The sequence below is a fragment of the Salmo trutta genome, chromosome 32, assembly GCF_901001165.1.
Source record: "Salmo trutta chromosome 32, fSalTru1.1, whole genome shotgun sequence".
Taxonomy (NCBI): domain Eukaryota; kingdom Metazoa; phylum Chordata; class Actinopteri; order Salmoniformes; family Salmonidae; genus Salmo; species Salmo trutta.
Window position 1 is genome coordinate 2,581,508 of NC_042988.1, and position 116,898 is coordinate 2,698,405.

General features: G+C 42.4%; 1 protein-coding gene across 2 annotated transcripts; it reads left to right on the forward strand.

Moving 5' to 3' along the window:
* Positions 1–7,715: 7,715 nt before the first annotated feature.
* On the forward strand, positions 7,716–90,324 carry LOC115170765 (transient receptor potential cation channel subfamily M member 4). Of its 2 annotated transcripts, none has more exons than XM_029727046.1 (27): positions 7,716–8,080; positions 18,415–18,476; positions 18,694–18,871; positions 29,118–29,301; positions 34,837–35,006; positions 35,438–35,615; positions 36,471–36,535; positions 36,756–36,995; positions 37,608–37,716; positions 46,772–46,890; positions 47,202–47,501; positions 49,947–50,048; positions 52,062–52,190; positions 56,551–56,680; positions 57,037–57,182; positions 57,530–57,642; positions 61,897–62,010; positions 62,082–62,361; positions 82,895–83,010; positions 83,820–83,952; positions 84,845–85,019; positions 85,389–85,557; positions 86,776–86,957; positions 87,770–87,902; positions 88,147–88,219; positions 88,476–88,569; positions 90,182–90,324. In XM_029727046.1, the coding sequence occupies exons 1-27, from the start codon at positions 8,009–8,011 to the stop codon at positions 90,208–90,210; spliced, it is 3,795 nt and encodes a 1,264-aa protein (XP_029582906.1). In that variant the 5' UTR covers positions 7,716–8,008; the 3' UTR covers positions 90,211–90,324. The 2 variants fall into 2 exon arrangements, with proteins under 2 accessions (XP_029582906.1, XP_029582907.1); XM_029727047.1 differs by having other exon boundaries at positions 7,717–8,080; positions 37,608–37,710.
* Positions 90,325–116,898: the final 26,574 nt, after the last annotated feature.

Here is a 116,898-nt window from a genome sequence, read left to right on the forward strand (position 1 = left end):
GGGCAAAATGAGTGACCTAAGTGACTTATAGCGTGGTATGATTGTTGGTTCTAGGAACAGCATTTCCAGTATCTCAGAAACGGCCGTCCTCCTGGGATTTTCACGCACAACAGTGTCAAGGGTGCGACAAACAAAAAACATTCAGTCAGCGGCAGTCCTGTGGGCCAAAAAAAGCTTGTTGATGAGAGGTCGAAGAAGAATGGAAATAATTGTGCAACCTTAACAGGCGGACCACAAACAGGCAAATAATGGTGCAGTACAACAGTGTTGTGCAGAATGGCATCTCAGAACACACAACTCGTCGGTCCTTGTCACGGGTGGGCTATTGCAGAAGACGACGACCCCACCGGGTTCCACTCCTATCAGCTACAAACAAGAAGAAGCAGCTCCAGTGGGTACGTGATCACCAACACTGGACAACTGAGGAGTGGAAAAACATTGCCTGGTCCGATGAATACTTGTGCCTTTTGCTGATTGCAGAGTCAGGATTTGGTGTGAGCTGCATGAGTCCATGGCCCCATCCTTCCTTGTGTCAACAGTACAGGCTGATGGCGGTGTATAATATAGAGCCAAAATGGCAGTACATGTATCAGTGTGTGTGTCTCTCTCTCTGTTTTCACCCTATGCCCACTACACATGACTGCTGCAATTGCAGCCGCATTACTGGGACCAGAAGACCAGGGGACTACACTGCCTGTGCTGGGCCCAGCAACTCCTTTCCCCGTGGGTAACACTTTATTTTAAGGCTCCTTACTAGGGCTGTGGTGGCTATTACATTTTGTCAGCCGGTGATTGTCAAGCAAATAACTGTCGGTCTCACGGTAATTTACGGTTAATTAACATAAACACAAATCCGTTCTTTATTTTAGACCGGTCCGAACAGAATAGCATACTCTAAGTTGTCCTTATGTTAGGCCATGATCTGACTATGCCATTATGGCTGTGGGCTACACTAGTTAATTTAGCAGACAATGCCCCCTAAAAAAATCCATACCTTTTGTGGCCAGGTATCTCAATTCTTATTAGCCAATGCCCATCACGTGATCGGATCCTTCTCACAGGCATCTCGGGTTCTTCTCACAGGCTACAAATGAAGACAGACACATGGGAACACAACTGCGGGCGTCCTTATCGAATTCCGAGGCGCATATTGGAGATGCTGTAAAAACTGTCCATGTTTACTTTTCGTCAGCCAACAAGATGAGTAGTCGTAATGGACAACAAAAGCCCTAGCCTATGTCAATCTACTATCCCCCATTGTACAAAAGTTGACCTATTCTATTGGTCAACTTGTCCTTCCTTGTGAGAAATAAATATTCCAGACATAGTCTGGGACAGTTGTGGGATGCAACAGATCCCAAATGAATACAACCACTAGCATAAAAAAAACGTTTAAAAGCAATGAGGCTGATGCAACAGATCAGAACGTTTAGCTTAAAATGTTGATAAACTATTAAGATATTTTTTTCACATTATAAGCGCAGCCATGCCCACATGGCAGCAGGCTAAAAGCACGAATGTTCCAAAATACAATCAATTAGGGGAAAAACACCATTCCCAAAAGTGACCGCCAATGCAATTTATGCATGTATTGTTTTATTATAAAGGTGAATTTTTACTATTGTAAAGTGGTTGTTCCACTGGATATCATAAGGTGAATGCACTAATTTGTAAGTCACTCTGGATAAGAGCGTCTGCTAAATGACATAAATGTAAATGTAAAACAAATGATCTTCCCTAAACTTCAAACTCACGCGCCACCTATGTGTGCCAGTTAGGCTCTACACCGTTTGTAAAGCAGATGTCTGTGCTTCATTTTAAGAAGTTATTTGGCCACTTTAGTTGTGATAATAACCTTATCAAAACATGTGCGCTATACCACGCTAGGCTAGGCTACATGAGGTGTGCGACTATGATTCGAAAAAGTCGCAAAAAAAGGCATGCACTGTTTCTTGCCTTATTGCACACAAGCTGGGCATCAATCACAAACGATAATATAATATAAGTGATAGGCTAATATTGTCACCCATCAGACTATTCTTGATTTAATCTTGCCTTTACATATACTAATGTATGTGTGAAATTTGTTTTGATTCAGAATGGACCATTATCATGCACCTGTCTCGAAACAGGGGCAGGGGGGAAAAAATATAGGTAATCTATGCACTTAAATAGCAAATGGCTTTTCCCGTGGTTCATTTTAATGCCAGCCAGGTAGGCTATACTCCTGTTGTAAAGTGACACATTGTGCTTAATATTAGGAAAGTTGCTAAATAAATAAATAAATATATATAGTAGGCCTAGCCTATAGAAAGCTTATGGATCCTCCTCTTTTTAATAGAGGCCATCACTATTTTCTCTCACAATTGCATAGCCTATAGAAATGTTGTGCAACTTAAGCTCATGGGCTCTCATTAAGTGTTTGATTAGATTTTCGATTACATTTGCAATGACGTCAGAGTGATTAGAGGGACAATAGAGTGCTGAGTAACAGGCAGTTAGCAAGTTTGGTAGGCTACTAATGACTATTAGCAGCATCAGAACTTGGAGAAGTCTGGTTACCATGACTAAACGGTCACGTGGAATTTGACTGTGGTCATGACTCATTAATGCCAGTGTGAAGGTAATACGGTCACTGTAACAGCCCTAGTCCTTACTAAACCATCTATAAAGCATTTATAAGGCATTTACAAACTGTTTGCTCACCATTTATTAATCATTACTCCCACATTTGTAAATGTTTGTAAACTAGTTATTCACACATGTATATACAGTGCATTCGGAAAGTATCCATACCCCTTTACTTTTTCCACATTTTGTTACGTTACTGCCTTGTTCTAAAATGTATTAAAATAATTGTTTTCCTCGTCAATCTACACGCAATACCCCATAATTTTTGCAAATGTATTAAAAATAAAAAACAAATACCTTATTTACGTAAGTATTCAGACCCTTTGCTATGAGACTCGAAATTGAGCTCAGGTGGATCCTGTTTCCATTGATCATCCTTGAGATGTTTCTACAACTTGATTGGAGTCCACCCGTGGTAAATTCAATTGTTTGGACATGATTTGGAAAGGCACACATCTGTCTATATAAGGTCCCACAGTTGAAAGTGCATGTCAGAGCAGAAACCAAGCCATGAGGTTGAAGGAATTGTCCGTAGAGCTCCAAAAGAGGATTGTGTTGAGGCACAGATCTGAGGAACGATACCAAAAAAATGTCTGCAGCATTGAAGGTCCCCAAGAACACAGTGGCCTCCATCATTCTTAAATGGAAGAAGTTTGGAACCACCAAGACTCTTCCTAGAGCTGGCCATCCTGCCAAACTGAGCAGCTGGGGGTAAGGGCCTTGTTCAGGGACCAAGAACCAGATGGTCACTCTGACAGAGCTCCAGAGTTATTTTGTAGAGATAGGAAAATCTTCCAGAAGGACAACCATCTCTGCAGCACTCCACGAATCATTCCTTTATGGTAGAGTGGCCAGACGGAAGCCACTCCTCAGTAAAAGGTACGACAGCCTGCTTGGAGTTTGCCAAAAGGCAGCTAAAACAAGAAACAAGATTCTCTGGTCTGATGAAACCAAGATTGAACTCTTTGGCCTGAATGCCAAGTGTCGCGTCTGGAGGAAACCTGGCACCATCCCTACTGTCACGCCCTGACCATAGAAGCTTTTATTTTCTATGGTAGAGTAGGTCAGGGCGTGACGGGGTTGTGTCAAGTTTAGATTTTCTATGTTGTCATGTTCTCCTTTCTGTATTTCTATGTTGTTGTTTTTTGGGATGATCTCCAATTAGAGGCAGCTGGTCATCATTGTCTCTGACTGGAGATCATACTTAAGTCGTTGTTTTTCCCACCTGGGTTTGTGGGAGATTGTTAGTGTATGTTGCACCACTTCGTCACGGTATGTTGTTTTTGTTCATTAGTTTATTTGTATATCTTGCATAGTTTCACAGTGAAAATAAAATGTGGAACGATACACACGCTGCACTTTGGTCCCATTCTTCAGACAGCCGTTACACCTACGGTGAAGCATGGTGGTGGCAGCATCATGCTGTGGGGATGTTTTTCAGTAGGAGGGACTTGGAGACTAGTGAGGATCGAGGGAAAGATAAACGGAGCTAAGTACAGAGAGATCCTTGATGAAAAACTGCTCCAGAGCGCTCAGGACCTCAGACTGGGGAGAAGGTTCACCTTCCAACAGGACAACAACCCTAAGCACACAGCTAAGACAAAGCAGGAGTGGCTTTGGGACAAGTCTCTGAATGTCCTTGAGTGGCCCAGCCAGAGCCCAGACTTAAACACGATCTAACATCTCTGGAGAGACCTGAAAATACCTGTGCGGCGACGCTCCCCATTCAACCTGAGAGAGCTTGAGAGGATCTGCAGAGAAGAATGGGAGAAACTCCCCAAATACAGGTGTGCAAAGCTTGTTGCGTCATACCCAAGAAGACTTGAGGCTGTAAGGTGCTTCAACAAAGTACAGAGTAAAGGGTCTGAATACCTACGTAAATGTGATATTTTCGAGTTTTTTTTTAATACATTTGCAAACATTTCTAAAAACTGATTTTTGCTTTGTCATTATAGGGTATTGTGTGTAGATGAATGAGGGGGAAAAACTATTTAATCAATTTTCGAATAAGGCTGTAAAGTTACAATATTTTGAAAAAGTCAAGGGGTCTGAATACATTCCGAATGCACTGTATATTTCCTTAAACATCCTATGTTGTGTGCTTGTTCTTCTACGAGGTAGAGCAAGAAAGTCCAATGCCAATGCCATGCCCATCTTTTTGTGAGAAATTACACTGGTCACTCAAAACATTTATTTAGTATTTATAAAGTGTAAATAGATGCAAAAAGACTTTACTAATATTAGTAAATGGTTAATTGATGTGGGCGCAATGATTAATAAATGGTGACCACACAATTTATAAATGCCTTATAAATGGTTTATTTCAGACCTTTAAAATAAAGTTGTCTCCTGATTTCTTCTATTGAATTACATGTACCTAATGTTTAAACACTTATCTAAAGTGGGCAGGGGGGGGAACACTTGAAACACTTGAAATACACCAATTGTCATCTACTTATTCAGTGATTTTTCTCATTTGTCTAATATGTGTTTATTAATTCCCAACTACTTTAACACTTTGAGTAACACTTTAAGGGTCCGTAATAAACCATTTACCGAAAAAACGAGAGTTCCTTAATGTTTGGGCTGCCAGACTTCCAACTGCGGGACACACTATTCAACAGCCAGTGAAATAGCATGGCGCAAAATACGAAACAGCAAAAATCTCATAATTTCATTTTCTCAAACAATCAACTATTTTACACCATTTTAAAGATAAACTTCTCGTTAATCTAACCATATTGTCTGATTTCAAAAAGGCTTTACGGCGAAAGCATAAAATTAGATTATGTTAGGACATAAACTTCACAAGAAAAACCACACAGCCATTTTCCAAGCAAGGACATGCATCACAAAAACCAAAAATACAGCTCAAATATTCACTAACCTTTGATGATCTTCATCAGATGGCACTCATAGGACTTCATGTTACACAATACATGTATGTTTTGCTCGATAAATTTCATATTTATATCCAAACAACCCATTTTACATTGGCGTGTGATGTTCAGAAAATGTATTCCCACCAAAACTCCCGGTGAATGTGCACATCAATTTACAAAAATACTCATCATAAACGTTAATAAAATTTACAAAAGTTATTGAAAGAATTATAGATATACTTCTCCTTAATGCAACCGCTGTGTCAGATTTTAAAATAGCTTTACGAAGAAAGCACATTTTTCAATATTCTGAGTACATAGCTCAACCATCAAAGCAAGCTATACAGATACCCGCCAAGTTCTGGGGTCAACTAAACTCAGAATTAGTGTTATAAATATTCTCTTATCTTTGCTGATCTTTGTCAGAATGCACTCCCAGGACTCCTACTTCCACAAGAAATGTTATTTTTGTTCGAAATACTCCATATTTATGTCCAAATACCTCCGTTTTGTTTGTGCGTTCAGATCACTATCCAAAGGCATAACGCCGAGCGTAAATCCAGACACAAAAAGTCAAATAGTTCCATTACCGTTCGTAGAAACATGTCAAACGTTGTTTACAATCAATCCTTAGGGTCTTTTTAACATAAAACGTTGATAATATTCCAACCGGACAATAGCGTATTCATTCATTCATCACCAAGTCCTTTGTCCTCAGGCAGTCCACTCATTGACTGAGCTCCTATTTTCTGCCCAGTCACAGGAGAAGGATGAAACACGTTTCTAAAGGCTGTTGACAGCCAATGGAATCCTTAGGAAGTGCAACGTGACCCCACAGACACTGTAGTGTCGATAGGGATTCAAAAGAAGAACTACAATTCTCAGATTTCCCACTTCCTGGTTGGATTTTTCTCAGGTTTTTGCCTGCCATATGAGTTCTGTTATACTCACAGACATCATTCAAACAGTTTTAGAAACTTCAGAATGTTTTCTATCCAAATCTACTAATGACTCTAGGCCCGAGTATTAGGCAGTTTACTCTGGGCACGCTTTTCATCCGAAAATGAAAATACTGCCCCATATACCTTAAAAAGTTAATGTTTTGGCTGTATCTCTCTCTCCCCCTCTCTTTTCTTCTATTTCATCTAATACACAACCTTCTGTGCTTGTCAAAGAATGATGTCTGGACTAGCTCATGTGGATGCGGATAGATTTCCAGCATTGTGTGCTTCGTCTATGTGTATATTTCTGGCAAGTTGTGACAGGCCTTTTTCATCAAATGAGATAAACGGGAGATAGGTGGGACATTCCAGCCTTCAGTGCTGTGACAATGTAATGTAATCCGACACCAGAGTCACTTGCTACTCCAGCTCATAAACTCACTCGCTGGGCTGAAGAGACAGATTCAGAAGGGAATAAACTGATCAAACTATTAAAATACACAGACAGTCCACGAATTGATCTTTATTGTAATACATCACGTTTAAAAGCACTGTATAAATGTGTAGAAGATGGCCATTGCCTTACCTATGTGTTATAAAAGCCAATCTAACGACTTGTTAGGCTATATTGCAAGTAGACTAGTGTCCAAATGTTCCTCTGAATCCACCTTCCATAATTAGCCTACTATAGTAGGTATGAAATATATTTCATACAATATACAGGAAAAATATGTGGCCTAACTGGCAGTAGTGGTAGTACATTACCTGTGTCAGTGTGCGTGACTGTGTCTATCTGGTTTTTTTCCAACCTGGACTACACCAGAGCAAATTATCTGTAATTTCTCACAGATACAGCACTCGGACCAGCAGAACCAGAACGTTCAGCAAAAAAGTCTTAATTTCCCACATTTAGCAGTGACGGCCTCAAGAGCTATTTGTTGGTTTCTCTAACTTTTTCGGCACCACCCTTCCGTTTTTCTGTTTTGACTGTCAGAGTCAGAGCGGGTCTCACTCTCTTTGATGATGCGCGTTTGCGTTTGAATGAGAATTTGCGCCATGATTGAACAGTAACACCACAAACAATGTTAAACATGCTAGGGCAAAGGTTTCATTCGTTCACGATTGTTGGTCCAAAGATGGGGAAACACAGATACTGCGATGTAACTGAATGCACGCGAGATGCCCCGGACATTCTTTCCTACCCTCCCTTCCCAAACATCCCTTTGGAATCCTCCCATTTCTACACCGTGCCTGCAACATACCTGTCGTGGGCTCGGCTATACTATACTACGCAGAGCTACTGTACATCGAGCTCTGTAAACATATTGAGGTTGCTCGGTGTGACTGGTTGTGGGCGGAGCGCAGCGCAGCTCGAGTTGACCATTCCGAAAAGTTTTACGTCGCTGTGTCCACCCCATACAGAACCAGTGTCCGCTTGCGGTGCACTTCCAGCGGTCAACTTCAAACTATTTGTTTTTGGGTTTCGGACCTATTCGAAAATTGTTTTATTCCCTTGCCAGGGAAGAGGCGAGAGGGAGGGGTATAGAGTGCATAATGAAGGATACGGATAAAAGGCATGAAGGAGGCGGAAGAAGAACGGGAACAGAAAAATCAGAGAAAGATCAGGTTTGGTTTACTATTATAAATTGAGCAATTTCGAACATTAAATAACCTTTGGGTATACGCATGGCAAAATCGTGCAATATGTTATGCACCATCTGATTCTGTTTATTTGTTAAATGTTTTGCTGAATGCAACAAGTATAGCGTTAACAGATTTAATAAATAAAACGTTTATTCCAAAATACACATTTTACTCGGATGTAATTTAGGGGTCAAACTGCAGTAGCCTAGCCTACTCCGGGAGTTAGACCCAAGTGGGATTACGCAGATATATGTAAAAAAAATTGACGCCCGTCAATTGTCAAAACAGACATGCAAAACATCATAGACTAGCTGGGAGAGTGATAGCCTATCCTATACTTCCCTAGCAAGCAAAACAGCAGTAGATGCACATTTTGTTAAACATTAGTTATTTACATTTTTATACATTAAATACATGCTTTATAATGTGGACAAATATCCTGCCTCCATTGTGTTGTGTTGTGGAGAAAATGGGAGTCATGTTTGCAGTAACTGCAAAAAGTTACAGTGAACCCAATAAAAAAGGCAGTAACTGCCTTTTACCTTGGTTTCACTGAGCGTTGGGCTGCAGTGTCTACTGTTTACCTTGGTATTATTTATTGTTCTTTGCTGATACAAGTATCAAACTATATGACACTGACAGCCACATGCAAATAAATATATGAAAACAAGTTTGTGTAAACAAAACAAATTGTAATGGAAACGTATTCCAGTGGGTGTACCAAGCAAGAAGGCAGTAACTGCAGTCTAGGGTCAAAGGTCATGTCAATGTCAGTTTAAATAAAAAATAATCTCATAGTAAGACAACAGAACCACATCTCCAATGATATGCCTACAATAAAAAAAACGTTGAAGTCCTTTTTCACAGTGTCACTCTATGAGCAGTTACTGCTCTTTTGCTTGCTAGCGTAGTGTGCCTTAACTCTCCTACCAGAGGTAAATTGCAGTAAATAGTCTGTGACCACGTCACCTCAATGCGAGTTCAGACTTGTGGTTGTCATTTAAATATAATTCCCTCAATCGATTTAACTTTTAGCGTCCCACCTGCGGGACACAGCCAGTGAAATATCAGGGCGGCAAATTCAAATTGAAAAACAACAAAATGTCATAATTCAACTTTCTCAAACATACAACTATTTTACACCATTTTAAAGATACACTTCTCCTTGATGTAACCACATTGTCCGATTTCAAAAAGGCTTGAAAGCGAAAGCAAAACATTAGATTATGTTAGGAGAGTACATAGACAAAAATAATCACACAGCCATTTTCCAAGCAAGGACATGTCAATAAAACCCAAAACACAGCTAAATGAAGCACTAATCTTTGACGATCTTCATCAGATGACACTCCTAGGACATTATGTTACACAATACATGTATGTTTTGTTCGATAAAGTTCATATTTATATCCAAAAACAGCATTTTACATTGGCGCGTGATGTTCAGAAAATGTATTCCCACCAAAACGTCCGGTAATGTGCACATCAATGTACAAAAATATTCATCATAAACGTTGACAAAATATATAACAATTATTTAAAGAATTATAGATAGACTACCCCTGGATGCAACCGCTGTGTCGGCGAAAGCCCATTTTGCAATATTCTGAGTACATAGCTCAGCCATCACGGTGAGCTATTCAGACACCCGCCAAGTTCGGGGCAACCTAAACTCAGAATTAGTATTAGAAATATTCTCTTACCTTTGCTGATCTTCGTCAGAATGCACTCCCAGAACTGCTACTTCCACAAGAAATGTTGTTTTTGTTCAAAATAATCCATATTTATGTACAAATACCTCCCTTTTGTTCGTGCGTACAGATCACTTATCCAAAGGCATAACGCGCGAGCGCGGAACGAGAGACGAAAAGTCAAAATGTTCCATTACCGTACTTCGAAGCATGTCAAACGCTGTTTAAAATCAATCTTTATGGTATTTTTAACGTAAAATTGCGATAATATTCCAACCGGACAATTGCATATTCATTCAAGAAGAAAAAGAAGGAACGGCGTGCTCGCGTGACCGCACATATTCAATCCCTTTGTTGCCAGGCAGACCACTCAGTAACTGAGCTCCTATACTCTGCCCAGTGACAAGAGAAGGCTCAAACCACTTTCTGAAGGCTTTAGACAGCCAATGGAAGCCTTAGGAAGTGCAACGTCACCCCACAGTCACTGTAGCTTCGATAGAGAATCAAAAGAAGAACTACAATTCTCAGACTTTCCACTTCCTGCTTGGATTTTTCTCAGATTTTTGCCTGCCATATGAGTTCTGTAATACTCACAGACACCATTCAAACAGTTTTAGAAACTTCGGAGTGTTTTCTATCCAAATCGACTAATAATATGCATATTCTAGTTTCTGGGCCAGAGTAGTAACCTGTTTAAATTGGGTACGTTTTTCATCCGGCCGTGAAAATACTGCCCCCTAGCCCAGACAGGTTATTAACCAATGACTGAAATTCAGTAGTCAAGAAGTGCTTACAAGCACCACTAAACTTTTTGTAACTTAATCTTGATCTTACAGTTCCACCAAACCTGTTGTAACCTAATCTTGATATAGCCTACATTCGTCTATGCCAGTAGCTTTACATTCATTGCCAAAAATCGACCGACTCAGGGCTATAGTGTAAGGCCATTGTGTTTGGCAAATATTTTTATAAATCTGCACAACTGTAAATTGATCATAAATGGCACAGAATTTGTGTGGTGACATGGATACAAGAATAACTTCATTTTCAATCCTTGTGACAATTACTTATTGACAATGACTATTCAGCAGGAGTTTGGGGTGCTAAGAGGTATCTCAAAAATGAACATGTCAATACCAGAGCAGTATGTTATTTTTTACACTGAACAAAAATATAAATGCAACATGTAAAGTGTTGGTCACATGTTTCATGAGCTTATATAAAAGATCACCGTAATTTTCCATATGCACAAAAAGCTTCTTTCTCTCACATGTTGTGCACAAATATTTACATCCCTGTTAGTGAGCATTTCTCATTTGCCAAGATAATCCATCCACCTGACAGGTGTGACATATCAAGAAGCTGATTAAACAGCATGATCATTACACAGTTGCACCTTGTGTTGGGGACAATAAAAGGCCACTCTAAAATGTGCATTTTTGTCAAACAGCACAATGTCACCGATGTCTCAAGTTTTGAGCATGCAATTGGAATGCTGACTGCAGGAATATCCACCAGAGCTGTTGCCAGATAGTTGAATGTTAATTTCTCTACCATAAGCCAATTTGGCAGTACGTCCAACCGGCCTCACAACCGCAGACCACGTGTAACCACACCAGCCCAGAACCTCCACATCCGGCTTCTTCACCTGCAGGATCATCTGAGACCAGCCACTCAGACAGCTGATGAAACTGTGGGTTTGCACAACTGAAGAATTTCTGCACAAACTGTCAGAAACGGACTCAGGGAAGCTCATCTGCGTGCTCGTTGTCCTCACCAGGGTCTTGACTTGACTGCAGTTTGGCGTGGTAACTGACAGGCAAATGCCCACCTTTGAGGGCCACTGGCATGCTGGAGAAGTGTGCTCTTCACTAATGAATACCGGTTTCGACTGTACTGGGCAGATGGCAGTGTGGGCGAGCGGTTTGCTTATGTCAACATTGTGAACAAAGTGCCCCATGGTGGGGTTATGGTATGGGCAGGCATAAGCTACGGACAACAAACACAATTGTATTTTATCAATGGCAATTTGAATGCATTGAGATCCTGAGGCCCATTGTTGTGCCATTCATCCGCCGCCATCACCTCATGTTTCAGTATGATAATGCAGGCCCCATGTCACAAGGATTTGTACACAATTCCTGGAAGCTGAAAATGTCCCAGTTCTTCCATGGCTTGCACACTCACCAGACATGTCACCCATTGAACATGTTTGGGATGCTCTGGATCGACGTGTACAACAGCGTGTTCCAGTTTCCGCCAATATCCATCAACTTCGCACAGCCATTGAAGAGGAGTGGGACAACATTCCACAGGCCACAATCAGCAGCCTGATGTGAAGGAGAAGTGTTGCGTTGCATGAAGCAAATGGTGATCAAAGCAGATACTGACTGGTTCTCTGATCCACGCCCCTACTGGGAATACAGATCTGTGAAATCCATAGATTAGGGCCTAATGAATTCGTTTCAATTGACTGATTTCCTTATATGAACTGTATCTCAGTAAAATCTTTGAAATTGTTGCATGTTGCACATTTTTGTTCAGTGTAAGTATCCACATGTTTGCACCTATACTTGCAATAACTGGGGACATGGGCTGGGAACCCTGTGAGGTGAGATGGAAGGTGTGTATGGTGAGACTTTGGAATAGACTGTTGGATATGCCAATTGCCAGAATAGCCAGCTGGGATCTACATTGCATGGGCAACCGAAATGTCTGACCTTTTCCAACAGTTGGACTGTGAACAGTTGTATGAAAACCAAATTAAGAGAGACACAGATGCTGTTTAAAAAAAACAACTAATGATGCAATACGGAAAGAAATGGGTGTATTAATCATAAACCCAAATTGAGAACCTTTTGTTTCATTAAGGTTGCATTTGTTGGTGAGCGATATTATGTACAACCACCTAAAAGCAAGAGATTGCTATGTGCACAGGTAAGATCAGGGATATTGCTCCTGTGTATTGAAACAGGTAAGATCAGGGATATTGCTCCTGCATATTGAAACAGGTTGGTGTAATTGTGAAATGGAAGAGGAAAGACTATGTAACTTTTGTGACCTCAAAAAAATAGAGAATGAAATAGATTTGATCATCTATTGCCCTTTCTACCACGATATACCCTTGTCCTTATTCCTGAAAGCCCACCAGATATACTCTGGCATTGTGTGGTGAGTGATGAGTAGAAACTGAAAAGTTTTTCTGTCTATTTCCGTTTGTGGAATTTTTAGATAAAGCCTGTAATAAAATAAAAAGTGCAACCTATAATTAAATTATAAAAATAATTAGCTCCTATAAAGCAAATGGCAGGTATTTATATAGATTGTAGGCCTGTCTCACACTTAAATCTTCCCTTTGTGCTAGATTGGGTTTAAACGCCTTCCATTTCATTTTTCTGTATTTATTTATCCGGATTTAATTTGATTTATTTTTACTGCCCTAGGGTTATAATTATTGCTCGGATAACCTTATTTACAATTATGTATTGATATCTTTTTCACTCTTTATGCGCACTGCACAGATAATCGGAGGAATTATGTCTGTGAATCATTGTCTGTGAATCAAAATAAAATGTCCATTCATTCATTCACTTACAGACCATAAATGTAGGTTATGAGTAACAGTTGGCCCATAAATTTTGTCTGTATGCAGCCTCTCACTAACTAAACTTGTGAAGATAAGACATGATAGCCCACACGCTGGTATATATGGTACTATGCATGAAAGTCATTGATCCAAGAAAAATAAACAAAGGAGAGACAAGCAATTGAAGGCTGGACATCTTCAAGAGAGCAAATAAAGAGACACTAACCAGGTTTCCATTCAACCATTTCATCCGGGTGAATTACTGTACCTGACGCATTAAAAAAAGTCACGACCGGGTTGATGGAAACAGGAAATGTAGGGACAATTTCATAAATGTCAACAGACAATTTGTTTGTTTGACGTGGTGGGATCTTTTTGTATCGGTAAAATGTGTTATGCGCGAAATGGCGTTAGAAAACGCCTTTTAATGCGCCAATATTGATTTAATAACCATCATATTGAAGTTAACTTGGAGTCACGCGATGATATGTTGTGTGGTCCTCCCACTATGACTTGGGAAAGAATGCAGTTTATTAGGCTACAGATGAAATAAATTATGAACTTGGCAAAAATGCACGGTGATGAGTTTCATGCTCCATTCCAATAAATATTGAGGATCTTATTCTGGTGACATAATGATTAATGTGTGGCTGTTGTTTGTTATCAAATGTGTTTTATTCAGTCATCAGCAATCCCTTGAGGTGGGGATTTTTCACCGTTTTTTTTTAGGTGGCTTGCTTGTTGTGGGTCCTGCTGTGGCTGAGCCGGCCAATCCTGGAGCCACAGACCCGTTTACAGACGCTGCAAGTGAGGTTGGAGGGGAGGGAAGTGTCGTTTCTCATTGGCCAGAGTTGTGCGGATGTCCTCATAGTCTATTGTAGCTTGGTGTGTAAATTGTTGCCATGTGGCTCTGTTTTGTGTAGAGTTCCCAGTTTGTTGTGTTTATATTGCATTTCTTGAGGTTGGTTTTAAGGATGTCTGTACCTTTTTTATTTTGTCCCCTTGCGTTCACCCCTGCCAGTTGCCAGTACAGCAGTTGTTTGGGCAGTGTCCTGTCCATCGGAGTTGATTTGGGATTCTATGCATGGGATGTTGGCCTGGGTCAGGACGCAGGTCCGTCGATCCTCCCTCCTGATGTTCAGTATTTTCCTCAAGAACTGTTGCTGTCAACGCTCCAGTCTTTGAATGTGCCTTTTGTATGTCACCCACGTCTCACAGCCATAGAGAGGGTTGGGATTATGACAGCCTTGAGTTTCGTGTTGGTTCTGAGGTTGTGGTTTTTGGACACGTGATTTGTCTGTTTTCCAAAGGTTGTGCTGGCACAGCATTTCCTGGTCTGTATTTCTTCCTCAATGGTGACTCGTTGTGAGTGGTGACTGCCAAGGTAAGCAAAGTGTTCCACGTTGTCAAGTGGTTCACTTCCAACGTGAGTTACTATCAGATTTGGTGGTTGTCCTTGGGCAGGTTGGTGGAGCACCTTTTTGTTTTCTGTAAATTCAGGCTCAGTCTCAGACTCTTGTATGCTTCGGAGATGCTTTTGAGGGCAGTTGGGGGTCTGCTTTGGAGTGAGCGATAATTGCACAGTTGTCTGCATATTGGAGGTCCTTGACTGTGGTAGTTCCCACTTTGATTTTGGTGGTCCTCACATATTTTGCTGTCTTAAAATGTAATCTAAAAGGGGATTACATTAAAAAAAAAATCCTACATCTGTTGTGGAAGAGAAAATGAAAATTTCCTGCAGTTCTACGCTTTTGCTCTTTTATAGGACTCCATTGGGCACAGACTTCAATTCAACGTCTATTCCAAGTTGGTTCAATGTTGAAACAATGTTGATTCAACCAGTGTGTGTCCAGTGGGCCATCTCATGCTTTTGTTCACATTTTGTCATGAGGCTGAGATTTTTTGTTGTTGCAGTTTTACAGCTAATTTCCTGCAATTCTACACATTTTTCTATCATATGCTATCTGGGGGCCCCATTAATTCTTAAATGGAAGAAGTTTGTAACCACCAAGAGTCTTCCTAGAGCTGGCCGCCCAGCCAAACTGAGCAATCAGGGGAGGAACCCGATGGTCACTCTAACAGAGAGAGAACCTTCCAGGGAGAACCTTCCAGAAGGACAACCATCTCTGCAGCACTCCACCAATCAGGCCTTTATGGTAGAATGGCCAGACGGAAGACATTCCTCAGTAAAAGGCCCGCTTGGAGTTTGCCAAAAGGACTCTGGATTCTCTGGTCTGATGAAGCCAAGATTGAACTCTTTGGCCTGAAATTGTGGGGGAAATTCTAAAGAAGAGAGAGACTGTAGATTAGCAAAAATGGAGCAGTTAACCATGCACTGCAACAGTGCATAGTTAAGGCCCAACGAACATAGTTGGGTCTCAGCTTTTATAGAAAAAGTACAACCTCTTGTCTACAAGGCAGAGTTTAGCAGATGTGGGGAAACAGGGAAATAGTGTAAAAGGCAATTGGTTTGTCTGTGCAGATTAACCGAGGTTGATAGCACGAGGGCTCAACCGTATAACTGCGTTTTGTCACAGTTCACACTATAATGTGCTCCATTCTGCAAGGTTTTATACAACTGACTTCCTGCAGATAGTAAACGCATGGGATGTCTCACATGCAGCTGTTGCACCTAAATGGATCTTAGCTATATGCCCAGTCTTCTGATTAAGTCACACAAAGGCAAGTTTGTATCCGGTTAGAAAAAGCACTAGTATATAACAAGAGACTATTCTTTAAGCAGTTAAACACGGGATAGCATGACTAATTATATCATTTTCCATGACAATGCCAAGCGTCACGTCTGGAAGAAACCTGCAGCATCATGCGGTGGGGATGTTTTTCAGCGGCAGGGACTGGGAAACTAGTCAGGATCAAGGTAAAGATGAACGGTGCTAAGTACAGAGAGATCCTTGATAAAAACCTGCTCCAGAGCACTCAGGGCCTCAGACTGGGGTGGAGGTTCATCTTCCAACAGGACAACAACCCCTAAGCACACAGCCAAGGCAACGCATGAGTGGCTTCAGGACAAGTCTCTGAATATCCTTGCGGGGTCCAGTCAGATCCCGGACTCGAACCCGATCGAACATCTCTGTAGAGACCTGAAAATACCTTTGCAGCAACGCTCCCCATCCAACCTGACAGCGCTTGAGAGGATCTACAGAGAAGAATGGGAGAAGCTCCCCAAAATCAGGTGTGCCAAGCTTGTAGTGTCATACCCAAGAAGACTCGAGGCTGTAATCGCTGCCAAAGGTACTGAGTAAATGGTCTGAATACTTATGTAAATGTCATATCAGTTTTTTATTTTTAATACATTTGCCAAAATGTAAAAAAAGTTTTTGCTTTGTCATAATGGTGTATTATGTGTAGATTAATGAGGGGGAAAAAAACAATTGTGGAAAAAGGCAAGGGGTCTGAAAACTTTCCGAATGGACTGTAATAGCGACGCTTTTCCCATGGTTAATTTCGTGCCAGCCAGGTAGGCTATACTCCTGTTGTAAAGATAAGCAATGTGCTTAATAGTAAAGAGAAGCAATGTGCTTAATATTAAGAAAGTTGAGTAATATATGTAGTAGGTATAGTGTATAAAGAGCTGATGGGATTCTCCTCTTTTTAATAGAGGCCATCACACAATTTTCTCACGCAGTTGCATAGCCTATAGAAATGTTGTGCAACATGAGCTCATGGGCTCTCATGAAGTGTTTGATTTTCAAGTTTGGTAGGCTACTAATGACCATCAGCAGAATCAGAGCTTGGAGAAGCCTAATTTATTACGGTGACTAAACGGTCACATGGAATTTGACTGCCTTCATGACTCGTGACTGCCGGTGTGGTTGTAATACGGTCACTGTAACAGCCCTAGCTGTGATAGGAGAAAACCGAGGAAGGATCAACAATATTGTAGTTACTCCACAATACTAACCTAATTGACAGAGTGAAAAGAAGGAAGCCTGAACATAATACAAATATTCCAAAACATCCTGTTTGCAACCAGGCACTAAAGTAATACAGCAAGAAATGTGGCAAAGTAATTAACTTTTTGTCCTGAATACAAAGTGTTGTGTTTGGGGGAAATCCAATACAACACATTACTGAGTACCACTCTCCATATTTTCAAGCATAGTGGTGGCTGCATCATGTTTTATCGATATGCTTGTAATCGTTAAGGACAGGGGAGTTTTTCAGGATAAGAAATAAATGGAATGGAGCTAAGCACAGGCAGAATCCTAGAGGAAAACCTGGTTCAGTCTGCTTTCCACCTGACACCGGGAGATGAATTAACCTTGCAGCAGGACAATAACCTGAGAAAAAAGGGGAAATGAGAAAAAAGAAGGAACTGCTCTTGATAGTATCACTGCTCTTTAATTAGCTTAGATATGTAATCTGCCTCAGAGCTCTGACGAAGGCTGACACGTAAAGCTTATTAAAGAGCAGTGATACTATCAAGAGCAGTGTGCGGGTTCCTTCTTTTTTCTAATTTTATTCAACTGTTACCACGCACCTGCAAAAAAGATAGCTCAGATGTGCGAGTTCCTTTTGAATTTAGCAGGACAATAACCTAAAATACAAGGCCAAATCTACACTGGAGCTGCTTACCAAGAAGACGGTGAATGTTCCTGAGTGGCCGAGTTACAGTTTGACTTAAATCCGCTTGAAAATCTATGGCAACAACCAATTTCACAGAGCTTGAAGAATTTTGAAAAGAAGAATGGGCAAATGTTGCACAATCCAGGTGTGGAATGCTCAGGGGGTTGAATACTTCTCTAAGATATATTTGTTTTATTTTTCCTATTTGTTTTTACAAATGTTAGAATTTTTCTTACACTTTAACATTACAGAGTATTTTGTTATAGATCATTGACAAAAAATAATACCCTTTTTTCTGAGAGTCACAACATGTATGTTGACTTGGCTATTTACTAATTGCTACCAATTACCCTGTTTCACTTACAATTCAACATCTGTAGGCTGTAGCCTGTTATATAACGTTAGAGAGTTCAGTAAGAGTATCTGATTGTGACAATCTCTTTCCCTCACAGAGCTGGATCCCCAAGATCATCAAAAAGAGAGTTTGCACCACGTTCGTAGAGGACTCATTAAGGTACAGCCTCTCTCTGGGTCACTGAGTGGTCCATCTGTCTGACACAATACAGTTACAGTATAGTTACAATACAGTTACCCGATGCAAAATGTATCTAGTCCATGCAAAGCAAATGATGTCAGTGTGTGTGTCTATGTGTTATCTGTTGACTGTTATGGCTGGTTGTATGTGTGTGTGTGTGTGTGTGTATTCATGTGTATCTCTTTCTCCCTGTCAGCAATGGGTTGTTGTGTCAGTGTGGTGGTGTGCGGGAGACACACTGCTCCATCGCTACAGGAGACTTTTTCGGGACGGCCATCGTCAGCCAGTGGGACAGCTCTCAGCACTCCTCAGAGTACCCCACCGACGCCTTCGGAGAGTTGGAGTTCGCAGGGGCCGGCAGGAGACACAGCCATGTGAGTAACACACACTCACACACATGTATGCACATATCAACACGTGCATACACACACGCACACACATCTCTGTCAGTGATTCATTAATTTGGTAGCTGGCTTAGTGCCCGGTGTCTTGTCAAAAAGCTCACAGTGTAAAATAACTCACAATCGATTATTATTGTGAGCATTTTTACGCTTATGATTGGCTCTGATTGTGACATCAAAGTGTGAAAAGCTCAGGGCTTGAGAATTCTCAGTGGTCAATTGCTTGTGTTCTGCTTCAATTCTGTTTCCGGGTCATCAGTGTTTCTCAGGTGGATAACGTCAGTGCCTGATTGAAATTGACACTGTAAACGTGAATAAATAAGCAATGATCACTTAAAAAATATATTATTGTCATGACGTGGCCCTTTTTGGGTATAGCTAGTGGCTTGTGTTATCTCAGGACGTAAATTCCTGGAGGAGACTCTCTCCCCTGGCCATGCAGAAAGAGACATATAGAGAGAACAAAGGATTTCACATGGCGAACTCCTAAATTGTCACGGTTGTCGTCGGGAAAGGAGGACCAAAATGCAGCAGGAATGTGGATGCTCATCTTGATATTTATTGAAACCAAGAAAACACCAAAATAACAAATGACGAAGAACTCACGAACAACCAAACAGTCTTGTAAGGCTCACACACGCAAAACAAGAGACAATCTCCCACAAACACTAAACCAAACACATACCCATATATAGGACTCTCAATCAGAGGCAACGAGAAAGCACCTGCCTCCAATTGAGAGTCCAACCCCCCATTAACCTAAACATAGAGATACAACTAACTAGACTATACATAGAAATACATAAACAAGGAACAGTGCCCCAAAACCCCGGAATACATAAATCAAATACCCCTCTACCAAAAACACCACCCCGAACCACATAAAACAAATATGCCTCTGCCACGTCCTGACCAAACTACAATAACAAATAACCCTTATACTGGTCAGGACGTGACATAAATCCCCAAAATAGGGATTTGATACAAAATGTCCACTTGTGAGAAGGTCCGTGGACACTTAAGGGATGGGTAATGACGAGTGTGTTTCATTTGGTGACCTCATAGAGGACAGGAAACACACATGACTATATCTCTGAATATGTACATTTCTCAATTATGGGGTTTGCGTCTAATTCTTGTATAAAATGAATGAGTAAAGATGAAACTATTTGTGAAATGATGTAATATGATGTTGAACCTTTAATGTGAAAGAATTGTATTCCCTTTAAAGTTTAACCAAGTCATTGGCCCGCCCCCGTGAGCACAGACATGATCTGGTGTCATGGAACAGTACTTTTCTACTGTTACGAATAAAACCCCCTCCTGAAGAAATCCTCTTCAGACCACGCGTACCTCGATGGACACCGAGGGGGCACAGGTTGAGTTTAGACCACAAAAACCTCAGTATAAGCTTGGTTGTAATGGTTGTTGAATTCCTAACCATACCACATGGAGCATTGGCTTCACGGCTGGAAATGGTTCAACTCTGAGACTATCGATCCCAACAGAATAAGAGCAAATCCTAGATACTAATTACTAGTCTTCAACTAGAAATTATGTCAACCTGCGAAGACCGACAACCGCCGTTCTATTCTATGAGAACATTTCTGAATGGTACTCTGAAGTATCCATTCTAACCACGAAAGACTTCAGGGAAGCAGAGAGAGACGCTCGGATGAACTTTCCAACAGAAGGACTGATGATTCCAACAGAGATCACGACGAAACACTGATCGTAAATATATATTGACTGAAATTATTCCCGAATGAGTGAGCGTTCATGTGCAAAGGATTAGTATTTCAATTAATATCATTATCAACTGTGTAGTGACTCTTTTTGTCTTTCCCGCCCTTCTCAATCCACACCCACTTCCCTTTGTCCACCAAGCCGTCATATCGGCTTAGCCCACTAGGGAACCTTCCCTATCATTTCCTTGTAACCATATCTACTGTGTTGTTTGTTTATGCATTTCTGTGATTATTTAGTTAGTTAGTAAATAAATGATTAAGACAATTGATGTATGGATGATTCATAGTAAAGGCTGGGTTCGTGCAGATAGCCAACAATTTACAACATTTGGAATGAGACTAACGTGAGGTAAAGAATAATTCATTATTAGAAGACTGATCAGATATTAAAATATATGATGAGTTATATTAGGAAAATTATAACTATATAAGGAAAAGCTGGGGCACCAAGGAAGATTTTCCTTGGTACCCCAACTTCCTAGTTAATTAAATTTACATGATTAGTTTAATCACGTAATAATAATTACAGAGCATTTATTTGATATAATAACAGTCTTCACTTTAATGATGCCAAAGACACAACATATTATGACGCCCCGTGCAAGGAATCTAAGATAGAATTGGACTTTGCTGTTGAATTATATATATATCAATTGTGCAAACAGACTGTTGTATGCGAATAGAGAAAGATATTGGTTGTGTGTGTTTCCATTTGAACAAGCTAAGAAGAGTGCCTCCGGTCGTGTGTCGATAGTTAGGGCAATGAGTTGTAAATTCCAGATTTAGTCCGTTAGGCCAAACGGTACGATTTCTGTCTAATTTCTAGAGCAAGGGCATAGAGCCAGTAAGGTTAGAAATAAGATAGATCTCTTTGTTGACTGAGCCGTCCGCCTACCTCGCTAAGCCAGTGTGGTTAGGCTACAGGAGTATCTGTATTTATGTACCGTGTCGCTCCGGTCAACATAATGCTAGCAAAGTATGCCGAATGGGTTAATGTGAGACGTCACTAGTAAACCCCCCTTTCCATAGTGAAGGGGACCCTATTTTGTGCTTGGAAGTGAGATTTCTTTTACAAAGTAGGATTAGCTTGCCCGAGATGCTAAGCTAACAAAGGGAAACAGTATTTTCTTTTTCCTGTGTCCCGTTGAAATTCCTCCGCCTTGCGCGACGGAAGTCCCGCCCTTTGTACTTCCGTTTGATTTCAGCTTTCTGCGATCACTGGTGGTGAAGAATCGCCAGTACATCTCTTGAAAAATAATTAGGTGACACCCAAACGTGGATCACGTTAAGATATCCAGCCAATCACAATTAACTGGATATCGATGTCTCATTCAATTTAACTAACAAGTGAAATTGGCAGATTTTTCTTTCAAGTGGATCTTTTAAATAATATCCAAATTGATTGGTTTTCTACAATGTGACAATTTCAACTTTTCAAATTAACCTAGATCAACAAGGTTCAGGTTAATTTAAAGTTTAATTCCCAAATAGCCTATACAGGTTTTATTTATCATGAAAATAGATCAATCAGTAAAATCTGCTTTTGCAGAAATATTCATTTCTAAACAAGCTGAGGAAATCTCATCACTGAATCTCTTGCTCCATACTCAAGACCTCTATCTGCAAACCATGACAGATAAGTTTGAGACCAAAAGGAGCAAGTGCGACACTCACGTGTCCAAAATCAGTACTCTTAAATGCTCAAGTGGACTCTGCAATGCAGCAGAATACCACCCTAAGGTACAATCTGGTGGAATTCCAGAACGATCATGCGCTACACCGTGAATACCCATCCAAGCAACCGGAGCCCTGTACTCAAAGGAGTAAAGACGATAGGTTTCAGACTTTGCCTCTCTCATGTGTCCCTCAGTCTTCTCCTCTTGACCATTCAGCACTGAGTAATATGGTGCCTCTTGGCCAACAAAGCCAAAGCTTGGCATCTCCTATTGGCCTTTCGGCCCCAATTTCCCCACAGGATGAAGCCAACCCTCTCCGCCCGCTTGGCACGGAATACCTTGACAAACTCGTCAAGAATTTCCCCACCTTTGACCCCGTTCCAGGTGAGCCAAACGATACTGAGACGTTCCTCGCTGACATAGAGGACGCATTGGATGGCTACCCGAATGCTACGGGTTCCGACAGGGTTTACCTGTTGAAGCGAAAGTCGAATAGACACGGGACGAGGTTCATTCGTCTACAACAGCAACATGTGCTAAATGACTACACTAAACTTGCCACAGCATTGAAATTAGAATTCAGTGGTTCTGCGACTCGCAAACACGATAGCTCACTGGCTAACACCGTCAAACAAGCTTGGAACGAACACCCACAAGCTTACTATCATAGGCTTCGTTTAGCTAACTTTGGCCTACTCACTGAAACAGGAATGGAAGAGCTGTTACCATTCAAACAAATGTTTCTGTCAAACATGTATCCCACCTTCATTACCTACTTGAGCCCTGCAGCCCACATTGGCTTGCGTATCTTACAGCTCAGAGAGCTTGCTAGCACAGCTTTTGAGGCATCAAAAGTTCACAACGCTAAGAGCCCTGACCACTCGGTTTTGAAGTTTGACCAGGAGCACTCACTCCAGTTAGAGGGTGCATTATCAGGTATTGGAGCGTTGAGAGATGACGCACAACAACGGTTTCTACCGTGTCAGAGCACAAGGGTAACAAAGGGTTGAAGGACGATCAAAACGTAGAGCAGTGTTCTCCAGAAGTTCCACTACGTGACGAACTAAAGCCAGAACATTTTGAGAAAAGGGGAATTACCAGGGAATTACCGGACACCAGGTCCGCAGGAATTAACACCCATAGCAAGGACGTATGAATTCAAATTTCTCCCGCTCTCACTCGAGACCCTATCCAGGGCCCACTTGATCAAGAAACAAGCCCACAGGCTTTGTCTATAGACTCTGATACAAAGGTTGCAGAGAAAAATTAAAGCCAAGCCCACTCAAAATCTGAAAAGTCGATCTGCTTCCACCTTGAACAGAAATGGCACATCACGTCGTTGCGAACGACCACCACTTTGTGGGGAATATGTCCACTAAACACGAATCTAAACGCCCATACCTGGAAACAGTCCTGGAGGATTGCTTAACTTGTCATGCGCTAATTGATTCGGGCGCGACAATATCGCTCATCTCTCAAACAATGTTCAATGATCTCAAAAGGGCTTTGAATCCAACTAAACGTTGGTTAAAAGTGGAACGATGCGACACTACACTTCGAGGGGCCACTCAGACTACCTCGCCTCCCACATTGAGAGTCATGCTGAAACTACACTTCCAGGATGTATCGCTCGTCAATGTCACCCTGTGTATGTTTCCAGCCTCGAATCTGTACCCCTGCTACTTGGAGCAGACTTGATGGATCGGTTACTCCCACTGATGGATTGGAAAACCAACCAGGCATGGTCACAGGCCACAGTGCCTTCTCCACTGACCACACTGTCTTCCACTAATGCTAGCGGCAACGCAGTCATTCACGAGGGGTATCTGTCGAAAGCACCCCTTGGGGAAAAGACGTTTTGAAACCTCTTGGTGCAGAATCCGATCCAAGGAGTTATTATGACACATTCCATCAGCCAACCTAATTGACCACTCTTTTCATGATTTCGAGCCAGCTGTGAATTAGCAACTTCCCTCCTTCTTGCAGTCGTGCAATATGGTAGTTGAGATGAACTTCTCTTGCCCTTCGGACACTTCCGCAAGCACTGCGGCCATCTCAGCAAGAGAAACATTGATGCGCAGAGTACACTCTGCTTCCGATGATTCACCTTCCGCTTTGTGGGGGACTGTCACCCCTTACAATGACACTAATGGTGTCAGTCCAGCAACTGATCCGATGACTCCCACTGGTGAAACACTTTGCGATATCACAGACCGATATCCTCATCTCAGTTCGCAGGTACTGAAGAGGTTGCCACACGCGGACGCGGTGGTGACTGTCAGGCCTCGACAGCCACTGAGCGTTTTGAAGCACAAACACCAGGAGATTTGGTTGAAAGGTTACAGCCATTCTCATAACAGCGTGGCCGTTGACAACTCGTACATAGGGTCCGACCTGTTCATTTGCGCCTCGGATACCAACCCCACCCGCTCACCTTTCAGGTTCACCTTCCAACAGGACAACGACCCTAAGCACACAGCCAAGACAACACAGGAGTGGCTTTGGGACAAGTCTCTGCATGTCCTTGAGTGGCCCAGCCAGAGCCCGGACTTGAACCCTATCAAACATTTCTGGAGAGACTTGAAAATAGCTGAGCAGTGACGCTCCCCATCCAACCTGACAGAACTTGAGAGGATCTGCAGAGATAAACTCCCGAAATACAGGTGTGCCAAGCTTGTAGCGTCATACCCAAGAAGACTTGAGGCTGTAATCACTGCCAAAGATCCTTCAACAAAGTACTGAGTGTCTGAATACTTATGTAAATGTTATATATCCATCGGTATTACATTTTTTTAGCAAAAATCTTTTAACACCTGTTTTTGCTTTGTCATAATGGGGTATTGTGTATAGATAGATGAGAGGAAAAAAAACGATTTAATCAATTTTAGAATAGGGCTGTAACGTAACAATGTGGAAAAAGTCAAGCGGTCTGAATACTTTCCGAATGCACTGTAAAAGTAAATCGAAGGGATGAGATCAGGGCAACATTGGGAATTATGGAAAATAATTCTCCCATTTGGGGAAAATTCCATTTCAGCAACATATTTACCCTACCATGGGCCCCTGCCAATGGAGGCTGGTGGGAGGAGCTATAGGAGGATGGGTCATTATAATAGCTATAATGGAATAAATGGAATGGTATCAAACATATGTAAACCACATTAATTCCAATCCAGTAATTACAATGTGCCCATCCTCCTATAGCTCCTCCCATCAGCCTCCACTGACCCTTGCCCATGATGGGCTACCACTTTATCTAAAGATAACACTGGAACAAAAAGGGCTATTATTATGAACTACAAAAGCCTATGTCAGTGGATGTCAGCTGTATTGAAAGTACTTAACTTATGACACACCTGATTGAAAAGTGTGGGGGAAATGCGAGTGGCCCTGGTTTCTAAACTATTTTGCTAGCTACGGTAGCGCTGCCTGGGCAACAACCCCTCTACAAAAATTATGAAGTGTCTCCAGGTGTGTTTATATTTTAGCATTGTGAAGCGCACCGATGCGTATCCATTACATATTGAGGTCCACCCTATGTGTGGCTTTATTTTAATTTTTTTATGTACCCCTTTTTCAGTCTTTCAGTCTTGTCTCATCGCTGCAACTCCTGCATGGACTCGGGCGAGGCGAAGGTCGAGAGCCGTGCGTCCTCCGAAACACAACCCAACCAAGCCGCTCTGCTTCTTGACACAATGCCCACTTAACCCGGAAGCCAGCCGCACCAATGTGTCAGAGGAAACACCGTACATCTGGTGACCGTGTCAGCGTGCACTGCGCCCGGCCCGCCACAGAAGTCGCTAGTGTACAATGGGACACGGACCTCCCTGCCGGCCAAACCCTCCCTTATCCCGGACGACGCTGGGCCAATTGTGCACCGCCCCATGGGTCTCCCGGTCGCGGCTGGCTGCAACACCCTATGTGTGGCTTACCTTGACTTCCTCCTTGAGGTCATGGGGATCCACATAGGCCTTAGGCAGATCCAGGGAGATGAAGCTAGAAATAGTTATGGAAAGGGATGCATGAATAACCAGTGATAAAAACCCATTGTCACATTATTGACCTAGCTGATTGACTGTTTACTAGGAGTGAACAGTGGAACAGTATTTAATTGAATACGTTCCTTGGGACCCCCAGTCATTTTTGTTCAATTCCAACAGAAGTACAACTGAGGTATAGTCAGTGACATCTCAGGTGAAATGTACAGAACATTGCAATTGGAAATGTAGTGAATAGAGTTATTACAATTTCCTATTCTACTTGGCAGATAATTATGTCTGTTCTAGACAAAACATTTATATCCCCCTGGACATCCCTCCTCAAGCAATTGATTAGTTGAATCAGGTGTGATAGGACAAAGATATGCAACAGCTAGGGGCCCTGGAGGAATGGAGAGGTGCGGGGGGGCTGCCTTAATCGACATCCACGTCATCGGCACCCAGGGAACATTGGGTTAACTGCCTTGCTTAGGGGCAGAACGACAGGTTTTTTTACCTTGTCAGCTCTGAGATTCGGTTACTGGCCCAACGCTGTTTTGTTCGCACAGTGTATAATGGCAATATGAAGGAATATAACTTTGGCAGTGCTGATAAAGATTGGAGAGGGTCGATTCCCATTGCTACCCTATCGGCAAGCAACAGGGACTTGAATTTGATGTACACTGCTGATGGGAGCTAGTGGAGAGTGGGAAGGAGGTTTACACAGTCTGGTAGGGGGACACAATGGAGTTGTTAACCATGGCCGAGGTCTTGGAGCAGGCCAGCCTTTCCAGGGAGGAAGAGCAGATTATCTTGCCAAGATTGCGCTTGAGGTGGTAGGCTAACATCCAATCTGCTAGACATGCAGAGTTGCGTGTCTTTTCATCTAGAGGAAGAGGACAGAGAGATAACCATTACGCCTCAATCAGACCGACAGCGTCATTGCGTTTTGGTACACCAGGAGGACATTAATTTAGAACGGAACGCTGCGTTTGCCTTGCAGCATTGCGTTGCAGAGGCAGTTGCATTGCGTTCTGCGTGGTGCATACATTGTATAAATCTGTCATGTTGGTATAAGGATCGGGAGACAGGCGCAGGAATGCGTAATAGGGTTTTTTATTTACCCAAATCACAGAGTGCCATGTAAAGGCATGGGGACGAAGACCAAACAAACACTTATACAAAACACATGGCTGAGACTCAAACAAAAGAGCCAGGAGTACCTCGAATAAATACACAATGACACAATGATTATCACACGGGACGAGATCCGTAATCATCTGCGCAATCCACAATGGCATGAAAGCCAAAACACACAGCACAACGGTACTCACACAACCAACAGAGATTGGAACAATTATTGACAGGACAATGGTGAACAAAGGGCACACTTATACAATTACTAATCACTGAGAATAGGGACCAGGTGTGCGTAATGACAGTTCCGGAAGGATCCGTGACAAAATCCAACATATGCATCAAATTGTATGCGTAGACTTAACATAAATAGTAGGAAAAAGGTGAATGTTTTTTTGCACAAGTATCCCATAAACATTTTGGATTACATAACGAAACAGGTTTGAGTGCAGATCGAGGCATTAGGGAAACTCGGCGTGATTGGGAAAGTCTCCTCAACATTTACGTCCTGTCTCAAATCGCTCCCTATCTCTTCCTTTGGCCCTAACAATCTGTAAGGTGTGAGATCCATCATTGCCCTGCTTATAACATACATGCCCAGACCCCACAGATCTGCAAACATCGAAGGATTGGTGCCAAGGGGGAGGGAGCGATTTAGGACTAGCGGAGGGAGCAATTTAGTACTGGCATTACAAAGCATTTAGATCTAGCTTTCTTGCCTGGTCTTTGAGAAGTCTTGGGTTTTTAATCAAGTGCACAATTACATAATATACATTGCTCTAATATAACCATCAATTACATGTTAGGACTAGAACCACAAAATAGGTTGACATGTATTCATATTTTGAACAGTAACAAAGCGATATGCATCTTTCAAATGATTTGCCATGGATATAAAGCACTCCACAAGTCATTGTTGTTAACAATTGGAAAATGGCAAGGAAAGGCAAGCGACAGCACGAAGTCCTGTATGGCAATACTTTGAGAAGTTAATTCAGAAGGTGGTGAAATGCAAACTTTGCGAGGTGGAATTGAGATACAGTAAAGGTGCAATTCTTAACCATCTGAAAGAGACGCTCCATGAGAACCAAACCGTTGCTGGCAGCAGTGCAGGCCCCCAACAATGGACATAAGACAGCTTCACATGAAATTAAATAAATTGTCACGAAAATGCGGGTGGATCAGGTTGTGGAGAAAAAACGGTCCTGATGTCAGATATCGGGTTGGGCTCGGAATTGAATTGATATTGTGCATTGTGAATTCACGTGGAATTTTATGAATCTTTCTTAGTGTTTTAACAAGAAAAAAAAAATAGTTTAAACGTTAAGAAAAACTTTTTTTCTATGTGTCACATGATTTAACAGTGGTGAGATACTGTATGAGGCTGTCACAGCAGAACATCTGTCTGGCATTCAATGGAACCATAGCAGAGAAGTCCGTGTTCTAGCAGTGCTGCCAGGCCTCACAACATTGGCTCAGTCAGACGGAATGTTCTTACCTGTACCGATATCTCTTCGCCTCTGAATGAATACCTACACCATAGGCAAAACAAGCAACTAGCTAGGAGCACTTTATGTAGCATAGGTATTCACAAACCACCACAGCCGCTTGATCATCATAACTTTATTGTGTGGCGATACTAATTGTCCATTTCTTCCCCTCTTTTCTTCCTATTGGTCAGTTCCTGCGTTTGTCATGCGACACCCCACCTCATATCATGTACAGCTTGATGACGACCCATTGGGGGGTGCCCTCCCCCAACCTGGTGGTTTCTGTGGTGGGTGGGGGGGGTGGTCGCGTGAAGATCAAGCCCTGGGTCAGGGAGGTGCTGAGACAGGGGCTGGTCAGGGCGGCACAGAGCACAGGTGAGACACGCGCACACACACACACACACACACACACACACACACACACACACACACACACACACACACACACACACACACACACACACACTGATGTCCTGGGTTAGAGGCTGGTCAGGACGGCACAGAGCACAGGTGAGGACAACGCCCACTGTTTAACCTATTTGTTTAAAATATCATTAATTCATATTGAGATGAATGGGTCCAGTCTCTTTAACATACAGGAATAATGCATCATGATGTGTTTATAATGCATTATACACATTGTCATAAGTATCTAAGAATCCCTTTTGATGTCTTGAGTTGTTTAGTAACCATTTGTGATGGGATTAAGGAAGCTGGTGCTAGTTCCTACTTCACAGTAGGGCTGTTATTTTTATTATGCATCCACTTTTTTGGTGACAACATGATTCCATTTGTGATATTTTTTGGAGATCTTCACAATTATTCTACAATGTAGAAAATAGTAATAAAGAAACAAATAAAGAAAAACCCAGGATTGAGCAGGTGTGTCCAAACTTTTGACTGGCACTGTATATGATATGTAAAAAAAAATACAAGCCTAGTTTAGCTAAGGAGAAAGCACTAAGCTATATAGGGGGTGATTAAATGTTTGCTACATTGTGTGACCATTTGTACTACATGACAGATTTCCCCAAAATGTTCTTCAATGTTTTTTAACAGACTTTGAGGTACGTTTGCTCTGTTTGGCGGTTGTGGCTTGAAGCGATGAGCGACGTATTCTCAAGCATATTCATAATTTGTAAAGCGTAATTGAGCCATTCTGTAACAAAAGCGGTGAGGGAGGAGCGCCCATCTCAAAAAGAACAGTAATCTGCGCCACCCAGTCATGTTGTCAACAAGTCAGCATGATGCATCATTCAGAAACTCTCTTTTCCATAAAATATATTTATGCTCCAATCTTCAAACTAGTTTTCATTTGGAAGGCAGAAAAAAACTTTTTATCAAAAGTAATCACTTTTGCATGTGAAAACAAAGAATCTTACTTATGTGCTTAACCTATGTCACTTTTGTTTTCAGCCGACTTCATCGTCGGTCAAAACGGGGCACTTTGCTCATGCCCAGGAGGCGGCCCGATTCAAAATTGAATGCAATCAACGTTAACCCGCTTCGCCAAGTGCATGCCAGGGTTATTGATAGAATCCCCTCACTTTTCAACCCACAACCCCTCCCCGTTTTTCTACTGGCCGTTCAACTGGCCGTTTAACTGTATGTTGCACACCGTTTTTTTCGTACTGAATGCAGCCAGAGAGAAAGACAGGATCCTTCCTGGCTTGCACTGATTTGCTGAGCTAATGGAGTGGCTAAACATGCTGAGAGATGAGTCCTGATTGGTCTTTCATGTCACAGGCTTTTGTCTATAACAGATTTGAGGCTTCCAGGGTTGCGTTCAGTACGACAGAATGGTGTGCAAAGTTGAATACAACGGAAACGGTACTGTACTGAAAGACCAGTTGAAAAATGTTGCGATTATAGTGGCCCAGAGGGCAGCTTCCATATGGTGTGTTGCACAAGTTTCAGATGCTCAAACTCATATTGACCAGGCCACACCTAACAAACGGGAGCAAACGTACCTCAAAGGAAACGTGTTGTTCAGTACAACGTTGAAGCAAACAGAACATACCGCTGGCCAGTATGTAGATAATCTTTGTTAATGCCGATTTTTGGACAACTGCAAAAGTGTTGCTACAGCTCTCAAATACATTGCTGCCCTGAATTTAGCTGGCGCTATCGACACAGCTCAGTGGTAGAAAGTTTAACTTTTCATTTTGAAAAACAATATCCCACGTACGGTATAAATACAGCCATTTCCTGGTTGCTAAAATTCTAATAGTTAGCCTAATTTCAGTTTATGTGACAAAACAAGTCATTGTGTAGAGAATCATTGTACCATCTTAACCGCTGTGAAATATATTTTCCATTAAAAAAATGTTGTATTTTCAGCTCTTTGAAGCTGGTGTACAAAACCGAAAATAAAAGATGCAAAAAAAATAATCTTAAAAATGGTAAGCATAGAAATAGCCAACATAGAATAGATCTACAGCTTCTTAGACTTGCTTTCAATGAGAATGAAATATCTATAATTCACATTTCTATGTGAATTTGGTCAGGTTGCCCATAAAGTTACATGTTGTAGCTTTAAGTGTAAAAACAAATGTTTTGAGCAAAATAATGTTTTTTAGATGTGCAAACTTCATGGAGTAGGCCATTCAAGGAGTTGGTCTGATGGTGCCCTCTGATGTCATTGGCCTCCCCCTTACTTGAAAAACAATAGAGGAGCAATAGAGAGCAAAAGAGGAAAGACCCACCAATTAAACTGGAGTAGGAACTGGAGAGGTTAGTTTCTGGAGGACGCCTGTGGCGTACTGCACTAGCATCGAATAGTCGCCGCGATATGCAACTTTTCAGGGAAGTCAGGAACCAATACACACAGTCAGTTAGGAAAGCAAAGGCTAGCTTTTTCAAACAGAAATTTGCATCCTGCAGCTCTAACTCCAAAATGTTCTTGGACACTGTAAAGTCCATGGAGATGAAGAGCACCTCCTCCCAGCTGCCCACTGCACTGAGACTAGGAAACACTGTCACCACCGATAAATCCACGATAATCGAGAATTTCAGTAAGCATTTCTCTATGGCTGGCCATGCTTTCCACATGGACCCAAACTGTTACAGACCTATATCCATCCTGCCCTCCAAAGTCTTTGAAAGCCAAGTTAACAAACAGATTACTGACCATTTCAAATCCCACCGTACCTTCTCCGCTGTGCAATCCGGTTTCCGAGCTGGTCATGGGTGCACCTCAGCCACACTCAAGGTACTAAACGATATCATAACCGCCATCGATAAAATACAGTACTGTGCAGCCGTCTTCAACGACCTGGCCAAGGCTTTCGACTCTGTCAATCACCGTATTCTTATCGGCAGACTCAATAGCTTTGGCTTCTCAAATGACTGCCTCGCCTGGTTCACCAACTATTTCTCAGATAGAGTTCAGTGTGTCAAATCGGAGGGCCTGTTATCCGGACCTCTGGCAGTCTCTATGGGGGCACCACAAGGTTCAATTCTCGGGCCGACCCTTTTCTCTGTATATATTAATGATGTCGCTCTTGCTGCGGGTGATTTCTTGATCCACCTCTACGCAGACGACACCATTCTGTATACATCTGTCCCTACTTTGGAGACTGTGTTAACAAACCTCCAAACGAGCTTCAATGCCATACAACACTCCTTCTGTGGCCTCCAACTGCTCTTACATGCTAGTAAAACTAAATGCTCTTCAACCGATCGCTGCCCGCACCCGCCCGCCCGACTAGCATCACTACTCTGGACGGTTCTGACTTAGAATATGTGAACAACTACAAATACTTAGGTGTCTGGCAAGACTGTAAACTCTCCTTCCAGACTTGTATTAACCATCTCCAATCCTAATTAAATCTAGAATCGGCTTCCTATTTCGCAAACAAAGCCTCCTTCACTCACGCTGCCAAACATATCCTCGTAAAACTGACTATCCTACATGTCCTCGACTTCGGCGATGTCATTTATAAAATAGCCTCCAACACTCTACTCAGCAAACTGGATGCAGTCTATCACAGTGCCATCCGCTTTGCCACCAAAGCCCCACATACCAGCCACCATTGCGACCTGTATGCTCTCGTCGGCTGGCCCTCGCTACATCTAGAAGTCTTTGCTAGGTAAAGCTCTGCCTTATCTCAGCTCACTGGTCACCATAACAACACCCACCCGTAGCACGCGTTCCAGCAGTTATATCTCACTGGTCATCCCCAAAGCCAACACCTGCTTTGGCTGCCTTTCCTTCCAGTTTTCTGTTGCCAGTGACTGGAACGAGTTGGAGACTTATATGCCCTCACTAACTTTAAGCGTCAGCTATCTGAGCAGCTCACCGATTGCTGCAGCTGTACACAGCCCATCTGTAAATAGCCCATCCAACTACCCACCTCATCCCCATATTGTTTTTATTAACTTTTTTTGCTCTTTTGCACACCAGTGTTTCTACTTGCACATCTATCACTCCAGTGTTAATTTGCTAAATTGTAATTACTTCGCTACTATGGCCTATTTATTGCCTTACCTCCTTACTCCATTTGCACACACTGTATATTGATTTTTCTATTGTTATTGACTGTATTTTTGTTTATCCCGTGTGTAACTCTGTGTTGTTTTTTGTCACACTGCTTTGCTTTATCTTGGCCAGGTCGCAGTTGTAAATGAGAACTTGTTCTCAACTGGCCTACCTGGTTAAATAAAGGTGAAATAAAAAAATGCCACGGTGACTCACATGCTGACTCTGGGTCGGGCTAAGGTGCGTGGGTGGGGTGAGCTAAAGTGAACAATCCTGAGTAGGCGTAAACAAAGAAGAGGCTTTCAAAGGCTTTTTCTTCTACTAGTCTCCTAGTGGGTTAACAAGTTCATCAACTTTCAAAGCAGCATAACTTTCCCATGTTTCCTACATCTACAGTGTATATACCATTTTGAAGCTCATACAAAGATGGTGGATAAATTCAGCCGTTTACCATTGTCTATGGGAGACACACACTGGGTGTGTCTCCCATAGACACCAGTGTAATAGCAGCTGAGTCTAGTCTACTTAGTTAATTCATTTTCGTTGAACCAGAAAAAAAAGATAAATCCAGATTTATGTCTTGCTTCCTCTTCCATCTCTGTCTCTGAGTCTCCTCCTTCTCCTCCTCTGGTTGTACTAGTTCAAAGTTCACAAAACACAAGACCATCTAGGCCAGACAGTTGTTCGTTAAAGCAAGGCAGGGAAATAAGCAAGTTCAGCCATAAAGCATATAAAGTTTGCAGACACAGCAGTCGTAAGAGGCAAACCAGTAGGTCAGATGAGAGCTGATCCAGAGAAGGAGTAGAAGTGCGTAAGTGAGCAATCAAATTGAGTATTTGAAAGAAAACATTTCTGGGCCTGATTCCAATACATGGTGGCATCTTTCACTGCCATTAAATGGACAAAATGACTTTTGAAGGAAAGAGGGAGGAAAGTCATCTGTAGCACCTGTGGTCCTCTGCAGCTCAGTTGGTAGAGCATAGCGCTTGCAATGCCAAGATAGTGGGTTTGATTCCTGGGACCACACCCATACATAAAATGTATGCATGCATGACTATAAGTTGCTTTGGATGAAAGTGTCTGCTAAATGGCATGTTATATTTATATATTAGGAAAGGAAGGATGTGTAGAGTACGTATTTGCACAGCTCCCTTGACTCATAACCAACAAACTCCTTATCTGTCTATTGTTTACTGTCCATTGTCTATGATCATGTGTTGCGCTGTTGGTAAGAAAGTGTACTTGCTATTCCAAGGTTTTGGGTTCAATTCCCGCAGGTGTCACATACACATAAAAACATTTATGCACTCACTGTACTGCAAGACACTTTAAATAAAGGCGTCTGCTGGCATATTATTATTGTGTCATAAACATTTCTCGCTCCCCACATTTCTCCCTCCTCTTATCTTTCTCCCTCCCCTATCTCCCAGGGGCGTGGATAGTGACAGGGGGGCTGAGGGAGGGGGTAGGACGCTGTGTTGGGGAAGCAGTGAGGGATCATGCAGCGGCGGCCTCCTCCCTGTCCCAGAAGAAAGTCATCGCTGTGGGTGTGGCCCCCTGGGGCCTCGTGCACAACAGAGAGTGGCTCGTCAACTCTGAGGTACACGCACACATATGTGCACACACAAACACACATGCACACACACACAAATGCACACACACATGGCGTGACCACACACGCACACATACACATACACACACACACTGTTCAATGTATACAGAATTAAACATGCAAGGACACATACACTCATACAGTAGCTCCCCTCTGCTTCTCACCCTTTCTCACTCAGCATAGCAAAACCACAGGAAATCAATCATTAACAAGTATTACACAAGGGAAGGTAATCACAATGCTCTCTCTCTTTCACTCTGTCTCTCTCTCTCTCTCTTTCTCTCTCTCTACCCTCCGTTTACTTACCCAATCTCACTCCCCCTCTGCCTTTATCCTTCTCTCCTCCTCTGATCCCCTTCTCTACCTCTGCTCTCTCTTCCTCTCTCTCACTCTCTACCCTCCTCCTCTTCCTCTCTCAGGGTAGTTTTCCAGCACGGTATTATGTCCAGAACACGTCCCATGACTCGTGCTGCTTGGATAGTAACTACCAGGCCTTCCTGTTGGTGGATGATGGGAGTGTAGGCCGACGGGGAGGGGAAACGGCCTTCCGGGCCAAGATGGAGGACTACATCTCCCACCAGCGCACCGGCATCTGGGGTGAGACTCAGTAGTTACATACGCGCATGCACGCACACATGCGCATAGATACACTTGTAAGACTAGCCCCCAGGTGTACAGGTGGCGTGCAGTATGTTTAAGCCACCCATTTAATGAGTTCTACTGTATGTTCAGATCAACAATATTACTTGTCTTATCAGCAGTCATGTTTCCAGTACCCACATTTCAGCATGCAAGTGTTAAGCTAAGGCTTGAGGCTAAGCCGTAATGAGCATTAAAGGGGACCACTGAACGGTGACTCCGTGACTCCGAAATGCGACTAGATGTAATTCAATCAGTAGAACCACAGCCATGTTGATAGCTAGATGCGATAAAGCTCATATCCTATTGCCACATATTTACAAAACCTGATTTCATTCTCATAACGTTCGAGTACGAGTTTTCACATGTACCAACGTCCTTTGCGATACGATATAGCCTTTAATACTCTGTGATGCTCGTGTAACTCTTTTGTATTGCTTATATTCGGTGGGTGATTTATATATTTCAGGAAGAAAGACTAACAAGTTCATCCAAAGTTGAACTCATCTGGCGAACAACCCATGGGAGTTTATTTTGTTTCTGTTGACATCATGACCATACAAGGCAATCTCCTCCTCTCTTTTGTGTAGCGCCCCCCTTTTTTTTTAAGGAAATACATTTAACTCACTGTTCCAAACCCATGATGCTTGTGGAAAAATATAATTTCTTATAAATATTCTTATGAGTAGTAAATCATGAAACATTTATGGACATTCACAATGACATCTGATCAATGACTCATGACTAAAAACTTGATTTTATGGACTTCTCTCATTTGTCCTACACCTCTTCCCTGTACCTGTTGTTTTCCAGGTAGTGGCAGTATAGATGTCCCTGTATTGTGTATGCTCATCTCAGGGGACGCTGCCATGCTGGAGGTAAGCTATGGCAACATCACTATCATCACTATGGCTTACTTTACTTTTCATGACATCACTAGGCCTATAGTACATTACTGTGCATGACCAGAACATTCCCGTTATCCCCTCTTTCTCTCTCTCCTTCCCTTTTGAATTTCCCTTTCCCTCTTATCTCTCCTTCTTTCGCTTTCTCTCACTCTCTTTTCTGCTTTTCGCCCTCCCTCCCTCTCTCCCTCAGAGGGTGGATCTCTCTCTGAAGAAGGCTACTCCCTGGCTGGTGTTGGATGGTTCTGGTCCAGCGGCAGATCTCATCTGTGAGCTGCTGGATGCACTGTCAGCCGGGCCCATGAGCCCCCCCTCTCCCCCGCCAGAGGGTGAGGGGAGCGAGAAGCCCAGTGCGGAGCTACGCGACAGAGCTCGTGAGAAGGTCCGGAGACACTTCCCTGCCAAGGCAGACCTGGAGAAGCTTGTGGACAGGGTGAGTGAGTGTGTGTGTTTTATTTTATTTGTCACGTGCACAGTTTACAGCAGATATAAAAGGTACAGTGCAATGCTTGTTCTCTGGCTCCCACGACCTCAGTACAATAATCAATAATAAGAAGTAAAAAAAAAAGTAATAGAAGAGATAGTATGCATAGTAATGTGTGTGTTTGTGTGTGTGTGTGTCTGTATTTAAGCAAAAAGGCCTGGGGGGGTGTGGTATATGACCAAAATACCTCTTCTAAGGGCTGTTCTTATGCACGACCCAACACGGAGTTCTAGGACACAGCCCTTAGCTGTGGTATATTGGCCATATATCACAAACCCCCGAAGGTGCCTTATTGCTATTATAAACTGGTTACTAACATTATTAGAGGAGTACAAATAAATGTTTTGTCATATCCATGGTATACGGTCTGATATAGCACGGCTTTCAGCCAATCAGCATTCTGGGCTCAAACCACCTAGTTTATAAAAGTGTGTATAAGCAAGCTTCTACACGCCTGTCTATGGGTGTTGGTGTGTGAAAGAGAAAATGAGTTTGAGTGAGTAACTGGTTAAGTGACTGTCATACTGCTCATCTCTTTCTTTTTCTCTCCCTCCCCCCAAGGCTCTGAGTATCTATAAAAACAGAGATCTGATCACAGTGTTCCACGGGGAGCAGGAGAGTCCTGATGATTTTGACACAGTGCTACTGAAGGCTCTCGTCAGAGGTAGAGGTGCATGTGTGTGTGTATGGAGTGTGTGCATTTGCTATCTGTTGAGAGATATGTTGAACATGATCCTGGTCAAACTAATTTGATGGTTAATTTCTTTACTATCAAATGAGGAGAGAAACTTATCACGCAAGTCAGAGTTATACTTAAACTAAATCTATATTCATTTATTAATAAGGGAGCAGGTCAATACAACACACACATACAAAGTGAATCAATTGAATGCTCTGCGATAATGATGGGTGGTCGATGAATCACCCTCAGATATTTTGTTGAGAGCCCAGAGACAAAGAATACAACACCTTTTTTATAGCAAAGTAAGTACATCCTCCTGAATGTTCATGACAAACAACAGATATATGGAATGGGTCACAAGGTTAAGATTTGTATGAAAGATACTAATAATTCACATCAGACAGTATCTGCTGTAAACACTGTTCTCATTGTGTAGAAACCAGGGCCTGGCCCCAAGCTATCGCTCCCTGGTACCTTCCAGTCAAACCAGAGCAAACTCCCTCCCATGAATGGAATGTGGCCTAAGGCATCGTACATCTACTGTCAGCATTAAGCCCCCAGAGGCCCATCCTCAGTAGAACACACACAGATGAGAGTGTTCTAAGAACCCCCTATTCTGTTGCATAAAACAACCATTTGATGCAATAACAGTATTTATAACATAAGCTTGTAATTTCTCACACATTCCCCCATTTTGAGAATCCTCTCAACTTAAAAGAAAATTACAAAATTTAAAAACATTAATTCACATGTAGAAAATGCATACATTCTTCATAAAACAAGAAGCATAAAAGCAATAACTCATTGCAGGGGTTCCTGCACGTGACCGGCTGCTATAACACGGGCTCAGCCTCCTCCCAAGAAACTTAGTACTGTCTCCCATTTCAACCTCCAACACATTCTAAACATTCTACCAATTTGTCTCGGGAGGTCACCTGCACGAACCCATTAAAACAAACAAAGGATGAATACAGTTTATATGATTTAAGGCTATATCTTCATTGACAGTGAAAACACTTACAATAAATCAAACATAGTATTTTAAAAACACCAACAAATAGTTATAACAAGTGTGTTGTGTGTGGGGGGGTATTTGCAAACAAAAATGGCCAGGCCTTATTTAATCGGGTAGTTTACGGCCTCACTCACTGCTCCCCCAATACCATAGCCCCGGGAAACATATACTAATATCGTAATCAGCAACCCAAAGGTTTATGATAATGATAAGTCCATTGTACACCCTCTAAATCATTCATCGTTTGTTTTAATGTACCCCAAGGTTTATGTGCTCTTAATTTAGCATGCGTTACCCTTAGACACTGCAACATGTATCTCGCCACCGGGTCTAACAATTCTCTCCCATATTATATTATATGACCGTCCTCTCTTTTCCATAACCACGTAAAATTATCCTGGTATCATTACTTAATGTAATACTTTTCTTCTGTCGCAAATGTAGTCAATTTCTCAGCGTAAGGAATTAGTGATATTTGATCCCAGGCATCTATTAAAAAGTTGTTTGTGATGTGGTCTCCTACGTCTCCCTTAACATACATACTGTTGTGGACTTCCATCAGTCCTGGAAGAAAGAATCCTACACAAGACACATCAGATCTTCCCTTAAGTGGAATTGGCACCTTAAAGAAACCCGTAACCCCTTTCCGGAAATCTAATTAGAAACAAATATAAACCTGTTGGTTAACAAATCTAGAACCTTCAAAAAGTTGGTGCTGTCTCATCAGCGTAATAGTCAAAACTAAATTTCACCCACTCTTAGCAATGATGTGGGCGTGCTCAAAGGGTCAGTACTGGGGGCCCCCTGTTCAGCCTGTACCTGATAATCTGCCTTCTGTCTGTACTGGGTCTGAAGTTCAAATGTATGCAGATGATACACTGATATATGTGCATGCAAACAACAAGCTGCACAAGAACTCACTACTGTCATGGTCCAGGTTACAAAGTGGCTCAGTGACTAATGTCTGCATCTCAATGTGAAAAAAACAGTCTGCATGTTCTTCACAAAGATGTCAACTGATGCCACTGAGCCAGATGTCAATGTGTCAGGGGAGAAGCTCCAGGTGGTATCTGATTTTAAGTACCTTGGCATCATACTTGATTATGTATGTCCTACCCCTACACACACACACACACACACACACACACACACAAAACTTGAACCTTTCGCCCACAAACAGGCTCCAAACAGAACAAGAGCTCTATCACTGGTGTGCAGAATATTCAGTTGAAGTCGGAAGTTTACATACACTTAGGTTGGAGTCATTAAAACTCGTTTTTCAACCACTCCACACATTTCTTGTTAACATTTACATTTACGTCATTTAGCAGACGCTCTTATCCAGAGCGACTTACAAATTGGTGCATTCACCTTATGATATCCAGTGGAACAACCACTTTACAATAGTACATCAATATCTTTTTTGAGGGGGAGGGTAGGGGGGAGGGTTAGAAGGATTACTTAATCCTATCCCAGGTATTCCTTAAAGAGGTGGGGTTTCAGGTGTCTCCGGAAGGTGGTGATTGACTCCGCTGTCCTGGCGTCATGAGGGAGCTTGTTCCACCATTGGGCTGCCAGAGCAGCGAACACTGGGCTGAGCGGGAACTGTGCTTCCGCAGAGGTAGGGAGGCGAGCAGGCCTTCTTTGGGTGTAGGGACTGATCAGAGCCTGAAGGTACGGAGGTGCCGTTCCCCTCACAGCTCCGTAGGCAAGCACCATGGTCTTGTAGCAGATGCGAGCTTCAACTGGAAGCCAGTGGAGTGTGCGGAGGAGTGGGGTGACGTGAGAGAACTTTGGAAGGTTGAACACCAGACGGGCTGCGGCATTCTGGATGAGTTGTAGGGGTTTAATGGCACAGGCAGGGAGCCCCGCCAACAGCGAGTTGCAGTAATCCAGACGGGAGATGACAAGTGCCTGGATTAGGACCTGCGCCGCTTCCTGTGTGAGGCAGGGTCGTACTCTGCGAATGTTGTAGAGCATGAACCTACAGGATCGGGTCACCGCCTTGATGTTAGCGGAGAACGACAGGGTGTTGTCCAGGGTCACGCCAAGGCTCTTAGCACTCTGGGAGGAGGACACAATGGAGTTGTCAACCGTGATGGCGAGATCATGGAACGGGCAGTCCTTCCCCGGGAGGAAGAGCACTCCGTCTTGCCGAGGTTCAGCTTGAGGTGGTGATCCGTCATCCACACTGATATGTCTGCCAGACATGCAGAGATGCGATTCGCCACCTGGTTATCAGAAGGGGGAAAGGAGAAGATGAATTGTGTGTCGTCTGCGTAGCAATGATAGGAGAGACCATGTGAGGATATGACAGAGCCAAGTGAATTGGTGTATAGCGAGAATAGGAGAGGGCCTAGAACTGTGCCCTGGGGGACACCAGTGGTGAGAGCACGTGGTGCGGAGACGGATTCTCGCCACGCCACCTGGTAGGAGCGACCTGTCAGGTAGGACGCAATCCAAGAGTGAGCCGCGCCGGAGATGCCCAACTCGGAGAGGGTGGAGAGGAGGATCTGATGGTTCACAGTATCAAAGGCAGCAGATAGGTCTAGAAGGATGAGAGCAGAGGAGAGAGAGTTAGCTTTAGCAGTGCGGAGAGCCTCCGTGACACAGAGAAGAGCAGTCTCAGTTGAATGACCAGTCTTGAAACCTGACTGATTTGGATCAAGAAGGTAATTCTGAGAGAGATAGCAAGAGAGCTGGCCAAGGACGGCACGCTCAAGAGTTTTGGAGAGAAAAGAAAGAAGGGATACTGGTCTGTAGTTGATGACATCGGAGGGATCGAGTGTAGGTTTTTTGAGAAGGGGTGCAACTCTCGCTCTCTTGAAGACGGAAGGGACGAAGCCAGCGGTCAAGGATGAGTTGATAAGCGAGGTGAGGTAAGGGAGAAGGTCTCCGGAAATGGTCTGGAGAAGAGAGGAGGGGATAGGGTCAAGCGGGCAGGTTGTTGGGCGGCCGGCCGTCACAAGTCGCAAGATTTCATCTGGAGAGAGAGGGGAGAAAGAGGTCAAAGCATAGGGTAGGGCAATGTGAGCAGGACCAGCGGTGTCGTTTGACTTAACAAACGAGGATCGGATGTCATCAACCTTCTTTTCAAAATGGTTGACAAAGTCATCCGCAAAGAGGGAGGAGGGGACGGGGGGGGAGGAGGATTCAGGAGGGAAGAGAAGGTGGCAAAGAGCTTCCTAGGGTTAGAGGCAGATACTTGGAATTTAGAGTGGTAGAAAGTGGCTTTAGCAGCAGAAACAGAGGAAGAAAATGTGGAGAGGAGGGAGTGAAAAGATGCCAGGTCCGCAGGGAGGCTAGTTTTCCTCCATTTCCGCTCGGCTGCCCGGAGCCCTGTTCTGTGAGCTCGCAATGAGTCGTCAAGCCACGGAGCAGGAGGGGAGGACCGAGCCGGCCGGGAGGATAGGGGACATAGAGAGTCAAAGGATGCAGAAAGGGAGGGGAGGATGATTGAGGAGGCAGAATCAGGAGATTGGTTGGAGAAGGATTGAGCAGAGGGAAGAGATGATAGGATGGAAGAGGAGAGAGTAGCAGGAGAGAGAGAGCGAAGGTTGCGACGGCGCAGTACCATCTGAGTAGGGGCAGAGTGAGTAGTGTTGGAGGAGATCGAGAGGGAAAAGGATACAAGGTAGTGGTCGGAGACTTGGAGGGGAGTTGCAGTGAGATTAGTAGAAGAACAGCATCTAGTAAAGATGAGGTCAAGCGTACTGCCTGCCTTGTGAGTAGGGGGGGACGGTGAGAGGGTGAGGTCAAAAGAGGAGAGGAGTGGAAAGAAGAAGGCAGAGAGAAATGAGTCAAAGGTAGACGTAGGGAGGTTAAAGTCACCCAGAATTGTGAGAGGTGAGCCATCCTCAGGAAAGGAACTTATCAAGGCGTCAAGCTCATTGATGAACTCTCCAAGGGAACCTGGAGTGCGATAAATGATAAGGATGTTAAGCTTGAATGGGCTAGTGACTCTGACAGCATGGAATTCAAAGGAGGAGATAGACAGATGGGTCAGGGGAGAAAGGGAGAATGTCCACTTGGGAGAGATGAGGATTCCAGTGCCACCACCCCGCTGACCAGATGCTCTCGGGGTATGCGAGAACACGTGGTCAGACGAGGAGAGAGCAGTAGGAGTAGCAGTGTTTTCTGTGGTAATCCATGTTTCCGTCAGCGGCAAGAAGTCGAGGGACTGCAGGGTAGCATAGGCTGAGATGAACTCTGCCTTGTTGGCCGCAGACCAGCAGTTCCAGAGGCTGCCGGAGACCTGGAATTCCACGTGTGTCGTGCGCGCTGGGACCACCAGGTTAGAGTGGCAGCGGCCATGCGGTGTGAAGCGTTTGTGTGGCCTGTGCAGAGAGGAGAGAACAGGGATAGACAGACACATAGTTGACAGGCTACTGGAGAGGCTACGCTAATGCAAAGGAGATTGGAATGAAAATTAACTAAACAACTGGGGAAGCGAGAGAGCAGGGCCTCCCTCACTAACCATTCACTGAAACACTCAAATATAACTTTTCCAACTTCCACTTTAGAAATTATAATTGATGTAAACTACAGTGGTTCAATGTTTCCAGGAATCAAACTTAGTTTATTCAGCTAGGTAACTTGGTACAGAATGCTTCCGTGAAACCCACCCAGGGCACCGTATCCTATGACGCCGTAGCTAACTAGCATGCTAGCATCCAGTAACACACGGTTAGCACCAATACTTGGTTACAACAAACTAACAATGGATCATTCGTGTCCGTGTCTAGTTCCTTTCATAACGCAGAAGTAATTAAACGTTGGCTAGCTAACACAAAGTCAGTCCTGCTAGCTACAGTCCTGCTAGTTAACAAACTATAGTTTTGGCAAGTCGGCTAGGACATCTACTTTGTGTATGACACAAGTCATTTTTTCAACAATTGTTTACAGACAGACTATTTCACTTATAATTCACTGTATCACAATTCCAGTGGGTCAGAAGTTTACAAACACTAAGTTGACTGTGCATTTCAATAGCTTGGAAAATTCCAGAAAATTATGTCATGGCCTTAGAAGCTTCTGATTAGCTAATTGACATAATTTGAGTCAATTGGAGGTGTACCTGTGGATGTATTTCAAGGCCTACCTTCAAACTCAGTGCCTCTTTGCTTGACATCATGAGAAAATCAAAAGAAATCAGCCAAGACTTCAGAAAAGAATTGTAGACCTCCACAAGTCTGGTTCATCCTTGGGAGCAATTTCCAAACGGCTGAAGGTACCACGTTCATCTGTACAAACAATAGCACGCAAGTATAGACACCATGGGACAACACAGCCTTCATACTGCTCAGGAAGGAGACGCGTTCTGTCTCCTAGAGATGAACGTACTTTGGAGCGAGAAGTGCAAATCAATCCCAGAACAACAGCAAAGGACCTTGTGAAGATGCTGGAGGAAACAGGTACAAAAGTATCTATATCCACAATAAAACAAGTCCTATATTGACATAACCTGAAAGGCCTCTCAGCAAGGAAGAAGTCACTGCTCCAAAACCGCCATGAAAAAGCCAGACTACGGTTTGCAACTGCACATGGGGACAAAGATCGTTCTTTTTGGAGAAATGTCCTCTGCTCTGATGAAACAAAAATATAACTGTTTGGCCATAATGACCATCGTTATGTTTGGAGGAAAAAGGGGGAGGCTTGCAAGCCGAAGAACACCATCCCAACCGTGAAGCATGGGGGTGGCAGCATCATGTTGTGGGGGTGCTTTGCTGCAGGAGGGACTGGTGCACTTCACAAAATAGATGGCATCATGAGGTAGGAAAATGATGTGGATATATTGAAGCAACATCTCAAGACATCAGTCAGGAAGTTAAAGCTTGGTCGCGAATGGGTACTAATTGAGTGTGTGTAAACTTCTGACCTACTGGGAATGTGATGAAAGAAATAAAAGCTGAAATAAATAATTCTCTCTACTATTATTCTGACGTTTCACATTCTTAAAATAAAGTGGTGATCCTAACTGACGTTAGACAGGGAATCTTTACTTGGATTAAATGTCAGGAATTGTGAAAACAGAATTGAAATGTATTTGGCTAAGGCGTATGTAAACTTCCGACTTCAACTGTAACACTTTGCTTTGTCTCCAGTTAAGCTAAGAGGAATCAGTTAGTTTCTGTCAGCTCTTGGCTGAGTGCCCAGACATCACAGGGTCATGCTACACACACAGAACAGTTAGAACAGGCTTCTTATTAATGCGCACACACTTTTCTTTCTTAAATTGGTTAGTTTCTTTAACAATCTGAAGCTCAATGCCTAGGCTTAAAGAAGGATATTTTAGTACACAAGCATTAGTAAGGTTTAACAGAAAATGCCCTCACATTGTGCTCAGTGCTCATTGATTGTCTGTGTTGTTATTGTAATTGTTTTTAATAACCTGCCCAGGGACTACGGTTGAAAATGAGCCAGCTGGCTAAAACCTGGACTTTTTGAGACTTTGATTAATGTGCACTGTCCCTGTAAAAATAACTCAAACTCAATCCACTTTAATGACCGGACACTGTTGCACGTAATGGAAACATAATTTAATGTTAGAATACATTAACTTCCTGCTCATATTCACTGGTGTTACCTAAACTGTAAAGCCCAGCAACAGTAATCAGAAATTATCAAAGAATGTTTCCGATTCAACTATTCAGACCTCTACTGCAAATGTCCTACTGCATCCCTTACAGCCCGACATAGCCCAGCAAGCATGACTCGCTTTCACTAGCGGAATTAAACATGGCATTAGTAGTCTATCCAAAAACCACTTATAACCATTTAGGCCACAAAAACGTATTACCTCAAAATTTATGTTGAATAAATTAGCCTTCCAATTTGAACTAAGTACGCTGTTAAAATTTTCAGTTTAACATCTTAAAACAAACACTGGTGGCAGTATCTGTCTAGGCAAAACATACCAATAGTTGAGTTAATCAGAAACCCAGATTTTAGTCAATACCATAGACCCAATGCTATTGAAATGACAAAGAAATCCCGCAAATAACCCAATTACAATGGTTTGTAGTCGTAACATCAGGCACATAACAATGACACAATTCCCAGAAAATAGCCTTAATTGAAGGTCCAAGCATTTCTCCGCAGAGATTCTCACATGCGCAAAAGGAATAGATTAGCAGTCAACGAGTTAAATTGGCATTCATTGATTCGGAAACAGATCTTGCGCCTTTACCTGAAAGAGAATTATGTTTTCTCATGCAACATATTTCAATTTGGGCTCCAGAGTGGCACAGCGGTCTAAGGCACTGCATCTCAGTGCAAGAGGCGTTACTACAGTCCCTGGTTCAAATCTAGGCTGAATCACATCCGGCCGTGATTTGGAGCCCCACAGGGCGGCACACAATTTGCCCGGTGTCGTCCGGGTTTGACTGGGGTAGGCCGTCATTGTAAATAAGAATTTGTTCTTAACTGACTTGCCTAGTTAAATAAAGGTATAAAAAATTACTTTACTACATCGCATTAACTCCGCAATGATAAGTAGTTTGATGGAGATCCTAATTTGGCATTGCACGACGTTACATAATACGTTGCGATTCCACCTTCATTCGCTCTAACTTTATGGAAAAGGATTTATTCAATAAATATAGCAACTCTTCTCATACTGGAAATAATTTTTTTTATTTTCAAGCCATAATGGCAGTTTTATTTCAAATGTAGTACCCGGATGGAGAAAATCCAGTAAGCGTTTTATAGTTACCTCGTTAGGGTAAGTTAAGCAAAAGTGGACACATTCCAATCAGTTTCTGAGACAATTGCCCAGACTTTGTAGACAGTTTAATAATGAGTACCGTAAATTCCGGACTATAAGCCGCAAACTTTTTTCCCACGCTTTGAACCCCGCGGCTTAAGCCCCCAGAGGCCCATTCTCAGTAGAACACACACAGATGAGAGTGTTCTAAGAACCCCCTATTCTGTTGCATAAAACAACCATTTGATGCAGTATCAGTATTTATAACATAATCTTGTAATTTCTCTCACACTAATCATTCGTTCTATGTATTTGTCTGTCAGCCAGTAAACGTGTGTCCAGCGATGCCAGTGAGTACACAGAGGAGCTGAAGCTAGCAGTAGCCTGGAACAGGGTGGACATCGCTAAGAGTGAACTCTTCAACGGAGACATCCAATGGAAGGTGAACTGCTCCTCACTTCTACTGCCCCTGTTTAACACCATTTATTTTATTTTATTTTATGTTATTTAGTTGACAAGGAATTTATTATACTCAAAACAGGCAGGCAGAACAGACAGACAGACAGGCAATCCGCTTCACAAATTGGAAATTTAACAATATAGAGAAAATAGGCTGGTGGAGAAGGGAAGTTGGAAATCGATTCAATTCATGAAGCGTTCCTTAATTTTCTCAGTAGTATTGTTTCAACTTTGACAGACAGAAAGATCGACAGAGAGACATGTTTATAAAAACACCCTCCTATCCTCCCGCAGTACGAGGACCTGGAGGACTCCATGACGGATGCGCTGATCAACGACAAGCCCCAGTTCATACGTCTCTTCAACGAGAACGGCCTCAACATCCTGGACTACCTAACCTACAGGCATCTGGAGGTCCTGTACCGCTCGCTGTCCGACAGTTCTCTGGCCTTCAATCTGCTCCAGCGGCTTCTCACAGAGAGGCAGGGCCTGGCCATATGCTCTCCGAAAGAGGCCTTAGCCCTCAAGAGCCCCCAGAACCCCATGAGCCCCCTATCAGGACCCTCCTCTGCCAAAGAGCTCAGTTTGTATGAGGTGAGGAGGGGTTAAGGCTGTTGCGGTGACTATATTACCGCCACACCGGTGGTCACGAGTCATGAAGGCTTTCCACGTGACCGTTTAGTCACAGTAATTAGGTTTCTCCAAGCTCTGATGCTGCTGATGGTCATTAGTAGCCTACCAAACTTGCTAACTGCCTGGTACTCAGCACTCTATTGTCCCTCTAATCACTCTGACATCAATGCAAATGTAATATCAAATTGAATTAAACACTTCATGTTGCGCAACATTTATATAGGCTATGCAATTGTGAAAGAAAACAGAGTGAGGGCCTCTATTAAAAAGAGGAGGATCCCATCAGCTTTCTGTAGGCTAGACCTACTATATTTATTTCTTAACATTCCAAGCACATTGCTTGTCTTTACAACAGGAGTATAGCCTACCTTTCTGGTATGAAAATGAACCACAGGAATTTAAGTGGATAGATGAAATAAAAAAAATTCCCTGCCCGTGTTTCGAGTCAGGTGCATGATAATGGTTCATTCTAAATCAAAAGAAATGTCACACATATATTATTTAGTATATGTAAAGATGAGATTCAATCAAGAATAGTCTGATGGGTGACAATATTAGCCTATCACTTGTGAATGATGCCCAGCGTAAGGCAAGAAACAATGCCTTTTTTTCTCGACTTGTTCGAGTCATAGTCGCACATCTCATGTAGCCTAGCCCATAGGCCTATATGTGGCCAAATAACTTCTTAAAATTAAGCACATTCATTCACTTTATGAGTAGTGTAGAGCCTAACTGGCATACATAAGCAACACGTGAGTTTCAAGTTGGGGAAGATCATTTTCACCATAAAAATGCACCTTAATAATTAAAGCATTACATGTTTAATTGCATTCGCGGTCACTTTTGATAATGGTTGTTTCCACTAATGGAACATTCACGCTTATAGCCTACTGCAGTGTGCACATTACTGCGCTTATAATGTGAAGAAATAGCCAAATGTTGTATCACATTTTAAGCTAAACGTTCTGATCTGTTGCGTCAGCCTCATTGCATAAAAACGTTTTTTAAAATTTTTTATTCTAGTGGTTGTATTAATTTGGTGCTATTGCACCCCACAACTGTCCCAGACTATGTTTGGAATATTTATTTCTCGCACAGAATATGTCAACTTTTGTACTATTGGGGATAGTAGATTGACTTAGGTTAGTGCTTTTGCTGTTTGTTAGGCTTACTCATCTTGTTGGCTGACAAAAAGTAAATGTGGACAGTCTTCTAATACGCACCTCGGAAGCGCGCAGTTGCGTCCCCGATGTGTCTGTCTTCACTTGTAGCCTGTGAGAAAGACCTGCTCACGAGATGGAGAGCCATGTCAGTGAGAGATGCTTCGGAGCACGCAGCACTCAGGGAGAACGGAACAACGGCCACAGGCAGCAAAAGGCATGGATTTTTTTAGGGTGCATTACAACCACACAAAGGGGATGCCGCCGGGAAATTCGAGGCATTATCAAGTGCTTGTCAAATTGTGAATGAGAGACTGATGACGTATGTACAGCTTGCGCAATAAACAAAGCAGAGCTCATGCCTTTCAAGCTACTTTTTTCAAATCATCATTAGAGTCGTATCATGCAGCATTACAATGTTTTAAAAATGTAAACATATAGCCCAACTAAAGGTACATTAATAACTCTAAATTAAGCATACAGGAGTACCTATTTCTTTGTTAACCGCTCAACACAGAATAGCCGCATGTGCGCACTCCCTCAAATCCTTTGGAGAAAATATCCTTTCTATTTTATTCAGCTTTGTTCAATTGTATTCTTCATACTATAAAATAAAATAATGCCACGGAATTCTAACCAAATCTTGTCTGTTAAATGAACTAGTGCAGCCCACAGCCATATGGCATAGCCAGATCAGGACCTAACATAAGGACAACTCAGAGTAAGCAATTCTGTTCTTCTGAAATAGACTACATTTTCTTCATATCATGTTTTTTTAGACCTGTCTAAAATAAATAATGGATTTATTGTGGAGGTGTAGGCTATATTACATGGATTTATTAAACTTTTTAAAATGTAGATGTTCCAAAGGTCTGCATCAGTGGCTTGTAGGCTATGTGTGGAAGCCAGGAGATGCTAAATGTGTTATTTAATTAACGGTCAATAACCGTGAGACCGACAGTTATTTGCTTGACTATCACCGGCTGATGAAATTTCATGACCGCCACAGCCCTAGCAGGGGTTGCACTTTATTTTATGCTACAGAAATTACTAGGTATTTATTGGGAAATTACATGGTCAATTGATAAAATAGGAGGGGTCAAAGGGAAGGTATGGCGTCATTCACTGTGTGTGGAGTTAAAACGCAGTTGATCGAATTTAGATGTTTTGTTCGATAATCTGCTTTAATGCTTTAACTATTTTGTCATCTCAGTTCTATGTGACTTCCTCTCGCCTCTCCCTCCAGGTGTCACGGCTTCTATGGGACATCCTGGGAGATGTGTGTGAGCCCTTCTACTACAGTCTTCTCGGTTTGGACCAGACCACCAGCACCAGGAGAACGATGAAGGTAGTGTCTGCCATAGCTGCATTCCAAATGGCACTCTATCCAAGCAGTGGACCTCGAAGCTAGTTCCACTGCTTTTTTTAAATTGTTCCCCTCTAATCAGGGACTGATTTAGACCTGAGACACCAGGTGGGTGCAACTAATTATCAGGTAGAACTATTTTCTATTGGTAGAACAGAAAACCAGCAGGCTCCGGACCTCGTAGGGTAAGAGTTGAATACCCCTTCCCTATACACCTAGATAAAAAGGTGCTAAATAGAACCATATAGGGTTCTTTGGCTTGTCTCCATAAGGTAACACTTTTTGGTGCAAAGGTAGAACCCTCTATGAAGGGTTATTCTTATAACCTATAAATGGTTCTACCGAGAACCATTTTATCATCTAAATGTTCTCATTAGAACCCTCTATGAAGGGTTCTACCGGGAACCCTTTCATTTTTGAAGGGTTCTTCCTAGAACTCTTTATGAACTGTTCAACCAAAACCCCTTTAATCTTTGAAGCTTCATTAAATAGTACCCACAAAACACCAGTCTCAACGTCAACAGCGAAGAGGCTACTCCAGGATGCTGGCCTTCTAGGCAGAGTTGCAAAGAAAAAGCCATATCTCAGATTGGCCAATGAGAAGAAAAGATTAAGATGGGCCAGCATCCCGGAGTCGCCTCTTCACTGTTGATATTGAGACTGGTGCTTTGTGGGTACTATTTAATGAAGCTGCCAGTTGAGGACTTGTGAGGCGTCTGTTTCTCAAACTAGACACTCTAATGTACTTGTCCTCTTGCTCAGTTGTGCACCGGGGCCTCCCTCTCCTCTTTCTATTCTGGTTAGAGTCAGTTTGTGCTATTCTGTGAAGGGAGTAGTACACAGCGTTGTACGAGATCTTCAGTTTCATGGCAATTTCTCGCATGGAATAGCCTTCATTTCTCAGAACAAGAATAGACTGATGAGTTTCAGAAGAAAGTCCTTTGTTTCTGGCCATTTTGATCCTGTAATTGAACCCACAAATGCTGATGCTCCAGATACTCAACTAGTCTAAAGAAGGCCAGTTTTATTGCTTCTTTAATTAGGACAACAGTTAGCAGCTGTGCTAACATAATTGCGAAAGGGTTTTCTAATGACAAATTAGCCTTTTAAAATTATAAACTTGGATTAGCTAACACAATGTGCCATTGGAACACAGGAGTGATGGTTCCTGATAATGGGCCTCTGTATGCCTATGTAGATATTCCATAAAAATCTGCCGTTTCCAGCTACAATAGTAATTTACAACATTAACAATGTCTACGCTGTATTTCTGATCAATTTGATGTTATTTTAATGTACAAAAAAATTGCTTTTCTTTCAAATACAAGGACATTTCAAAGTGACCCCAAACGTTTGAACAGTAGTATAGGTACAGTTTAAAAAATTCTCACACTTATCTTTTTAAACGTATCAGATTACAAAAACTCCTGCTGTTGAAGTTTTAACACTGAGGTAAACACTTATGCTCAAGAACTATAAAACTATGAAAAATATAAAAAAAAGCTCATTTAGATTCAGAACAGTGTATGTAGAACCCTTCTTGCCTTTCAAATAATCATTCTTCCCATATAAAGAATCATCAAAGAACCCTTTCTTCAAAAAAAGGTTCTAGGTAGAACCCTTTGCCTTACAAAGAACCCTCCATTTCTAAAAACGGTTCTAAAGAGGAAAACAGTTCTTGGTAGAACCCAATGCCTCCTCAAATAACTATTTAGAACCCTTTTTTCTAAGTGTGTAGTGCACTACTTTTGACCAGGGTCCATGAATTACAAATGCATCTGTTCTCAATGACAAGGTCCATTGATGTGTACTAGGCCTACTTATTCATGTTATAGAGTAGACTCCACTCCACCAATATAGTTGAATTATCAACACTGCTAAGGCTATACCACTGCTTAACTTGCCATAGAATGTAACTGTGACTGCTGTGCTGTGGTAACCAAGCTGTATTCACTCTCTCTCGATCTCTCGCTCTTTATATCTCTCCCCACTCAGCAAGTGAATAAGTTCTTGCAGGGGGATTGTTCGTACAGGGAGCAGAGCTGTCTCTATCCGTGGGCCTCTCTGTTCATCTGGGCTGTGCTGCAGAACCGCAGCGAGATGGCCGTCTACTTCTGGGAGATGGTAATTTATTTATTCATTCTTTTATTTAGCCTTTATCTGACCAGGTAAGTCAGTTAAGAATGTATGGGAACAGGCAGCTGTAATGACAATGATAACAATGACTCTCTAATGGGTTCTTCATTCTATAGCCAGAGGACTCCTGATATCTCCAGGAGTGATAAATATCATGTTTGTCTTTATCTGTTGTCTAGTACTGTCTTTTTGCAAGCTAGGGCCATCTACTTTAAGTGCTGCCTTTCTTCCCAGTAGCCTACTTGGTGTGTGAACTGCTGACTGCTATTAACCTGAAGATGATTGTTCAAATCAAATCAAATGTTATTGGTCACATACACATATTTAGCAGATGTTATTGAGGCTGTAGTGAAATGATTGAGTTCCTAGCTCCAACAGTGCAGTAGTATCTAACAATTCACAACAACACACACAAATCTAAAACTAAAAGAATGGAATTAAGAAATATATTACTATCAGGACGAGCAATGTCGGAGTGGCAATGACTAAAATACAGTAGAATAGAATACAGTATATACATATGAAATGAGTAAAGCAGTATGTAAACATTATTAAAGTGACTAGTGTTCCATTATTAAAGTGACCAGTGATTCCATGTCTATGTACATGGGGCAGCAGCTTCTAAGGTGCAGGGTTGAGTAATTGGGTGATACCCGGCTAGTGATGGCTTTTTAGCAGTCTGATGGCCTTGAGATAGAAGCTGTTTTTCAGTCTCTCGGTCCCAGCTTTGATGCACCTGTACTGACCTCGCATTCTGTATGATAGTGGGGTGAACAGGCCGTGGCTGGTGTGGTTGATGTCCTTGATTATCTTTTTGGCCTTCCTGTGACATCGGGTGTTGTAGGTGTCTTAGAGGTTAGGCAGTGTGCTGAGGTCCTGAGGTTGAAGAGGCGCTGTTACGCCTTCTTCACCACACTGTCTGTGTGGGTGGACCATTTCAGATTGTCCATGATGTGTACGTAGAGGAACTTAAAGCTTTCCACCTTTTCCACTGTGGTCCCATCGATGTGGATAGGGGCGTGCTCCCTCTGCTGTTTCCTGAAGTCCATGATCAGCTCCTTTGTTTTGTTGACGTTGAGGGAGAGGTTATTTTTTCCTGGCACCACTCCGCCAAGGCCCTCACCTCTTCCCTGTAGGGTGTCTCGTCATTGTTGGTAATCAGGCCTACTACTGTTGTGTCATCTGCAAACTTGATGATTGAGTTGGAGGCCTGCGTTGTCACGCAGTCATGGGTGAACAGGGAGTACATGAAGGGGCTCAGCACGTACCCCGTTTGTGTTAAGGATCAGCGAAGTGGAGGTGTTGTTTCCTACCTTCACCACCTGGGGGTGGCCCGTCAGGAAGTCCAGGATCCAATTGCACAGGGCAGGTTTCAGACCCAGGGCCCCAAGCTTAATGATGAGTTTGGAGGGTACTATGGTGTTGAAGGCTCAGCTATAGTCAATGAACAGCATTCTTACATAGGTATTCTTCTTGTCCAGATGGGATAGAGCAGTGTGCAGTGCGATGGTGATTGCATCGTCTGTGGATCTATTGGGGCGGTAAGCAAATTGAAGTGGGTGTCAGGTAAGGTAGAGGTGATATGATCCTTGACTTGCCTCTCAAAGCACTTCATGATGACAGAAGTGAGTGCTACAGGGCGGTAGTCATTAAGTTCAGTTACCTTTGCTTTCTTGGGTACAGGAACAATGGACATCTTGAATCAAGTGTGGACAGCTGACTGGGATAGGGAGAGATTGAATATGTCCATTAACACCCCATCCAGCTGGTTTGCGCATGCTCTGAGGATGCGGCTTGAGATGATGTCTGGGCCGGCAGCCTTGCGAGGGTTAACAAGCTTAAATGTCTTACTCACGCCAGCCACGGAGAACGAGAGCCCCCAGCCCTTGGGAGTGGGCCGCGTTGGTGGCACTGTGTTATCCAGGTGCCCTTAGAGAGTCCCTATATGAGCTTGATACCTTGATAAGCTCATTTTCTGACGATGGCTCACCGCTCTCCATACTTCAACCTCCCGACATCTGCCTTCGATTCATTTCTTTCCAACTCCTTGCTTCTTTTGACTTCACCCTTCCAGTCCCTTCCCACTCACAAGGCAGGCAATACGCTTGACCTCATCTTTACTGGAGGCTGTTCGCCTACTAATCTCACTGCAACCCTCTCCAGGTATCTGATCACAACTTTGTTTCCTTTTCTGTCTCCCTTTCCTCCAACCCTTGCCACTCAGCCCCTACCCAGATGGCCAAGTGCCATTGCAATTTTCGCTCTTTATCTCCCACTATTCTCTCCTCTTTATCCTGTCATCTCTCCCTTCTGCTAAATCCTTTTCCCTCCTGTCTCCTGACTCTGCCTCTTCGACCCTCCTCTTCTCCCTTTACGCATCCTATGATTCGCACTGTCCCCTTTCCTCCCGGCCAGCTTGGCCCTTCCCTCCTGCTCCATGGCTAAGTGCCTCATTGAGAGCTTACAGAACAGGGCTGCGGGCAGCTGAGCAAAAATGGATCCAAACAAACCTTCGGAGGACCTATCATCCTTTCACTCCTTCCTATCTACCTTGTCTTCCTCTGTGTCCACTGTTAAAGCCACTTTCTATCACTCTAAATGTCAAGCTTCTGCCTCTAACCCTAGGAAACTTAATCCCCCCCTCCCTCTCTAATGACAACTTTATCAACCACTTTGAAAAGAAGGTTGAAGACATCCGCTCCTCATTCAATCAGCCTATTGAATACACTGGTCCCATTCACACACAACTACCCTACGCCTTGAGCTCTTTCACCTCTCTCTCTCTCCAGATGAAATCCTGCGACTAGGGGTGTCAGGCCGCCCGACAACCTGCCCGCTTGACCCCATTCCCTCCTCCCTTCTCCAGACCATCTCTGGAGACCTTCTTCCATTCCTCACTTTCCTCATCAACTCATCCCTGACCACTGGCTGTGTCCCCTCTGACTTTCAAATAGCCCGAGTCGCTCCCTTTCTCAAGAAACCACCTCGACTCCTCTTTATCGTCAAATACTACAGACCGGTATCCGTTCTTTCTTTTCTTTTCTTTCCAAAACACTTGACCAACTCTCTCAATATCTCTCTCAGAACTATCTTCTTGACCCTAACCAGTCAGGCTTCAAAACGGGTCTCTCAACCGAGACTGCTCTTCTCTGTGTCACGGAGGCTCTCCGCACTGCCGAAGCTGACTCTCCTCTGTTCTCATCCTCCTAGATCTAGTCACTGCCTTCGACATGGTGAGCCATCAGATCCTCCTCTCCACCCTCTCAGGGCTGGGCATCTCTGCACACTCTTGGATTGCATCCTACCTGGTAGGCCGCTCCTACCAGGTGATGAGGAGAGGATCTGTGTCTACACCTTGTACTCTCACTACTGGTGTTCCCCAGTGCTCGGTTCAGGGCCTTTTTTCTTCTCTTTATACACCAAGTCAATTGGCTCTGTCATATCCTCACATGGTCTCTCCTGTCATTACTATGCGGCTGGCACTCAACTACCTTTCTCCTTCCCCTCGTCTGACACTTAGGTGTCGACACACATCTCTGCGTGCCTGGCTTATATCTCAGCTTGGATGTTGGCCCACCACCTCAAGCTCAACAAGACTGAGAGCTTTTCCTCCCGGGGAAGGCCTGCCTGCTCCAAGACCTCTCCGTTACAGTTGACAACTCCACAGTGTCCCACCCCCAGAGTGCAAAGAACCTTGGCATGACCCTGGACAACACTCTGTCGTTCTCTACAAACATCAAAGCAGCCCGCCTGGTGTTCAACCTTCCCAAGTTCTCCCATTTCACTCTACTCCTCCGCACACTTCACTGGCTTCCAGTGGAAGCCCGCATCCACTACAAGACCATGGTACTTGCCTATGGAACAGCAAGAGGAACTGCCCTTTCCTACCTTCAGGCTATGCTCAAACCCAACACCCCAACCCGAGCACTCCGTTCTGCCACCTCTGGTCACTTGGCCCTCTCAGCCCTATGGGAGGGCAACTCCCGCTCAGCCCATTCCAAGCTCTTCTCTGTCTTGGCACCCCAATTGTGGAACCCTATCCATCTTTCCGAAAACATCTGAAACCCGACCTCTTCAAAGTGTATCTTAAATACACTTTGTCCCATCTATCTATGTTAAGATGAATGCACTAACTGTAAGTCGCTCTGGATCAGTGTCTGCTAAATGACTAAAATGTCAATGTAAATACTTGAAGTTAAACTAATCTGTAGAAAAATTCATTAATTTACGAATGCACAGAGTAATTTTAGCATTGATCTCTCCCCTTTTTATATCCACTTCCCTCTCTCTCTCGCTTTCTCTCTCTCCCCCTCGCTCTCTCTGCCTCTCTCTCCCCCCTCTCCTCCAGGCAGGGGAGTCTGTCCACAGTGCTCTGGCAGGCTGTAAGATTCTGAGGGAGCTGTCTAAGCTGGAGAGTGAGACAGAGACCAAGCTCTCTATGAAGGAGCTGGCCCAGAAGTTTGAGAACTTGGCCCTTGGTGAGTTAGCCTTATCCTGGCTGTGTGTTTGTACTGTGAGGATGTCAATGTAGTGGTTATCAACTCTGTTATGCATACATGTGAGCAGCTTGTATTTTTTGAGTGAAGGTTACTAGTATGCCTAGTAGCGAGTCCGCATCAGACCGCAAGGGTCCACCTGTTCTGAAAGTCTACTGGACGGCATCCCAGTCTGGGACCATTTACATTGCTTTCACACTCAATGTCTTTAAGATGAGGACTGAAGCAAACCAATCCGCACTCCTAATGGGAAACTTAATTTGAAAACCTGTGACCCGTTTCTTCTCTCTTTAGAAGTCTTCAGTGAGTGAGTGTTAACTCTTTAATCATCTCTCTAGACGTGTTCAGTGAGTGCTACCAGAGCAGTGAGAGCCGCTCTTTCACCCTCCTTATAAGGCAGTCTCCGGTGTGGGGCAAAGCTACCTGTCTACAGATGGCCACCTCAGCCGACGCCCGCCACTTCTTCAGCCACGATGGCGTGCAGGTCTGTACTAAACTCAGGGATCAGAGGTCAAGGTGTGTGTGTTTGTGTGTGCGTGCTTTGTGTGTGTGCGTGCATACGTGTGTGTGAATCTTGAATCAAATTAATCACATGCTTCGTAAACAACAAGTGTAGACTAACAGTGAAATGCTTACTTACGGGTCCTTTTCCAACAAGATGAAGAGTTAAAGATAAAACATGTAATAATCTGTGTGTGTGATCTGTGTTCACATTAATCTTTATAAAACGAACCAGCCCCTTAGATTTCCAAAGTGTGTGTGTTAGAACATGGAGGGGGGTTAATTGAAGTTTCTTAGTACCAACTCTGCTACTACCTCTTCCTCTGGCAGTCTCTGCTGTCTCAGATCTGGTGGGGAGACATGAAGAGGAGCACGAAGGTCTGGAAACTGGTCCTCTCCTTCTTCTTACCCCCCCTCATCTACACCAACCTCATCAGCTTCAGGTTAGTGTCTGTCTGTCTGAGAATTTCCATTCCATTAAAGGTGCAATATGCAGCAGTCGCGCCACCATTTGCAGGAATTCTAATACTTAGCCTAATTTCAGTTTATATGACAAAACAAGCAATGTATAGTGTAGAGAATCATTCTACCATCTAAACTGCTGTGAAATATATTTGAATTAACCAAAAATATAGTATTTTCAGCTGTTTGAAACTGGAGTACAAAACGGAAAGTAAAATACGTAAAAACAAAACGTAAGAACGGGAAGCATAGAAATAGCGTACATAGATGAGATCTATCGCTTCTTAGACTTACTTTCAATGAGAATGAAATATCTATAAATCACATTTCTATGTGCATTTTTGTCAGGTCGCCCAAAAAGTTACATATTTATGCATAATAAGCATTAAGATACAGAAAAGATTGGCTGCCCACATGAAAAAATACTACAGTTTACTATAATATTTACTATAGAATTCGGTAGTAAACTGTAGTATACTGTAGAATACTATATACAGTACTACACACTGTAGTATCCCTTGATCATGTATAGTACTTGTCACGCACTGACCTTGGAGATCCTTTATTCTCTATTTTGGTTAGGTCGGGGTGTGACTAGGGTGGGCATTCTAGTTTATTTATTTCTATGTTGGCCTGGTATAGTTCCCAATCAGAGGCAGCTGTTTATCGTTGTCTCTGATTGGGGATCATATTTAGGTAGCCATTTCTCCACTGTGTTTTGTGGGATCTTGTTTGTGTATAGTTGCCTTGAGCACTGTATAGCTTCACGTTCGTTTTGTTCTTTATTGTTTTTTTGTGCCGGTTCACGTAATAAAGATGATGAACCCAAACCACACTGGATTTTGGTCCGATTCTTACAACAACGGCCGTGACAGTACTTACTATATAATTTTGTAGTATACTGTAGACTACTATAGTAAATACTACAGTAATGTCCTCAAACAACAAAAGCACAGTCTGTAAAAACAAAGATAATAAAATAAAACACTACAGTATAATACAGTCTGCAAAAACACTACAGTAATTACTATAGTATATACAAAAACATTTTACTACAGTATTTATACTACAGTAAACTGCAAATGGGGCGGCAGGTTACATAGTGGTTACAGCGTTGGGCCAGTAACCGAAAGGTTACTAGATCGAATTCCGAAGCTGACAAGGTAAAAATCTGTCCTTCTGCCCCTAAACAAGGCAGTTAACTCACTGTTCCTTGGCCGTCATTGTAAATAAGAATTTGTTCTTAACTGACTTGCCTAGTTAAATAAAGGTTAATAAAAATTACAAATATATAAAAAATACTGTAGTATACTACAGTTATATCTGCAAAAGCGCTATAGTCAAGGCCGAGATCGGAAAAATGCTCAGTGACTTTCAACGTGGCACCGTCATAGGATGCCACCTTTCCAACAAGTCAGTTTGTCAGATTTATGCCCTGCTAGAGCTGCACCGGTCAACTGTAAGAGTTGTTATTGTGAAGTGCAAACGTCTAGGAGGAACAATGGCTCAGCCATGAAGTGGTAGGCCACACAAGCTCACAGAACGGGACTGCCGAGTGCTGAAGCGGAGGAGAAATAATGGTCTGGGGCTTTTTTCACTGTTTGAGCTAGGCCACTTAGTTCCAGTGAAGGAAAATCTTAACGCTACAGCATACAATGACATTCTAGACTATTCTGTGCTTCCAACTTTGTGACAACAGTTTGGGGAAGGGACTTTCCTGTTTCAGCATGACAATGCCGTGCACAAAGTGAGGTCCATACAGAAATGGTTTGTCGAGATCAGTGTGGAAGAACTTGATTGGCTTGCACAGAGCCATGACCTCAACCCCATTTAACACCTTTGGTATGAATTGGAATGCAGACTGCGAGCTAGGCCTAATCGCCTAACATCAATGGCCGACCTCACTAATGCTCTTATGGCTGAATGGAAGCAAGTACCTGCAGCATTGTTCCATCTAGCCTTCCCAGAAGAGTGGAGACTGTTATAGCAGCAAAGGGGAAACCAACTCCATGTTAATGCCCTTCATTTTGGAATGAGATGTTCGACGAGCAGGTGTCCACATACTATTGGTCATGTAGTGTATTTGAACGAGAACCTCGATTTGATCTTATGTTGCAAAATTAGAAAGTGTTTTTTTTTTTTTTTACATTGGATAAAAGTATAGACTCAGAGCTAAAAAATTGTATATCATACACTGCAGTTGAGGAATTCTGCTTTGAAAGTTGATAAACTTGTAACCTCACTTTTGAGAAAATGGTCCTTGAATGTTTGGTACACCTACTGGAGAGATCTTTGTCTAAACCTATTCAGCATCTTTCACACCTTCTTAAGCCTTAGCCCCATCCATCTCATTAAGGATTCACATGTGAGGCCATGTGATAAACAGAGTGAGTAAGGTAGTGTAGTAAACAACCAAAGATTTCAAGACTAAAAGTGATGAAAGTAGTAGACTGCAATAAGGAAAAACTCCAGGTAAAAATACACTTTATCTAGTCCTTGGCCTATATCCTAATCTGACTTTGGTGCAGGTCATTTTGTTCTTCATATTACCATCTCTGGTAAACACACACTATATAAAATAAAATATACGTTTTTTTTTTGTCACATGCACAGGATACAGAAGGTGTAAATGGTCAAGTGAAATGGTTACTTATTAGATGATGCTTACCCAGACACACTTGTCTAAATTATAACCACCCCTTAGCCACATCTAGCTAAGTGTAGAGTGGTCCCTTTTGTCAAGATCTAGACGTGTACACATGTTATTGTCTAGAAATGTACACATGTTCATGAAATACAATAGATGGCCGTAGTCACCCCCAGACACACCTGGCTAACTTGATGGGTCATGTAATCATCTGGCGAAGTAGAGTCTTTTGTTTAGATTTGTAGCTAGCTAGCTAAACAACAAACCACAATCCCAATCCGTACTACTAGTAATACAAACAGATTGTCATAGCTAGCCACCATGCATGAAATGCTGTAGTATGAATCTGCAGGTAGCTAAAGCTAACCAACTAGGTTTCATGTTAGCTAGCTAACATTAGGCTATAACTAGCAATGCAAATATTTTTCTGAGATACTAATAATATTACTACACAGATCATGCACATAACATTAGCTAGCGAGAGAGCAAGCTAACGTTTTCTAGCTATCTACCAGTATGCTTTAACTTGTAATGAAAACGACTTTGACAAAATTAGAAACGTATAACATCTGAAAGTGTATATAGACTCTTACCCATGTACTGTACATGGATGAATGCTTCACTGCAGACTGGAACCCCTTTTCAGTAAGAAGTCTTGTGTAATTTCCATTTTGTTTGTAGAGCTTCTTTGGGCTGTGTTGTGTTAAGTCACTCCGATTTACACTGACCATGTGCAGAAAGTAGTCCATCACAACTTTTTCCCACTGATCTTTGTCGATAACGCCTACTAAATTCAGGGCAGCAATGTTGTTGAGAGCAGGAGCAACACTTTTGCATTTCTCTATGGCTAACATTATATCTTTAAAAAATCAGCGGAACTAGGATTATCTACACATAATGAGCAGCTCATGTTATAGTCTGATGCATGCTACATGTCAGAGCAATCTGAACTCATCTCTCGGCATGTCCAGCCCATCCATTATCTCAGCCAATCATGGCTAGCGGGAAGGTTCCTGCCTTTTTCTGTGGCTAAACCAATTAGGCTCATAGTTTTACAATTGTATTCGTATTTACAGATGACATACAAGTTTGTTATTAAGGCACATGAAAGTTCACTTGTTCCAGAAGGCATTTTCATCAACAACCAAACAAATAATACGTTCAAATGCCTCTCCTGTGTAGTAGATGCAAGACATATGCCTAGCGTCCTGAAACGGGTCACATATGTATATTTTGTGTATAATGGGTATATTTGTGTTGTATTGTGCTGGGCACATTTGAAAAAGAGACCTAGGTCTCAATATGTCTTCCCTGGTAAAATAAAGGTACAAAAATAAATAAAGTTTTCCTTCACCACCTATCTTACAATATCGTTCAAATCTTCAAATTGCAATGCTGACTTATTTTCATCTTTGCTTCCCTTTCACGACAGGCTATCTTCTCTCTATCGTTCACATTTTTTATACGTGGAGCGTTCCTTATTCTCCTCATATGGGGTGAATTTGAGAAATTGGAAGCTGGTGGTGAAACTGTCTTGTCAGTCTCTAATTTATTTCTCAAAGTCTGTCTCTCTCTCTCTCTCTCTCAGGGAACATGAGGAAGAGGTGAGGTCGGAGGAGGAGGAGGTACCTCATGGTCGAGACACAGAGAGTCTGGACGGAAGAGATGCCACTATGCTCTCCCTCGCCGACATCATGCAAACGTAAACACACGCACGCACATACTCATCCATGCACACACACTAAGTAATTATTCCCATTCTTATCCTTTCAGGGAAGAGGATGTCGAGGAATATGCTGCTCTAAGGGCCAATCTGAAAAGTGCCCCCTCCTCCAATCCCAAGAGGCCCTTCATACTGCTGCGCTGGAGGGAGTTCTGGTTTGCGCCCGTCACCTCGTTCCTAGGCAACGTGCTGATGTACTTCCTGTTCCTCATCCTGTTTGCTTATATCCTATTGTTGGACTTCAAGCCCCCGCCGCCTCACGGCCCGTCCACCTTAGAGTTTGTTCTCTACTTCTGGGTCTTCACCATGGTCTGTGAGGAGATTCGACAGGTAGGACGCATCACATGTAAACAAAAACACAAACACGTGAACACACACTCAAATACACACAGACAAGTACAGAAAATGTACAGGCAAGAACCTATACAGTCACCTCTAAATGTATTGGCACCAGTGATAAAGATGAGCAAAATAAATAATAGAAATACCAAGATATATTGGATGGTCAAAACATTTGAAAAATCTATTATACTAATACAATTTATCAGAACATTTTATTTTGTTTAATAATCTAAAACGGATAGGAGTCAAAATTATTAAAATTATACAAAATGTGTTTACATTTACATTATATTTTAGTCATTTAGCAGACACTCTTATCCAGAGCGACTTACAGAGGCAATTAGGGTTGCTCAAGGGCACCTCAGCAGGTTTTCACCTAGTCGGCTCGGGGATTCGAATCAGCCCAACGCTCTTAACCACTAGGCTACTTGCTGCTCTTCTAATTAATAAGGTAGTAATTCATAGGTAGCAATAGGTAGTAATCTATATTAATAGATAGTAATAATGTATAGTAATTAAGTAGTAATAGATCGTAATTCTACTTTTTTAAGTTAATCTCATTTTAAGGAAATGTATTGTGGCCTTTTGAAGACTTTCTGTTTCACTAGGCTATAAAAATTAAGTAACACGCATGTAAAATCATTTTGTCATTCATCACCATGGCAAAGAACTCACAAATGAAAAAATACATGGTTGTTGACTTTCTTAAATTAGGCAATGGGTACAAGAAACTACTGAAAAACTAAATATACTACTTACCACTACTAGGGCAACAATTAAGAAGTTTAAAACCACTGGAACAGTGGTTAACTTGCCTGGTAGAGGACCCAAGTGTATCTTTTCCCCACGCACAGTGAGGATGATGTTCAGCACGTAAAGAAAAGTCCAAGGGCCACAGTTGGAGAATTACAGAACTTGGTCGCATATCGTGAAGGTTGCCATAAAAAAGCCTTTATTAACAGCAACCAACAAATGTAAACACATGGGAAAGGGGATACGTAGTCACTGAATGCATTCAACTGAAAAATTGTAACCACCGAAAGCCACCAGGTTATCTACAGCTGACTTCTTGTTAAACCATCAATATAGGCTAAAATCACCTCAAAGCTGATCTCAATTGCAACCAGCATTGGCCACCGATATGCCTGCTCCCTAACGCGGATGACGGGTTATCTTTTAGTCCTAATTGCAACCAGCATTTTAAGACAATTTCCCCCTCTGGTGGGTATTATCATCGGAACAATTTTGATCCTGCAATTTTATCTGACTAAAGGTAATTGATCTATTTGACTATCATTCCATACAACTGAAATAAAGTATATCCTTGCTTACCACGGAAAATCTACTGTGGCAATTTACCAGACACCTTGTATGAATGCAAAATGACATATCGTTCATATATTAGCGAGAAATAATAATAATAATACAAAAAAGGTTAAAAAAGGTAAATTACACACCTTTATTTAACTAGGCAAGTCAGTTAACAACAAATTCTTATTTACAATGACAGCCTACCCCGGCCAAACCCAGACGACGCTGGGCCAATTGTGTGCCGCCCTATGGGACTCCCAATCATGGCCGGTTGTGATATAGCCTGGATATATATAACGAGACTGTTAAAGGAGCATAGCGCTGTGCACCAGAACGCTAATTGATGCATGTTCATTCTTGCATATTGAAATGGGGAGGATTGGGAAACGTAGATATTATTGTGATGGCCTATGAAATATGGCTGAAGTGAATTCTACCACTGCAGCAGTAGAGGCTGGTGGGAGGAGCTATTGTAGGATGGGCTCATTGTAATAGCTGGAATGGAATTAATGGAACGGTATCAAAAATATGGAAACCACATGTTTGACTCTGTTTCATTTATTCCATTCCAGCCATTCCAATGAGCCAGTCCTCCTATAGCGCCTCCCACCAGCCTCCTCTGAACTGCAGTTATCATTGTCAATGTGGGTGACATGGAGCTATTGGACGGGCCTTAGCAGGAAAGGCCTTGCAGGAGAAAGTTTCCCAAACTGCAGCATATTAAGACATGTCTTTGTACTGTGTCCAAATGGATTTCAAATGCATCCCCAGACCCAGAGAAACCTGATGAATGCACTGATGAGAAGGATGATGTTAAACTTACTGACAGTGTGTCCCAAACGTCCAGCCGCAAGTCTAACAGGAGTTCACGGTCAGGTTTATCCTCCACATCCTCAGCCTGAATTCCAGCTGAAAGAGCAGCAGTAGTAACAAAGGCTGCTGCTTTCAAGTTAAAACACCATCTAGAACAGGGATGGGCAACTGGCAGCCCTTTTGTAGGCCAACGGATCAATTTCCCCCGCAAAAATAAGTTAGGGTCTCAACTTACTGTTGAGGGTTAGAGTAGTAGAGTACGAAATTTGATTGTGCATCAGCAGTTTTTCTCTTCGGTCAGTCACTGATAGTCACTCAATTAGCCCATGTCAACAAACATTTTTTAGAAGGTAAATTAATCTCCTTGGCCAGATATCTAAACTTGTAGTAACAATGGTCAAATTACCGATCATCAGAAAAAAACTCCACCATATGGCTAAATGTGTAGAATTGCAGGAAATTAGCTGTAAAACTGCACATTTTTCAATCTGCCCCATGGCAAAATTTGTAGAATTTAGGGTTGTGACAGTAGGCCTACACATATTCATTCTGAACAGTTTGGTACGGGGACCTCGGTTCGGTCCACACTATGAACCCAAATAAATACATAAAAAAATGAAAACACTAGGACTATAGGCTATGCCTACGATGCGTTTTATGCCTCTTGAGTAAACCTGAGCCGAAAAAAACATTTCAGGCTATTCTGTTAAAACAACTACAGCTTATGCACACATTATAATCAACATTCAAATCTTAATTGGCAAATTTGTGAGGCGCAACCGGGAATTAATTCTGTACGATGCCGAGTGGTGGGGTCGGTAAACCAGGAGGATTCTCCATTGTTGTGTTTGTTGATTAACTTTTACAACACAAAATAACCAAGCTGGACACAGGAGTACCATTTCAATATGTTTACGGCCGGTGTAGGCCGTCATTGTAAATAATAATTTGTTCTTAACTGACTTGCCTAGTTAAATAAAGGTTACAATTAAAATATATATATATATTTAAGCCCCACATGATACATCCAGTGTCCAGTGTCAGTTCGTCCCAGCATTGATAGTACTGAGCTTCTGTTGTGCATTCTGGACATTTTGTGTTGCGGAGTACAGCTGAGACAGAGTAGGGCTTTAGTCCCACCCATCTGATTAAGGATTCAGGTGATGCCATGTGCTAAACGGAGTGAGAAGTTTAGTAAACAACCAAATATTTCAAGACTAAAAGTGGTAAAAGTAGTAGTCTACAATAAGGAAAAACTCCAGGTAAAAATACACTTTATCTAATCCTTAGCCTATATCCTAATCTGACTTTGATGCAGGTCATGTTGTTCCTCACATTACCGTTTCTGGTAAACTCACACTATATGAAATAAAATCTAATTTGGGTAATGTGAAGGAAATGCTATAACCACTCCCCAGCCACATCTAGCTAAGTGGATGGGTCACTATTGTCTAGACATGTACACATATTCATGACATACAATAGATGACCATAATTATCCCCGGATAAACCTGGCTAACTTGATGGGTCACGTAATCATCTGATGAAGTGGAGTCTTTTGTTTAGACATCTAGCTAGCTATCTGAACAATGAACCTGCGTAATCCCAATTCATACTACTTCCAATACAAATATTGTCGTAGCTGTAGTATGAATCTGCAGGTAGTTAAAGCTAACAACTAGGTTCAATGTTAGCTAGCTAACACTAGGCTATAACTAGCAATGCAACTGGATTTCTGAATCCAATAATATTACTACACAGATCATACACGTACTGTAACGTTAGCAAGCAAGCCAGCAATCTAACGTTCGCTAGCTAGCTAACAGTATGTGCTAATTTACAATGAAAATGACTTTCTGACAAAATTTTAAACGTATAATATCTGAAATGTAGCTAGACTCTTACCCGTATACACGGATGAACGCAGACTGGAACCATTTAACTTCGTTTTGTTTGTAGCTACATCTTGGTTGGCCAGTGATGTGTCAAGTCACTCCGCTTCACACTGACCGTGGCGTGTGCAGAAAGTCGTATTGGCCACATACACATGTTTAGCAGATGTTATTGTGGGTGTCGCGAAATGCTTGTGTTTCTAGCTCCAACAGTGCAGTAATGTATAACAAGTAATATCTAACAATTTCACAACAATACAAACATTACACACATCTCAAGTAAAGGAATGGAATGAAGAATATATCAATATTTGGACGAGCAATGTCGGAGCAGCATAGACTAAAATACAATAGAATAGAGTAGAATACAGTATATACAGTCGTGGCCAAAAGTTTTGAGAATGACACAAATATAAATTTTCACAAAGTTTGCTGCTTCAGTGTCTTTAGATATTTTTGTCAGATGTTACTATGGAATACTGAAGTATAATTACAAGCATTTCATACGCGTCAAAGACTTTTATTGACAATTACATGAAGTTGATGCAAAGAGTCAATATTTGCAGTGTTGACCCATCTTTTTCAAGACCTCCGCATTCCACCCTGGCATGCTGTCAATTAATTGCAATTCATTGTCACGTCCTGGCCAGTATATAAGGTTAATTGTTTTGTAGTTTGGTCAGGGCGTGACAGAGGGTATTTGTTTTATGTGGTTCAGGGTGGTGTGTTTGTCAAAGGGGGGTTTGGGGGTATTTCCGGGGTTTTTGGTTGATGGTCTATGTTTATGTATTTCTATGTGTAGTCTGGTGAGTGTGTTTCTATGTTGTGCTGATTGGGGTTGGGACTCTCAGTTGAAGGCAGGTGTTGTCTATCTGCCTTTGATTGAGAGTCCCATATATTAGGGTGTGTTTGTAATTCGTGGGTGATTGTTCTGTGTTGAGCCTAGGCTTTACCAGACTGTTAGTTGTTGTTAGTTCGTTCATTTTTCTTGGTTTGTTATTTTGGTGTTCATTTTGTACTTATTAAATTCTCAAGATGAGCATACACGTACCTGCTGCGTTTTGGTCCTCTTTCACCGACGACAACCGAAACAGAATCACCCACCAAACCAGGACCAAGCAGCAGAGGAGGAAGGATGGACATGGGCCGAGTTAAGGAGGAGCATTTCCAGTGCGATGGAAGAGTTTAGGGAGACCGAGAGGCATCCCCAAGAATTTTTTAGGGGGGGGGGGGCACAAGGACTGTTTGACGGGGCAGGAGCTGCCCGCCAGTCAACAGTCACCAGAGCTGCCCGCCAGTCAACAGTCACCAGAGCTGCCCGCCAGTCAACAGTCGATGGAGCTGCCCGCCAGTCAACAGTCGTCGGAGCTGCCCGCCAGTCAACAGTCGTCGGAGCTGCCCGCCAGTCAACAGTCGTCGGAGCTGCCCGCCAGTCAAGTCGTCGGAGCTGCCCGCCAGTCAACAGTCGTCGGAGCTGCCCGCCAGTCAACAGTCGTCGGAGCTGCCCGCCAGTCAACAGTCGTCGGAGCTGCCCGCCAGTCAACAGTCGTCGGAGCTGCCCGCCAGTCAACAGTCGTCGGAGCTGCCCGCCAGTCAACAGTCGTCGGAGCTGCCCGCCAGTCAACAGTCGCCGGAGCTGCCCGCCAGTCAACAGTCGCCGGAGCGGCCAGACTGCGCTGAACTGCCGGAGCGGCCAGACTGCGCTGAACTGCCGGAGCGGCCAGACTGCGCTGAACTGCCGGAGCGGCCAGACTGCCCAGACTGTCCGGAGCGGCCAGACTGCCCAGACTGTCCGGAGCGGCCAGACTGTCCCGAGTTGCCAGACTGCCCAGACTGTCCCGAGTTGCCAGACTGCCCAGACTGTCCCGAGTTGCCAGACTGCCCAGACTGTCCCGAGTTGCCAGACTGCCCAGACTGTCCCGAGTTGCCAGACTGCCCAGACTGTCCCGAGTTGCCAGACTGCCCAGACTGTCCCGAGTTGCCAGACTGCCCCGACTGCCCGGAACGGCCTGAGCCGGAGCCACCTCCTGATATAGGTGGGTTGGGGAGGGGGGGTGTAGCACAGTGCCGTCGTTGACGGCAGCCACCCTCCCTTCCCTCCCTTTAGTAAGGGGGAATTTTTATTTTGGTGTTGCTTGGGGTTATTTTTTTGTTAAGGTGCTTCCGGGGTAGCACCTTTAAAGGGGGGGTACTGTCACGTCCTGGCCAGTATATAAGGTTAATTGTTTTGTAGTTTGGTCAGGGCGTGGCAGAGGGTATTTGTTTTATGTGGTTCAGGGTGGTGTGTTTGTCAAAGGGGGGTTTGATTTAGTATTTCCGGGGTTTTTGGTTGATGGTCTATGTTTATGTATTTCTATGTGTAGTCTGGTGAGTGTGTTTCTATGTTGTGCTGATTGGGGTTGGGACTCAGTTGAAGGCAGGTGTTGTCTATCTGCCTTTGATTGAGAGTCCCATATATTAGGGTGTGTTTGTAATTCGTGGGTGATTGTTCTGTGTTGAGCCTAGGCTTTACCAGACTGTTAGTTGTTGTTAGTTCGTTCATTTTTCTTGGTTTGTTATTTTGGTGTTCATTTTGTACTTATTAAATTCTCAAGATGAGCATACACGTACCTGCTGCGTTTTGGTCCTCTTTCACCGACGACAACCGTGACATTCATCTGATCACTCTTCATAACATTCTGGAGTATATGCAAATTGCCATCATACAAACTGAGGCAGCAGACTTTGTGAACATTAATATTTGTGTCATTCTCAAAACTTTTGGCCATGACTGTACATATGAGATGAGTAATGCAAAATATGTAAACATTATTAGTGACTTGTGTTCCATTATTAAAGTGGCCTGTGATTCCAAGTCTATGTATATAGGGCAGCAGCCTCTAGTGTGCTAGTGATGGCTATTTAACAGTCTGATGGCTGTTTTTCAGTCTCTCGGTCCCATCTTTGATGCACCTGTACTGACCTCACCTTCTGGAAAATATCGGGGTGAACAGGCAGTGGCTCGGGTGGTTGTTGTCCTTGATGATCTTTTTGGCCTTCCTGTGACATCGGGTGCTGTAGGTGTATTGGAGGGAAGATAGTTTGCCCCCGGTGATGCGTTGGTCAGACCGCACCACCCTCTGGAGAGCCTTGTGGTTGTGGGTGGTGCAGTTGCCATACCAGGCGGTGATACAGCCCAACAAGATGCTCTCAATTGTGCATCTGTAGAAGTTTGTGAGGGTTTTAGGTGCTAAGCCAAGCCAAATGTCTTCAGCCTCCTGAGGTTGAAGAGGCGCTGTTGCACCTTCATCACCACACTCTGTGTGGGTGGAGCATTTCAGTTTGTCCGTGATGTGTACACCGAGGAACTTGAAGCTTTCCACTTTCTCCACTGCGGTCCTGTTGATGTGGATAGGGGGGTGCTCCATCTCCTGTTTCCTGAAGTCCACGATCAGCCTATTTGTTTTGTTGATGATTGAGAGGTTATTTTCCTGGCACCACACTCCCAGGGCCCTCACCTCCTCCCTGTAGGCTGTCTCGTCATTGTTGGTAATCAGGCCTACTGCTGTTGTGTTGTCTGCAAACTTGATGATTGAGTTGGACGTGTGCTTGGCCACGCAGTCATTGGTGAACAGGGAATACAGGAGGGGGCTGAGCACGCACCCTTATGGGGCCACTGTGTTGTGGATCAGCGAAATGGAGGTGTTGTTTTCAACCTTCACCACCTGGGGGCAGCCTGTCAGGAAGTCCAGGACCCAGCTGCACAGGGCGAAGTTCAGACCCAGAGCCCCGAGCTTATTGATGAACTCGTAGGAGACATTCCAAGATGGCGTAGCAGTTCAGATGTCCTTTACCCTCCTCTTGTCGTGTCCCGTGTATGTGTGTATATATATATATATTTACATATTTTTCTTCGCATTATCTTTTTACATTTTTTCTTCTAAAACTCAACCTCAAAGCACTCTCCTGCAACCCGCATCACCAATTTAAAAAATAAAGTATTATTTACCTCAAATCCGAAATCCACAACAGAAGCTAGCCAGAGGTTAGCCATTTTCACTGGCTAACGTTGGAGTTCAGCTAGCCACGGTAGGCTGTCCTCAGCTATCCATTAGCTCGAAAAGCTATCGCCAGTTTTTGTACAGCGCGACTCAGACCAGAGCACACCGGACCTATTCTCTCTCCTTTCCCCGATTTCTACCGCAGGCTCTGGACATTTACACCTGGATCTTGCAGCTAACTAGCTGCTACCTGAGTGACTATTGGCAACGTCGGTCCCGGAATTAACACACATTATTCCGGAGCTAGCCAGCTGAAGAGTTCCGTCAGCCACTCGTGGGCTTTTCCTGAGCTAGCCAGCTGAAGTGTCTCCTGGGCTACAATCACCTATCCTGACCCGCTTTACTGCCGATACGGAGCCCCATCGGGCCTTCACGACTGGACCACCGACGTTATCTGCCCGAGGGAGTTATCCAACTGGCCCCTCCGTCGCGACGTAACCTGATCGCCCATCTGCGGCCCACTAATCGTTAATCGTTAGCTGTCTTATCGGCTACGATCTGATAACTAACTATTTTGCCAACTTGGACTGGTCTCCCCCTTCCACACGAAACCCCACTAACCCACAGACGGAAACGCACGAGGTGGCTAAAAACAGACCTCCCTCCATCTTCCACCAGCTTGCTACCAATGGCCCGGCTAGCTGTCTGAATCTCACTGGACCCTTTGATCACTCGGCTAAGCATGCCTCTCCTCAATGTCAATATGCAATGTCCATTGCTGTTCTGGTTAGTGTTTTTATTGGCTTATTTCACTGTAGAGCCTCTAGCCCTGCTCATTATACCTTATCCAACCTCTCAGCTCCTCCACCCACACATGCTATGACATCTTCTGGTTTCAATGATGTTTCTAGAGACAATATCTCTCTCATCATCACTAAATGCCTAGGTTTACCTCCTCTGTATTCACATCCCACCATACCTTTGTCTGTACATTATACCTTGAAGCTATTTTATCGCCCCCAGAAACCTGCTCCTTTTTCTCTCTATTCTGGACGTCACAGACGACCAATTCTTATAGCTTTTAGCCGTACCCTCATACTCATTCTTCTCTGCTCCTCTGGGGATGTAGAGGTGAATCCAGGCCCTGCAGTGCCTGGCTCCACTCCTACTCCCCAGGCGCTCTCTTTTGATGACTTCTGTAACCGTAATAGCCTTGGTTTCATGCATGTTAACATTAGAAGCCTCCTCCCTAAGTTTGTTTTATTCACTGCTTTAGCACACTCTGCCAACCCGGATGTCCTAGCTGTGTCTGAATCTTGGCTTAGGAAGTCCACCAGAAACTCTGAAATCTTCATCCCTAACTACAACGTTTTCTGACAAGATAGAACGACCAAAGGGGGCGGTGTTGCAATCTACTGCAGAGATCTGTCCTGCTATCCAGGTCTGTACCCAAACAATTTGAACTTCTACTTAAAAATCCACCTCTCCAAAAACAAGTCTCTCACCGTCGCCGCCTGCTATAGACCCCCCTCGGCCCCTAGCTGTGCTCTGGACACCATATGTGAACTGATTGCCCCCCATCTATCTTCAGAGCTCGTGCTACTAGGTGACCTAAACTGGGACATGCTTAACACCCCAGCCATCCTACAATCCAAGCTTGATGCCCTCAATCTCACACAAATTATTAATGAACCCACCAGGTACAACCCCAAAGCCGCAAACACTGGCACCCTCATAGATATCATCCTAACCAACGTGCCCTCTAAATACACCTCTGCTGTTTTCAACCAAGATCTCAGCGATCACTGCCTCATTGCCTGCACCCGTAATGGTTCAGCAGTCAAACAACCTCCACTCATCACTGTCAAACGCTCCCTGAAACATGTCAACGAGCAAGCCTTTCTAATTGACCTGGCCCTGGTATCCTGGAAGGATATTGACCTCATCCCGTCAGTAGAGGATGCCTGGTTATTTAAAAAAAATGCCTTCCTCACCATCTTAAATAAACATGCCCCTTTCAAGAAATTTAGAACCAGGAACAGATATAGCCCTTGGCTCTCCCCAGACCTGACTGCCCTTAACCAACACAAAAATATCCTGTGGCGTTCTGCATTAGCATCGAACTGCCCCCGCAATATGCAACTTTTCAGAGAAGTTAGAAACCAATACACACAGGCAGTTAGAAACGCCAAGGCTAGCTTTTTCAAACAGAAATTTGCTTCCTGCAACTCAAACTCTAAAAAGTTCTGGGACACTGTAAAGTCCATGGAGAATAAGAACACCTCCTCCCAACTGCCCACTGCACTGAGGATAGGAAACTCTGTCACCACCGATAAGCCCACTATAATTGAGAATTTCAATAAGCATTTTTCTACGGCTAGCCATGCTTTCCACCTAACTACCCCTACTGCATTCAACAGCACTGCACCCCCCACAGCTACTCGCCCAAGCCTCCCCCATTTCTCCTTCTCCCAAATCCATTCAGCTGATCTTCTGAAAGAGCTGCAAAATCTGGACCCCTACAAATCAGCTGGGCTTGACAATCTGGACCCTTTCTTTCTAAAATTATCTGCCGAAATTATTGCAACCCCTATTACTAGCCTGTTCAACCTCTCTTTCGTGTTGTCTGAGATTCCCATAGATTGGAAAGCAGCTGCTGTCATCCCCCTCTTCAAAGGAGGTGACACTCTTGACCCAAATTGTTACAGACCTATATCCATCCTACCCTGCCTTTCTAAGGTCTTCGAAAGCCAAGTCAACAAACAGATTACCGACCATTTAGAATCCCACCGCATCCTCTCCGCTATGCAATCTGGTTTCAGAGCTGGTCATGGGTGCACCTCAGCCACGCTCAAGGTCCTAAACGACATCGTAACCGCCATCGATAAGAAACAATACTGTGCTGCCATAATCATTGACCTGGCCAAAGCTTTTGACTCTGTTAATCACCACATCCTCATCGGCAGACTCAGTAGCCTTGGTTTCTCAAACGATTGCGTCGCCTGGTTCACCAACTACTTCTCTGATAGAGTTCAGTGTGTCAAATCAGAGGGCCTGCTGTCCAAACCTCTGGCAGTCTCTATGGAGGTACCACAGGGTTCAATTCTTGGGCCAACTATTTTCTCTGTATACATCAATGATGTCGCTCTTGCTGCTGGTGAATCTCTGATCCACCTCTACGCAGACGACACCATTCTGTATACTTCTGGCACTTCTTTGGACACTGTGTTAACAACCCTCCAGACGAGCTTCAATGCCATACAACTCTCCTTCCGTGGTCTCCAACTGCTCCTAAATACAAGTAAATCTAAATGCATGCTCTTCAACCGATCGCTGCCTGCACCTGCCCGCCTGTCCAGCATCACTTCTCTGGACGGTTCTGACTTAGAATTTGTGGACAACTACAAATACCTAGGTGTCTGGTTAGACTGTAAACTCTCCTTCCAGACTCACATCAATCATCTCCAATCCAAAGTGAAATCTAGAATTGGCTTCCTATTTCGCAACAAAGCATCCTTCACTCATGCTGCCAAACATACCCTCGTAAAACTGACCATCCTACCAATCCTCGACTTCGGCGATGTCATTTACAAAATAGCCTCCAATACCCTACTCAACAAGCTGGATGCAGTCTATCACAGTGCCATCCGTTTTGTCACCAAAGCCCCATATACTACCCACCACTGCGACCTGTACGCTCTCGTTGGCTGGCCTTCGCTTCATAATCGTCGCCAAACACATTGGCTCCAGGTCATCTAAAAGACCCTGCTAGGTAAAGTCCCCCCTTATCTCCGCTCACTGGTCACCATAGCAGCACCCACCTGTAGCATGCGCTCCAGCAGGTATATCTCTCTGGTCACCCCTAAAGCCAACTCCTCCTTTGGTCGTCTCTCCTTCCAGTTCTCTGCTGCCAATGACTGGAACGAACTACAAAAATCTCTGAAACTGGAAACACTTATCTCGCTCACTAGCTTTAAGCACCAGCTATCAGAGCAGCTCCCAGATCACTGCACCTGTACATAGCCCATCTATAATTTAACCCAAACTACTACCTCTTCCCCTACTGTATTTATTTATTTTATTTATTATTTTGCTCCTTTGCACCATATTATTTATATTTTAACTTTGAACTTTCTTCAAATTATAAATCTACCATTCCAGTGTTTTACTTGCTATACTTTATTTACTTTGCCACCATGGCCTTTTTTGCCTTTACCTCCCTTCTCTCACATCATTTGCTCACATTGTTTTTAGTCTTATTTTTGTCTACTGTATCATTGATTGTATGTTGTTTTACTCCATGTGTAACTCTGTGTTTTTGTATGTTGTCGAACTGCTTTGCTTTATCTTGGCCAGGTCGCAATTGTAAATGAGAACTTGTTCTCAACTTGCCTACCTGGTTAAATAAAGGTGAAATATATATTTTTTTTTTAAACTTGGAGGGTACTATGGTGTTGAATGCTGAGCTATAGTCAATGACCAGCATTCATACATAGGTATTCCTCTTGTCCAGATGGGATACGGCAGTATGCAATGCGATGGCGATTGCATCGTCTGTGGATCTATTGGGGGGCGGTAAGCAAATTGAAGTGGGTCTAGGTAGAGGTGATATGATCCTTGACTAGTTTCTCAAAGCACTTCATGATGACAGAAGTGAGTGCTATTGGGCAATAGTCATTTAGTTCAGTTACCTTTGCTTTCTTGGGTACAGGAACAATGGTGGACATCTTGAAGCATGAGCGGACAGCAGATTGCAATAGGGAGAGATTGAATATGTCCATAAACACTCCATCCAGCTAGTCTGCGCATGCTCTGAGGACTTCGCTGGGGATGCCTCTGGGCCGGAAGCCCTGCTAGGGTTAACACGCTTAAATGTCTTACTCACATCAGCCACGGAGATGGAGAGCCCACAGTCCTTGGTAGCTGGCCGCGTCGGTGGCACTGTGTTATCCTCAAAGCGGGGTGAAAAAGGTGTTTAGCTTGTCCGGCTGCAAGACGTCGGTGTCGGCGACGTGGCTGGTTTTCCCTTTGTAGTCCGTGATTATCTGTAAACCCTGCCACATATGTCTCGTGTCTGAGCCGTTGAATTGCGACTCCACTATGTCTCTGTACTAATGCTTTGCCTGTTGGATTGCCTTGTGGAGGGAACAACTACACTGTTTTTATTCGGCCATATTCCCAGTCACCTTGCCATGGTTAAATGCGGTGATTCGCGCTTTCAGTTTTGCGTAAATGCTGCCATCTATCTACGGTTTCTGGTTTGGGTAGGTTTTAATAGTCACAGTGCGTACAACATCTCCTATACATGTCCTGATAAACTTAGTCACAGTATCCGTGTATTCATTGATATTATTCTCAGAGGCTACCCGGGACATATCCCAGTCCACGTGATCAAAACAATCTTGAAGCATGGATTCCGATTGGTCAGACCAGTGTTGAATAGTCTGTAGCACGGGTACTTCCGGTTTGAGTTTTTGCCTATATGAAGGGAGGAGCAAAATAGAGTCGTGATCAGATTTGCCGAAGGGAGGGTGGGGGAGGGCCTTGTAGGCATTTTGAAAAGTTGAGGATCAGTGGTCCAATGCTTTCTCAGAGCGAGTGCTACAGTCAATGTGTTGGTTGAACTTCGGTAGCATTATCCTCAGATTAGCTTTGTTAAAATCCCCGGCTACAATAAATATGGTCTCAGGATATGTGATTTCCAGTTTGCATAGAGTCCAGTGTAGTTCTTTGAGGGTCGTAGGCTTGAGGGTGAATATACACGGCTGTGACTATAACCGAAGACAATTCTCTTGGGAGGTAATACGGTTGGCATTTGATTGTGAGGCATTCTAGAATGGGTGAACAAAAGGACTTAAGTTTCAATATGTTATCACAATCTCACCATGAGTAGTTAATCATGAAACATATACCCCCACCCTTCTTCTTCCCGGAGAGATCTTTATTCCTGTCTCCGCAATGAACTGAGAACCCAACTGGCTGTATGGACTCAGTATATCCCGAGAGAGACATGTTTCCATAGATGAGAGTTTGTTACAATCCCTTATTTCTTTCTGGAAGGAGAACCTCGCCCTGAGCTCGTCAACTTTATTATCGAGAGACTCAACATTAGCGAGTAATATACTCGGAAACGGTTTGTGGTGTGTGGGCCTCCTGAGTCGGACTAGGAGTCCACTCCGAATACATCTTGGATCAGCCTCTGGAATCAGTTCAATTGCCCTGGGGGGTGCGAACAAAGGATCCAATTCGGGAAAGTCGTATTCCTGATTGTAATGCTGGTAATGCTGGTGAGTTACCGCCGCTCTGATATCCAAAAGTTCTTTCCCGGTTGTATGTAATAACACCAAAACATTTCTGGGCTAGTAATGTAAGAAATACATTAAAAAAAATACTGCAGTGGCTTAGGAGCAAGAAGCATGGCTGCCCTATCTGTCGGCACCATCTCAACGCCATCTTAACTGAGTCACACGTGACAAATCACTTGCGGTACGGTTTTGGCAAATTAAACATTAATTGCAGTGCCTTACGAAAGTATTCATACATGTTGACTTATTCCACATTTTGTTGTGTTACAGCCTGAATTCAAAATGGCTTAAATTAATCTACACAAAACCCCATAATGACAAAGTGAAAACATGTATTTCGACATTTTTGCAAATTTTTTGAAAATGAAATACAGAAAATATCTCATTTACATACAGTACCAGTCAAACTTTTGGACACACCTACTCATTCAAGGGTTTTTCTTTATTTTTACTATTTTCTACATTGTAGAATAATACTGTAGACATCAAAACTATGAAATAACACATATGGAATCATGTAGTAACCAAAAAAGTGTGAAACTAACCAAAATATATTTTAGATTCTTCAAAGTAGCCACCCTTTGCCTTGATGACAGCTTTGAACACTCTTGGCAGACCCTTTGCTATGAGACTCGAAATTGAGCTCAGGTGCATCCTGTTTCCATTGATCATCTTTGATATGTTTCTACAACTTGATTGGAGTCTCTACTTGTAGTAAATTCAATTGATTGGAAATTATTTGGAAAGGCACACACCTGTCTATATAAGGTCCCACAGTTGACAGTGCATGTCAGAGCAAAAAACAAAGCCATGAGGTTGAAGGAATTGTCCGTAGAGGTCAGAGACAGGATTGTGTCGAGGCACAGATCTGGGGAAGGGTACCAACAAAATTCTGCAGCATTGAAGGTCCCCAAGAACACAGTGGCCTCGATCATTCTTAAATGGAATAAGTTTGAAACCACCAAAATTCTTCCTAGAGCTGGCCGCCCAGCCGAACTGAGCAATCAGAGAAGGGCCTTGGTCAGAGAGGTGACCAAGAACTTGATCGTCACTCCGACAGAGCTCCAGAGTTCCTCTGTGGAGATGGGTGAACTTTCCAGAAGGACAACCGTCTCTGCATCACTTACCAATCAGGCCTTTATGGTAGAGTGGCCAGACAGAAGCCACTCCTCAGTAAATGGCACATGACAGCCCACTTGGAGTTTGCCAAAAGGCACCTAAAGGACTCTCAGATCATGAGAAACAAGATTCAACTTTTTGGCCTGAATGCCAAGCGTCACGTCTGGAGGAAACCTGGCACCTTCCCTACGGTGAAGCTTGGTGGTGGCAGCATGCTGTGGGGATGTTTTTCAGCGGCAGGGACTGGGAGACTAGTCAGGATCGATGCAAAGATGAACGGAGCAAAGTACAGAGATCCTTGATGAAAACCTGCTCCGGAGTGCTCAGGACCTCAGACTGGGGTGAATGTTCACCTTTCCAACAGGACAGCGACCCTAAGCACACAGCCAAGACAACGCAGAAGTGGCTTCGGGACTCTGAATGTCCTTGAGTGGTCCAGCCAGAGCTTGGACTTTAACCCGTCCCAACATCTCTGGAGAGACCTGAAAATAGCTGTGCAGCAACACTCCCCATCCAACCTGACAGCACTTGAGAGGAGAAACTCCACAAATGCAGGTGTGCCTAGCTTGTAGCGTCATGCCCAAGTATACTCAAGGCTGTAATCGCTGCCAAAGGTGCTTCAACAAAGTACTGAGTAAGGGTCTGAATACTTATGTAAATTTGGTATTTCCATTTTATTTATTTATTTTTGTAAACATTTCTGAAAACCTGTTTTTGCTTTGTCATTATGGGGTATTGTGTATAGATTGATGAGGGGAAAAAAATATTTAATCTATTTTAGAATAATGCTGTAACGTAACAAAATGTGGAAAATTTCAAGGGGTCTGAATATTTTCTGAATGCACTGTATAGGGTCCAACAGCTGACAGTGCATGTCAGAGCAGAAACTATACCATGAAGTCTAAGGAACTGTCAGTAGATATCTGAGATATAATTGTGATGAGGCATATTTCTGGGGAAGGGTATAAAACAATTTCTAAAGTGTTGAAACTTTCATTATTGGGAAATGGAGAAAAAAAATATGGAACTACCCTGCCTACAGCTGGCCGTTCGACCAAACTGAGCCACCGGACAAGAATTACCTTGGTCAGGGAGGTGACCAAGAACACAATGAACACTCTGACAGAACTCCAGAGGTTCTTGGCTGAGATGGGAGAACCTGCCAGAAGGACAACAGCACTTCAGCAATCTGGGCTTTATGGGAGAGTGTCCAGACGGGAGCCACTCCTGAGAAAAATGCACATGACAGCACGCCTGGAGTTTGCAAAAAAGGCATGTGAGACAGATCTTAAGGCAAAAGATTCTGTGGTCTGATGAGACACTCTTTGGCCTGAATGCAAAGTGCTATGTCTGGAGAAAACCACGTGGCAACATAATGTAATGGGATGCTTTTCAGCGGTAGGGAGACTTCTAAGGCTTGAGCCAAATACAGGCAAATCCTTGATGATAACCTGCTTCAGAGGGCAAACAAACTTAGATTGGGGGGGCGAAGATTTACGTTCCAACAGGACAATGACCCCAAGCACACAGCCAAAGCAATGCTGGGATGACTTCAGAACAAGAATGTGAAAGTCCGTGAGTGGCCCAGCCGGAGCCCAGACTTGAATCCGCCGCCAAAGGAGCTTCTACAAAGTATTGACCTGGGTGTAAATACTTACAGTTGAAGTCGGAAGTTTACATACACTTAGGTTGGAGTCATTAAAACTCGTTTTTCAACCACTCCACAAATGTCTCGTTAACAAACTATAGTTTTGGCAAGTCGGTTAGGACATCTACTTTGTGCATGACACAAGTCATTTTTCCAACAATTGTTTACAGACAGATTATTTCACAAATAATTCAATGTATCACAATTCCAGTGGGTCAGAAGTTTACATACACTAAGTTGTCTGCGCCTTTAAAAAGCTTGGAAAATTCCAGAAAAGGATGTCATGGCTTTAGAAGCTTCTAATAGGCTAATTGACAACATTTGAGTCAATTGGAAGTGTATCTGTGGATGTATTTCAAGGCCTACCTTCAAACTCAGTGCCTCTTTGCTTGACATCATGGGTAAATCAAAAGAAATCAGCCAAGTCCTCAGAAAAAAATTGTAGACCTCCACAAGTCTGGTTCATCCTTGGGATCAATTTCCAAATGCCTGAAGGTACCACGTTCATCTGTACAAACAATAATACTCAAGTATAAACACCATGGGATCATGCAGCCTTCATACCGCTCAGGAAGGAGACGCGTTCTGTCTCCTAGAGATGAACAAACTTTGGTGCGAAAAGTGCAAATCAATCCCAGAACAACAGCAAAGGACCTTGTGAAGATGCTGGAGGAAACAGGTACAAAAGTATTTATATCCACAGTAAAACCAGTCCTACATCGACATAACCTGAAATGCCGCTCAGCAAGGAAGAAGCCACTGCTCCAAAACCGCCATAAAAAAGCCAGCCTACAGTTTGCAACTGCACATGGGGACAAAGATCGTACTTTTTGGAGAAATGTCCTCTGCTCTGATGAAACAAAAATAGAACTGTTTGGCCATAATGACCATTGTTATGTTTGGAGGAAAAAGGGGGATGTTTGCAAGCTGAAGAACACCATCCCAACCGTGAAGCACGGGGGTGGCAGCATCATGTTGTGGGGGTGCTTTGCAGCAGGAGGGACTGGCGCACTTCACAAAATAGATGGCGTCATGAGGTAGGAAAATTATGTGGATATATTAAAGCAACATCTCAAGACATCAGTCAGGAAGTTAAAGCATGGTTGCAAATGGGTCTTCCAAATGGACAATGACCCCAAGCATACTTCCAAAGTTGTGGCAAAATGGCTTAAGGACAACAAAGTCAAGGTATTGGAGTGGCCATCCCTGACCTCAATCCTATAGAACATTTGTGGGCAGAACTGAAAAAGCGTATGTGTGCAAGGCCTACAAACCTGACTCAGTTACACCAGCTCTGTCAGGAAGAATGCGCCAAAATCCACCCAACTTATTGTGGGAAGCTTGTGGAAGGCTACCCGAAACGTTTGACCCAAGTTAAACAATTTAAAGGCAATGCTACCAAATACTAATTGAGTGTATGTAAACTTCTGACCCACTGGGAATGTGATGAAAGAAATAAAAGCTGAAATAAATCATTCTCTCTACTATTATTCTGACATTTCACATTCTTAAAGTAAATTGGTGATCTTAACTGAACCTTAGACAGGGAATTTTTCTTATAGTTCTGTATTTTATTTTCAATAAATTTGCAAACAATTCTAAAAACATGTTTTGACTTTGTCATTCTGGGGTATTGTGTGTAGATGGGTGAGGAAAAAAAATATTTAATCAATTTTGAATTCAGGCTGTAACAACAAAATGTGGAATTACTCTGAAGGCACTGTATGTGTGTGATTGCCAGTAATCTTCTGTGAAGTGTGCATACCCCCCCTACTGGCTGAAGTGGAATACACTTCAAAGGCAGGTGTTGGCAACAGGACAGGGTCCAAAAAGACTGTAAAATCACCAGAAATTCACCCCAAAATTTGTTGAAGTATTCCCACAAATTAATAACAAACACATAGATATTATTTTCCTACTTAAATCGAACTCTGGACATTTGTATGTGTCAAGACTAATATTTTACCACTCTCCATTGTGGCTAAAGGATTAGGATGAAAATTGTGTTGGTACTGTTCTATTGGACAATTTAGTCACTACAGCCGTTATCTTCGCTAGGGTAGGGTTCACAAAGTATTGAAAACAGGGACCCGTGCCAATCATTTCACACCTGTCGTTTTGAGGTTTTGTTGTATTACTTGTTAAACAAATTCTCTTCCTCAGAGCAATTGTATCCCTATTCAAAAAATCCTGTAGGATTCCCCCCAAAAATGCAATAGAAAATCCTATCAGATTTTGAAACTTTCTATTGGTCATACTCCAAATGAACATGCAGCCTTGAATCACTCCCATATTGTGATGGTGTGTTGAAGAGGTTGAGAACCTCAGGGAATTATCACTGGTGTATACAAAGATATGAAGATTGTGCTCTGGAGACATCGGAGGGAGGCTGTTTCTCAGTTCAATCTTGATTGCAGTGTAATGCTATCAGCCTAAATTTAAATATTGATTTATTTTTACATATTGTATTATTTTAAATTGCGCTGATTTCCTGTACGTGGACAGTATGTGTTAATACAGTACATTACACAACCTCACGTTTTGACCACATTGAATTGAGGGTACTTGCACATCCTTTTTACCTCAGATTAGTGATGTTATTATAAATGTTTATACTAATGACAATGACGACATCGATTGCTTAAAAACAGATCAATATCATTGGTTTTGTACTGTTGATTTTGTCATATGTGCTGGCGGTCTTAGGACTTAGAATTATACTATAACTTTCAAACTGAAATGGCAGGGTAAAATTGCTGTCCTTACACCTACTGTATACATGGATTTGAGAGACAAACTATCGCTCAAATAACAGCCAACCGTTGTCACTGTTGATATCCTGTGCCTGGTCGTGAGTTTTTGAAAATAAATAACAAAGCAACTGATTTGTTTCCTTCTCTGTTTCGGCAGCCTCCCAAAACTTCCATGCGATGTTCTAGAATTTAGATCACTGTCTTCAGCAAATTCTCTTCTAACCAGTGATATTAAAATTATCCTCAGATTCAGTGTGGCGTTTGTTTAAATAGTGCATACATCCCAAATGTTTGCATCACTCCGACATGAAGCTGGTTGTCTTCAGCAAGTTGTCCTCTAAAGAGTGTCCAGTAGGATTCCAATAGGATTCTGATAGAGGTGACACAAAATCCTATTGGACTACTTTTTTCCTATTGGAAATAGAAAAGTAATTTGATTGGATCCTATAGGATTTTGTCACCCCAGTCAGAATCCTATTATACTAATACCTTTTGATTAGGGATTACTATAATACAATAACATTATTATTATTATTATTATATTTTTTGCATACAATATAGCTCAGTATTTGTATTATTTATTTTATAGTCTTTTTTGCTCATCTTTATCAAGGGAACCAATCATTTTGTAGGTGACTGTAGATATATATGAATGACCATCTACTCTCTCTCTCTCTCTCTCTCTCTCTCTCTTCATCAGACATTCTTCAGGGGCAGCACCACTTTATATCAGAGAATGAAGCTCTACATCGAGGACATGTGGAATAAGTGTGACATCACAGCCATCTCACTCTTTGCACTGGGAATGTGCTGCAGGTGTGTGTATTTACAGTAGATACAAGAAAATACTGAGTATAAAAAACATTAAGAACATTAAGCTCTTTCCATGACAGACTCATCAGGTGAATGAGTCCAGGTGAACGCTATGATCCCTTATTGATGTCACTTGTTAAATCCACTTCAATTAGTATAGATGAAGGGGAAGAGACATGTTAAAGAAGGATTTGTAAGTCTTGAGACAATTGAGACATGATTGTGTATCATTCAGATGGTGAATGGGCAAGACACAAAATGTAAGTGCCTTTGAACGGGGTATGGTATTAGGTGCCAGGCGCACTTGTTTGTGTCAAGAACTGCAACGCTACTGGGTTGTGTATCAAGGATGATTCACTACCCAAAGGACATCCAGCCAACTTGACACAACTGTGGGAAGCATTGGAGTCAATTTGGGTCAGCATCCCTGTGGCATGCTTTCGACACCTTGTAGAGTCCATGCCCCTACGAATTGAGGCTGTTCTGGGGGCAAAGGGGGGGAGAGGTGCAACTCAATATTAGGAAGGTGTTCTCAGTGTAATGTGTTTATGTTTCCGTGTTTCGATGAAAACAAGGCTTTTTATATATATTATTATTTTAAATGTATGTAGTTCCATCCTTGAGCTGTTCTTGTCTATTAATGTAATGTATTATGTCATATTTTATGTTTTGTATATGGACCCCAGGAAGAGTAGCAGCTGCATCAGTAACAGATAATGGGTATCCTAATAAATAAATTGAAAAATATATGGATTGTGTGTGTGTGTGTGTGTCCCTGTGACTGTAACCAAGAAGTTTGTTGTGTGTTCTAGAATGTTCCCGTGGTCCTATGAGTTTGGCCGTGCTGTGTTGGCTGTGGACTACATGGTGTTTACCCTCCGTCTCATCCACATCTTCGCCATCCACAAACAGCTGGGACCCAAGATAATCATTGTTGAAAAAATGGTGAGTGCTTTCTAAAAAGAAAGAGAAAGCACTGTGCACTGCAGTGTGTCTAAATAGTGGACTTAGACATTGCGTTGTTGTATCTGTCTCTTTATGAGGACATGGGAGCATGGACAGAGCCATTGTGGCCATCTCCATTTTAAAGTAGTCCATTTTATTCTACTACTTCCGTGAGTTGGCAGACAAACTGAAAGGGCGCCAAAGATGGTGGATAAATTAAGATGAATGACTCCTACATGAGCGCACGTTTCCTCTATAATCGCTGGGATGCTCACATAAGAGAGGAAACAGCTGGATTTGGTCTACATATTGTCCCCTCCCTGCTCGGCTCGCCCCACCCGCCCTGCCCCAACATATCACTGGCACATTTTTTTGGCAGTGAGATGTCTCTTTTCTCTACTGTCACTGGGGCACCCCCTCCGCGGGTCGTGGGCAATAAGTAGACCAAAGCAGCCCGGCCTCGATCAGAAAAAATAAGGGAGTGAGATGTCTCACTTCATCTACTGTCTCTGAAGGTGCATAATGCCACCTAGAGTGTATTGTTAGAACAGGTATGAAGCCAATGTTTGCGATGTATTGCCACCTGCAGTTATGGAATGTTTGCTCACAATTATAATTGGCTGATCCCTCCTGATGACCCGCATTGAATCATGTGATCCTTCCTTAACCCATAGGAAGTCCCACCCAGTTGACTACTTAAAAATTGTGGAAATTCATAATGGTGCTGACCATGCTAAAATGTGCTTTTGGGCACTAGAGCCCTCTATCTATCTCTATGGTCTACATCCAGGTGCTGGTTTTGGCAGTAACAACTAGTATCAAAACTGCACACTAGAAAAAACAGGTGATGCCATTTTCCCCGATGAATATCTGTTCCCCTCCTGATTGGCAGATGAAAGACATCTTCTTCTTCCTGTTCTTCCTGGCGGTGTGGCTCCTGGCCTACGGCGTAGCCAATCAGGCGCTGCTCTACTCCTACGACCCCCGTCCCGGTTGGATATTTCGCAGAGTGTTCTACAGGCCATACCTCCACATATTTGGACAGATCCCCATACACGAAATGGATGGTGCGTTGATGTTTGTGTATGAATGTGGTTTGCATGTGTATGTAACAGTATATTCTCACCTAGATATTTTAAGATGAATGCACTAACTTTTAATCGCTCTGGAATAGAGAGTCTGCTAAATAAAAACAAATATATATATATATTACTGGTTTCTCTCTCTTTTTTCTCTCTCAATCTCTGTTCTTTCACTCCTCTCTCGCTCTCTGCATCCCCTATCAATCCCTTACTTCAACCCCTACCCAATCTACCCTCTTTGCCATACCATTTTAAATATTTATTTTCACACCCCTCCTTCTGCTTCTTCCCATCCTTTCAAACTCTCTCCTCTCACTGTCACCTGCCCTCGTCTCCCTGTTTCTCTGTCGGTAGCTGATAAACTGGTGGAGGGGAAAGAGTGCACCAATAACGCCACCCTGATCGAGGCGGGGGCAGAGCCCTGCATGAATACCGACCACAATTGGCTGGTGGTCATCTTATTGGTCATCTTCCTGCTGGTCACCAACATCCTCCTGGTCAATCTGCTCATCGCCATGTTCAGGTAACGTACCCTCTGTCTGTCCCTCTTTTACTTTCTCTCCCTCTTCCACTCTCTGTCTACCTTTCACTCTCTCTAGCTCTTCACATTGACGAGTGTTGATGAGATTATCGAGAGATAACTTAGAGATGTATTAATTCTCGAGACATTACTGTAATATTAATCAAATGTAGCCCCACCTCCAAATCACATTTGTTGCCACGCTTCCCTTGGAGATCTGCAGAATGTTGTATAGCCAAAACAGTTTGTATCACAACCGGCCGTGAATTGGAGTCCCATAGGGCAGTGTACAATTGGCCCAGCGTCGTCCGGGTTTGGCCAGTGTAGGCCGTCATTGTAAATAAGAATTTGTTCTTAACTGACTTGCCTAGTTAAATAAAGGTTAAACTTTTTTTTAATATATATATGTTACATTTTAAGAACCCTTCCCCCACATGCCCGTTGAAGGAGCGCTAGGTAAAGGAGTTGAAAGAGTGTTCTGCCCAAGGCGTTTGATTGGTTTTGACGTGTTTGATTGGTGCTGCGTGTTAAGATCCGCCCAAGCAAGGCATTGGATTGGTTTGACGACAGCTTGGCAAAGGGTGGCTACTTTGAAGAATCTGAAATAAAAAATATATTTGGATTTGTTTAACACGTTTTAGGATACTACATGATTCCATATGTGTTATTTCATAGTTTTGATGTCTTCACTATTATGCTACAATGTAGAAAATAGTAAAAATAAAGAAAAACACTTGAATGAGTAGGTATGTCCAAACTTTTGACTGGTACTGTACATTTACATATTAAGTACAGTAAATAGACATTTCGTCCTGATACCTCTACTTCAACTCTCTTCAACGAGAATAAGCTCTGTCCTTCTTTCCCATCTAGCACCCCCTCCATATCACTGTTTCACTCTCTTTGTGTTCCCCTCGACAGATCGTCACTCATTCAATAGGCCCCTCTAATCCTTGGGTTGAATTCCTCTTATTTTATCTAGTTCCTCAGAGTGTCTTGGAATAGTGTTGTTGGATTTAATTTAATTTAATCAACTTGTTTTATTTGAGTGTCCTAATGGCATGTTTTTCTGGCTCTGTATTATCTGTGTGTCATTGGGGCTCAAAATGTCATGAACTAAAAAATATAATAAACCAATCTTTTTTATATATGAGCGAGAGTCACCCATTTCCTGATATTCAGCCTTTTCACTGTGTCTACCTCTCTCTGCCTTTCCTCCAGTCACACGTTCTCCAAAGTGCAGGAGCACAGCGACAACTACTGGAAGTTCCAGCGCTACAATCTGATCGTGGAGTACCACTCCAGACCCTGCCTGGCACCACCCTTCATCCTTATCTCCCACATCCACCTCATCATCAAGAGACACATCCGCAAGATCCCCTCCACCAAGATCAAACACTTTGGTGAGAGATGGAGGGAGACGGAGGGAGGGAGGGAGAGGGAATGGGAGGGAGAGAGTGAGGAGGAGGGGAGGGAGAGAGAGGGAGGAAAACAGTGCCGGCGCCAGAACGAATCAGTTGGAAAGGCATTTGATTTCTATAGTGTGGCACGTTTTTTCACGGAACCTCCTATGTATAAAAAAAAGACATGTAATTTAACTGTAAAAATGTATTACCTTTTAATGTGCCATCAACACAACCAGTTATGTTTTCATTTGGTTGTCAAACAAATCACTTCAAAAAGTAGGTTACCTTCGCACATTAGTGCCAAAATTATTCCAGCATCTGAAAAGTACACTGGGCACTAACCAACTTTCTTTCAATTCGCAACTGGCTGGAACTATCTCCCCGGAGAATGCGTCAGAGTGAGCGCCCCTCGGTCTTACTATACAGCTCATATATCTGATGCTGTCTCGCCAAAAACAGTATGAGTATGACATGTCATACTATTTTTGTCCAGACAGCATCAGATACATGGGCTACACTTACTGATACATGGGCTACACAGATACATGGGCTACACTTACTGGGCGCTGTTTCACTCTCTCAGATGCTTTATCTGAGATTGATGCATCTTTCTGTCTGCACACATCTCGATCAAATAAATTATCATAACGCCGGCCCTGTAGGAAGACCAGTGATCAGATAATTCACTTCAAGTATTGAACTTCAAGTATTTTAGAAGTCCACTTCCATTTTCCTTCAAGAGTATTTTTCTAATTTTCTCTTCTTCCCAATTTCTTTGTTCTTCCCCTCCTCCTCTATCCCTCCTTCAGTTCTGGAGATCCATGGTAGGGAGGCCAGTAGACTGAACACGTGGGAGGCCATCCAGAAGGAGAATATACTGTTTGCCCAGAACAAACGAGAGAGAGAGAAAGACTCAGAGAGACTCAAACGTACCTCCGTGAAGTGAGACATCTCACCTAGACTAAATGCCAGATTCATTTAACAGCTTCAGTTAACAGCTCGGCTTCTATCTGGCCTATGAATAGAATGGTTGAGATGCTGTAGCTGATGGGTCCTCCTGTGTTAGGAATCGGGTCAATAACATTTTAAATTCATGAATCGAACTTCAATTCACTTCCTGAATGGACTGAGAAGTGAATTGACCCCTAACCATTGTTGTGGTCCTGTGTTGTGGTCATGTTTGAAGGGTGGACAGTGTATTAAAGCAGATGGCAGAGATTCGGGACCACGACCGCAGGCTGAGAATGTTGGAGACCGAGGTTAGTGTCACCCTGCTTTATCTGCCCAATGGCAACCAGACACACGTGCCAGAAGTTTCAGTGCTCCTCAATGAGCTGGAGGGTTTAGTGGGTGTGTGTGTGTGTGTCTGTGCACGCACGTGTGTTCGATAGTGTGTAATCGTAAGTATGTGTGTGTCTGCATTTGGACCGCAGCTGTTGCGTCTGCCTGCTCAGCACTGAACAGACCACATCCGTCATGGTTCTCTTTCTCTCTCCGTCCCTCTCACATTCCCAGTTGGAGTACTGTTCTAGTGCCCTCTCCTGGATGACGGAGGCTCTCTCTCAGAGTAACTTGGTAAAGACCACACGTCCTCCTCCCGCTCTCAGAGGTAAGGTTGCATACAGTATACTATATGATATAGGTTACATGTATGATCTGTTTCTATGGAAGGTTGCTTCCTAACTCTCCGGTCACGGAGTATAACATGTCAATTATTTGAATGTATTGATCCCCAGTACATTTTATTACTTGGACTTACAGTTGAAGTCGGAAGTTTACATACACCTTAGCCAAATACATTTAAACTCAGTTTTTCACAATTCCTAACATTTAATCCTAGTAAAAAATTCCTGTCTTAGGCCAGTTAGGATCACCACTTTATTTTAAGAATGTGAAATAATAGCAGAATAGTCAGAATAATAGTAGAGAGAATGTTTTATTTCATTCATCACATTCCCAGTGGGTCAGAAGTTTACATGCACTCAGTTAGTATTTGGTTGCATTACCTTTAAATTCTTTAACTTGGGTCAAACGTTTCGGGTAGCCTTCCACAAGCTTCCCATAATAAGTTGGGTGAATTTTTGCCCATTCCTCCTGACAGAGCTGGTGTAACTGAGTCAGGTTTGTAGGCCTTGCTTGCACACGCTTTTTCAGTTCTGTCCACAAATTCTCTATGGGATTGAGGTCAGGGCTTTGTGATGGCCACTCCAATACCTTGACTTTGTTGTCCTTAAGCCATTTTGCTACAACTTTGGAAGTATGCTTGGGGTCATTGTCCATTAGGAAGACCCATTTGTATCCAAGCTTTAACTTCCTGACTGATGTCTTGAGATGTTGCCTCAATATATCCACATAATTTTCTTTCCTCATGATGCCATCTATTTTGTGAAGTGCACCAGTCCCTCCTGCAGCAAAGCACCCCCACAACATGATGCTGCAACCCCCGTGCTTCACAGTTGGGATGGTGTTCTTCAGCTTGCAAACCTCCCCTTTTTTCCTCCTAACATAATGATGGTCATAATGGCCAAACAGTTCTATTTCTGTTTCATCAGACCAGAGGATATTGCTCCTAAAAGTACGATCTTAGTCCCCATGTGCAGTTGCAAACCGTAGTCTGGCTTTTTTATGGTGGTTTTGGAGAAATGGCTTCTTCCTTGCTGAGCGTTCCTTTCAGGTTATGTCGATATAGGACTCGTTTTACTGTGGATATAGATACTTTTGTACCTGTTTCCTCCAGCATCTTCACAAGGTCCTTTGCTGTTGTTCTGGGATTGATTTGCAATTTTCGCACCAAAGTTCGTTCATCTCTAGGAGACAGAATGTGTCTCCTTCCTGAGCGGTATGACGGCTGCGTGGTCCCATGGTGTTTATACTTGCGTACTATTGTTTGTACAGATGAACGTGGTACCTTCAGGCGTTTGGAAATTGCTCCCAAGGATGAACCAGACTTGTGGAGGTCTACAAATTTTTTTCAAGCGGTTTAATGGCACAGTCAACTTAAGTGTATGTAAACCTCTGACCCACTGGAATTGCGATACAGTGAAATAATCTGTCTGTAAACAATTGTTGGAAAAATGACTTGTGTCATGCACAAAGTAGATGTCCTAGCCGACTTGACAAAACTATAGTTTGTTAACAAGAAATGTCCAACCTAAGTGTATGTAAACTCCGACTTTAACTGTATGTAATAATTCCAGTTTCTGTTATGTTTTCACTTTCAGATCTGACCCCTCTCTCTCCGACTAGCTGACAAATGTCTGATGGAGAACAGTGAAATCGTGATGCGCACACACGACCTCTTAGCTGTCCCTCGAAGTCGATGATGACAAATATTCCTCTTGTGGATTCGGGGTATCGCTTTAAACACACACACACACACACACACACACACACACACACACACACACACACACACACACACACACACACACACACACACACACACCTACAATCACTGTCACTCAGGGCAAGTGGTGTGAAGTACTTAAGTAAAAATACGTGAAAGTACTACTTAAGTCGTTTTTTGGGGTATCTGTACTTTACTTTACTATTTATATTTTTCACTACTTTTACTTCACCGCATTCCTAAAGAAAATGATATACTTTTTACTCAATACATTTCCCTGACACCCAAAAGTACTTGTTACATTTTGAATGCTTATCAGGACAGGAAAATTGTCAAATTCACACACTTATCAAGAGAACATCCCTGGTCATCCCTACTGCCTCTATTCTGACGCACTCACTAAACACATGCTTTGTTTGTAAATTATGTCTGAGTGTTGGAGCGTGCCCCTGGCTATCTGTAAATTTAAATAAACAGGAAAATGATGCCGTCTGGGGTGCTTAATAATAAGGAATTTGAAATGATTTATACTTTTACTTTTGATACTTAAGTATATTTTAGCAATTACATTTACTTTTGATACTTAACTATATTTCAAACCAAATACTTTTAGACTTTTACTCAAGTAGTATTTTGCTGGGGGACTTTCACTTTTACTTGAATCATTTTGTGTTAAGGTATCTTTACTTTTACTCAAGTATGCCAGTTGGGTACTTTTTCCACCACTGCTCAGGGCCAAGGAATGTCAAGCAATGCCAAACACGGACTCGATGCTCTTTCGACCATCCTTTCAATGTCGTTTTTAAGCATTGATAATTTGAACTACTGTCATTTAGTATGTGGACCATTGTTGCTCTTCTATGTTACACTTTGTTGTTCCTATGTTCGAGAAATCTTGTTCCTGTGGGTTATAGAATCACAGGACAACAGGACAATCTGTTCTTAATGTAACATGTATAGACATTTTTAAAAGGTGCATTCAACCTGACACAATCACAAAAATGTTACTTTTTGGTTTGCAGTCAATGACCAAAAGCGCCCTCTTGGGCCGCATGGTATTAATATTTTTCATAATTTCATAATTAATAAAGATTAAAACATACAACAAAAATCTGGTGTTTTAATGTCAAAGTTTTGTTATATTTCAGTCTTCTGTGATGTATATAAAGTGCAATATATGGAATGCAAACTCAACATTCTCTACATTTCAACTCTATATGTGACATGGTACCGGTGCCTTATTTTTTTAAGCCCATAACCATGTGTGTGAGGTGTATACTTTTGTTTCAAAGTAGATCTGTTTAAGACTACCATAATCACTCTGTGTGACCCTGATTTAGTCGCTGCAGTAAAGGTTTAAGGGCTAATTTCAATCGGTTCTGCCTCAACCCGCAATAACCGGCAACTGCATAGCGGTTTCATTGTTTTTATCTAGGCGATTTCGGAGGTGTAACAGCAGTCAAATCAGCAAATGGCTCCCGGCATTATACCAATCGCGCACATTGACATTGGAGTCACATTAGTAATAATGGTTAACATGAACTCTAAGGGGGGCCCTATAAAATGTTTTTTTTTTTTTTTTTTACAAATTATGTTTTCTCAGTTTTAGATTTGTTTTGTTTTTCACTCAAAATGACATTTGTTCAAAGAGAAACAACGAAATTGGAAATGCTGAGTCCATGTCAATGATTAAACCACATCAGAAGACACATTTGTTTTGGTCTGGAAGAAAACTAACAAATAGATGAATTGTGCGTCTGGCCCTTTAATTGCTGAATCTAGCAAGTGAGGAATGTGCCATATAATGGTTTGGTCTAGCGTTGGATCTGTAGGCTTTCTTCTGCTGCTCATTTCATGGCAAAGTTTGCAAATAATAGATGCAAATGATATACAGTTGAAGTCGGAAGTTTACATACACTTAGGTTGGAGTCATTAAAACTCGTTTTTCAACCACTCCACAAATGTCTTTTTAACAAACTAGAGTTTTGGCTACTTTGTGCATGACACTGGTAATTTGTCCAACAATTGTTTACAGACAGATTATTTCACTTATAATTCACTGTATCACAATTCAAGTGGGTCAGAAGTTTACACACACTAAGTTGACTGTGCCTTTAAACAGCTTGGAAAATTCCAGAAAATGATGTCATGGCTTTAGAAGCTTCTGATAGGCTAATTTACATCATCTTAGTCAATTGGAGGTGTACCTGTGGATGTATTTCAAGGCCTACCTTCAATCTCAGTGCCTCTTTGCTTGACCTCATGGGGAAATCAAAAGAAATCAGCCAAGACCTCAGAAAAATAATTGTAGACCTCCACAAGTCTGGTTCATCCTTGGGAGCAATTTCCAACCGCCTGAAGGTACCACATTCATCTGTACAAACAATAGTACGCAAGTACACTGCTCAAAAAAATAAAGGGAACACTAGAATAACACATCCTAGATCTGAATGAATTAAATAATCTTATTAAATACTTTTTTCTTTACATAGTTGAATGTGCTGACAACAAAATCACACAAAAATAATCAATGGAAATCCAATTTATCAACCCATGGAGGTCTGTATTTGGAGTAACACTCAAAATTAAAGTGAAAAACCACACTACAGGCTGATCCAACTTTGATGTAATGTCCTTAAAACAAGTCAAAATGAGGCTCAGTAGTGCGTGTGGCCTCCCTACAATGCCTGGGCATGCTCCTGATGAGGTGGCGGATGGTCTCCTGAGGGATCTTCTCCCAGACCTGGACTAAAGCATCTGCCAACTCCTGGACAGTCTGTGGTGCAACGTGGCGTTGGTGGATGGAGCGAGACATGATGTCCCAGATGTGCTCATTTGGATTCAGGTCTGGGGAACGGGCGGGCCAGTCCATAGCATCAATGCCTTCCTCTTGCAGGAACTGCTGACACACTCCAGCCACATGAGGTTTAGCATTGTCTTGCATTAGGAGGAACCCAGGGCCAACCGCACCAGCATATGGTCTCACAAGGGGTCTGAGGATCTCATCTCGGTACCTAATGGCAGTCAGGCTACCTCTGGCGAGCACATGGAGGGCTGTGCGGCCCCCCCAAAGAAATGCCACCCCACACCATGACTGACCCACCGCCAAACCGGTCATGCTGGAGGATGTTGCAGGCAGCAGAACGTTCTCCACGGCGTCTCCAGACTCTGTCACGTCTGTCACATGTGCTCAGTGTGAACCTGCTTTCATCTGTGAAGAGCACAGGGCGCCAGTGGCGAATTTGCCAATCTTGGTGTTCTCTGGCAAATGCCAAACGTCCTGCACGGTGTTGGGCTGTAAGCACAACCCCCACCTGTGGACGTCGGGCCCTCATACCACCCTCATGTAGTCTGTTTCTGACCGTTTGAGCAGACACATGCACATTTGTGGCCTGCTGGAGGACATTTTGCAGGGCTCTGGCAGTGCTCCTCCTGCTCCTCCTTGCACAAAGGCGGAGGTAGCGGTCCTGCTGCTAGGTTGTTGCCCTCCTACGGCCTCCTCCACGTCTCCTGATGTACTGGCCTGTCTCCTGGTAGCGCCTCCATGCTCTGGACACTACGCTGACAGACACAAAACCTTCTTGACACAGCTCGCATTGATGTGCCATCCTGGATGAGCTGCACTACCTGAGCCACTTGTGTGGGTTGTAGACTCCGTCTCATGCTACCACTAGAGTGAAAGCACCATCAGCATTCAAAAGTGACCAAAACATCAGCCAGGAAGCATAGGAACTGAGAAGTGGTCTGTGGTTACCACCTGCAGAACCACTCCTTTATTGGGGGTGTCTTGCTAATTGCCTATAATTTCCACCTGTTGTCTATTCCATTTGCACAACAGCATGTGAAATTTATTGTCAATCAGTGTTGCTTCCTAAGTGGACAGTTTGATTTCACAGAAGTGTGATTGACTTGCAGTTACATTGTGTTGTTTAAGTGTTCCCTTTATTTTTTTGAGCAGTATATAAACACCATGGGACCACCTAGCCGTCATACCGCTCAGGAAGGAGACATGTTCTGTCTCCTAGAGATGAACGTACTTTGGTGCAAAAAGTGCAAATCAATCCCAGAACAACAGCAAAGGACCTTGTGAAGATGCTGGAGGAAACAGGTGCAAAAGTATCTATATCCACAGTAAAACGAGTCCTATATCGAGATAACCTGAAAGGCCGCTCAGCATGGAAGCCACTGCTCCAAAACCGCCATAAAAAAGCCAGCCTACGGTTTGCAACTGCACATGGGGACAAAGATCATATTTTTTTGAGAAATGTCCTCTGTCTGATGAAACTGAAATAGAACTGTTTGCCCATAATGACCATTGTTATGTTTGGAATGTAATACCCTTGTTTGAACCAAGTATTGAGTTTATTGTAATTAATTGGTATTATATTTAAAAGATGATTGAATTGCTCCTAAATTTTTATGTTGTTAATGCATTATGCTTTTTGAAGAAATATTTATTTAATGTATAAGTGAATAGTTTGTTTTACTTTGAAGTTTAAGTTTTGACCAATAAGGTCGCTTGATAAGTTGTGGCCAATGGGAGTTGACCTGGTTAACGGGAGGCCTGAAAAAGAAGAGAGGGAAAAAGACATTGATAAAAGGATGGACGTTTTACCTTAGGACGGTTGGTGAAGAAAAATTATAAAAGAAGACAACAGAACTAGAACAAAACCCATGCCTACTAAGACATGAAGGGAAATACATATTTTATTTTATAAAAGAGTTGTTATAATTTTGTTAAAACTTAGTAAAGACTGAAGCTACCGTCTCGTCGTGGAGGTATTTGCCAGCCTTGAGGTTAGCCTAGCATCGTGTGACACCGGGAGATAATTGCTTGGGAAGCTTAACGAGTTCGTGTTCCCATGGGATATCGGTTACTACTAAGGAGTACTGTCTGCATGGGTAGCTGTGCTTGCCTTGGACTTTATGAGGAAACCTGCATGGAACTGCCATACTTCGCTGAGGGAATATCTACTAAGTAGTGAGTAACCACAACGTGAGGTGCTTCTGGATATTTTTGGGTGTCTTAATTTTTTTTTTGTTGCTCCAACGCGCTTAAGCAAACTTGAAATAATTTGGACACGGGTTGTGCACCACTAATTGGGGTTTATTATTTTTTATTTCTTTTGATGTTGTGTCTGAAAATGTATTAGTGTTTGAAAATGTTTTAATACACATATGGAACGTTATGTATGTTTCCTTGGTGGAGTCATTGATTGTTTCAATTTAATTTAATGCATGGGATGGTTTATCCTGATTCAATAAAAGAAACCTATAATCATTTCATCTGAAGTTAATACCTTATTGTCATAACCCTAGTGTAAGGGCTGTCTGAAGAGAGAGTGGACCAAAACGCAGAGGAGTTAGTGTTCATCATATTTAATTATTAAATGGACACTATACAAATACAAAATAAGAAACTGACAGCCAACAGTCCTGTCAGGTGAAACACTGAACAGAAACAATTACCCACAAAACCCCAACGGAAAAACATGCACTTATGTGTGACTCCCAATCAACCACAACGAACTTCAGCTGTGCCTGATTGGGAGCCACACATGGCCCAAAACAAAGAAATACAAAAACATAGAAAAAGAACATAGAACGCCCACCCAATGTAACACCCTGGCCTAACCAAAATAAAGAACAAAAAACCCCTCTCTATGGCCAGGGCGTTACACCTAGATAGTTTACAATAGTAATTCTTATTGGAGATGTCCTTCTCACCTAACATCCCATGCTGTTGAGGCACTCTACATAAGTTAAAATTGTGAGAGTCATATTCGAGCCTGGTGAGAGGGTTACAGGAGGAAAAAGGGGGATGCTTGTTGTGGGGGTGCATTGCTGCAGGAGGGATGGGTGCACTTCACAAAATAGATGGCATCATGAGGTAGGAAAATGATGTGGATATATTGAAGCAACACCTCAAGACATCAGTCAGGAAGTTAAAGCTTGGATACAAATGGGTCTTCCTAATGGACAATGACCCCAAGCATACTTCCAAAGTTGTAGCAAAATGGCTTAAGGACAACAAAGTCAAGGTATTGGAGTGGCCATCACAAAGCCCTGACCTCAATCCTATAGAAAATGTGTGGGCAGAACTGAAAAAGCGTGTGCGAGCAAGGGCCAAAATTCACCCAACTTATTGTGGGAAGCTTGTGGAAGGCTACCAGAAACGTTTGACCCAAGTTAAACAATTTAAAGGCAATGCTACCAAATACTAATTGAGTGTATGTAAACTTCTGACCCACTGGGAATGTGATGAAAGAAATGAAAGCTGAAATAAATAATTCTCTCTACTATTATTCTGACATTTCACATTCTTAAAATAAAGTGGAGATCCTAACTGACCTAAGACAGGGAATTTTTACTAGGATTAAATGTATTTGGCTAAGGTGTATGTAAATTTCCGACTTCAACTGTACATAAGATAAAGAGTTGCTACTACTGAGGAGTTTGTTCCAAGATGTATGTATGCATGTTGAATGGCTTTAAAAAAAAAAATCTGTACAAACAAAATGTAATGCCTTCTATATATTTTAAAGCCCCAGTGCAGTAAAAATTTTGATTTTCCTTTATTTTATATATATTTCCACTGTCGGAACCATTTTCGGTTCTGAAGGACGTATTTTCAATACGTTGAAATCAGGAGAACTCTCCATCATTAATCTCCAAATATTGTTCCAGCGTTGCCCTTATTCTATTCTTAAACTCAATGTCACGTAAAGGTGAATTATTTAATCTCCGTCATTCTTAAATGGAAGTGTGGAACCAGCAAGACTCGTCCTAGAGCTGGCCGCCCGGCCTAACTGAGCAATCGGGGGAGAAGGGCCATGGTCAGGGAGGTGACCAAGAACTCAATGGTCATTCTGACAGAGCTCTAGAGTTCCTCTGTGGAGATGGGAGAACCTTCCAGAAGGATAACCATCTCTGCAGCACTCTACCAATTAGGCCTTTATGGTAGAGTGGCCAGATGGAAGCCACTTCTCAGTAAAAGGCACATGACAGCCCGCCTGGAGTTTGCCAAAAGTCACCTAAAGGACTCTCAGACCATGAGAAACAAGATTCTCTGGTCTGATGAAACCAAGTTTGAACTCTTTGGCTGAATGCCAAGTGTCACGTCTGAAGGAAACCTGTCACAATCCCTATTGTGAAGCATGGTGGTGACAGTATCATGCTGTGGGGATGTTTTTTAGCGGCAGGGACTGGGAGACTAGTCAGGATCGAGGCAAAGATGAACAGAGCAAAGCACAAAGAGATTATTGAAGAAAACCTGCTCTAGAGTGCTCAGGACCTCAGACTGGGCAAAGGTTCACCTTCCAACAGGACAACGACCCTAAGCACACAGCCAAGCTACATTTTCAGATATTGTAAATTTGTAATTTTGTCAGAAAGTTCAAGCGTACTGTTAGCTAGCTAGCGAACCTTTGATTGCTGGCTTGCTAGCTAATGTTACATGTATGATCTGTGGAGTAATATTATTAGTATCTCAGAAAACCATTTGCATTGCTAGTTATAGCCTAATGTTAACTAGCTAGCTAACATTGAACCTTGTTGGTTAGCTTTAGCTACCTGCAGATTCATCCTACAGCATTTGATGCGTTGTTGCTTGCTATGGTTATGGTTCATTGTTTAGCTAGCTAACAAAAGACTCCACTTCGCCAGATGATTACATGACCCATCAAGTTAGCCAGGTGTGTCTGGGGGTGACTACGGCCATCTATTGTATTTCATGAACATGTGTACATGTCTAGACAATGGTGACCCATCCACTTAGCTAGATGTGGCTGGGGAGTGGTTATAGTATTTCTTTCACATGACCCATCAATTTAGACAAATGTGTCTGGGTAAGCATCATCTAATAATTATAAAATATTTATTTAAAAAAAAATTCCGGACACTTTCTATTTTTGATATTACTACTATGCAAATATGCAATTAACCATTTCACTGTACCATTTACACCTTTTGCATCCTGTGCATGTGACAAATAAACTTAGATTTGATTTGATATAGTAAGACGGTAATGTGATGAACAACATCCCCTGCACCAAAGTCATATCGGGATATAGGCCAAGTGTATTTTTACCTGGAGTTTTTCCTTATTGTAGGCTACTTCTATCACCACTTGTAGTCTTGAAATCCTTAAAGAGATGGGTGAGGCTAAGGCTTAAGAGGGTGTGAAAGATGCTGAAAGGTGTAGACAAAAAGAGCTCTCCAGTAGGTGTACCAAAACTTTCAAGGGCAATTTTCTCAAAAGTGGGGTTACAAGTTTATCAACTTTCAAAGCAGAATTACTTTCCCATTGTTCCTTAACTGCAGTGTATGATATATACGATTTTGTAGCTCTGAGTCTCTACTTTTATCCAAGGTAAAAAAAATAAAATTTCAAATTTTGCTACGTAACACTGAATCGAGACAGTTGTTCACATTTCTGCTTAATTTTATTGTGAAGAAATAACAACAACATGCATAACAGTGTACTCTGTGTGCTCCATCCCATTTCTCAAGTCTCCCCATATAGGGCTACTTAGCGTCCATTATGGGTAGCCGGACAGGAAGATCACGTCAGTGACTCAACCCACTCAAGTGACGCACCCCTCCTAGGGACGGCATGGAAGAGCACCAGTAAGCCAGTGACTCAACCCCTGTAATAGGCAGAGACAGCAAGTGTGGTTCGTTGCTCCAGTGCCTTTCCGTTCACCTTCATACTCCTAGGCCAGACTACATTCAATCATAGGACCTACTGAAGAGATGAGTCTTCAATAAAGACTTAAAGGTTGAGACTGAGTCTGCGTCTCTCACATGGGTAGGCAGACCATTCCATAAAAATTGAGCTCTATAGGAGAAAGCCCTGCCTACAGCTGTTTGCTTAGAAATTCTAGGCACAGTAAGGAGGCCTGTGTCTTGTGACCATAGCGTACGTGTAGGTATGTACGGCAGGACCAAATTGGAAAGATAGGTAGGAGCAAGCCCATGTAATGCTTTGTAGGTTAGCAGTAAAACCTTGAAATCAGTCCTTGCCTTAACAGGAAGCCAGTGTAGAGAGGCTAGCGCTGGAGTAATATGATCAAATTTTTTGGGTTCTAGTCAAGATTCTAGCAGCCGTGTTTAGCACTAATTGAAGTTTATTTAGTGCTTTATCCGAGTAGCCGGAAAATAGAGCATTGCAGTAGTCTAACCTAGAAGTGACAAAAGCATAGATTCATTTTTCTGCATAATTTTTGGACAGAAAGTTTCAGATTTTTGCAATGTTACGTAGATGGGAAAAAAGGTGCATCTCTGTTTTGTCCGAGTTTAAAAGTAGAACATTTTGCAACCATCCACTTCCATATGTCTGAAACACAGGCTTCGAGGGAGGCTAATTTTGGGGCTTCACCATGTTTAATCGAAATGTACAGCTGTGTGTCATCCGCATAGCAGTGAAAGTTAACATTATGTTTCCGAATGACATCACCAAGAGGTAAAATATATAGTGAAAACAATATATTTCCTAAAACGTAACCTTGAGGAACACCGAAATTGACAGTTGATTTGTCAGAGGACAAACCATCCACAGAGACAAACTGATATCTTTCTGACAGATAAGATCTAAACCAGGCCAGAACTTGTCCGTGTAGACCAATTTGGATTTCCAATCTCTCCAAAAAAATGTGGTGATCCATGGTATCAAAAGCAGCACTAAGGTCTAGGAGCACGAGGACAGAAGCAGAGCCTCGGTCTAACGCCATTAAAATGTAATTTACCACCTTCACAAGTGCAGTCTCAGTGCTATGATGGGGTCTAAAACCAGACTGAAGTGTTTCGTATACATTGTTTGTCTTCAGGAAGGCAGTGAGTTGCTGCACAACAGCTTTTTCAAAAATAAATTGAGAGGAATGGGAGATTCGATATGGGCCGATTAGTTTTTAATATTTTCTGGGTCAAGGTTTGGCTTTTTCAAGAGAGGCTTTATTACTGCCACTTTTAGTGAGTTTGGTACACATCCGGTGGATAGAGAGCCGTTTATTATGTTCAACATAGGAGGGCCAAGCACAGGAAGCAGGTCTTTCATTGGTGTTATTGTAACTCAGTGAGTTCAGAACCTGTGTGTGTGTGTGTGTGTGTGTGTGTGTGTGTGTGTGTGTGTGTGTGTGTGTGTGTGTGTGTGTGTGTGTGTGTGTGTGTGTGTGTGTGTGTGTGAAATGAGACTACAGTTGGAGTAGTGTTGGGACGCGCCCCTCTAGCCTCCCTCCAATGGGTTTCTTCTTTCTTCAGCTGTTGTCCTCACTTCAATGTTGAACTCCACATCTCTCCCTGCGCTAATTCCACAAAAACTAGCCTGACTTTACCAGGAACTGAGACTTGACTGTGCCTCTTCACATACTTAGAAATGCTAATAGATTATCTTAAATGTAACTACATGCCATCTAAAATGTAATTTACGTAATCCACTACAGTAATTATTTATCATGAGAGGACCATAAACAATAACGGGTAATGCTGCATATACCAAGAAAGGTTAAAATCTCACCTTTCTGGTAAAAATAGTTACACATTGCTGAGGTGTAGTCACTTTTGAGGACGCAAGCTCAAGTCCACAGCACAAATATGATGAAAATATGATATCTTATTTGACGTATTTCCTATTCAACAAAACTGTATGAATAAGGCTTGAGATTACTAATATGCTTTCTAAATATAGTATAATCAAATTATAAAATGACTAACTATAAGATTTCACCTTCCTTACAACTGTAAAATACATGTTTGTATGTTTAGTGTGGAGAAAATGTACATATTTTCTAAAGATTTCTCATGATCAAAACATCTGCCCCCACCTCTGTGAACATCACACAGAGCTCTAGCTTGCCTTCCTGAACTCTTTAGGAACTCACCTTTCATCTCATATTATATATTGTCTTCCTATGACAAACATAACGTTTTTTTTTGTTTAAAATCTATAAATTATTTTAGATTAATGGTAGGAGGGACATCCCAGCTTCAAGTTGTTTCAAATTTCAGATCCTATGTCAAACAGGTGCAAAAAAGTTGTGCAATGGCTTGCAGTGACCACAGATCGATTTATAAGCAAAAATATTGTCCGGAACCAGTACCAGAAACATGCAGGCAAAAACATATCTGGACATAGACACTTTCTGTGCTTCCCTTTCTGTGCTTCCCACTGTAATGACACTCTCCATCGCCAACATCCTAACCAATAAGTTATTACTACTAATAAGTGGATTATGCAATTATAAACAAGCTCGTTATATAACTACAACAGGCTCATGTCAAATAGTCTCCAACAAGTGCCTTCAGAAAGTATTCATACCTCTTGACTTATTCCATATTTTGTTGTGTTACAGCCTGAATTCAACATGGATTAAATATATTTGTTCTCACCTATCAACACACAATACCCCATAATGACAGTGCAAATATGTTTTTAGACATTTTAGCAAATGTGTTTATTACAGAAACATCTAATTTACATAAGAATTCACGACCCTTTTCTATGACAGTCCAAATTGAACTCCGGTACATCCAATATCCTTTGATCATCCTTGAGATGTCACTACAAATTGATTGGAGTCCACCTGTGTCCAATTCAATAGTTTGGATATGATTTAGAAAGAAACACACCTGTCTATATAAGGTCCCACAGTTGACAGTGCATGTCAGAGCAGAAACTACAGTGCCTTCAGAAAGTATTCAAACCCCTTGACTTTTTCCACATTGTGTTACGTTACAGCTTTATTCAAAAATGTCTTAGAATAAGACTAACAATTAATCTACACACAATACCCCACAATGACAAAGAAAAATCTGTTTTTTAGAAATGTTTGCAAATTTATTAAAAAAGGAAAATGTATATAATCACATTTGCATAAGTATTCAGACCCTTTACTCAGTACTTTGTGGAAGCACCTTTTGACAGCGATTACAGCCTTGAGGCTTCTTGGGTATGATGCTACAAGCTTGGCACACCTGTATGTAGGGAGTTTCTCCTATTCTTCTCTGCAGATCCTCTCAAGCCCTGTCAGCTTGGATGGGGAGCATCGCTGCAAAGCTATTTTCAGGTCTCTCCAGAGATGTTCAATCGGGTTCAAGTCCGGGCTCTAGCTGGTCAACTCAAGAACATTTAGAGACTTGTCCCGAAGCCACTCCTACATTATCTTGATTGTGTTCATAGGGTCATTGTCCTGTTGGAAGCTGAACCTTCCCTCCTGAGCACTCTGGAGCAGGTTCTCATCAAGGATCTCCCTTTACTTTGCTCTGTTCATCTTTCCCTAAATCCTGACAAGTCTCCCAGTTCCTGCTGCTGAAAAGCATCCCGCAGCATAATGCTGCCACCACCATGCTTCACCGTAGGGATGGTGCCAGGTTTCCTCCAGACTTGACACTTGGCATTCAGGCCAAAGAGTTCAATCTTGGTTTCACCAAACTAGAGAATCTTGTATCTCATGGTCTGAGAGTCCTTTAGGTGCCTTTTGGCAATCTCCAAGCAGGCAGTCATGTGACTTAAACTGATGAGTGGCCTCCGTCTGGCCACTCTACCATAAAGGAGCTTCGTCAGAGTGACCATCGAGTTCTTGGTCACCTTCCTGACCAAAGCCCTTTTCTCTGAAATACATTGTCAACTGTGGGACCTTACATAATTAGGAAAGGCACACACCTGTCTATGTTCAATCAATTGAATTTACCACAGGTGGACTCCAATCAAGTTGTAGAAACATCTCTAGGATGATCACTAGAAACAGGTTGCACCTGAACTCAATTTTGAGTCTCATAGCAAAGGGTGTGAATACTTACTATGTAAATAAGATATTTCTGTTTTTTGTTTTTAAGACATTTGCAAACATTTCCAAAAACCCGTTTTCGCTTTGTCATTATTGGGTATTGTGTGTAGCTTGATTAGGACATTTTTTATTTAATCAGTTTTAGAATAAGGCTGTAACGTAACAAAATGTGGATAAGTCAAGGGGTCTGAATACTTTCCGAATGCACTGTACAGCCAAAGCAACGCTGGAATGGCTTCAAAACAAGAATTTCCTTGAGTGGCCAAGCCAAAGCTCCTACCTGAATCCCACTGTAAATCTGTGGAAAGACTTGAAGAATGCTGTTCAGCGCCACTCCCCATCTAACTTAACAGAGCTTGAGAAAATATGCAAGGAAGAATGGAGAAAATCCCAAAATCCAGATGTGCAGATCTGATACAGATATACCCAAGATGACTCAAAGCTGTAAATCACCGACAAAGGTGCTAATACAATGTATTGATTTAGGGGTGTGAATACTTATGTAAATTAAATATTTCTGTACTTCATTCTCAACAAACCTCTGGATAAAAAATTAAAAACAACAATTGTAAAATCACCAGGAATTCATCTAAAAATGAATTCCCAGCTATTCCCACAAATAAAAAATATGAGATTTTTCAACTTGAATCGAACTCTGGACATTGAATTTGTATGCTTCAAGACTAACATTTTTTTGCACTCTCCATTGTGGTTAAGGGATTAGGATAAAAAAATTGTTAAAGGACAATTATATTGGACAATTTAGCCACGACAGGCGTTATCCTCACAAAGGAGGGTGCACAAAGTATTGAAAACAGGGACCCGTGCCAATCATCTTTTTGAGATTTTGTTGTATTACTTGTTAAACAAAATCTCTTTATCTAAGCAATTGTATTAGTATAATACAATATAATATTCCTATTTTGTTAGCATACAACATAGCTCAGTGTTTGTCTTTTTTATTTTATACAGTCTTTTTTGCTCTTCTTTATCAAGGCTACCAATAATTTGAGGTGACTGTAGATATATATTAATGATCATCTTTCTCTCTCTCTCTTTATCAGACGTTCTTCAGGGGAAGCCCCAATTTATATCAGAGAATGAAGCTCTACATCGAGGACGTGAAATCACGGCCGTCTCACTCTTTGTGTGCATGTGCTGCATTTGTGTGTATTTAGATGTATATGTACACGTGTTTATATGAGTCTGTGGGTTGATGTAAACAAGGTGTTCTTATTTATATTACTATTTTAAATGTATGTTGTTCTGTCCTTGAGCTGTTCTTGTCTATTAATGTTCTGTATTATGTTATGTTTTGTTTTGTTTTGTATGTGGACCCCAGGACGAGTTGCAGCTGCATCAGCAAAAGCTAATGAGTATCATAATAAATAAATGAATAAATAAATGGATTGTGTGCATTTGAGATGTTTTGGATGAGTTGGACCGCAGAGTGAAGGAAAAGCAGCCAACAAGTGCTCAGCATATGTGGGAACTCCTTCAAAACTATTGGAAATGCATTCAAGGTGAAGCTGGTTGAGAGAATGCCAAGAGTATGCAAAGCTGTCATCAAGGGAAAGGGTGGCTTTTGATGTCTTCAATATTGATGTTTTGGAGGTCTGGTGATTATGGAGGCCAGGTCATCTGATACAGCACTCCATCACTCTCCTTCTTGGTCAAATAGCCCTTACAAAGCCTGGAGGTGTTTTAGGTCAATGTCCTGTTGAAAAACAAATGATCGTTCCATTAAGTGCAAACCAGATGGATGGCGTATCACTGCAGAATGCTGTGGTAGCCATGCTGGTTAAATGTGCCTTGAATTCTAAATAAATCACAGACAGTGTCACCAGCAAAGCACCCCCACACCATCACGCCTCCTCCTCCATGCTTCACGGCGCGAACCACACTTGCAGAGATCATCCGTTCACCTACTCTACATCTCACAAAGACACAGTGGTTGGAACCAAAAATCTCAAATTTGGACTCAGATTTCCACCGGTCTAATGTCCATTGCTCGTGTTTCTTGGCCCAAGAAAGTCTCTTCTTATTGATGTGCTTTAGTAGTGGTTTCTTTGCAGCAATTCGACCATGAAAGCCTGATTCCTCCGAACAGTTGATGTTGAGATGTGTCTTTTACTTGAACTCTGTGAAGCATTTAATTGGGCTGCAATTTTTGAGGCTGGTAACTCTAATTAACTTATCCTCTGCAGCAGAGGTAACTGTGGGTCTTCCTTTCCTGTGGCGGTCCTCATGAGAGACAGTTTCATCATAGTGCTTGATGGTTTTTGCGACTGCACTTGAAGAAACTTTCAAAGTTTTTGACATTTTCCGGATTGACTGACCTTCATGTATTAAAGTAATGATGGACTGTCATTTCTCTTTGCTTTTTTGAGCTGTTCTTGCCATAACATGTACTTGGTCTTTTATCAAATAGGACTATCTTCTGTATACCATCCCTACCTTGTCACAACACAACTGATTGGCTCAAACACATTAAGAAATTCCACAAATTGACTTTTAATAAGGCACACCTGTTAACTGAAATGCATTCCAGCTGACTACCTCATGAAGCTGATTGAGAGAATGCCAAGAGTGTGCAAAGCTGTCATCAAGGCAAAGGATGGCTACTTTGAAGAATGTCAAATATAAAATATATTTTGATTTGTTTAACACTTCTTTGGTTACTACATGATTCCATATGTGTTATTTCATAGCTGTGATGTCTTCACTATTATTCTACAATGTAGAAAATAGTACAAATAAAGGATTGAGTGGGTGTGTCCAAAATTTGACTGGTACTGAATTTCAATATCTATTGTCAATAGATATCGCTTTCCTACCCCCTCCTCCAGGGTTGGTGAATGGACCAACCAGACCCTCAAGACTGCCATGGGCAAGTCCCTTGATTGCTACCAGAAAGGGTGGGAGAAAAACCTGAAGGTAATTCTCTTTGCACACAACAGCAGCATCCAGGCCTCCACCGAATACGGACGGGAACCGCAGCTGTTGACTGAGGTACAATGCAATTGTATATACAATTATTGCATAAACTCTAGTCTTTCTAATTTCTGATTGACTTAGTGTTGTTGTTTGTCTATGTCACGTCCTGACCAGTAATAGGGGTTATTTGTTATTGTAGTTTGGTCAGGACGTGGCAGGGGGTATTTGTTTTATGTGGTTCGGGGTGGTTGTGTGTTTAGTGGGGTGTTTGATTTATTATTCCAGGTTTTGGGCAATGTTCTATGTTTATGCATTTCTATGTTTAGTCTAGTCATTTGTATTTCTATGTTTAGGTAATTGGGGGTTGGACTCTCAATTGGAGGCAGGTGTTTTCTTGTTGCCTCTGAGGGTCCTATAAATAGATATGTGTTTGTATTTTTTGTTAATTTATTTTCTGGCCCTCCAAGCGATATGTAAGAAATGTATTTGTAATATGAAATATAATTGCATTTATTCCTGTTATCAATCAAGGTTAGACTGAACATTGACAAGGCGCAGGAGAAACAGAAGGAGAGCTACTGGAGCAGAATCAAGAAGGGGACCAAGCGCTTCGACATATGGGCAAATTACTTGGTTTGGAAGAAGGACAAAAGGAAGGCGAGACCTGGGAAACCTCGCAGCTCTTTCGCTCCTAGATGGGGTCACCATCTGATAAAGTGAATATAAAAAATGTTGGTGGAAGCCAACAATCTTCTACAGTTGGAGCAGTTGGATGGTCGGCCACTGAAAGCACTGACTTCAGTGAAGCCCAATGCTGAGCATATAAAAATGTACCTCTTCAATTTACCTCTCCAAATGACTTTAGGACCATCGACTGTCCGAGATTCTCAGGAGGTTTGGCATCCACCAGAACCAGTGAGTTTGAATCAGTCTGATTCTCTGTGCTCTGAGTCGGAGGTGGACCAGCTTGAGGTAGGCTATACATTCCAAAATTGTTGAAAGTACATATCTCCCATTTATAACACTGCACTAATCCATCACATTTTCCTGTGTGTTTAATTACTTACGTCTATCTCCTACCCTGTTCCTTTTAACTCCTGCTCCTGTTCTCCAGGACCTATGGGTTCTGCCCAACACCCAGACGTGGATCCTCCATTACCAACCACCCTCCAATTTTTCATTACATCATCTACAGTTACTGTTGTTGTCATTATCTGCTAAGAGCGTTTTCTTGCTCTATCACATAATGTGAGATACACAGATGAACTAAAAACACTAGCACGACAAACACTCAGAACAAACAGAGCAGCAGTGCCTGCTCTTTGCAGACTCCTTCTTCAAGTCCCCCTTCCAAGACTGGCTGCCTGTTGAGAACAAGTGACAGGCAGAACCTCCCACCCACACAGCAAGCACCTCCTCTATATTCCACACACCAGAATTCAGTATTTTAGTCTGATTGCCATGTGAGTGTACAAAAACAATTAATGACACAACTGTACTAAAAACGATCAAAGTTTATGTATTTAAATATTGCCAGGTTGGTTTTCACAGCTGTGTCACAAGGTGCTCATTATTGTAAGTTGTAAGGTATCATTTGATGGTATTTATTTGTTCCACATTATTCATTGTTGTATTTTAGGATAGATGTATTTTACAATGTATTTTACAATAGATACACTAACTCAGAAAAAAAAGAAACGTCCTCTCACTGTCAACTGCATTTTGAATGGCCCTAGCCCTCACCCTCTGATCCGACAGGTCCCAGATGTGCTCAATGGGATTGAGATCCGGGCTCTTCGCTGGCCATGGCAGAACACTGACATTCGCACAGAACGAGCAGTATGGCTGGTGGCATTGTCATGCTGGAGGGTCATGTCAGGATGAGCCTGCAGGAAGGGTACCACATGAGGGAGGAGGATGTCTTCCCTGTAACGCACAGTGTTGAGATTGCCTGCAATGACAACAAGCTCAGTCCGATGATGCTGTGACACACCGCCCCAGACCATGATGAACCCTCCACCTCCAAATTGATCCTGCTCCAGAGTACAGGCCTCGGTGTAACGCTCATTCCTTCGACGATAAACACGAATCCGACGATCATCCCTGATGAGACAAAACCGCGACTCGTGAAGAGCGCTTTTTGCCAGTCCTGTCTGGTCCAGCGACGGTGGGTTTGTGCCCATAGGCGACGTTGTTGCCGGTGATTTCTGGTGAGGACCTGCCTTACAACAGGCCTACAAGCCTTCAGTCCAGCCTCTCTCAGCCTATTGCGGACAGTCTGAGCACTGATGGAGGGATTGTGTGTTCCTGGTGTAACTCGGGCAGTTGTTGTTGCCATCCTGTACTTGTCCCACAGGTGTGATGTTTGGATGTACCGATCCTGTACAGGTGTTGTTACACGTGATCTGCCACTGCGAGGACGATCAGCTGTCTGTCCTGTCTCCCTGTAGGTCTGTCTTAGGCGTCTCACAGTATGGACTTTGCAATTTATTGCCCTGGCCACATCTGCAGTCCTCATGCCTCCTTGCAGCATGCCTAAGGCACGTTCACGCAGGTGAGCAGGGACCCTGGGCATCTTTATTTTGGTATTTTTCAGAGTCAGTAGAAAGGCCTCTTTAGTGTCCTAAGTTTTCATAACTGTGACCTTAATTACCTACCGTCTGTAAGCTGTTATTGTCTTAGCGACCGTTCCACAGGTGTGTGTTCATTAATTGTTTATGGTTCATTGAAGAAGCATGGAAAGTGTTTAAACCATTTACAATGACGATCTGTGAAGTTATTTAGATTTTTACCAATTATCTTTGAAAGACAGGGTCATGAAAAAGGGACGTTTATTTTGTTGCTGAGTTTATATGCGGGAATTTTGCAAATACGGGCCTTTTTGTGCTCAGGGTTAGATTTAAGGTAAAATGTCAATTACATTTTTTTTATTTCGCCTCTAAGTAGAAACTAAAATAGCCTTTTTTTCAGCTTTAAAATTTTTTTATTTTATTTTCTTAAGCATTTCATGTATGGATTTCACTGTTTTTGTCCGGTCTCTACAGACTTTTGACATTCTTCAATGTATTACACTTTCAAAAGTCTTGATAATTACAAAATATTTAATGCACCTGTTTCCATTAAATAAATGGAAACTATATACATAGATGTGCATAAGCCATTTGTTACTTTTTTTTTTACACAAAATGCAGTTGTCTCTAAGTATTGTGTCATTAACCCCACGACAAGCAAATGACATGATAACCTTTTTTCAAAAGTTTGAACTTGGTTACCATGTATATGAATAGTGACAGGGGAGCACGTGGATGTCATGGAGGGGAATTCCAATTTTGATGCCAGGAAATTATAGAAAAATAAAGGTAAATATGACTTGAGAGGATGTTTTTATTGTACGTCATTACCAAATAGGCTATAATTTCATCAAATGATGTTTGATTTTTTAAATTATGTTTAAATTGTGTATTTAGAATACATTGTATGCTAGTTGTTTAACTGGAGTTAGCATGCTAGAATCCCTGCTATTTATGACCAAATACTGTAAAAATGTCATTCCCACCACATGTCATTACCACCACATAATGAACTGTGATGGTAAGGACAGAATGGGGTGGTAAGGACAGAATGTATTAGTTCATACATTTTTACTTACCTTAAGACCTGAAAAGACAAACAAATTACATATGATCATGGTTAAGTTGAAATTGAATAGTTATAAGGATGAGTGATTTTTGATGTCTATTTATTTGACTTACTATGGTTATTACTGACTTTAATTATTTAATGTTTCTATAAGATGTTTCTATATTTACAAAAGTATGTGGACACCCCTTCAAATTAGTGGATTTGGCTATTTCAGCCAAACCCGTTGCTGAAAGGTGTATAAAATTGAGCACACAGCCATGCAATCTCTATAGACAAACATTGACAGTAGAATGGTCCACACTGAAGAGCTCAGTGACTTTCAACGTGGCACCGTCATAGGATGCCACTTTTCCAACAAGTCAGTTCGTCAAATTTCTGCCCTGCTGGAACTGCCAAGGTCAACTGTAAGTGCTGTTATTGTGAAGTGGTAAAATCTAGGAGCAACAACGGCTCATCCACGAAGTGGTAGGCCACACAAGCTCACAGAACGGAACCGCCAAGTGCTGAAGCACGTAGCGCGTAAAAATCATCTGTCCTACGTTGTAACACTCACTACCGAGTTCCAAACTGCCTCTGGAAGCAATGTGAGCAAAATAACTGTCGGGAGCTTCATGAAATGGGTTTCCATGGCCGAGCAGCCGCACACAAGCATAAGATCACAATGCACAATAACAAGCTGGAGTGGTGTCAATGCTAGCCGCCATGGGACTCTGGAGCAGTGGAAACGCGTTCTCTGGAGTGATGAATCACGCTTCATCATCTGGCAGTCCGACAGACGGACCTGGGTTTGGAGGATGCCAGGAGAATGCTACCTGCCCCAATGCAGAGTGCAAACTGTCAAGTTTGGTGGAAGAGGAATAATGATCTGGGGCTGTTTTTCATGGTTTGGGCTAGGCCCATTAGTTCCAGTGAGGGGAAATCTTAACGCTACAGCATACAATGACATTCTAGATGATTCTGTGCTTCCAACTTTGTGACAACAGTTTTGGGGAAGGCCCTTTTCCTGTTTCAGCATGACAATGCCCCCGTGCACAAAGCAAGGTCCATACAGAAATGGTTTGTTGAGATCTTGACTGGACTGCACAGAGCCCTGATCTCAACCCCATCGAACACCTTTGGGATGAATTGGAACCAATAGTCTGTTCCATATCATCAATAAAATGTAACATGTACAACTGACATTAAAATGTTTAATGGTATTTGTCATCAGTCGTTTTATATGAAATGTAATTTCCACCACACTCTGTCATTACCACAACACTAAGTCATTATGTCACATTCGTCTTCGTCAGAAGATATGTTGAAATCGCTGTCGGACAAAGTGGACCAATATGCAGCGGATTGCGTGCTCATCATCTTTTATTTTAAATGAGAACACGAGGAAAAAAAAACCAATAAACAAAACTCACCACAGGACCAGTGTAGCAGGCTAAACAAAAGCAGTGCTAACATACAACTACCCACAAGTGACAAACAAAACACACACCTACTTATAGGACTCCCAATCAGAGGCAACTAGAAACACCTGTCTCCAATTGAGAGTCCAGCAACCAAACCTGCACATAGAAAACTTAATCTAGAACCTACTCATACTAAAACATACACCACAAAACCCCGGAACACACAAAAAACACCCCCCCCTAAGCTATACACAAAAAAACCCACCATACAAAACAAACATACCTCTGCCACGCCCTGACCAAATAATACAAATAATCCTCTATACTGGTCAGGACATGACACATTACCATCACGGTACATATTTTTGAGGCAAAGGTGCATTTTTCCCATATGTGAACCTTATATGCTTGTTCTTAAGATAATTTCTAATGGAATGTAAAATATTAAGATTTTGATGTTGTAAATATATTTTTCTGAGTATCATTTACATTTACATTTACATTTAAGTCATTTAGCAGACGCTCTTATCCAGAGCGACTTACAAATTGGTGCATTCACCTTATGATATCCAGTGGAACAACCACTTTACAATAGTGCATCTAAATCTTTTAAGGGGGGGGGGGGGGTAGAAGGATTACTTTATCCTATCCCAGGTATTCCTTAAAGAGGTGGGGTTTCAGGTGTCTCCGGAAGGTGGTGATTGACTCCGCTGTCCTGGCGTCGTGAGGGAGCTTGTTCCACCATTGGGGTGCCAGAGCAGCGAACAGTTTGGACTGGGCTGAGCGGGAACCGTGCTTCCTCAGAGGTAGGGGGGCCAGCAGGCCAGAGGTGGATGAACGCAGTGCCCTTGTTTGGGTGTAGGGCCTGATCAGAGCCTGAAGGTATGGAGGTGCCGTTCCCCTCACAGCTCCATAGGCAAGCACCATGGTCTTGTAGCGGATGCGAGCTTCAACTGGAAGCCAGTGGAGAGAGCGGAGGAGCGGGGTGACATGAGAGAACTTGGGAAGGTTGAACACCAGACGGGCTGCGGCGTTCTGGATGAGTTGTAGGGGTTTAATGGCACAGGCAGGGAGCCCAGCCAACAGCGAGTTGCAGTAATCCAGACGGGATTATCAAGGCATATATGGACATTTAGACATGACAATGATGAATGCATATAATTAAGAACATGTCCAAATAGTAAATAAATAACATTAAAAAATACAATGAATGTGAAATGTTATACAAAATACCATTTGCACAATTTCTGTAATTTAATTTTCAACAAAAATAGCACATTTTATGACGTGGTGGAAATGACATTTCCCCTCGGGTATTTGGGGAACTGATAAAAATCGTTATATTCTAAATAATATGGTCTCAGCCACTATTAGATATTGTTTCCAGACAGAATGAAGAAAATATTTTTATAGATAAAAAGCTGTTTCAAGAGGTTTCGTTTTCCAAAACATTTAACTTCCAAAAGTTCCCATATTTGCAAAATGAACCATATATTCAACCACAAGGATGTACTAATGAGCTACGCAAGATAGAATAAAAAAAAAAAAATCATAATAGAGGACTACTGAAATGATATTATTTAAGTGTAGATCAGTGGCGGTTCTAGACCATTTCAACTGGGGGGGCCAAGCTGGGGCCAGTTTTACTGTTAGAGGGGCTAGTTACATTAGACGTTATTGTTGTCAAATCGTTTTCTTCACTGCATTGCAGGCATTAGCAGGCAAAAGACCATGTTCATAATCATTAGTGTTCCACGTTGCCACTGTCTAATAACAAATGTAAAAAAAAGAATGATAGCAAAAATGAGTTATGTAAAAATTATTTCATACTCCACATTTAGGGGGGCCACAAGGGGGTCCACAAGGGGGTCCCCCCCCAGAACCGCCCCTGGTGTAGATAAGGGAAGGGCAGGTTAAATTAAAAACATGACAGCCAGACAAGCCAGTATATGAATCAAACGGATTCGAAAATTAATGGAGTGGAAATTAACTTCGTGATCTGTAAAGTAAGTAACTTTAATGTGTCAAACAGATTACACGTTTACTTTGCCATTTCTGAAGCGTAGCAACGTTTAAGACATGGATATCATGTTGTAATGCTAACAAGGTACCCAAAAGTAGTTGTTTTTATTTTATTAGGTAAACAAAAAACTTGTTTCAACAGTGACATTGTCGTGGAAATCAGCCTTGTTTGCATAGCGATGATGAAAAGAACGTCATTTAGGCTGTAATGATCTCCAAAATTCAAATCATTAGGTCACCACACTGTTGATATGGCAATGGACGCTAATAGTTTATCGAATCCCATTCTGACGCAGAGGGAGACACTATTTCCCTTGGTTTCTTCCTTGCATTTAGACTGCTCCTGTTGTATCTGCCTGCTCAGCACTGTACAGAGCCCATTCGTCATGATCACCCCTCTCACCCCCCCCCCTCGCTCCCACTCCCCCCTCTCGCTCACTCACTCTCTCTCTCTCTCCCTCCTCTCTCCCCTCTCTCTCATTCCCAGTTGGAGTGCTGTTTTAGTGCCCTCTCCTGGATGACAGAGACAGAGACCTTTCCAGTCAAAATGTAAATGAATTGGATTAATTCCCAGTCAATTGTATTACTTGGTTTTATGTGCTAATTTCAGTTTCTGTTGTGTTTTCTCTTTTAGATCTGACCCCTCTCTCTCCAACTAGCTGACCCATGTCTGATGGAGAACAGTGAAATCTAGACACACACGCGCACACACACACCTCTTAGCTGTCCATCGATGTTGATGATGACGAATGTTCCTCTTGTGGATCGGGGGTAAGGGTGTGCTAGCACTTTAAATAGACACACACACACACACACACACACACACACACACACACACACCTACAATCACTCTCACTCAGGCCCAAAGAATGTCAAGAAGTGCCAAAGATGGACTCGATGCTCATTTAGCCATCCTTTCAATGTTGTTTTTCAACTTTGATCATTTGAACTGCTGCCATTTTGTATGTGGACTATTGTTGCACTTCTATGTCACACTTTGTTGTTCCTATGTTGGTCTAGAAATCTTGTTCCTGTGGGTTATAGAGTGGATGGCCAATCTGTTCTTAATGTAATATGTACACACATTTCTAAAGGTGCAATTTAAATTTCTCTACCCCTGTAATGACATGACCAAGTACAAACACATTCAACCTGACACAATCACAAAAACATATTGTTTGTAAGTTGCTTTTTGTTTTAACACACAAAAAAAACGCTCCACTAAGGGATAGATTCAATCAGTTCTGCCTTAACCCGCAATAATCGACAACATTGTTTTTATTAAGGCGATGTCGGAGGTGTAACTGCGTTGGAGCTGTAAAAGCAGCAAACGCCTCCCGGCATTATAGCTATCACGGACCCTGCCACTGGATGTGCAGAGACACAGTAGTAATAATCGCATGCAGCCTTGTTACGAGCTGTCAAATCGGTGAGCAGCTGCTCTTGTGATCGTTGTCAAAAAGCCACACCTGCCCAACTCGCGTTATAAGTTCAGAACCAGGAAGTGCAGGCTATACAGAAATAATTACTCTCAATTTGAAAAATCAATAAACTAAATAATGAGGATTTCTATCATCCTAATCGAGGTGTAGATTACATCTCACATTCCAGTGTTGAAAATAGTGAACAGGGCTGCATGGCATTTCTCTCAATGCTCCACTCCATGCAGCCAATGGCAATGTCTGCTTTAGGTACAATTTGATATTGAGAAAGAAATGGCTGCATTGGACCTTTAAATGTAGCTATTTGGAGTCTTTGGACCCTTTTCCTCACTTTGTATAGCATAATATTTGTTTGCTAAATAAACTTTTAAGTACCTCCTATAAATTCTTCGATTTTCAATAGTGAATCGCTGCATACAGTTTAAGCACAGGAATTTCACCAGTATCTGTGGTGATAAAACACATGAAAGTTCAAACTGTTGCAACTGCTGCAACCGTTAATGCTCTATCTTGGAAAATGGAAGTGATTTTCCACTAGTGGTGTAAAGTACTTAAGTAAAAATACTTTAAAGTACTACCTAAGTAGTTTTTGGGGGTATCTGTACTTCACTTTACTATTTATATTTTTGGCAACTTTTACTTTTACTTCACTACATTCTTAAGGAAAATTATATACTTTTTACTCAATACATTTTCCCTGACACCCAAAAGAACTCGTTACATTTTGAATGCTTTGCAGGACAGGAAAATTGTCAAATTCACACACTTATCAAGAGAACATCCCTGGTCATCCCTACTGCCTCTATTCTGACGGACTCACTAAACACATGCTTCATTTGTAAATGATGTCTGAGTGTTGGAGCGTGCCCCTGGCTATCTGTAAATTTAAATAAACAGGAAAATGATGCCGTCTGGGGTGCTTAATATAAGGAATTTGAAATGATTTATACTTTTACTTTTGATACTTAAGTATATTTTAGCAATTACATTTACTGTTGATACTTAAGTATATTACAAACCAAATACTTTTAGACTTTTACTCAAGTAGTATTTTACTGTGTGACTTTCACTTTTACTTGAGTCATTTTCTATTAAGGTATCTTTACTTTTACTCAAGTATGTCAAATGGGTACTTTTTCCACCACTGTTTTCCACTTCAGCCTATCCTTACATGGAAAGAGCTTGGGTTATGTTGTTGGAGGTGAATGGATGGAGTTCTTTTACATATGTCCTCCTGTTGCAGGATAACTTTCTTGCAATTCTGGAAATGTAAAACTTGTAGTGTATTTGAGGTTTAAAAGGGTTTCTGAGGTTTGTTATCTCCACTTAGGAATTTCAGACTTGATTTTCCCGAAATATCTATCAACCCCTACAAAAATGTCTGTTAATTATAATCCACATAATAATTCACATTTAATGTTGCTGCATGATTATTTTCCTGCTGTAGCAAACTGGCTCGAATTAAGATCCTACATCTGTAGCGTCAGATCTAACTAACTGACCGAAGCCTAAATGTGTACTTTAGGACTGGGTTTCACCGACTCTTACTGCCTGTTCACCCCACAACACCCATACTTCTACAACGGATATTAATAACCAGCTAATTTAAAATATCAGTTTGGAGTTATTAGCACCTATTGTCAGAGTAGACATGCTGTTAACTGAGTTGAGGGAGGAAGGCTGCGGAGGTCTAGTGTCCACATTTGCCCTCAGCTGTGACCTTTTCCCAAGGAGCACCTGGTAACCTGAAGGAAGGTTAGGTAAACAACGTAAAAACACTGGCCCTCTGACATTCACTAATTTCAGAGTTAGAGAGCTCAAACTTTCAGGGAACGTTGTACATTGAAGATGTTATTAAAGATGCCAAGTGTTAAAAATGTGGGTCAAGCGTTTCTAACGCAGCTTGTGAAAGGTCATGTATACTGCAGCTCATCCAAATGGAGAGAGAAATATGTCTTAGACACGTCTGCATACATCTCCACTTTCAGCTACATTGCAGTCTTCGACATGCAGTCTTCTGTGTTGCATATCTCTTCTCTTGTTCATCTGTATCTCATATCGCTCTCTTTCTCTCCTTTGGTGGTCTCAATCGTAACTGTTTCACACAGTTAGTAATACAGAAGTTTGGGCTGGTGGAAGTGAGAAATGGAGTGGGGACCATAGGGCCAGATTCACTAATCATTGCAGAAAGTTTACACCTTTTATTTTCCAATCGGAATATAAATGAGTGTTGAACGAAAGATGAAATAAAGGGAGGTGCAACAAGTGCCAAAACGTTGGGTAAATTTGGCCCTGATTGGTCGGGTTTGGCTTCATTCTGGAGGCTTTGCCGATATCGTTTGCAGAGGCTCCTCTCGCTGATCTCTC

Excerpts from the sequence above, each read along its gene's own strand:
- LOC115170765 (XM_029727046.1), top strand. The coding sequence starts at position 8,009 with ATGAAGGATACGGATAAAAGGCATGAAGGAGGCGGAAGAAGAACGGGA. Across the intron at positions 62,362-82,894 it reads TCTGTGAGGAGATTCGACAG|ACATTCTTCAGGGGCAGCAC; the intron begins GTAGGACGCATC and ends TCTCTTCATCAG. Across the intron at positions 83,953-84,844 it reads TAATCATTGTTGAAAAAATG|ATGAAAGACATCTTCTTCTT; the intron begins GTGAGTGCTTTC and ends CCTGATTGGCAG.